The following is a 103,074-nucleotide window of genomic DNA, read 5'->3' as shown; positions in this document are numbered from 1 at the left end:
AATTAGTCTATTTATGCACAACATTTACCTTCTACAGTTCCCGAAGAACATTTGATAAGATTGGAAAGATGACAAAGGAAATTAAAAAAGGTCACAGTAGTGAGGAAAAATAAAGATTAGCAGGGTAGGAAAAGAAGAGTTGCAATGAAAATCAAGAAAGAATCAAGTGCACTGAATTCAATAATGCCTTCCTCCGCCTTCAAAATTCCATTCCCCTATGGCATACTATCACAGGAATACTTATTTTGATTTTGTGTAAGGAGCTGAGGGACTACAAATGTGTTCAGTGACTGTTTACTTGGCACAAAGCGTGTAGAAACGGTCACAATACCTTTTTGCCAGCAGCGCCCACACTGGCCTTCTTGACGCCTCGTACTTTCTTCATTCTGTTCTTGCGTTCCTTGCGCTGTTTCCTTGAGGTCTTCTTTTTCTCATAGAGACCATGCTGAGGAACACAAATAAACAAGTGCTCAATTTTAGCACGTGAATCTCAAATGTTTAACAATCATAACCTACTGATCTGATCATGTATTGCCAACCATAAGATTATATAGGTGGCGTTTCAGACATTTATAGCAACAATGCATCTGCACCGCATCACAAAATGGATTGAAAGTTATTAAGACTTGAAAATGCTTTAACACTGTGTTAAGGTTTTAGCTTGGGTGACTCGCTTTTAATTACAATATTAACTCAAACTGTGCAAATATCTGCATTAAACAAGATTATCTAAAGTGCGCCCCAATGAATGTGCTTTTTCAACATTCCCCCTAATGCTGCCTGATGGAAATTATGGACAATCCAATTGCATATCATGGTTATAACTTTTCACACCCTCACACCTTTCAATTGCACCTGTCATCCAACCTTTGTAACTGTCAAAGGCTGCTCTGCCGCCATCTGAAAACTACTCAATATAATGTTCATGCAAAATGGAGAATATTCAGACTCTGACAACTCTGAGAAGAGTTAAGAGCCTCTAAAATATAGGCAAGTGTCTTGTAGTCAAAAATAGTTTCCCAAAATACTGCATTTCACCCAAGCCACACTGCCTGCATGAGCAGCCCATATGCATTATGCAACTTCTTTTTTCTGCACCTGTGTTAACAGGTTAGAACAGCCACGATGCCTGTGTGAGCAGTGCTGCTCAGGTGCAGTGCGACAGCATGGTTTTGAGCAACAACAGACAGTGAAAATGGTCTTTAACAATCATTTTGACATTATACCAGCATTCAGTTGCCTTTCACCTTGCCTCCACTTTTCACTTTAAACATCTAAATAACTAAATACTTATTTATCTCAACACTTCCTAGTTTCCATTTCAAAAATAACAGCCTTCTGACAATGTTTCTGTGGACAGATTCCCTTCACTTGTTAACAAAAGCTTTGCAGTGGTGTGCACAGCTTCATGAATGAGTGGATTATTGGCTGAAAATACAGTAGCTTAATTAGCTGGCTGCTAATCTGTCTGTGTGAACACCACATGTATGATGGAAGCCTCAGCAGCACAGCAAGGTGGCTGTCACGCATTGTTCACACAGGCAGTGTGACCTGGCCGTTAAGAGGTTGACAACATTTCAGCCGCTTGCTGCTGCAGAATGTGTCAGCTGGGATGCCCTTTGCTAATAAACATCATTATCTGTGAATCAAAGCATTAATGTAAATGCAGTGGTTCAAAACTCACTCTGGCCAGTCTGTGTTTGGGCTCATTCTTCTTAGCGTAGTCTAGAGAGTCGTACACCATGGCAAAGCCTGTGGTCTTGCCGCCACCAAACTGAGTCCTGAAGCCAAATACGAACACAACGTCAGGGGTGGTCTTGTACATCTTGGCAAGTTTCTCCCTGATTTCAGTCTTGGGGACTGTGGCCTTGCCGGGATGCAGGACATCGACGACCTACAGAGGGAACAGGCGGATAATACATGAATATTTGACAGAAAAAACCCAGCTCAAGACAATGAACACTGCACAGAGGAGTTTAACACTTACCATTTGCTTCCTCTGAAGCAGCCGGTTCGTCATAAACTTGCGTGTCCTGACTGTCACTGTGTCATTCTGAAGATGGGAGAAAGTAAAAGATGATGCTCATTATCAAACAATATATCAAAGACCACTTAACTTTTAGCCTTTAACAACAAATCCCAGCTCTAAAAACTGAGACTGATGCCTTATATTGCATGTAACCTCGCCAGGTATCACCGATGTTACACTATCTGACAGCTTGTTGGTTAACTTACTGGCTACACTAGCTTGTAAAGTTAAACGCTACCATGGCCTTAGTGCAGCATAGTTTTTTTACGACTATGTTCCAGTTGATAAAGCTTGGTAGTACTACAGTAGTACAGTATTCTTCTTCACATGAGGGCCTGGCCATGACTATCAGTGTAGTGTATGCTAACGTTAGCCGCTAGTAGCTTCTCGTTCATTTATTGACTACTAAATTCCGATTTAACACAAAAACTATCTGTTTTAGCAGCTTTGCAGGCTAAAGAGAGTCTGTAGTGAACAAAACGCGGCGACAACACAGAGTGGAAACTTTACAAGCCATCTAAAATCAGGTAAATATAGTGTGTGTAACGTCCGGGTAGACCCCAGTAGGATAGCATTCAGATGGTGCCGCTAAATTTACTCTTAAAGTCTCCTATCACCTCAATATGGACATTTTATTATAGAGGAGACTTATATGATCACATCATGGGCATTAAATGTGTGCCGATGGACGGATGGCCTCGATGATGGACGGATTTTACTTCATATTTCAGCACAAGACTCACCATCTTGACGCCGGCCTCGCTCAGGGACGTAGAAAAGGAGGAAGGACCAGCAGGCGACCGGATTAATGCCTGCAGAGAAATCGGTGGGCACGTACTGATGCTGCCTGACCGAAAAGCGTAAATAAAATTTAAAATCGTGTTTTATCTTTGTTTTAATGAACGTAAGTACATGATTATGTGTTTCAAATGCGTTACAAAGTAATGGGATGTATAGCACTAGCGTATTATGGAAAAGCCTGATCATTTTTTCGCCACTAACACGTTGTTTATGTCAGTGTTCATGCTCACAGATCAATTACATGCACAAACTTTGAAGCAAAAACACAAGCTGGACCGTTTGGATAGTTTGGGTGTGTAAATGTAAAGTTTTTTTGTTTATTTGTTTTTAATAAACCTTTTTTCAGAGAAGAAATCTGGCCATTACCGTAATAATAACAATACTACTACTACCACTACTACTAATGATAATAGTAATTATAATAACTATAATAAACCCTATTCATAAAGCACCTTTCATACAAGAAATGCATTCATATGAAAATGGACATAACGGACATAAAACAGACAAACAAGGAAATTCAAGACAGAAGGACATTTATAAACAGTTTAAAACATGGATTAACTGATTCAACAATTTTCATTTTAGAGTAGTGGTGATTTCAGATCCTATTAATTGAAATCTTATTAAGTATTTTCTATTGTGTCACCTTTTAGGCCTTCTGACGTCATTAACAATCAGAGTCTATAATTCCCAATGGGCGTAGACTCATCAACAGATACTGAATTACCGAATAAGAGTCTTTCAGATTAACCCAGCATATCTTCTCAAAAGTTAACCTCACTGCAGGTATTGTCTGTGCCGGGTACGGCCCACAGCTGCCCCAGAGTCTACCACCTATACAAAGTCATAAAATCATGACATCATCAAACCTTAGAATTTCAAATCCATAAATCATAAAATCAAGTGAGATACAACATTTTAAAACAGTTGCAGCAGTGTGAAGCCTAAAAAGAAAGACAACATTTAGTTGGTAATGGAGTGCAAACAGTACAAATTATAGACTGAGCGAAGAATTCTTGTGGAAAAATAAATAAAATAACAATAAAATAAAATAGAATATAAGTAAAAGGTCAGAGATCAAATCAGAAAATAATATATATATATTTTTTTGTAAATATGCAAAGCTTGTTTGGTTTTTATACATTTCCGATATTTTTTGAAAATTATTAACTCATTCACATTTACTTAATTTAAATAGCACCTTTCGAAACACTGTTACAAAGTGCTGTACAATAAAAGTAAACACATTTAAAACACAAGGAGAATGAAACAAACTAACATGTTTTAAAATGTCACCAAAGAAAAACCTAAAATAAAGAATGCCAAAAAATCAAGATAATAAATAGGAAATAAAATCAACAAGATAGTGATAAAATAGAGAGACAGCTCAGACAAAATCAGGATATGCCTCCCTATAGAGGTACGTTTTCAGGAGATACTTAAACGAAGACAGTGACTCAGACATAAAGACAAGGAAAATACATTGTTTAGCCATAATAATTGAGCTATTGAACCCCATTTCCCTTTATTTATCCCCCATTAACACTCAAAATTGATATCATTATATTCTAAATTGGAAAACCTTTCTGGTATCCAATTTTGAAACATTGTCCCAAAAACATCTTATATAATAACATGCAAACAATGTTCTAACGTTTCAATCTCAGTATCACAAAACACACAGCTGTTTTATCAATATTGAATCTTTGTCTTTGAAACACATTGCAAGGATGAATATCACTGAGGCCTATAATTTTAAAACGAGTTTCTTTATCTTTTGGTGACATAGGGAGGGTGAGGTATCTGGTCCTAATTCTAATTTCTTTAGAATAATATTTTAATAGATTTTTCCCTTTTAATGGTAAAGGGAAGAGAATTTTATTTGTGATTTTTCCTCCTCAAAGTCAAGTTCGTTTATATAAAGTGAGGGTAACTGTGGTAGTAACACCTCATATGGTAACATGCCTATCATTATATCCACCATTACTTTTGGGATTGCCTTGATAATCACTGTAATGGAAAATTAATATGTAACTGTATAACCCATCCCTTGTATTAACTTTGCTTGAATGCCTTTTGTAAGTTGCTCACTGATTGAACTCTTCAATGACTGTCTCCCATATAATTTAAAAATTCTTACACAATCAAACACCATACAGGATTTACAGGACAGTTTGTTTCATTCTGTTCTGATATTTTGTTCTCGACTTAGCCTTTGCTCCAGGCTAAGTCGACTTGTTAACCACAGAACCGGTCCTAGCCGGTTGGCGTCCTTGCAGCCTCAAGTACCTTCTTATCAGTTTCCTCCCTAACTTGTCTATAAAGGAGTCCAAGCGAGGATACCTTTTGTCAACACTCTGCAGACTGCCTGCCACTCTATATGATTGTCTGACCCTTTGTGCAAAGCATTAAAAGATTGAAAGACATCTCTGGTGTTTCAGAAATCTTTATTTCAGACTCTCACACACTCATTAAGTGCATATATTTTTGGAAACCACACCACTGAATATTGTTTCTTTGCACACCTCACGCTGAAAACGAAAATTCCCACTCCTTGAAGATTGACCAAATACCTCTCTCCACCCAATCATGATAACATAATTATTTTCTTTTAAACAAGATGCATGTGTTATTCCTGTTTGAAGAGCTGTGTTATAAATCAGTTTCCAGTATAGGAGGACCTGCTGTGGAAAATGTGAGGTATACTGTGGGTAGTCTCAGGTAAAACCAGCTGCAGTTCCTCTTTAGTCCACTAGGTGTCAGTGATGCAACGACTGCCAGTTCCATTCACTTAAGAGGATGAGGCAGTGAGATGTCAACAGCCTCAGTATTATCAATGTAACTAGAGATAACAGGAGGCAATTCATAATTTAGTTATGAAAATGTACAAAATATTTGTGTTTTGGACGTATGCATGTCCAGGTCCACCTATTGTAGGGGCCCAGGGCCTAATTTTGATGTTGGGCCCCTGGTGACTCCAACCTCCAAACTTTTTGTACGCCGTGTATGTCGGTTAACACAACCTGGCCCCATGTAAATTAGATTCAACAAATGTTTATTTAGAAATATGCACTATGTTCACACACTATATGTAAAGAAAGTATTAATTAAAATGTAGTTTTAAATTATAAAAGAAGTTAAATATTGGCCCCTCCACCCCATTTGATTTTGTGTTTCAGTGATGTAAATTCTCTTAAAATCTGCAATTCATCAATTTGAGTTCTTAATAACTTAATGAAAATGTTATTAGGTGGCGGCTTCAAATAAGCCCTCTGAACTGTATTTAATTATTTATTTTTCTTGCCTTTTTTGTGTTTTAATTGTACAAAATTGCACTATAATCAAATTTCAAAAACCAGTTGTCATACAGTGATTGTACAACATTTTGAGACCCCTTGGAGTCTGGGGCCCCACGGCAGTTGTCTTCTTTGCCCAGCTGGGAATCCAGGTATGGATGTATGCATGAAGAAGACATATCTCATGTCATTATGAGGTCATGTATACCTGGTTAAATGCCGAACATAATTACTATATATTGCCTTTATTCAATCATCTGTGAGAGATATATCAATGGCTAGTTGTGTAAAAACATAGAATTCTGTGAACAGGAAAATGAGTGGGTGCAATAACAGAAAATGTTTGCAGAGATTTTATTTTTAGTTTGTTAATGAGCACTTGTGATGTGACATTTCAGATGTGGAGAGAGGGCTCCACTCTGCTGCACAGCATGAATCAGAGTTACTGTGACAACATACTGACAAACATTGTGGTAAAACCATTCAGAAGAGATTCTCTTGCTCCTCGCTGAAACTCAGCGAGAACATCAGTCCTCTGTAAGATATGTTAAATGACTCCATTCCTCCAACAGAGACAATGATAAACACAACCTCTTGTTTTCTTTGTTAAGGAACTTTATTGATCTTGCAGCAACAGTGTCCACTGGCATTGGAGTTTCATTTAAAATAAAGTTACTTAAAATCATAACAGAAAGTTACAGTAAGTTTGTTTCAAATCTCTTTCAACACACAATGTTAAGCCCTCATTGTCAAACCAAACTGATTTGAAATAATTCCGCAATCTGAATTTATGATGCCATAATATAAAGAGTTTTATCGCTAAAAATGTGCAATGCAAATCGGGTTCAAGCAACCCCTTCTATGTATTTGTCACCAAACATGGCCAGAATTAATTACAAAGCCAAAAAAGGAAAAAAAATGTTTGATAGACATCATTTCAGCCATTCAGTGGTTCCAGTCATACAGAGAAACAAACTTGTGGTGTGAATGAAACTTGAATGTAAAAACGGGAGCTTCATGGTGATTCATTTGCCAAGTTAGGAGCTGCTACTTGGACAGAGCACAATTAGCAGACAGGACTATGAGTGTGGCTTTTTTTTTAACCACATCGCCAACTTCAGAATCCCAAAATGCCATGTGTGCCATCACACTTCAAAACTTCACAGCTGCTTAAAGGAGGAAAAATAAATCTAAAACCATATAAATTTTCTGTTTTGCTCAATTGCCAAGAACAATGTCACCTGTTCAATGTTACAGTGAAAAAATAAACATCTGTCGGAAAGTACAAATTGATGACTAGGAACCTAGTTCTAGTTTTACTGCATCTGATGTAAAGTAAGGCATGGACAGACATGACACATGAAGAGAATAAGGTAATGGATTAAGGACACTGGGGACAGATCTGTAGATTAAGGGAACAGCATCCATCTAGCCTGATGCAAACAAGGTCTTCTGGTAACAAATCCAAAGGCTCGACAGCACTGATACCCAAACGAATACTCTCAATACTGAGAAAGTGTTTTATAAAATAAAATGCATATAAAACATCTGGGTAGTTTCAAGTTTTTCTAAAAATCTTGCTCATGACCCAAAGATGACCACTGGAATATTTCCGCATTAATTTAATATTCAAAACTTACCCGACAGATGTTGAAGGGTTTTACATGCTTTTTAAAGATTTATCAAATTACGAACGCAAAAATTGCGCCGACAAAACAAACCAGTTCGGTCAAAGTGACATCAAATCTTGAGGAAAGTGTGTCGACTTTTCTCAGGAGCAGAGAAATCTGTAGTAAGATTCACAGAAAGGTCACAATAGTGATGATTCCATATTGATATTGATATCAATGTGCTGAAATTTTATTACCTCCGCCAAGGAGGTTATGCTTACGGTTTGTTTGTCTGTTAGCAGGAATACAAAGACTACTGGCCTGACGGTCATGAAACTTGGTGGAAGTGTGTACCATGGGCAATGGACGAACCCATTACATTTTGGAATGGATCCGAATCACGGAGCAATTTATTTTCTGCTTTCGTTAACATTGCGATAAAGCACATTTGCGTTCGGCAGAGGTCTTCTATTTCTAAAAGAAAGCATGTTCTCCACTGTTGGGATCATTTTATTGTTACGGAACAATTTAATCACGGCCTAAAGTCCATTTTAAAAAACGTTCTCCCCTGAAAATTGGAAACTCACACAGACTTGTGTTGGTACTGGAAATCAAAGTCTTGGAATGGCATGAAATCTTTACCCAATCGCAAAATAAAAACACTGCGTCCCTTTGCATACCATCACGGGAAACTAAACAGACCAAACAACCGATAACAGATTGTGGAGCTTTTCAAGTAGTTCCAAAAACCAAAAAAAAAAGAAGGAAAAAATCACTTAAATAACATGCTTACAAGGGTTTTCAAACCAGAGAGTGTGTTGAATATCAAAGCGTTTTCCTGATTCTAAGGCCAGTACTAAAGAACGACCACTTCCTCCCCCAATTAACTTGGAATATTGTCAGTTTTACCGTGTGCTCTGTTAAAGATCTGAACTCACAGGAAGCTGTAAGATGAGCACTGTGATCTGCTAATTGGACGATGTGTCTGGGTGGATAATATTCAGGTGTGCTCCCTTGTTTGTGTGGTTTGTACAGCTACTGGTAACCATGGAAATCTTTACAAAATAAACCCAGTTTCCAGAATTGGCCACACTGTACCGGTATGTATGATACACTGAATCCCCATGGTTTACACACATTACATCCAGCAGCGAGACAGAGAGCTAAAGAAGATGGCTGCCATGAGGGCTCACAACATTGGTTTCTACAAGCCAAGCCACTGGCACGGGTGATGCCAGGTCATTTGCTTTTGCTGGTGTCGTTCCAGTCTGTTAGATGTCCATCTCAAACTGAGCATCATCACCTAGAACACAGAGACAGAAAGGTGTTGGGACATGTCTGGAACAGGCTGGGTTGTTTAATTATCATGGTGCTCATAAAGTGGAATAATTACACAACAACAACAGAGGGTGTATTTGTTACATGTTTGAGAAGAGCAGTTCAGGTGACTGGAACAACAACACACTTCCTGTTTCGCTCTTACCGGTTTTGGGCTTGCCATCATGGTTGTTGATGTGGTTGTTGGCTTCGTTCTTCTTGTTCTCTCTCAGGACTTTTTGGCTGGTCACTCCAGGGATGACAGGCAGGTGGGCTGGGGGAGTCTGGGCAATGGGAGAGTTACGCTTTTCCAGTAGGAACTTACGGTCATAGATGATCCGGGTTCCTGCAACAGGACAGGCATCAAGTTTTAGTCACTCCTGCTCTATCCAAGGAAGCATGTGATGTGGGTGCTATTAAATGTGTTGTGAGTCAAAAGGCTGGCCTTCATCCAGGAGGCCTAGATTGAAGCCACTCAGTCTCAAATCATCTACTTCTCTTACAACAAGTAGTCTTTAGTTAAACACTCATATCCCTGTCAGTTTCATTATGTTCTGAGGCTGGGGCAGGGCTTTGACAATGAAAAACAAAGAAAAGAAATGTGAAAGATAAACAAGATTGGTTACCAAACTTTTCGTCATGCCCGTTAACGAGATACTTTGCAGATTTTCAACCAACTCTGTATGATACCAATGTGGGCAGTATGTGTGAATGAATTATGATTAACTTCCGTTTATCTTGCCAGCGCCCAGATCTCCACATTTCCCTGCTCATTTGCCAGTGGAAAATATAGCTGCTGTTTTGTGTCATCTGGCAGATGTTCGCTAGCCCTGGGGCTGTTGCTCGAACGACAGATTGTACATCCTCATTTTTGTACACCTACGGCAACCATGGACATAAAGAGTAGGGATGGATGATATTGAATTTTTTGCAGATATCCGATATGCTGATATATAGCAATTTATTTAGCCGATAACTGATATTGATGTCTACTTTTTTCCAAACCTAATTTTAGTGATTGGAGAACGAGGTAGCAGTGTGGTCAAGGACTCCAGAAAAAACACAGGTGCTCTTGAAGTAAAGGGTCAACACATGGGAAGAAAGTATGAACTTCAGGCACTTGTGTGGAGCAGGATCAAATGCACAAGAATAAAGCTAGCCTCTGTTAAAAAAACATGGCTTCTTACATTAAAACACCAACCGATTTCAACCCTAAGGGCTTCATCAAGGTGCAAGGACCACCATGGCCATGAAGAGGGACGTAGGGATCCACGGTGTTGAATTTTTTTTGCCGATATCTGTTATGCCGATACATAACAATTTATTTGGCCCATAACTGACACCAATATTGATATATCCACTTTTTTCTTCACCTAATTTTGCGATCATCAAGTCTCTTCTGTGGTGGACTTAACATTATATTATACATGAATACTCTTATCCTGACAGCCCACCAGCAGATGGTGACATGAAATACAATGCTTTTCAATGTATGTAATATTCATTCATTGTGGAAAATAAGGAAAAGCATGATGGCCGATTCGAATATCTAATTTTAAGGCCAATTGCGGCCGATACCGATGACGTGCCGATATTATCAGGCATCCCTAATAAAGAGTATAGAACTGGATCAAGAAAGAGCTGCCCGTCTCTCTCAAACTCAGACCAAACTATGATCAAATATGCACCAAGATTCACCATGATACACAGATTTGTTGCCAGCTGGCTGCCTCACTGTTTCTGAACAAGCAAAACCAACTCTTGGTCCAGTGTGGTGCAGGGCATTCTGCAAAAGACACTTAACACTACCCACACTGCCAGAGTTTTTATACACACAAAATACAAAAGGTTTTCCAACGTCACTGACAGGGAGAGCAAGCTAGACTTCGTCACAGTTTGGAACTGACTGACAAGTTTTTGTTTTCAGTTAAAAAAAAATCAGGCTGCTTTGCACTGTGCATGTTGTTTGCTCTCTGAGTAAATCTTGTTCACCTTGATCTTGACAGGCTTGCTGGCATCAAACATACAGAGGCTTTAGTTCCCACAGTAACTAGATCCATTGATCTTTCTCACAGCAGACACTTGTCATGGCAGAGAAGCACAGGGGGAACTAATAATTATGACACTGGCTCAATTCCAGCAGTTATATGGTGCAGTTAATTTTATAAGTAAGTAAGGCGTTGTTCAAGCTGCATTTCTCCATTTTATATAATTCTACACTGAATAACAGAGGTGCAAATAAAGACAGTACGGGCAGGGCGGTTGCACTGGGACACATGGGGGAAGGGGGCCCATAGAGAGAGTGGGCCCTCCGACAATATGTTAGGCAGAAAACAGGCCCTTGTGATTAATTTAGATTGCTACCTTAAAAATATGCCCATGTTCAAAGAAAAACTCTGTAAGCTCCATTAATCAGTGATAAGTTTGTTTTATCGTTAGATGGTATGATTTGCTTTAATACAGAGAGAAATATATTTTAGTGTAATATTGAATAGGTTGTTAAATATGTGAGATTACTTTGTTCCTGTCTATTTTGACCACTGCAAATCTCTATTTTGGTCCTGTGTGGCTACTGTACAGATGTGACAAATGAACAGGAAGTGAAGTGAACAAAAACCAAGGCTATTCAATAGAAGGCTGAGACACGGGATCAAACATGGGGGGATTGCACATGTGCAGTGTAACTTGAGCTGCAATGCTGGAGGGTGACAGCAGGGGCGCTAGATAAAAAGCGCAGGATCCGCTCAGGCGATCAAGGACTGCGCTTGGTGCAGTCTGCTTGGATTTTTGGACGGCGGCTGCCTGTAGTTGTCGGAATTGCATCTCTGTCATTCTCACCCACAACGCAGGCCACCAGTGACAGTCCAGTAATAAGCTGTGAAAATGACATGCATGCACATCCCCATTATTCCGCGGTCTCACGCCATCTACTGAGCCTTTGAGGAAGTGCAGACCAGATTTTACTGCGCATGTGCAATCCCCCCATGTTTGACCCCGTGTCTCAGCCTTCTCTTGAATAGCCTTGACAAAAACCACCAACAAAAGACTCTATAACATCTCTATGCAGTGTCTGTTCAGTTATAAAGCAAGTCAGTAGCACAGTTCTGGGATATCATATCCCAGTCATACAGTGATATGAATGATATGACTGAATTTTAAACTGACTGTGTTAGTATATTGTGTGCACCTATTTCCCAATAAATTGTCAAACTCTATTTAAAAAAACCTTCTAGGGGAACATATTTGGCACCATTTGCGTGTAGGATTTCTAAGCATGTGACGGTTAAAAGTCCTGATTGGCAGCCAGGGTAAGGGATGATAACATTTAAATGTATAAAGTGGTAAACGGGACAATGTATTGCTATATTATAAGGAGCAAATTACTACAAAGCACCAGCAAAGACAACCAAGACAGCATCACGAAAGCTACCTGTCTTATTTTTATTACCTGATGTTGTGATAAGAAAGATCCAAAAGAGGATATTGTACATAGATATAAATACAGGTGTACCTGGAGATTTTGGCTTGCCCTTTGGTGTGTCTTGGAACAGTCTGAAAACCACTGGCCTACAGTATCAAAGATTAACTGTACGTTACTTCCTTATCTGAAATGCACTAAATGAATCCCACATTGCAGTCTGGCTTTACACAGCTGATGCACAGTATTTGATTTAAGCTGTTTTTAATCACAATGGGTGCAAACAACACATCCCCACCATCTTTAACTGTATTATAATAAATGCAATAGGTAACAATGCATGCATCAGAATCTCTGCGCTGCAAACCAGCCAATCATAAAGCCGCTAGAGAGCCAAAGGGGCGGGGCTTAGCTTTGTTTTTGTTTTGATCAGGATGACAAGGCAGCCTATAGGCCACAGTGACATTTACAGAGAAAGGTTTGGTGAGAGTGCAAACACCACAGAAAGACAATTATGCGCCATTTTGTTAGTAAAAAGGTAAAGTATGCAGGATGTCCCTTTACCTCCGGGAGTGGTCGAGAATAAAGTGCCTCCAGGGGTGGTACAATAGTCATGAGGTAGCTGCGTTGTGTCGTTGATCAACACCGTCCTGGTCGGGATGGCCCAGCTCTCGCTATGCTGACGACTGGACGACATTTTTAGCGCCGATTGGGTGACAAATCCAGCAGCTACAGAAAACTGGGGTGTTAATATCCCGACGGACGGTGGAAACCCGGGCCGTTCCCCACTCTCTTATATCTTCCCTAAAGCTTTCTTGTCTCTCCTTTCGTCCTCCCAGCCGTCAGCACCGTCCCTTCCCTCAGCAAAGGCAGGAAGCACGACAGGCTGCGGGCGGAAGTGAGGTCAGCGGTGCGGAGCAGCAGCAGATGGTGCCAGCCCACAGTTACCAGACTACAAGAAACATTTTTTTTTAATTTTTAATTTATTTCATTATTTTATTTATATATATTTTCTAATTTTAGTTTAGAATTTTATTTTATGATATTTTCATGATATTATTTTATCATATATTTTTTATAGATTTTCTTTTTTTTATGAAACTATTATATTTATATTTTCATCCTTTGATCATTTTAGCTGGCACAAGTTCTGCAACTGTATACTTGAGCCTAATGAAAATATTTACACATGCAAACATATGATAAGAGACCTCATTTGCTATTTGAAAAATCAAATAAGCATAAATCATTGAAATATCCACCTATAGTTTATTTATATTATTTTAAGTTCCCATGATAAACAGTGGTGGAGTAACCAAGTAGCCTAATTTACTCACTGTAAGTAGGCCTTCAAATATGAGGTATAAAATTGGACTTTATGTCATTTTTAATGCCTCTTTCTACTTCTACTCCACCACATTTCAGAGGGAGAAATTTACTTTTTTTTTTTACGTTACTACCATTATAAGAAATCTCGAGTTACTTAACAAATTAAGATTTTACACCAAACTCAGAAAGAGATTATAAAATATGGAGTTATGTTATAAATTAACATAAGTATTAAGTATAAACAAGTTAGCTGACTCATAGAAAATTAATTGGCAACTGTTTTGGTAATCATGTAAGTATTTTTTTTGTAAATATGTTTATTGATTTTAAACATTAAACAAGTTACACAAATATAAGACACCAGTATAATACAAAATGTATCATTAAGGACACATATAGCAGCACAATATCCTCACATTAGTTTAGTTCGCATCCCTTATCTAAGCCTTACACTTCTAAAGCATCTTCAATGTCACCTCTTTTTATTTTTATATCTGGAAAGCTTTGAATAATTTTAAATACAAAGATGACAAACATTTCATGGCTCCAGCCTCCAAATTATGAGAGTTTGCTTCTTTTCTGACAAATTATTAGGCTAAATAAATGAATAAATAGATAAATATGTTTTCAATAATTATATATATATATTATTATAATAAGACCATATCACATGCTGGAGTACAAACATTACATACAGAAGGTAATAACAGAACAATGGCACACGGTGTGGCTACAGTACAACAAATGTTACTAAAACAAAGGAAGGACATTCTTCAAAAAAAGCATCTAGTTTACAAACAACTTTTGGCTTATGTGATTGTAATAACAAAATTAATTAAAACGTAGATGAGTATTTTAAATGATACTTTGGCTAATACCTTTCTCTGTAAGTTATTAAGAGTTACATTCTGACACTCAAATAGAATAAGATATTCATCTCCCACATGATTATCATCACAGCTGCGTATCCTGTGCTTTCTATCCAGCCCTTTGTATCTTCCAGTGACTTTAGTAATTCTGTTGTTTACTCTCAAATTACAAATAGCCTGTCTGTACTTTTGGTTTTCATGCAACAGATACTTCTCAAGTTTAAACTCTTGTTTAATGTCAACATATATATCACATGCTGTCGTGCTTCTGAGCTCACTTTGCCACTTTTGCATGAACTGATCCTTAAGCCTCTGTTCAACAGCTAGTTTCAACCAGCTGATGTTGTTACTCTCTAGCCAGAGGTGAGACAAGCCACATTCATCCAGCTTGACCTGCAAGACCCATGGTGACACATATACAGCCGTATTATGCAGGCTAAGCAAATAGTTGTACATTATTCAGTTGAGTTTAGTTTTTTTACTCTCTATCAGCCTCCTCCAGTAGCCTATAATTCTCTTCTAACTGCAATAGAGTGGATATTTACCTAACTCCCTGTAGACCATGTTACTGCAGGTTGTCATTTTAACTTTTAGGGTATATTTTAGGAATTTAAGATGTAGTATTGCTTTCCAACCCCTGCATTTTACATGCATACAACATAACAGGTGTAACCAGCTTGTCAAAAAGATCAAGTGTGACATCTACAGGTAAATCAAACTTTCTACATATACTGTTTGCTGGACAAAACAAGTACTGTGAAGGTGTTGCTTTAGGCTCTGGGTTATTGTGGTGAAATTTCTCACTATTTTAAGAATCTTTACAAACCAAACAATCAGTTGATTCATGGAGAAAAAAATCAGCTGATCGGCCCATAATGAAACTAAACATCAGTGGCAGTCTGATACAAAAAAGTAAAAAGGAACTCCATTACCTAATGCATGGGGAATATTAGTCTAATGATACAGTATATAATAGTATAACACATGGGGCTTTTCTGTAAGAAGTATTTTTTACTTCAAATACTATGAGTACATATCCCTGATTTCTGGATTTGTCACAGACTTGGACTAGATCAAGACTGTTTTAGGCACATTTCTCTGAACCCTTCCTTGTTACATTTGCAGATAATCGTGTCATTTATGTATAAAGGTTTGGAAAATGAGGATCGTTCTGCCTCTTGTTTGTCATTCATTACTGATGTTCCTGACAAGAATAGCAACAGATTCTATTTCTATGATTCCTGGCATACACTGAGACTTTTCTGCACCCTATAATTATAAGTCTCTTTGATCTGATGCAGATGCACACGCCATGACTCAGTCATGTGAGATCATAGGCGCAGCAGCTGCTTATAATGATATAACTAATAGTTAAAATAAAACAGGTAGTATTTGAATTTATTTAAAGGACAGTCTCTTGAGGTGTTGCATCTCATTTTCAAGGGGATGCTCTAGACACAAATACAAAACAAAAACATACAGACAAAACTACATTACATAACACACATACACTACAAATACACAGATACAGACAGCTTGCTCACCGTCTTCCACCCACACCCCCTGTCCTCAGCTGTTGTATAAGACTACATACTACTACATACCGTGACCTCGAATAGTTACATAGCAGTTTTCAGTACAGCATTTTAAAATCATGAACACGTTGTTTTGCGATGTGAATATAAAGAAGTCTGCTGCTTCAAAGCACAAAGAGGCAACAGAACTCAAGAAAAGTGGAAGATTATTCCAGTCAGATGGAGCTTTGTAGTGAAATGACCTTTGTCCAACTTCCTTGAAAATTCTGGGGACAAAGAAAAAGAGATACTGCAGGTGTCTGTGGATATGAGGAAATACATAGAGTCAAAAACTGTTTCAGATACAAGGGGCAGTTGAAATGAACACATTTGAAAATGAATTGAAACCAGTGAAATTTCCTTCTAGATTTAGGCTCAGTGATTCATACATGAGGCAGTGAGCTCTATATGGACACCTCAAAAACAGACCTACATAGAGAATACTACATTAAGGGTCTGAGTGTCAGATGTGTTTTGATAGACAATATCAGCATAATCAATAATAGGTAATAACCACTGTGAAATTATTCTTTTTCTGACCTGAAATGTAAAACAGTTAATCATCAGTTATTAATCATTAATCAGTATCAGAGCATATATGTTGTAATAATGTAAAGCTTTAGTGTTGAAATATACAACACAGCCCAGTCTATAAAGATCACTGCTTGAGATTCCTTCATATTATTGCACTGGTTGGATTTTGGGAATGTGTTTTTAGGTATTTGTGGTTTTATACAACATTTTATTTAAAGATAGGGCTGTGTGATGTTGTAATGAGGGAAAGAAATTGATGGCCAACCTGGGAGAGGCACCGACTGATCCTTTCACTCATCAAATGTCAAAATTCATATCCTCCTGGGATGCATTTTAAGTTTCTCCTAGCTATTTGGCATCAGTAGGACCTGATAGGTTTAAAGAACTAAAATTATCAACGATAATTAATAAAGTCCCAATGTCCTGAAACGAGCCGATGATAAATTCCCAGTGTCTTCAAATAAGTACTTTCTAATGAAGTGCCTTAGCTTGCTACTGTTGCTAGAATTGGTCAAATTTGTATGGTATATCAAACTACAAACATTATTAATCCTAAGTAAACACGTTTCAACTATTAAATCTGATCAGGTTTTGTGCCTTGTCCAGTTTTGTGTCAGGATCGGCTGCAGACTGACTTTGCAGAGATGGCTGCCATCTTGTTTTTATGGATTAGTGTATGGTGGTCTTACTACCACGAGACAGCACAAAGAAGTGTTCACAAACGAGGAGAACAGGTCTACGTTAAGCAGAGTGAAGTACAAGGTCCAGTAAACCCAAGTCTCAGGAGGATATTTAACACTTTGTATCTGTTAGCTTTTGGTACCCCAAAGTAACAACATTTAGTTAATACTTCCCTGTACTACATGACAAACAAAAAGGCCCAAAAAGTATTTTCTTTAATAGACTTATTTACCCTTCTAGAATGAGACCCTCACATTGTTGTTTATTTATTTTTGTTTTGTTTTATTGTACGGATTTTTCTTTATAGAAGCTGATTCACCATCTTCAATTGTAATATCACTAGCCTTAAATGTTTGTAAGGTGATGATACTTGAATTAAAAACAAAAACAAAAAAACCCCAACCATTTAGTTAATACTTTGATCAAGACAAAGTCAGATGACATCATAAGATAAGATAAGATAAGATAAGATAAGATAAGACAAAATTTTATTTATCCCAAGCTGGGGAAATTCACATGTTACAGCAGCTCAAATAGCACAGATAGGAAAGCAAGTTAAATGGCAATAAAATACTCATAGAATAAAGATAAAATACAAAAACATATATTTTAGAATTAGAAAAATATAAAGTACTAAATTTAGACACAACTATAAACTCAGCACTATAGGCCTACACCTTTCACTTATGCACATACGAAAAAAAGAATATGTATATATGAATGTGTGCATATAATCATGTGTCATAGTAGTACTCTGGTGTTGCTGTTCATCCCTAGGCTTCGTCTCCAGTTCTATTTTTATGAAAATGCAAACTTCCTCTCATTTTTTTTGCATATTTTTTGTAGTTTCATCAGCCAGCATCCATATTTCCTATAACCTATAAAGGCATCATAGGCGAAGTGCGCATGCGCTGTGCCCTCTCTGTCTACACCACCTACCACCTAGGGTAGACGTTTCCTTCCGCCGCCATCCTCCATCCTAGCTCCAGCCAGCAACACAAACCTGCACTCAAACATGAACTTCACAGTGGAAGAGAGGGGAAACCCGAACTCCCTGAGCTACCGCATCTTCTTCAGTAAGTAGAGACTGAGTAGAAATAATAGAGTTTGGTCATTGTTAGCTAGTTTGAGGTCTTTTCACAAGCTCCACGGGCTTGCCGCAACCTCCCACGTGTCACTTATTCATTTATTGTCGCTGGCTTGTGTCATGCTATCTACAGTGTTGACATTATATTCTCGTTATACTGGATGTTAAAAGCGAATCTCCGCGTGTTTAAAAAGCCCCAATCGCTCGGTTTGAGCCACGTAAAGTTGCGCAGACCAGTTGTGCCGGTTTTACGTGTTAACGTGGAGTGAGATGATGTGGTTTCTGATATAACGTCGACTTTACACCGGTATTATTGCCCTAACTTTGCAGAAGGAAGTTGGTGATTTTCGGGAAAGCAATGTGCTTGAACACGTCATCAAATATAAAATCATAAAAGGTTGTGTTTGTGGGACAACGCCCTCTAACTATAACGTTAATGCGTTAATGAACCTGCTGATGAAACCACACTTGAAAAGCCCACTGCAGCTGCACACAGATTTTTCATAATCCACTTTTACCAATTTTATTTATAATGTCTTGCTGCTCTCTCAGCTTGCAGTCATAATTTTTAAAGACAAACCCAAGTTAAGTTTCAGATCTGTCTATATCAGGGGTGTCAAACTCATTTTAGTTCAGGGGCCACACACAGTCCAGTTTGATCTCAAGTGGGCTGGACCACTGAAACCACTGCATAATAACCTGTAAATATGAACCCCTTCAAAATTTACTGTCATTCTGAAAACATTAATCTATTTACTAAACAAAGAAGAAAGTGGAAGCTGTTGAAAAAGCAGGTTCAAGTCATCCTCTGCCTCACAAACCATTTACAATCTGAAGTTTTGTCAGTGCCTCAGCAGCAGGATTCCACTAACACTGTTTTAAGACAGAAGTCTGATACAGATTAATGTTTAATATCTTTAAATATGACCATAGAAAGTAGTCATTGTTATTTCAGAAAGTATATTGTAGATGGTGACCTTGTTTAAACTGTTGATGTTATCCTGACATGACTTTAGACAAAGGGCCCACATGACTTAAGTCTACAGTTAAGTTAAGGTGGAGTTCTGGCTAAATTGTGAGATTCAATTGTTCCTTGAGCGAGGTGTCAGAATAACAGGAAATAACACTTAAAGTACCTGCAGTGTCTACACTATAAATTGTCATGATGCACCAAGTCTTTGGCTTTTTTCTCGCGCTCAAATGGCCCTCAAATGTGCAACACACCACGTCTGAGCTTCTCTTATTTTGAGTCGTGTTTATGCTACAACGTATTTGGGCGTTGTCAGCAGGATTGACGGCAGGACTGTATTCTGGTCAGGCCTCTAAGGCAGTATCTACTGTTCAAATTGCTCCTGAAACCTCTCAGCCTTCACATGTGCATCAATATCAGGTGTGCAAAGTCATCCAGAGGGCCAGATTGGACCCTTTGGCAAGCCGGTTTGGGCCCCCGGACTGTATGTTGGACACCCCTGGTCTAAATGCAAGACTTAAGGTCTCATGATCATTGCGGCATGGTCATGAGTGCTCAGCCAGGATTGGTTAAGTAATATTAACTGTTAGCATTGCCCAACAAGATGCAAGTTAATGTTAGTTTCAGACAGCCAAACTGGCACTGCCTGTTCTGTTAGCTGCACTGTCCTAGATTTGTTATCCATTAATGGGCAGAGGCCATGCAGCTGCAATCTCTTCACCAAGCAAATCACTGGCACGCCTTTACCCTGAAGTGAAAGTGAGCAGTCATGGAAACCTATGTACTCTCCTGGTAATACACTCGACTCCATGACGTGATTCAGCCAGCGAGGGACTCTCAGTTGTTGATGTGAGACACATCAGAGCAGCTTGTGTGTGTCTCCCATGTTCACACAGTGTTTAATGTGACTGTTTTGCAGAAAATGATGAGGGGAAGTACATCTCACCATTCCATGACATACCAATGTATGCTGATGAGAGTCAGGTAAGACAGGCTCTGTCACCTTTACCCCAGTAAATACACATGTAATTTGTGTACCTTTTTTAAATGTCACCTGCAGCGTTTCCATGAATGCGTAGTTGAGTTAACTACAGTGTGTCCATTACAGACACTGGACTGGTTTGAATAATGCTCTCCAGAATAGCAAGGTCATAGTCTATCTGCGAAGGCAACAGCCTTTACTCTTGATTCTCCCAGTGCTGTGATTGCAGTAGATTATTTATCTTATCTTTCTGAAACAATTCATCCTATTGGTGGAAACGTTTTGACCAAAACAGTGTAAGTTAAAGCCAGAGTGTAGCACATTATTCTGTATATTCATTGTGGGTTTTCAAATTGTGTCATCTTCATTATTATTGATTGGATTCTTGTCTCCTACAGAACATCTTCCACATGGTTGTTGAAGTACCAAGATGGACAAATGCAAAGATGGAGGTAGGAGTCTCAGATGTTCCTCCACCATCAACTTTTGGATCACATTTTAGCTGCCTGGGCCTCAGTTTGACCGCAGTGTATTTAACAGACTAGCGCAGTGCCTGTTTGGAACGGGCTGATTGTTCAGCCTGTAGTATTGCTGCACTCAGCTTTGTCAAGAGTCACTCACACAGACAACTGCACACTCAACACTGTGCTTCATTAGTTCCTGAGAAATACACCTGGGCCCCAAACAGCTCTAGATTTATTATGATGTTTAGATATGAAACATCTTGTATTATGTTGTCGCTATTCTAACTCATCATACTGAAAATAATGCACAAATGGCCCCCAAAGCATCTAAAAACATGTTACTGGTTATATTTTGGATTCAGATTTTAATCACAAAATATAGCTATTAAGATATGATTTGTTATTCATTAAACCATCCAGCATTATAAGAAGAACTGAAAGCTCCACTTTGACCTGCCGTTAAGTAAATTTAAGTATATTGTGTTATGATAATAATCATAATAAACTTTATTTATATGGCACGTTTCATACAGAAAATGAAGCACAAAGTGCTTTACAATAAAGGCAGTATAAGAGTGCTTCACAGGAAAATAGGCATAAAACAGACAGGGCAATTCAATATAAAAGGACATTTAAAACAGTTTAAAACATGGATTAACTGATTCATAGAATCATAGAGTTGTAAAACTATCAATCATAAAAATCAAGCAAGATTTTAAAAGAGTTGCATCAGCTTTAAGCTTAAATAGAAAGTGAAAGCGCAAAAAGAAAGTGTTGATAATGCCTCTCTTTCACTTGTCACTTTAGGTACAATTTTGAATGCAGGACTTTTCCTCTGCGTTATTAATAGTTTAACTATCAGCAGTTTCTTTCTTTTTTTTTTTAAGATATGTTTTTGGGCATTTTGCCTTTAATGGATAGGACAGCCAAGGGGGAGAGAGGGAGGGGATGACATACAGCAAAGGGCCACAGGCTGGACTCGAACCTGGGCTACTGCTGCAACAGCCTTATACATGGGGCGCTTGCTCTATCCACTAAGCCACCGACGCCCCACTATCAGCAGTTTCATTTCAAGTTTGGGGTGTTTCCTTTACCACTGCGATTACCAACATTCCCAATTAGAGAATGGGTGAAAAGTCAAGCAAGACAACATTTGCCTGGGAACCCTGAATTACCAAATCCACCCCTGAAAAGCAGCTACTCACAGTCAGAAATATGGGTGAAATACACTTAGTAGATGTATTTATTTCCAAATAGGGATATTAGCTTGCTTTGGCATAACCACAGCAGTTAAAAAGTAAAGCGCAGATTTAATTAGTGGACAAGTTATTAGTGTTATGAGTTACTATGGCAAAGACAAACACACCCATGCTGCTGCTATTCTCAGTCAGAAATGCATCCTTTACTCTCCGCAGAGCACTGAAGCCCCGCCCCCAATGCTGCACAGATCACTGTTCACTTGTTTACTCAAAGTTTATTATTATTGAATGTGTCGCATGTCCAAAGCGTATGAACTTTCACACTGCACATGCTTGGATCCCGAACAGTACCCTGCAAAGTGTGAAGTAGATCGGATGAACGGTTCCTAAAATATGCAAAGGACTCTCACACACGCACACACAGACAAGAGATTCCTTGCCTAATAGTTAGATTGTTTAATGTTTCCATTAACCCATGGCTTATATAGTGTCTTCAGCTAATAAAAAAGCATGTTCACCTTCACCTTCACCTGAAAGTCAAACAAGATAAAACATTTACATTTACCATTTCTAGCCTCGTCTCAATTTAAATAATGTAAATATTTAATTTGAATTTAGTCATGCAAATTATTCAAATATTTAGTTTTTTAATTGCAATGAGACATCACGTGCACTTTAGCATGAATTGAATGTATTTTTTTTTGTCTTTTTAGCACTCATCATTTATTTAAAAGTAACAGCAATCCAATTTATTTTCAGATCGCTACAAAAGACCTCTTGAACCCGATAAAGCAAGATGTGAAGAAGGGCAAGCTGCGATATGTGGCCAACGTTTTCCCACATAAGGGCTACATATGGAACTATGGAGCCATTCCTCAGGTGAGTTCTTTGTTTTTCGGATCCCTACAATGTGCAATGGTGTAAGATCACGCCTGCAGTGTTAAAAATGTATAACTGCTCAGTACTTGATTCAGCTGGCATGCTTTGGTCTTTGTTGTTTCAGACATGGGAAGATCCTGCACACAAAGATGGAGACACTGGCTGCTGCGGTGACAACGACCCCATCGATGTCTGTGAGATCGGCACTAAGGTAAAACAGCCTTTTATGAATGTGTGTCGTCTTTCATTAGGTTATTAAGTCACTGTGATTATGGATTTCATCATTGTGTACACTTTAAAAGGATAATACTGCTGATGACAACAGAAAATGAACTGCAAGCATCCTCATTAGGTGTGTTCCCGTGGCGACGTAATCAAAGTGAAGGTGCTCGGGGTCCTGGCCATGATCGATGAGGGTGAGACTGATTGGAAAGTGATTGCAATCAATGTAGAGGACCCTGAAGCCAAAGACTTTAACAGTAAGCACCTCATTTTTTGCCTCTATCTGATTTTTTCTGAGCAGCCCTGCATCAGTCAGGCTAAACTTGTTTTGTTGTCCCCGTCTCTCTTTAGACATCAGTGATGTCCAGCGCCTGAAACCTGGTTACCTGGAGTCCACGGTTGACTGGTTCAGGAGGTACAAAGTGCCAGATGGGAAACCGGAGAACAAGTTTGCTTTTAACGATGAGTTCAAAGACAAGGTCTCTACGATAACACATTATTTAGCCATACTTTTTTACAGGGACAAATGGTTTGAGATTCATCTTTAATTTATCAGTTAACTTGAACACTTACAGTTTTTTTGTGTTTCAGGACTTTGCCATTGAAGTCATCAAGAGCACTCACAACTTCTGGAAAGCCCTCATTTCCCAAAAGGCCAATGCTGGTGAACTGAACTGGTAAATGCCGTTCTAACTGCTTTGACCACAGCTTAGAAAATACAGCTGCATTTTAAACACATGTAAACGTATTAATTTATGGCTTGAACACCATAAATGACTGTCTTATCACACCATGCAGCAAAAACATGTGCATCTCAGCCAGCGACAGCCCTTTCTGCTGCTCAGCGGATGAGGCTAAAGCTTGTGTCTGTGAAGTAAGTATGAGTTTGTCCATCTCTTCTTGCAACATAACGTGTGAAGTTTCAACACCAGGCCTCAGTCCTCCTCAATTATTTCATAACTGATGTTTCCCTTTACTTTTAGACATGTCCTTGTGGAAAAGAAGAAGCTATCCCCTCATCAGGTAGCATTTCATAACTATTCTTGTAAATAATGTCCAGATTATTGGATTTCTGCTGAACCTGATTGATCTGATGTGATTGAATGTGATGTTTCCATTTGCAGTAGATAAATGGTTCTACTATGAGAGGAAGTAAACCCTGGAGCTGTTTGGATCGGAGCAGAATAAAAGGCTCATCTCACATAGGAATACTTGAAGATGGTCTTACCATGGGAACCAATGGGATGACAGGATGGGATGTGGATGGTTGGGTCGGGGCTGGCTGTTTTCATGTAGATGGAGAGATAGTGGTTAGATACTGTAGAGAAAAAGTTAAAGTACTCATGTCTTGACCAATAAATTTTCACTTATTTAACAAAGATCTCTTTGGAGATGTGCTGTCATAAACAAAGTACAGGTGCCTGTAGATACATGTGCCACATGTGAGACTCTGAACTGCTTTAATAAAACAATTATATTATTATGGTTAAATTATCATCGAAGCGTTACTTTCTTTTTCGTTTTGCACAACACTTGTGTGTTACATAATGTATTCTAATTAGGAAATTAAGAACTTTAGTTTCTCTGTTGCTGCCATGACCACAAGTCTAATGAGCAGAGCTGTTAATGAGAGAGTTCTGAGATGTAAAGTTAATATTTGCTTTATATTTATCTGAACTTCCCTGGACTGAACTTCTTTGTGTGATAATAGTGCCACCTAGTGTTCAGTACCCTACACTACTTTTCTGTTTTGAAATGTACCATGTTTACATCTTTTGACATTTTTATTCAACCATTCAAACAGGTAATGTACAAACATAACAAGGCAAATATCAAATACTTAACTTCCAGATACAAAAGACAACAAACAAAACAAAAAAGGCAGAAAGTAGATTAAATATACTTTAAATTAACCATAACTTAATCATAGCATAATTACAATAATGTAAACAAACATTAAAAGATATAGGATGTTCTTTTGAATATTAGGAGTTTATTTATTGAAGGGACTTGGTGTAAAGTTGAATTTCCTTATAGTAGCCAGTAAAGATGGGTGGGGTTTTAATAAATTTAGCTTTGTAAGTAAAGCTTTTGGCTAAAATAAGTAAAGCATTGAACATGTTCACATCTATATTTGCTGTTTCAGGTCATGTCTTTTTGCTTAAATGTTTCTGATAAATGTAACCAGCTTATACACCTTTTATTTCCTTATTACAAAAGGGTTAAACAGTAAAAATAGGAGGTACAATCAAATTTATACAGACCAATAAAGCACAACAAATACCACAATATTAAAGTAAAATCCAGATTTTTAGAAGTAGTACACATGGGGATTCTTTAAGATTTTTTTTTTTTAAATAAAATGTACTGAACAGGATCATAACATTTACAGTTTAATATTGGGGCCCTCCTTCAAAATACATAATGACACTTTTACCTTTAGATTGTGCTCAATTTTTTTTTTTTTTACGTTACAACTAGAAAATTGTATGTGTCTGTATTGTAGAAAATTAAATATAAAATGTTACCACAAATTTAGCGGTAAAATTGCTATTGTAAAAGCAGACGTAAATAATAATGAATATAAAAAAATAATATAAATGATAAATAAATAAAATGGAAAAGTGAATTAAAAGGTAAATGAATGTAAATATAATATATAAATAAATAAGAACATTTAAACAGGAAAATTAATTTGTCATATTTTATGAATTTATTAATGCCTACATATTCTTTGCAAATATTTTGAGAACATTTAATGGCATGTTAATTAATTATTATTATTATTATTATTTTATTTTGGCAACTTTCGTCCCCCACAGCAGTGAGAGTTCATGGTTAGTTTTTTTCAGAAAATATTATTGGAATTTTGGCCCCTCCCCTTTCTTAGCATCCCAGTGACGTATTTCCGGTTAACTGTCAAACTCGCAGGCTACATGTCAGTTGACGGGACAGGCTCGGACCAAAAACCAACGCACGGGCAGTTGAAAAATCCGACAGACCAAGGTAATACCCAAAATTATATTTAAAGTTCACTTTGTTCCAGCGTCCATATTTAATTTTAAGCCTAGTTTTCTGCTTGTTGAGACACTTTAGTGACATTATAAAGGTTTAGTTTAGTCATTGTGGACCATTTTGCGCGCTCATGTTGTTTACTAAATGTGTCATTGTTTACTGTGGGACAGCTGATGTCGTTACTACTAGTTACTTGTGTTAAGCCGAACTGTGGCAGTAATCCTGAAATCACTGGAACAATCATTTCCGAGGAGCTCAGTCATCAGTTTAGTGGCCTGGCATGCTATATTGTTATATTTATGTGTATTTGTTATGGAATTTTGTTTTGAGATTTACTCGAAAACTTGCTGCGTTTTCTGACATGACTACCGACATTTTTGCTTGTTAACTTAGCACACAGTGTCAGTTGTGTTGTAGTGTTTAATCCATAGATGTGTAAAATTAAATGCCACACTTGATAAATGGAGTTTGGTGTTTACAAATCCCGCAGCTGAAACATTATATGATAAAGTAATCTAGAGTTGTGTAATTTCCCGAGGTCTAAGTCACTGAAGGCCTCACTATTCACTGCAACAAGCACATCAAGTCTCACACAGAGTGACAGGTGTGTGTGAGTGCGTGGGTGAAAGAGGGGAAGCAGGGGGTGACTGCCGAGATCAAGTGTCCTTGCCACAACCTGTCATAAAAATAGTCAGAGGAAGATCAGTGTGACTCAGTGGGACAGCTCTCGGACCAAACTAGCATCTAAAAAATCACCTAAAGCCCGTTTGTTGCTTAATTTGCCCTCGTTTGCTTTCATGCTGTAAAGCTTGTGTGATTACACAGAGCTTACACATACCAGCAGAGTAATCCAGGGTCAGGAATAATGATTAACAATGAGTTTCAGTGCTTGATTCTGCCCTTTTGCAACAGTACATTACATTTTTACATATTTGCTGACTTATTCTGTCTTTTTATGCCGTGTTATTTGAGACATGTTTCCATTTACTCGTGTTTATGAAGGGAGAGGGGGCTTGGTTAAGGTCTGACAGCAGATACCTAATGTGTACTTTGCTCTATTTTTGTTTAACATGCCTCAATAAATAATGTCAGTTATCTGTGTTACAGGCAGTGCACAGAAATGTCTTTTATATTTGACTGGATCTACAAGAGCTTCAGCAGTGTCTTGCAGCTTTTAGGTAGAGTATTGAACACAGATACCAACAACACATGCTTTCTTTCTTCTTTCTAACCACCAGAACTGTTTTTCTCACACAACACAAATCACAATTTGACAGGCAAAATGTCAATTCTCAAACAGCCCTGACAACACTTTGCTATTTGACATTATCCGCCTCCACCCCACGCCTGACAGAGCTGCACTAAAATGTTCCTCACAAACCAGTTTCTTGAGAAAATGCAAGACACATTACATGACCAAGACTCCCTGGAAGTAGGGATTGTATCTCAATGGGACCTTCCTGGCTAAATAAAGGATAAATCAATAAATAAATAATGTGTTTTACAGAAATAGGGCAGCAGATCTTTATTTTTTGCCAGTCTGAATAGCTGTCTGTCCATTTGTGTGCGGAGGTCAAGGAAATTGAGGGGCTGCAGACAGAATACCTGGCACAAATAGCACAAAGCATGACAATTATACAGTATATTTTAATAAATAGGTCAAGGCAGATCTCCAGAAAGGTTATTAGGGTATAACACCAAATGTACACTTCATTCTGAGTCATTTAGAGGTGTATTTACTTTTACATTTTGGTATATTTTCCCCTATTTGCATTTTCAATTTCTTCTTAGCATCATCTGTGTTTCTAAAAACCAGATACAATCAATGTGCATATATGTAATAACACAAATTCTTGAATACGATATAAAGTCCAGTCCACCTCCTGCTCATCATCAGTTTATAGTGAGTTTATATATTCAGTTCACATCCCTTCATTTTCCTTTTATCCTCAGGGTTGTACAAGAAGAGCGGCAAGCTAGTGTTCCTTGGCCTAGACAATGCTGGAAAAACAACACTCCTGCACATGCTCCGAGACGACAGGCTAGGACAGCACGTGCCGACGCTACATCCAAGTACATCCGGCGATTTGATATGTCATCACATCTGCAGTCAATCTCATGTTTCTTGCTTCATCGCTTATCTAAAGTCAATGCTTCCCCTCTTTCCTCAGCGTCCGAGGAGCTGACCATAGCTGGGATGACCTTTACAACGTTTGACCTCGGGGGTCATACGCAAGGTAGGAGTAAGGAACATGCTGATTGATGCACTGGGAGCTGTGTGGTACATAAATGCTGACACTGTGTTGCTCTCACAGCACGACGGATCTGGAAGAACTACCTCCCGGCCATAAACGGTATAGTGTACCTGGTGGATTGTGCTGATCATGAGCGACTAGCAGAGGCTAAAGTCGAACTGGATGTAAGTTCATTATGTTGATTTCACCTGAATATTAACACAGCTCAGTTCTCTGTGGTGAGTATTTGACGCTTTCTGTCCACAGGCTCTGCTGACAGATGAAACCATCTCGAACGTCCCTGTCCTCATCCTGGGGAATAAGATCGACCGTCCAGAGGCCATCAGTGAGGATGCACTCAGAGGGATGTTTGGTCTTCATGGACACACGACAGGAAAGGTAACAAACACATGTGGGATTAAATATTGTCTGCCATGCTTTATTTTTCATTAGTACACTGTTATTGCATCCATCTGTACGGTGGAGTAGTAGAAACATTTAAATGGCTTTCTGTTATACCCCTTACTCTGCTTTATGACTTCAATAAATAGCACATTGTGTCCATGCTGCCTGGCTGTTCAAGGACATTTTCACTGCATGATAACAACAGTGAGCTTCACAAACCTCACAAGGCCAGACCTACGTTCCTTTCAACACAGAAGAAAATTGTTATTGCTCCCGCTGATGCTCCCACGTATTTGAAAACTCTGGGTTTATAATACAAATCTGAATTGCCAAGGGCAGGCGTAACTGTGCTTAAAATGCTACTGCTCCTGTTAAACACAGAGGCAGCAGGGGGCAATATGCTGATAAGAAGCATTTGGCATGTTACTTGTCTTGTACAAATCTTTTTCTCATTAGTGATTTCTGTTAGACCACCTGCTGTTTGTTGGCAAAAAAGACAAGAAAAGAGAGAGAAGTAGGAAGCAAGATGGGGGGGCTGTGGCTCAGTAGGTAGAGCCGGTCATCCACCAATTGGAAGATAAGTGGTTCGATCCCTGGCTCCTCTGGTCCGCATGTCGAAGTGTCACCGAGCAAAATACTGATCCCCATATTGCCATCTCCATCAGTGTGTGAGTGTGTTAAAGCTGTGCAGCAGGTGGCACCTTGTATAGTAGCCTCAGCCACCAGTGTGTGAATGGGTGAATGTGACTCATAGTGTAAAAAACGCTTTGAGTGGTTGGAAGACTAGAAAGACACTATACAAGTGCAAGTCCATTTACCATTTACTGTTTACCAAGTCCAAGATGCAATAGTGAACCATTTGAGTCAGACAATAGCTCTACAAATATCATGTTGTCATAAGTACGTCTGGGTATCGGTACTAGATACCTTTAATATATCGACCTAAATATCCCAGTACCAAGTAGTATCAAATCTTCTCCACTCAAACAATATCTGTAACCCACAAGCATTCTTAGATTTAATGCAAGGTGTGATTGGGCCAATACCACAGCAGCTAGAACCCATATAGTCGGTGGTTGGTGAAGTCGAGTGTGTTGTATTTGAGAGAGTTGAACATTCAGCGTACCAAGATCCCACCAAAATGTTTTAAAGTGTGGCTACACTACATGACTGTGGCATCTGGTGGCATATTATGCAACTAAATGCTTCCATTGACATGATGGGTATCAAATAAAGTAGAATAAAGGTATCAAATGAAGCACTCTTTTGTTATTAGTATCACTTTAAGAGTACTGGTATTGGTACTGGTATTGTAATTTTTTAAACAATAACCAGCCCTAGTCACACAACATGCATAAAGTTACAGGTTTAAGATAATGACTGTATAGTATCCACAGTAAAGCATGTTGAAATGTTTTGAAATTGACTTTAAATCTGTGCTTTTGCATGTGTGTTTCTGTGTTTTCAGGGCAAAGTGTCACTGAAGGAGCTGAATTTAAGGCCAATGGAAGTTTTCATGTGCAGCGTGCTGAAGAGACAAGGATACGGAGATGGTTTCCGCTGGCTCTCCCAATACATTGACTGATCCACGTCCTTTTAATAACCTTATTTACCATGCTACCTGCGCACACAAAGACATGTTCCACACAAAACTACCTGCCGTAGAGAGTTATATTGAGTAATATAACTTATTTAGGACTTTGACTATGCCAGTAGGACGCATTACAATAGTGTTTTGTGATAATATACACTGTATTCTTCATATCAATCATGCCACAGTTCAAGATTAAGTTATGAATCATCAGTCTGCACTGTTCAGATTGAGTGTGGAGAATAATCTTCATGGTGTGGTTTCTCCCTTCACTTAAAGCCTGTAGAGAGTTCTGTCTGCCATATAGAACATGTCATCGCTGTGAACCAGTTTCTGACCCGAGTTTATTTTTAGCTGCCGGTGTAGACTTACAGTGAAGGTCAATTTGGTTAACATTTTGTGCTTGGAGTTACTCCTTCTTGATTGAGAATGAATATTATAATTATATCTTTATATTCATCTTTCATACTAATGGGAATCTTGAAGTACCATAATATTTTTCCAAGAAGAGCACAGTTTTTCTGGAACGTGCTGCAGAGATTTGGTGCCATATTTGTTAATACAGTAGGCATTGCATGTTATTTTTTTAATCAATGAGGGGGTTAACCACTACAGGCTAATTATATGAATGTGACCACAAGTGCATTAACTGAAATTTTGCTGTGAGGAGCTTTATATAATAGCACAGAACTTTGTTAAATAAATTGCAGTGTATGTGAACTGCATCAGCACAGCCAGGTGATGTAAAGAAAAACCTCATACGTGGATGCCAAACTACCTGTTTTCATGATGGTTGATTGCTGTGAATCAACTCGAGTACTTTGTGATTAGTGTCTGCTCCCAACACGCAGAGATATTATGAGAGTACTTGGGTGGTGCTTAAAAATAGGGCACGCAAAAGATATGCATGAAATTACCTCTTAGTGCAATATTATACATTATTTTGTATATAAGCTCTTATTTATATTTTGCAATAAAAATTCAGCTCACCTAATGTTACACTGAGCCTTGAGCCCTGAAGTATCTGTTACAAAAGGTTGGTCATATTGTTATTAAACGTGTGAAGTTTGAGCATAATAAATATTTTTGACAATCCTTTAAATCTTTGTTGTTTGACCAATTTTTATGAAATTTTTATTAGGAAAAGGTTTGACACAACCAATTACAGACATTATTGAACAATACTGTTATGACTAGGAGGATATATTAAAATTATTATCAATAGATGAGGTCGAACTGGTGTTGGAATAATGTTAATGTGATAAATCCTTAAATCGTACTGCTGAGAAATAAACATGTAACCCAATATGCAACAAGTTTTTCAAATAAAACTATAACTATTCATTAATTTTATTTTATTTTATTTCATTTCATTTCATTTCATTTTAATTTAATTATTTTATTTTATTGTTTTAGTGGTATACTTTTACATTATTCAGCTATACGCCTGAGCCAAAGTTAAGTATTTTTTTCTATATATACTGGACTGCTCCATTTAAGTTAATGCACTTAAATGCTTTCTTTAAAAATGATAAATTAAAATTTTAAAATTAAATAAAAAAATATTACCTAAATAAAAAATTAACAGGCAACGTTTCCACTTTTTGCTCCTAAAACTCCTAGCATTACACATTACATTAAATTAAAGGTAATTTAGGCTTCCCTTTAGATATTCATTTTTTCAAAGTATTCCTAAAACACTAAAACATTGTATTTTCAGTAACAGAGGCTGTGTGTGTATGACATAAAGTTACATATTGCAGCTGTGTTCCCGCCTCCTTCGTTCTCATTGGCTCGGAACTGTTCGTTTTCACGTTCTGACCAATCACATCAATTGGTTGGTGTCTTTTTTTTTATCGTCGACCAATGAGAGTAAACCAGGAAGTTGGACGACAGAATTCATGTTATTAAACCCCAAACAACTGTTAATACTATTAGCGATAGAATACGAGTTTAAACAATTAGTTTTCTAATTTATACCGGGTCGTTATGAAGGTTTGATTTCTTTTTCTCACACCACTGCTCTCTGTGCTGCTTTTTAACTGTTTCCGGTGTCTTCAAATTGCTCAACTCCGTTTCCGAATACATGGCTAAAGTTCACGTGCGCTGCTAACAGCATGGAGGTAAAGGAGGTAGAGAAGTTTTGTTGTGTGGTCAAGGTGTTTGAGGCTTTTTCAAAAGAGAAACATGTGAGCTGCAGCGGAGTTATCGTCCATCCTCAAACTGGGACTGTGATATGCACCGGCGTCCCGTTTTCCCGTTTTACCACCGACAAGGCGCCCCTCTCCACACACCGCAGGTTCCTGTCACCGCACAGCTTCAGTGACAAACTTAAAATCCGTGTCAGCTTTTCCGCTGAGCGAGATTCAAACTCCAACCGGGCTGCACATGGAGAAGCATCCTCACCCTCCTCCAGGAGCAAAACAACACCTCAACGGGAAGTTGAAGCTGAGTTGCTGGTGCTGGTGAACTGCCTGGAGTTCAAACAAGCCTTCCAGGCAGTTTTCCAAGAGGCTGACCAGTGGCGTTTCCATGGTGATAAAGAAGATGAGGAGCTGATCAGAGATGCCCAGTTCCTCAGCTGGTTTGCTGTAGTCAAGGCGAGTGTGGTGGCAGACAGTAGCCCAATGGCAGGGACTATACCCTGGCAGAACAGCTCATCTCTCCAGAAGGGCTGCCCTGTTGTTGCATGTGGCTCACCTTTCGGCACCCTCTGCTTGGATCTCTTCATCAGCACCCTCAGCAGAGGCATCATCAGCAACCTTGCCGGAGAGGACAACGCTGTCATTCTCACAGACGCCCGCTGCTTGCCAGGCACAGAGGGTGGAGGGTTGTTTGTGGTGAAAGGCACAGACAATGTGCGCCTCGTTGGAGTGATTGTGTCTCCATTTGGTTGGAAGGCAAACGAGTGGATAGGTCTCACTCTGGTCTGCTCCGTCCACTTGATCTTCAGGAACATAATTCGCTGCATGAACGTTGAAAATCCACTCAGAGATGTTTGGCTCCATCCAGGGGAGGCAAGCCTCCTCATATCCACTGCAGCCCATGAGTCAGAAGCTTTTAAAGGCCCCACTGTGTGCTTTGTGGACAGTGGACAGTGCTGGGGCTCTGGGGTCGTTGTCACCTCTCAGCTGGTGGTGACCTGCTGCCATGTTGTCAACGGGAAGTCGACTGTCACCCTGAAGTTCCATCACAGGGACAGGTGACAGTACATCTTAACCTCCCCAACTTCACCTCTCTCTGCACAGGCTGGAAAAATTAATCCACAAACACCCTGAAACGTGTTTAACAGACCCGTCTGGCAGCAAAGCTTTTGACTGTATAGAGGGAAAAGCACAGGTGGAACTAATAATAACATTAACGATGGCTCAGTTTGATTTAAGAGCCCCTATAAGCAATGCTGGTATGCCACCATGCACAGTACCAGTACCGCAGACATTTTCACTTGTCATAGTAGGAAAATAACAGGTTTTACTAATAAATGTAATGATGGCTCTGTTGTATTTAAGTGTGGGAGCATGAAAAATTCAATTAATGTGAAATCAGAGCAGCTACATGGAATTCAGCTATCATTCATTTAATTATTTACACCTTTGCTTTTCCTACTGTGATAAGTCATAATGTCCTATGTAGAAAAAGGCTCATGAAATTAAAGCTGTCATTTATGTTGTTAGTCACACACTCATTTCCATTTAGTTTGCGGTCCTTGAAGCTCCAGAAAATCTCAACAACAGCGCTTCTTATCAAAGACAATAACCCAGGCAGTAGTTCTCAACATTTTATCACAGGGATGGTGGGTCATGATAAGTAACATGTTTCATTTCTGTATATTTGAGAGACGTTGGTGTGCTGTTGTAATTTTTAGCTCCAAACCTCAGTTGAAGCTGTAATTGGTAACTTTTATGTGAAAAAAAAAATTCTTCATATTTTCTGAAACTGTCGCAGTATTCCCACAACACTGTGGAAAAAAAATCAAGCTCCTCTGCATGCACTCTTGTCTTATAATACTTCTAATGGCCTCACAACACATGAATGAAACAACCAGTCAGAGCTGAGGAGTCTCTAACGCAGCTGTCAATCACGGCTCGGTAACCGCAGTCAAACCAGACAGCACTGATTAAACATCAAGCTTCTGTTACTGCAGTGCCTATTTCTCACCTCACATGTTGTCAGAAACATATTTTAGTGCACTGTATAGATGTAAACTGAGAAAGTTGGTCCGACCAGTGGGCAGTGCTTGGTGCTGTAGTTGACTGTATCCAACATGGCAGCAGGGTCACACACTTTCTCATTTTACAGCTAAACAGACAGTGGTTCCCCACTGGTCCAGACACGGGGTCCAGATTTCTCCTTAGTCATTAGTTAAAGGTCCACACAGTTTAACATATGCAATGTCATACTTGTGTTTGGACATGTGGTCAAGCTAGTTTGCTGTCTCTGTCATGTAGCTATATGTTAGTCACTCACTCTACAGCAGGGAACAGCACTTCAAAGTAAAAGCTCTGTGCCAGAAATTCACTGTACTTCAAACTTACAAACTTGACACATTTGAGAGTTACTTACTCTATAGCTTTAAATATGGTGAAAGTGATGGTCCAGGTGGATATATTGTGTTTCTTGGGGTAACTGTTCCTTTGCGCTTTCCTTGAAAGGCCCTCCACACCCTTGATTCACCCACACATATGTTTTAGTTATTTTTCCTGATTGGTCCTCAAGACTGTGTTTGATCGACATCTCCCTCAATCCCCTGTAAGTTTTCTTGCACCTGTAGGAACTGAGGCTCGGTCACATCAGAAAGTTTCAGTGAAATCTATCTCTTCCTAAATTTGTGGTTCTAAACCATATGTGCTTAATATATGTGTATATTTGTCTCATGTCGATTATAGTACGAGGAACTACTTTCAACTTGAGCGGAGGTTTAATCAGCCAGAATAACTGAAAACACCTGTGTGGGTTCAGGGCCTCTTAGCAAGCTGTAATTTTTCTGATCACAGTGTGTACTGATACGGCACAAATGATACACAATATGTAATGTTTGCTGTTTTCTGTTTCAGAGTCCATGATTTTGTGGGTGATGTGCTGTTTTCCACTAAAGCCTCTTCACCGTATGATTTGGCTTTGGTGCAGCTGAGAGACTCCGCCACAGAGGCTGTGGTGCCTCAGATGGCTCAGAGTTACAGTCCAGGTTTGATTTCTGTCTTGTTTAGTGGAAATCTTGCTTCACATTCAGTGCCAGAGGACATCTTCGTTTTTCTCACACTAAGACTAATGTTCAGCTTTTTTGCCTGCAGGTGAATCTGTAGTCGTGGTGGGATACGGTGGGTTGGGTCGGCGATGTGGTCCGTCCCTGACCTGTGGTGTCCTCTCCAAAGCCATCAGCTTGAATAACCAGCCTGTCATGCTTCAGACCACTTGTGCAGTACAAGCAGGGACCAGTGGAGGTGCTGTGGTGCGGAAACACTCAGGAGAGCTGCTGGGTAAGAACTCTGCAACTTCAAAATCTTGTACTCTGCTTTAACACTGGGGGGCATATGACGACCACAGAAAACTCCACTGTAACAATGCACCACATGTGTAGAGAGGAGACGGCTGTACAAACTAGAGTGCTTTTCCTGCACTGCTGTAATTGCAGTTTTAAGATGTGTAAGGATTATTTGCTGTTTTGCAGGTATCGTCTCCAGCAACACAAGGGACCTGGCTGCTAAAGTGACCTACCCGCACCTCAACTTCAGCATCCCAGTAACTGTTTTCCAGAGATTGTTGCAGCACTTTCACCAGACCAGCGATGTTAATGTGTTCAGGGTGTTGGACACCACAGACCAAGAGGTCAGCACAGTGTGGAGGCTCCAGGGTGCACAGAGCAAACTGTAACTGATTACCTCTGCACCTTTAGATATGCCAGAGAAAAGGATCGGATTGTTAAATCAATATGGATTATTATGCAAAATCATGTTAGATAATCAAATTACAACTATGTGAAATTATTTAAAACCAATCTTGTATTTTAAAAATATATGATGTAATATGTTTCATAGCTCTGTTTGCAGCAAAGACAGGCATAAAGTCTGAAGGAGCAAATGAAACAAGAATCATTAATTCCTAATGTTAATACGCTCACCCAGAATCATGCACTGAACTGAAATATTTATAAGACTACTTGATGTTAACAGCCAAGTTAAAGTTACTTTAATACCTCCTGAGATTGTTTTATCGTGCTGTAATGTACAGTAATGTAATTATACGAATAAAATAGTTTATTCTGGTGACATTTCTGTGTACCCGAGGTATATTTTCTGTACACATATTATCCACATTATGACAGTTTAAATACCAAAGGATTCTAAATAGAGCTAGAGGGCTGAATGAAGCAAGATTAATTACCTGTAATTTTCCCTATGTATATTCATAAAGCATCAGATAAAACATTAGCAGAGAAAAGGGGCATCAAGTGTCACCTCTAGCATCAAAGCTTTAATTATTTTACAGTTGCAGCACCCAGAAAAGACATTACACTTTTCCTAGAAGTGTCAGGATTTACATCTGGTCCTGTTACATATGGCTTGTTTTCACCAGGCAGGAGGAATATTCAGCATAATGGGCTGACAGGTTGCTGAAAATGATTGGTCCCTTTGGGCAGCCAGAAGACTTGCTGTCGGTATCAGGTACTCAGACATCTGTTGGCAGGCATACCCACTCACAGCTAACACATTTAAGGTTTCACCCACCGGGACATTACCTGTACTGATTTCCATTATCACCGAAACGTGAAACTGAGAAATGACATTTCAGAGGACTGGTTACTGTCAGTTTTTACAATGCTAAGACAAGCTCTCTTGGCCTGAGCTTCCAAGACTGTGCATACACTCAAACATGCTGCAAGGGCTCTGTTTCACTGTTCCCAGGCTGAACAGTTCACAGCGGAGAGGCTGGAGCAATGTCCCGAGGAGGCTGAGGAGAGAGTTTTCTGTTGGCATTGTGCTGTTAGAAGTGCTGATATGCAGACCTGGGTCTGTATCTCATTTCTGCTGGTTTCCTAGAGCTATAAGCTACACTCCACTGCAGACTGAGGTAAGGCAAGAGCAGAAGTGAGCTGGCTGTAAGATGTGCTCCTCTGAGCTCAGGTCACAGAGGAGGTTTATGCCTTTGATGTGGTAGTTTTTAAGATGGGCTGCAAAAATGTGCACCAGAACATGTCATTTATATGTATTTATTATTCAAGTTTCAAGAATGTAGTTTGACTTGTTTGAAAACTGGCTCCAAAAATACATCATATCACCCAAATGGTTGATATTTACTTGTAATAATAGGAAAATTCTATGAACTAGTGTTTTAACTGAGTAATTCACTCCTCAAATTGGTGAAGAAAACATTTTTCTCGCATGCGTCTGATAAACAAAGAATCCAAAATAGAAAACTGTTGATGAATTGAGGCAATCGTCATAACAACAGAATCACTATATCAAAACATCCATTGACAAACTCTCAAACAAACAAACTGTGCAGTAATTTATTCATTCGTATGCTCAGTACTTCTCAAACAGACGACCCTTTCCGACGGAGAGCTGAATGGAAAATGAAACTTACCTATGCTCTCCTCAAAGCCAGACTCTATTGACAAACTGACTCAGCAGCAACAACAGGTTAAAAAGACAAAGTTAGAAGCTAAAGCCGAACTATAGGCTACAGATCACAGTGTAAAAGTGAACCACCACATCACTGCTGATCGCCACACAAGACAATGAATATAAAGGGAAACTTTGCTGCTATTGAACCAGCTGTGTGGCATCGCAGTGTGCAGATGAATGGTGTTTGGCTTTGCCCCCGTGCTGCTGCCAGCACCCAGACCTTCGCCGCCGGATGGGCAGGGATCTCCAGGGGAAGTCAAACAACGTTCATCTGCGCACACTGTGATGACACACAGCTGGTTGAATATCAGCAAAGTTTCCCTGCTTCCCTTCACTGGTTCCTGTACAGCAGGGTCGGTCTTTTTTTCACTGTTATAATCATTACAAAGCAAAAGCAGCATGTGTATACATTCAGTAGGCTATATCTTCAGTAGCTAGCTAGCTAACCCTACACTTTCAGGGTTTGATTTTGGTTTTGTAACAGGGAAGAAACGTTTATCTTTTTCCAACCTCTCCAGGTAACGAGTATCATTAATACACGACGTGCTCCAGGCACAACATTTAACTCCAAATCCTCAAAACCAGCCTGAAAATGAAGGAAATCTGGAACAACTGCATTAGAGTCAATGGAGCACAGCTGTGTTGTTGTTGGAGCCTCGTCTGTGCCTACCTGATGCTATGTTAGTCTGTGTCCAGGGTCTTAGCGAAGGGTCAATTCATCAAAAATTATCTCCAGTTTTGGATTCTTAGTTCACAGGAGGAATGCAGGAAAAAGTTTTCTTAAAGAATTCAGCAAAACACGGGGAAGGGTAATTAATAAACAGATGGTTGGATTCCTTTAAGACCTGTTAAAAAAAGGAAACCACAGATATAAAAGAAATATACATTTGGTAAACCAAGAATGGTCAATGCTCACTGAAAAAATAGCAATATATATGCCTACGTATATGTTGTACTACGCTACACAAGAAATGAAAAGAGGACAAAAGCACAGACTCAGATGTACGGCGGCCAGCTGGGCCACATAGACCAGATTATTTTATTTTATTTTTTTTTATTAAACACAATAATTGATCCACATTATGATACGATGTACACTTGTCAACTAAGCAGTATACTCTGCTAGTCTCTCAAGGCATTGATAACGGGACTAATAGGTGACAATCTGTCTTCTGATACACACATTATATACAAGCTAAAGAGTGATGCGTGAGAAACTTTTTTTTTTTCAATAAGTCATGATGAATGACTACCGTCACATATGAGCCGAAGCGAATGACATGAAAACGATAAAGTCAAAGGGTGCTTTTCAATACTCCAACGCGGCTTACTCTCTTTATTTCCCATTTCCTGCCTGAAATCAAAACTGTTTATCTAAATGTTGTCAATTTGCAGAACGGAAAGATGAAAGAGGCCAATTTAGACTATTGAAATGCACCCTATCTTTCTCCATTTTTTTTATGCAAGCACATGACAAGCACCTGCAGCTGCTTAAGGTCTCCATTATGCATCAGCTAAAAACTGCTCAAAGATAGTTCAAAGGACTTACAACAGAAGAGAACAAAGATTCACAAGTATGAGGGACAAAATTATCCAGACCCATAATTTCTTAATAGTGACATGTCCCCCTTCCCCTTCCCGTTTAAAGTACATCCTGTAACATTAAATACACCCATAATGACATATGCATCTTCCCTCTCCTGACCCGTGCAACCCTCTCCCTTCGCTTTTTCATAAACCAGTGTTGTTCTGAATGTGAGAGCTTCACCGCGTCCATCTCTTTGCAGGATCTGTGTGTGTGTATGTGTGTGTTTGTGTTCAAGACGCTCCTATGGAGAGGTTTGACTACACGTTTACCAGATATAGCCCCCATCATCCACCTCTCCCACCTCTCCCTCTTCCTCTTCAGCCTCCTCTGCAGTCTCCTCAGCCTCTTTCTCTTCCTCGTCTTCCCATCCAACTCCACTGCCAATATCACCTGAATATGCCATTTCATCATCTGTAGAGGGAAAACATGCAGGGCAGAGGAGGGGTGGGATGCAGGCAGATTGAATTATCCACTGTGGCAATCTTGTATATTGCAATAAATTCTGTTCAGCATGTCTTCCTCTCAACTTTGACGGAGTCCTTTCTATCAATGAGAAATGCCGAAATAGATTTAAAAACACTGACTGCAACAGTAAAAAAAAAAAACAGGCATGTGTTTGACTTTGTCTGGATTTTAATAGCTATTTCTAAACCTTGCCAGGGGAGCCATTCTTATCAGGCGCAGGTTCAGTCCAACCAGCCCTCATTTATCTTGAAAGACTTTTCTCACAGCGACAAGCGGCGCTTTAGAATGCAAATGACTCCGGACACATGAATGTGGCACTGGTCCCTGCAGTGAGTTATGTTGCAGTGGGCCTCAGTCCTTAAACATAAAGAAAGCCTTGTGCAGAATGCATGTGGGGGTGCTGGAGAGAAGTGGGCCAATCCGCAGCAGACATTTTGAGGGTTTTTTTTTTCCCTTGCCAAATCAGCTTTCAAGTTTAAATTCAATTCATTCATATATCGACAGCTGACACCTACAGGGCTTACCGCAATCTGGCTTGCCACGCATCCGAGATCCGGCTACTTCTCCTCCGTTCTGGTCAACACACCAGCACTCTCCCCTGTCACACTGCTGCTTCCTGTAGTAGCCGTCCTCATCACAGCTTGGGATGAATCGACCTGGCGTTCACACGCAGAAAAAATAAATAAGAGTCGGGTATGGTAAAGCGGCCTTAACCTACAAGCAGATGAACACACCCTGCATCATGGTAATCACACATGGCGCCAAGTGAGAATGTAATGCATGCAGCATATGTGGCAGCCAATTCCATATTCCATGAATACAAATATGTTCACGGAGCAAGATAGGGGTGAATAAGTATTAAGTCAGCATATTGCAGCATATTGGGGTAGTGTGTGGGGTGGTGGTGGCTAGCTAATCATCACGGGATGAGGAAGGGACACAAGATTGGACAGTTTTCAATTTCTGAGCTGTTGCATGAATATGAAATACAGCCTGCGTTCACATATGACAGTGCACAACATTCTGTAGTTACACTTATCACTATTTTTTCAACTATTTCCCTGTCACACTCCTCAGAGATGGAGGGATGTGTCGTGACGTTTAATATTTCAAAAGGCTAGTTTTATAATGATGTAAAAAACACAAATAGGACAGGGCAAAACAGAACTGTCCGTCCACTCTTTCAAGGGAACATCTGAGCGTCGGGCTGGCAGCTTGCCCCCTGCTCACCGCTCTGTGTCCTTGGAGAGTCCTGACTCAGAGCCCAGTCAGCCAGCCAAAATCTGCAGTGCGCACATGCGTACACACACACACATGTCCAAGCACATACACACACATTTACCCACTCACACATACATGTAAGACACACTGATGGCTGATTTCCTTTGCCGTCTGTCAGTATCAAGTTCTAAATCCACCAGACTGATCACGAACTAATCCCCGCCTCCTGCTTGTCATCTGCTGGATGAAATCCCTCCAACAAGAAAGACAGATCCAATTGGGCTGAAATGCTCTTATGAGAAGTCAGATACCTACCAAACTTTCTCTTGCCGCCGTCTAGTACTTGGATCCTCTCGAGTTCGGCCAGGCAGGGTGGCTCTTAAAAGAACAGAAAATTGTTTTTTACAAGAGAACAAAGCACACTCCCAGGCACGATTAGACACAGAGCAGAGATAATGACTGCCCGAAATCTGCCAAAAACAATCAACAGTCAAAACTGACGTCTCTTCTGAGTGCAGTCAATGTTTTCTAATCACCTCCTGCAATTTTAAAATCAATTCCACTGTGTTTCCTTCCCAAACAAAGAAGTGTATGAGTTTGGGACGGAGACCTAGTTTCTGCTTGGCTGCTTTGCTGACAGGCTCAGTCTCCAAGAGCAGTGGGAGAACCGGGCTGTCAACAAGCAGCAGGAATGTTTTTAGCTCCTTGCGGTGACCGTTTCACCCCACAAGGGAACGGGAGGATGAGTAGGAAGACAAATAGTGACGGACCAGCACACAACACAGAGGTGGCTGCACCTGAGGGCAGCTGAGCGCCTTGAAGTTTGAATGCGAGGGGAATATGTCAGCATGGAGGCGCGTGGATGTGCCTGTTGACACACACACACACACACACACACACACACACACACACACACACACACACACACAGAGCTTATAAACCTCACATCCTCCCCACAGTACTCACTCTCTCTCCAGAAGCAGAGGCACCACTCAGCAGTGGAGACCTTGCCATCCCTGTAGGAGTCACAGGAGTTGAAGAAGGGCCGGATGCAGACCTCGTACTTGTCCAGGTTGATGGCAGCCAGCTCCGCCTGGTCCAGGTACAGGTCGCTGTTGGTGTCCAGCTTGGAAAACATCCAGCCTATGGAGTCCTTACAGCTGGCCACCAGGCTCCTGTCCAGCACTGCAAACACAAAGGCACACAAACATACGCTCGTTTTTTATCAGGGGACAGCTGCACAAATGAAAAATAAAATGAAAAATAAACCACGGCAGTGTGCTCAGAATTATCTCCTGTTTCCAGTGCAAGTCATTTTCTTAATTATGTTCCCGCTTTCAAAACAGAAATGAATTTCTTCTTGGAAAATGGCATCAGAACTTATCATTATCAACCTATTACAAGGATTTCTTACTTTAGACTTTACAGCCTGTTAATACTAGGTGCTTATCGGGCACTAACTTGTAGCCGAACAGATCCTGAGACTCACTTCCTGTGCTTTGAAGCACAGCATACTCCTGTATGTGATGCAATGTTATCTTGATCCAGAGTTTTCAGCCCGCAACTGTTTTTCAAACATGTTTGATATCCAGCAATCGGTTGCAAGATCTATCCAGCGAGAGCTGCCTGCAGAAAACACGAGGGTGGAAGCAGCACCAGCCGAACCGGGGAGCTAAATTTGTGAGGATTTTATTTTCCCTGTAGACTGCTTTTTGCTTTTCCAATTAATACCAGAGTTAACTTTTTTTTATAGTGTACTGCCTGTAACTACAGCACTGCAGCTCCTTCCTTATGCAGTCTGGACAGCAGCTCTAACCTGAAGTGGTGCTGACTGCAGTGGATCTGGTCCCGGTCTTGCTATTGTTGTTCTGCTTGGCGTTGCTCTGCAGTAGCTGGAACCAGTCCCTCAGACGCTCCCCGAGATCAGCCAGATCCTGTCCAGTACAGCTCTCTGCGGCGGCCAGAGGGAGAGGAGGAATATGATATTTGTTTCACCTATTCATGTTTCTATGATGACTGTGTGTGAGTGTGCATGGACCCCACAGTTAGGCAAAAAATGTGAATATGTGTGTGACAGAAAAGCAGTGAATTCATATCAAATACATGTATTTTTTTGTCATAGTTGCTGTGTTTGGATCTCACCGTGTTTACTCTCAGTGGACGCAGGGGCAGCAGTTGGACAAGGACACAGACCTGAACACTTCAAGGTAAGATCCTTCCCCGTAAGACACGCCTGCTGCTCCAGCTTGCACTGCAATACAAACACGCGCATACAAGCATTAACACACACACATACACACACCGGCGACATCGACAAGGGGACACAAAGGTGAAGTAAAATGAGTTATTGCCGCAACACAGATCAAATATTCATGAGGTGACCGCCTTAATTCAAATCTGAGACTTGCTCCTGAATGTGCTTTTCAACCTCTGCTTGCACACAAGGTCGGGAATAGTGATCCAGAAGACAAAGCATAAATCAATAAACACATGGGATTCTGTCACCACAAGCCACCAATTGGTCCTTCTGAGGCTATACATCACGGCTCTTTGTCTCAGTTTTTCCCCCCCGGGAGTCTCTTCACACTGCTCAGCTCTGAATATGCAATGTGTGTCACTATTTACCCCACAATGCTTAGTACATCATGTTAGCATGTGTATAACACAAAGTCAGAGCTGGGAATAAATGTGCCAGCACCTGACAGATGCACATATTGTTTCACATATGCACCATAAAGTATTTCAGTGATTTTAACATGTGTCTGTTAGTATATTCTACGCTGGTAATAGGTGTCAAGAATTTTTTAGCAATTCTTAGTAACACAACATATGTTATTATTAAGCGTGCAGAACATATGTGATGCTGAAGCCACACGTACATCATGTTCACTTCTTTATTGAGGGGGATGTTGCACAGTTCCACTGCCAATGATTCCCACCCTCCACCTACACCCTGTGATTATTTCTACCGTCTTTTCTTTTCAGAGAAATGCACGTTCATTACACTGACATAAAGCCAGAGAAAGGATTTTATTTGTATATTTAAACTGCGTTGATTGTATTTTTGCCAATTAGGGGCAACAGAATCAAGCTGTAAACACAATAGTAACATATTAAAGGAATACTTCACCTCACAAATGATCATTTGTATTACAGTTAAGCGGGATTTGTACTTGTGTGTCAGCTCTATGCAGAGGATACGCTGTAGCCTATGCACGTGGCTTATGCTGTTGTGAGCATTTATACTTGTGCTCTGTGTCACTCTGCGGTTACACCTCCAAAACACTAGTGGGTGGTGGGGTTTCTGTGAAGTGCTGTAAAATTAAGTCGATTCAAAACACACCCAAAACACACACTAAACATGGCTTCAAAGAGACAATTTCAAACACAAGTACACAAATAGGCTTCACAATAACTTGCAAGATTCACAGACAAAGCACTTGTCTTTTGCTGGACACATTTCCCCCACAAATACAACATGCTAATGTGATTAGCACAAGCCTATGGCATTTTACATTGTATAGATTAGCATAGTGGCTAGCAGACATTTCCTCATATGAAGCCAGGGAAAACAGCAACATTTAACAAAGGTAATGTTACAAAATTTGTCTCCGTTAGAAAACATGCTAACGTTATTAGCACAAGCCTATGGCATTTTACATTGTATGAATTAGCCTAGAAACTAGCGGAGATTTCCTCTGCTCATATGAAGTCAAGGTAAATCACACACAAGACTTAAAATGCTATTTTTGTGGAGGCTTTATTGTCTTCACAATGTATTGTTTCTTATCTGTGAAATTAAAGTAAATAAAAGCTTCCTTTCCACTGAGGGAAATGGTTTCAGCTTACAAAAAAAGCCAGGAGGTCTGTGTCACGGCAATGTGTAGTTAGATTTCTGGGATGGTGCACATCAGGCTATGGTGTAGAGTACGGTGTAGGCTCTACTAGCATAAGACTGGATAAATGAGCCTTGGATTATACTGCGCGAGTGTGTGAGGGTTTGTAAATGGATGTGTTGATACAGTTTTGCTGTTGTTAAACATGGACCCCTATGACTTCAGTTCATCAAGAATGTTTTTTTGGGCTCTTTGGTCATGCAAGAAAAGTCATGCAAGAAAAACAAAGTTTTCTTCCCAAATTCAAGGTTACACGAGGTGAGTAATTGGCATGCAAATGACCATTTTGGGGGTGAAGTATTCCTTTAACCCCTCATGAATTATGGCAAACAAACAGTACACCCAGAGGACAATGAAGGTATTTTTCTGAGTTGTGTTTCTGGACAGCTGGTAAATGTAAATCCAATACTCACTTTCCTTTTAGCTCTGTTTTACTCTCTGCCATCCCCTGAGAAAAAAATCTATCTCTTGAGCTGCTAAAGGCTCCACTACATTCACCAGCTAGTTGCTGACTTTGTATATCTGCTGTTTGGTCATGGGCTAGTGATGTACGACAGGTTCTTCAGCAGTTGATTCAACTTTATGGTCATTTTGGAGGCTGTAGTTTGTGGTGCTGCTGAATTATACTGTGTTACATTGACAGGTGTTTCTATTATTTACTCTAACCTCATTGATATAAATGTGTAGGATGTAATGTAACACCTCTCAGTATGATTCAACAAACTCAATAGTGCAACAAACTGCAGCCTCCAAAATGACCATAAAGCTGAATAAAGGCAGGTTTAGCATCTCTCTAAAACACAAGAACTGAACATGTTAACCTTCATGTCGGTTGGATTTACTGCAGGACTGTTGTATTAGACTGCATTGGTGTTCCTAACAAACTGGTGTATATCGCGCAATACTCAACTATTTAACAACAACTATTTAAATGTGTAAAGCAATACTTTTAATAACTACTTACTTTTTAATTACAGTTTTCTTGTACCACTACGGATGTGTATTTGCATCAGTGTACCTTTGAGGCATAGTTGCGTCCGTCCGATCCACACACAGGCCCGGTGGAGGAGATGGGACAGGGCTGACAATTTCCATCAGGAGACCTGAGTGCAGGCTGCTTCAGTCTGCAGGACAGAGGACACAAAAACACTTCAGCCTCACTAAGTCCAGCTGAGACAGCAACTGCTGTGCTAATTCAGAGTACCGACACAGCAGCATCAACCTGAACACGAAGCGAACTGCCCTCCTCCATGTTGTCCGAATGTATTAGCTTATCATTAAACAGCAGGCAGTCGTACTGCACCGGTGCACAAACAGGCTTTATTATTACCACATCCCGGACCAGCACAAGCCACAGCGTGCAAACTTGGTCGTGTTGATCTCATGTTAGTGTCCATTAACAGAGGAGATTTTTGACTACGCGTGTGTTCTGGGAGTTAGTCAGCTTTTGCCCAGGGGCTACATACACTCACCTGTGTTCAAGCTTCTTGCGGTTGACGCACACAGCTCTCTGGTAGCCCTGGGCGATACACACCTTGTGTCGGCTGCACTTAACCTTTTGACAGGGGTCCTTGGTGGTGTCTACATCTGGGGAAAAATAGAAAATGAGATGTATACTGTAGCATCATCACTGCTTCACCTTCTACCTTGTTTTTTATCTGTCTCTGCCCGTCGTTAGACTTCTCACTCCCAGTCTAAAATCCCAGTTTCTCCTGTGTGTTTACTCAGCATAACCTGAGTCAGTCTAAATTATTTGAGCGTTGCAGAACTGTTGGTTTTGCACTGTCACTGATATGCATCTTGAGGCATTTAGTGCTTTATTGAGAGTAGAAAAAGATCCTGAAAACAAAAATAAAATACCTTATAACAAGATAAAGGAGAAGCTTGTTCTGAGTTTTTGTAAAATCATCTTTATAACGTAAAACTAGTCTCAAGACGGTCTTATTGATTTATGCCGGAGGAAAGTGCAATTGTCACACCTCAGTGGCAGATTTTATTTACTTATTTAAACACATTATACATTACACATTTTAGGTGACCTGCTACGACAAATACTTCTTGCAATGTAGGGTAAAGCCTGCTTGGCTAGCTCACTCTGCCCCATCCATCCATCACCCTCTCCGCTAGCAGCTAATACTGGGCCGTGTGTCAGCGCCCCACACACACTCATATGTCACAGCTGTCTGTTCCTAGCAGGCCTCCTGGAGCCTGACCCGGATGTCACACTGTATTCTCTTCACATCCCCCGACCCTTTATTCACCTACACTATCCATCAGCGCTGTACGCCGAAATACAGATTATTCACAGCCAGCTATTGCAGCTTTCATCTACATGACAGAGGTGCTCGCATTCATCCCCCTGCTCTTACTGTATCCTGTTTTATGGCACCATTATAATTTCGCAGACAGGCTTAGGATCTACTCTCTTGTCCTCTCCGGTGGCTGAATACATTAATGCTGCCAGCATCACAGGATTACTGAAGCAAACCGACAGATATCTGATTTGAGAAGCAAATCCAAAACAATACACCCCCCTGTCATGGCTGAGCTGGTTGTATAACTGACTGACTGACTGCTCTGACTGAGACACAGTGAGGCTTGGAGGCATTAATGCCCAGATGCAGACTCCTCATCCATTTAGACTGTCAACAGTGGAGCCTCATCCTCTGGTCGCCCTGCATCCCGGTCGGCACTGACTGTACTGAGTATCCCTGTACAGTATCACGCACATCTTACAGCTTTGCCCTTCTAGTCTTTTTCTTTCCTTGCAGGTTTAACATCCCCCCCTCCACCACCTCGGTCTACTAGTGCATCAGTAGAATCAGGGTGCAGAAGCCAATTAAACCGTTACAGTACTTCCTGACACAAAGGAGGACAAGGAGATTAAGGTACTAATAGGGATACAGCGCAGTAGGTAGAGGGGGCAAGCATGCAAAACAATGCATTTGACAATCCATGCAATGAAGATTTAACCAATACTTAAGCAAAATGAATGAAAGAATTAAAGACGCAGCGCACAAACGGCGAGCAGATAATCCTGCCGTCTAATAGCAAAACATTTGTAAATAAATCTTGTCGTGTAGCGAGCGGCTACAATGCTGGCACAGCGTTGTGTTGTGAGTACAGAAGCATAAGGTGGCTGCCTGAGCCTCATGTTAACTTAACAGGCTTCCACGGATTAAAGCGGTGCCTGCGATGATGACGTTTCCATAGCAACAGGCTCTCCGTGGTCCGGGAATCATTCCTGGGTTGACTGTGATTTGCAGCTCAATCTGGTGTTTCTGAGAACTCTCTCCTCTCTGTTTCTGAGACCCCCGTTGTGCAATCATGTCTATCAATCTTCCCTTTCTTCCTTCTCTTCACATTCCTTTGTCTCCTCCTCAAATCAGACATCTTCACTGTGCATTCTCACTCACGCTCTGCCTGCGTGTTTATTATTTTCCTAGTCGCATCCAGTCTCCCTCGATTCAACCCCAGATGCACCCACCTACTTCCAGTTTTTACTTTTCCAAAGTCTCCTTTGGTATTAAACTGATGCCTGCAGCAGTAAACCTCTCCTAATTAGGCTCCCTGTGCTTCAGTATAATCCAATCCAGATTTGCATGAGGTTTATCCCTGCAGATTGGGGATAACAGAAGCAAAGCTGAGGCCACGTACTCATCATCAAACCTCTTATCTACTATTTACGCACTCAGTGGGTAACATCATCATTGCTATCTTGTCTTCCAGGTGAAGCCAGACATGCCTCTGCTACGTCTGTTAGTCTAGTTAATGCGAAAATAGGCTTGAAGTCCCACAGTGACTAAAAAACAATCAGCACACCAAGAGAAGGAGAATAAAGAGCTTAACTTAAACCTGCATTGATTTTTTGTTTTGGCTACTTGCAGTGCAACAAGCTGAAAACAAAACACTGACATATGGTCACCTGTGATGGCGAAAATTGCTTAATGTAGCAGACACGGAGGAATGTTAGCATTTATTTTGAGTGATATTTCTGTTCATCTGATGAATGCCAGTCCAATATTCATGTTCCTTTTAGCTCTGTTTTGGTCTCCACCAACTTCGGAGAAAATCATCTGGTTGCTTAATACCCCTATGTTCACACGCTAACCACTATTTTCTATCTGCTGTTTGGTGCTTAGCATGCAATGGGAAAACTAGATTGATGAGACCAGTGAGACTGAGCCAAAACTGTTGTGGGCTGTAAAACCGAAACAGTGCTAAAGACTCTAAAATCCTAAGTAGAGCTGAGGGGAACTAAAGAGTCACGTGATGATTCTCTGTGGGTTTCAGAAACATTTCAAAAAACACATAGCCTTTTGATACACGCTAATATTGTCCTATTATTCTGAATTCTACATATTCTGAATTAAGCCATATTCTGAGTGTAGCATTAGCCGATTAAGACGTGGAACATGCCAGTATTATTCGAGTTTTAATAGCATTATTTAGACATGTATACAGCCCACTCATAATATGCATCTCAATTGGGGTTTTTACCGCAATTTGCGATACATGGCCTCTTGGCTGTTGTCATGGAGACATTGTACACGGACAAACTCGCCAACAGCTTGCAAGACTGCAGATGCACGCCCAAAAGAAAAGCCAACAAGTCTGGTCGGAAGAAGAAACACATCTACTTTAAATCTTATAAAAGACTTGGATACCAACAGATTTCTGGATATGCGCAAATATCGCAACACCGATCTTTTCAAGAAGGTGGTTGAAGGAATGATGGAGGGAGGCTGTGCCCGCCACCAACTTTTTAAGAAATTCTATTTTGATGCAAAGACGCAAAATAACAAGCAGCTCCAGCTGTTCTGCTTTTCCATATTTTGACATTATAAATGACAAGTTGGGGCACGGAGTATGCAGGGCTGCATGTAAATGGCAGTAATAGTGGAATATTAATTTTCATTAGCCAGCTTAGTAGGAATATTGTCTCCTTCAGAGTAAGGGCAAACATGTGTATGGAACATGTTGTGCATGTAAACTAGTGATTGTTAAATTAATGGTTCCACAAGTTGGTAAATTTACTTTCTCGTTGAGAGTCACATGAGTAAATCAATACCAGTATCAATGTTATCAACAAACTCTTGGTAATATTTTCATTTAAATTGTCTTAAATATTTCGTTGACCACAGAATGACCATGTAGGCTAAATGAGAAAAAAGCAGAACTGGTTTGAATTCAAGCTCCATGTAGAATGTGAAGGATTTTTGTTGGAGCGCAATTAGAGGATGCTGAATAGAGGACGTTCAGTAGCAAGAGGATGTGAGGCATGTCTTAAAAAGATTAGTTTTAAATACTGTACATGGGGAGGTTAACTCCCTTCTGGATTTGGAGTACATGCCGATCCCTTCACAGCCTTGTATGTGGGGTTTTGAATTTGATAGAAGCAGCCCCAGGTGGGCCTGAGGAGGGAGAGCAGGACAGGGTGACACTGGACAAATCTGTGAAGTGTGAAGGTGAGGACAGCAGCAGACCCTGGAGGACTGTTGCTGCTTTTGGAGGTTGGGAGTTGTAGAAGTCTGGACACAAGATGTGTACAGCGTGTACAAGGAGCTTTACAGACTCCCTGGTGGGGGAAGAGTATGATTTGGTGGATATTGTGGGAAAAAAATGTGTTAATAGCGGTGGAGAGGTCTCACAGAGAGCAGGGGTTTCAGGTTGTATTCAGTTGCTCTGTTGTCTTGACGTTAAGTTTCGAGCTGGTCGGCAGACATCCAGCTGAAGGCTTCAACAAGATGTTTGATGGCAATCTACCAAATGTGTTTGTGAGTGAGCTCCAAGCGACAGTATCTATCAATAGCCTCAAGAGGTATCAAACTCTAGACCCTGTGGAGTGTGGACTCAGCGTGTTTTCCTGCCTCCTTGGTGTGTGCCATTGATTTGAAACCATTGATTTGCCAGAAAGTGTCCATTCACCATTCACCTGGCCTCTCTGACTGAGATAAAGCTTGTGAAATCCAAGGTACACTTGAAAGCTAGTGTATAAAAAGATCAGGTCTTGTATGAGTGCTGTACACGCACACACTTGAGTGAGTGCCTATATACACTTGCTTGTTCTTACAAGTCCAAATTACAACTGCTCTCCTGCAGTGTTTACTGTCTTAAGAGTGAGGTGATTCAATCAGCTGCTGGATTGATGAATTGACTGTAGAAATCGACTGCAAATTACCCTGACCTCTCCCTCACTCTGCACAGCGCCGGCTGAAGTGGAGCCAGCCACTGTGGTGCCTGAATGCAAATTTCCACTTCGGTCTGCTGTTGGCGTTGACTGTCTGTGCGTTAGGAGTGTTGCCCCGTCCTCCTCTGCACGGCGGTGCAGCAGTCTGGGCTGCCTGGCTGAGAAACGAGGCCTGTGGGCTCATCGGCGCTCGGGAGTGAAGACATCACGCTGATTTAGTGATGTCTCAGAGGGACAAATCTCCTCTTTTTGCTCCTTCGCTTCATTAGGCCTCTCATAAAGGAAGGCAGATCAATGGAGGGAGATAGCACACTTGTGTCAAAATGAGTAAAAGGGAAATAGATAGGTAAGGGGCTTTTATGCTGTGCAAAATAAAACCAGGGAAGCACTATTCATCTGACTACCTAAGGCAAGCATATAAAGCTTTGCTAAAGTCTCATAAAAGCTGAGCACACACAGTTCAACGCCTACGTTATAGCAATGCCACTTGTGAAGTTGATCTATGTTGCCAAGGTCGGCATAAGTTGGGGTATTATTTCAAAGCTATTGCCATATGAGAGCATCAATATTGGATGATTATGCAAAACCCAGGATTACATTTAGAAATAACATTTTTAATCATCCATTTTTAAATTCTGTTATATTTGCACACGGCAACCACGGCATGGTCATAGCTGGGGAAAGACTGGAGTTATAGTAAATGACGGCACTGGACATAAATTACAAGAGATAGAATTGTCCATTATTATTAATATTGTTATTGTTTTATTTCTTATTATTATTGTTTCATTTTTTATTATTTTTATTTTTTTTAATTCTTTTTAATGGGCTTTTGAGAGTGAAACAGTTGAACAATTGGAAGAAGAATTTTAAGTACAGATATTAAGAGGACATAAAAAATGAAAACAAATAAAAAACTGACATAAAAACAGAAATAAAAAATCACAATCCAAGTGAATAATCGTACATGTAAGAGGAAAAGGCAGTATTTCAAATAAGTTTGCAATACTTTAGGTTCAAATGAACTGAGAAATGTATTAAAACAAGGTGAATTAGAAAAATAAAAAAGAAATTACGGAGCAACAGACAGAAAATAAAAAGGGGAAAAAAATGTATTTGGATGTTGAATAAGTCAGGAGTGTTTCTCTGATCTCATTTAGTTCAGGCTAGTTTGTGGGAAAGATTTGGGCACTGTTATTGAAGTGGTCAATTGGGGGTTACTTAAAATTAATTATACAACATGTAGCTCTGATGAAGCAATCTGATTGGTCAACAACACATTTAGACTGTGCTTAAATCAGCATAACAACACACCTGGATCATCACTAAAAAAACAACTCCGCCATTTCCATGTTGTGCCACAAATGACGTAAAAGCGCACCCTCTCGTGTAATATTGCTTATCAGCTGGGTCAAATGGCTCTAAACCCTCTATTCCCAATGGTTGCTCTTTCTTGAGTCAGAGCTCTCACTAAGTGTAAGCACAAAACGCAGTGTTGCTTCTGTCCATAGACAATCGAACAAACAAGACGATGGCGTCCTCAACAATGTTGACAAAAGGCGAGAAAGGCAGCATTACTTTGTGCAGTTCTGCTATGAATGGAAAGTAAGAAGAATATGACGCCACAGATGGTCGGAGGATGCAGACAATATGGTGTCTGTTCTACAGCGAGGTTCAATTTTATTTCACAGTGTTCACAGTCGAGACTTTTTCGCCACAACATGTACAATACTACTCCAGTGATATTAAAACAGGCTCACTACATTTTATAACAGCACTTTTGACAGCTTCTATGTGAGAAATCGGACCAAGGAACTGCTAAAACTGATAGACAGCTGAGTGAAATTTCAAGAGATCCAACCGATTGTGTGTTGGGGGGCGACCAATTAGGGCCAAAATCAAGCTCAGTTCACACAGTGTCTCCCCTGCACCGTCATCAAAACACCAAATGAGGGAATACCTTTTGGAAGTGTGGTATTTAAATCTTCAGAACAGTTTCAGAGACTTGTAGAATCTATGCAAAGGAGCATTAAAGCAGCTCTGGATGCACCTTCAACACCTTTTTGTTTTTTCCTTCACTTTGTAAACCGTCTGTATGTTCTTATCCTACAAAACCACACTCACTAGAGGTGATCAATAATGCATTGTAAGCTTAAAGACGAGCTATCTTTCTTCATTCTCTGAGCTGACATTTTAGAGGGGCTTTCACTTCACAGAAAATGACTACTTGGAACTTGAAAACGCAGCACTGATTTAAATCTCCACTGCGCCTTTACCAGGTGCTCAGAGTGACACACTGAGGTCAATATCTCTGTGAATGAAAGGTACAGCCTCAGGATGTATTTGCTCTTGAAAGACTGGTTCATTTTAAATGTAAAAATATATATGAAGCCCTTCAGATCAACATGTGACACGTAACAGCAGCTCATTACAGTTTTATTACATGTTTTTGCAAGTAGGTAGAGCTGCAGCCGGAGCGGCTACATGACCCAGCTATGAGGCTAAGAAGTGTTTCGTTAAAAGCAAGGCACTTAGGGTTGAGGTCAGGTTAAGGGTTACATCTTGTTACTGACAAGATGAATCGCGTCTTAACGTATAATGAATAAAGTAAATGAATAAAGTGGATTATCGCTACATTTTGCCTCATATTTATTCACTATAATGTTGTGTTTTAGTAGGGTTCACATAACCTCGCATTGGTGGGTTTGTCTTGTACTGGTGGTGGACACGGACGTGTAGGCTTCAAATGGAGTCTGGTTGCAGGTATACATGTCTGTTTTTGTGCTTGTGATGTTGCACTCTAATGACCTCCCCTTTGTCTTCCTCCTGGTGAACAAACAGCTTCCCCTTGACAGACGAACAGAGCACAAAGACATCCTTTCATTTTTCCCTTTTTCATTTTCACCTCATCATCCTCTCCTACACTAGTTGACTTGCTTCCTCCCCCCAGTCCACAATTTCCTCATCACCAAACTGCCTTAGAGCTGGCAGGAATAATGTTGATGTCAGTCACTTTACACTAAATCAAGGCACATTAGCCCCTACCTCTGTCTCACTCTCCTCTCATGCTCTTAGTTCCCTCTTTGGCCTTTCATTGGAAACCATAATTAGTCCTTCATTAAGCCCTTGGAAATTGCGCTAATGGACTCTGCCATTCAGCCGACTTCATTTAAGCTGCAAATCAAGCGACAACGGTCGAGGACACGACTCTGCCATGACTTCATCTTGCAGAGGCTCAATTAAGGCGGGAGTCTCAGCAGGAGTCGGGGAGGAGACCTCAGACAGTCAGCCTTTACGCCCGGCTCCTGCTCGAGTGCAGCAGGGAAAGAGGGGGAAAAAAAAGAGGAGGAAGCAGAACGAAGTGGTGATGTGTTGAAGTCAAGCCAATGTTTAGCATCTCCTGGGGGAGGCACATCAGATCCACTCAGGCAGATAAAACAGAGCGCTAACATCTTTCAACCTTTTTCGCTGAGGAGCCGCTACAAGTGCGGACAGCGAGCGGCTGACCCCGGAATACAAACACAGAGCGGATGCAGCGCTGTCTAACACGATGAGCCGCTGACGGTCTGGGAAGCATCACAGTTCAAACACAGGCCACGGATTCGGTCTTCATGCTACAGTACAGGCTAATGACATTCAATTTAAATAAATTATGTGGTTTTGCTTTAACTGCATTAGCATGCATCCCAGGCAGCTATACCAAATGAGTTTTTCCTTTAATCCTATACGTATGGAAGTATGTTTGTGCCTCAATCCTGAGTGCGTGAGGAGACTTTCTTTTTTTTGCAAGCACATAAATTACCAGATAGGATTTAATATGGTTTTATTTTGATCTTGGGCTGATATATGTGGATATACTTTGAGTTTTGGTTGTTAAATCAAACATATTTTAATGGAAAACAGACTTTTGCAAAGGTATAGACATTAACGTGTTAACAGCAGCACATGTTCTCTCTGAATGGAGTCACTCCTGGTGTTGCTTCAATCCTTGCGTTACAGAGTGAGCATTAAGAGTGTCGCATTGTGGGTTGTGTGTTGCCTTAATGTTGCTCGGCTAGAGACGTTCTTAATGTCTGTTTAAGCGTGTTTTGCAGCCACAGAATAAATGCATTCCTGACGAGCGAGGTGAAAGCGCCCTCACTGCAGAAGCCGACCGGGCTTGGAGTCAGCTGTCAAGCAGCCAAGATATAACGGAATTTCATAATGGTGAGCTCAAAAAGAGAGTCTGACAGGAGAGTGTGTGAGTCAATGAAGAAGCAACTGCGCTCACTCCAACACGCTGCACAACTGTGGATTCATGTTGTGCTTTGATGGAAGTATTCTGTCTTTCACTTTCACCAGAGGAAAAAAGCATCAAGGGAACAGACTCTAATCTTAACACAAATAATAACTTTCTCAAAAAGACAATGAAAAACTCTTTGTCCAAAAACAGGCATTTTTCTTAATCGTCTTTTACTTGGGCATATATGGAATAAACTTTAAAGAATAATATATTAATGTTGCAGGATTAATATAGTTTGAGCAGCACAAATCTATTTTGTGCTCACTAAATGTATATGAGAAGGTGAGAATAGTTACACTGAGGCTATTCGGCCATTTACACCCATCAAACAACACGTTATCTTATACGCAGGATTTTTAAACGGGTAAACCTGCTAAAAATAGGCTATACACTCCTTTTCCATTGCCACTAGACCAGAACTGTGTCCATGGCTCTGAAGCACAGATGTATGCCTTTCTCTGTGTGTGTATTTATTTTGTTTTATGTGTCATGATCACGTCATGGACAGGCCGGCAAACAGGTTAGTAAACAGTAGAAAGCAGCATGGAGACCTGTGAAAACTTTATAGTCGTTACCTTTTTTTATATCTCTCACTTATTCAGTTTCTTTTTCAAACTCCAAGACTAATTTGGATCGATGTTTGAGTGCTGCGGGGGCGAAGACAGACGGTATTTTGTAATAGCGCATCATTGCATCTTGCCGGCTAAGGGCTAAAATTAGCGTGTTCACCCGGGTGTTTCCATCAATGCCGATCAGAGCCGGAGCCGATAAATACCCATGATTACCGCAGAGTCATTTGACCCATGTGCGAATGCCTATTGTAACCTTTCCCATTACATTAAAAATCCAGATGTTAGTGGGTGTTAGTGGGTTTTTTTGTGCAGTGGAGGAGGGGCTATGATCCCACTGTGTGCTGTGATGGCTTGTATTCGTCACAATGACGCCTCAAGGCCGAGAGGAGTTAGGATTGGGGCAAAGAGGTCTTTGTTAGGGCTTGAACTCATGAAAAGACTACTTACATGTACCTACTTACAAGAAAAAACTTGCTAATGTCCTGCCAGTCGGGTGACACAGAATAAAGAGCGACAAAGTCCACAGTGGTAGCAAGATGTGTTAGTGGGTTAAGTAGAAGACTTTCACACAAGGGACTGGAGTTTGAGTCCTGTGAGAATCAGTGTGGGTGTATTATTTTAAGACTTGGTTGACTTATTATTTTCAGTTTTTAGGATGTATAAAGCCGCTGAATGCACACTGTGTACATAAACTTCAGCAAAACAGCTGAAAAGACCCATTTGTGTTAACGTTATATTTAGATGTTGCTAGGACACTTGGGTGTAGGGAGCCACACTAGCTTTTTACACCTGGGTATATATAGCATTGTTGGCTACCGACACTTGGGTGCAAAAAGTATTAGCATAAATGTTTTTGCATGTTCATGGAGGAAACTAGATTAAGGAACTAAAGCGACATTTAATTGAGTGCATAATTGTTTGTTGTTTGCTCAGATTAAACTGCTCAGTGCATGATCATTTTCTTTTCAAAATAAAATTTAAGTGCTTGATCAGATTGTTGTCATTGCACACTCAGGATTAAGCCACAAATAAAATGCCATATGTGCAAGTCTATATTAAACTAGGGAAAACCAACAAAAAGTTTTATGTTAATGGTATGCACACAGTGAGAAAAAAAGACAAGATGGTGAGAGACTTACTGTCATTAGATCCTTGATTTTCATCCCAGGTACGAACATAATCATCCTGCAGAAACATGAAGAAAACAATCATCTATTAGCAGCTGCAGAGAACGAGCAACCACGTAATTCACACACTGCAGGCCTGAGTGCACAGTGTTGTTGATAGCACAACATATCAACACTCTGTCATCTTCATAGAGGAGAAGTGAAGTAGTTTACATTATCATCGCACACTGATTATAATTTGTACATTAGTCTTGCAGTATGATAATTAGCTAAGTGAGTCACACCACAGACAGATGGGAATGTACTGTGGATGTACATCTGTATGGAAATGAGCCCGACAAATCTGCACCCGATGCCTATATGTGAGACATATGGCTCCTTTTAAAAGTGCTCTGCCTTTCCCACCACTTAATTAGAACATTAATCGTTCTAATTAAAATGGGCACGTTGAAGGAGATTTGGAGTAAAAAGAGAAAGACAGAAGATGGATGGAGAAGCCGAGATAAAGACACACAAAAAGACAAGGAAATGAGTCATGAATGAAAAAGACATAAGGCAGCTGGAGGAGCAGTGTAGAAAAAAAAACTAGAGAGAACTGACCTCTACCTCCTGGTGAAATGACAGCAAAAGGAGAGAAAAGAGCCAATATTAGTGAAGAAGAAAAGAGTAATTTCAGATACAGGGTATTAAGCTACATTCAGAGACATCTGAAAGGCCCAAAGAGAGACTTTACATGTTCATATTTTAAAGCCCTTTATATAACATTACACATCCACGGCCAAAAAAGCAACAATCAGAGTTTGAAAGATCCTTACAGAGATCTGAATACTCAAAAAAATTATCAGATTTGATTGACAGTGGCCCAGCACTGTGACTAGTGCAGGGAAATACATGACAATCCAAACCCTGCTCAATTTGAACCAGTGCGAACAGCAAGGAAAAAACACATAAATACACAAAAGCCCAATCCCATTTATTTTTTTAACCCTACCCCTTATTTTCGAGTGCCACTTGCCCCTTCGAAACAGAGTCACAAGGGGAAGTGGTTGAAATCGTCCCCTATGAAATGGGACAAACCTTCAAGACCCTGATACATCATTGGTAGTCACTGATGGTGTTTATGTTAGGCAACCAAACATGACAAGTGTTACTGGATATCGCAAATATGCCATCTTCTGCTGTGGTGATTTCTCTCACATGGGCTATAGGCATCCTTTTGCAGCTTGCAATTTGTTCACAGCTTAAGTTTCACGCTATCAATCTATCAAACAAGTCATCAAAAAGGACACTGCCTCATGGAGTGCTGAAGGGATGATGTTTTTGTAGATTGACAGAAATCCAATGGGATTTTCCAATAGGAGTTTTGATTATTACAGAAAATAAACTCTGGTAAAACAAAAGTTTAATGCTAACGTTACTTATACAACAGTTAGTTCCGGCCCTGCAATCTGATTGGTCGAGAGACAGTAAAACCGTGACAATATTGGAGTACAACATCACGGTTATTTCACTGTGTATGTATCACTCCGCCTCACAGCTGATTGCAATCAACAATCAAATCAAAACTAGGTTAGTGTCAGTTAGGTCAGCAGTTGCGTTGCATCCCTGGAAAAGTATTTAAACAAACTTCCACCAGATGCAAATGCCCTTTATCTGAAGCCCAGGATGACAGCAGCTCACACAGACAATATCTGGTACACTAAAGCTCCGCTGGGAATAAACTCACTCGCACAGATGCTGCCGAAGATGTGTAAAGAGGCGGGGACAACAGCTATCTACACCAATCACAGCCTCAGGGCGACTGCCATACAGAAGCTGTCAGATGCGGGTCTTGAAGCTAGGGAGATCATGACAGTGAGTGGGCACAGGTATGATGTTGTTTTAACGCAGCCTATGTGTAAAGTTAGTCTTCTAATTAGGAGTCGGGCCCTAAAATATACCTTTTGTCTTGCAGGTCTGAGAGCTTGTTAAAAAGCTACTGGAAGCCATCCATGGAGAGCAGAAAACGATGGAGCAACATACTGTCAGATCAGAAGGCAGAGTCGGCTGTGCCTGTGAAGCGACAGTCCACCATGCAGTCACCAGAGACTTATTTCACCGGCTGCACAATTAATGGAAATGTGCAGATAAATGTGTATAAAGAGTAAGTGCCTGGCGCACCATGTCTGCGTTACATAGCAACGGTGACAGCGGAGTCCTGAGGGAACTATTTTTGTTGGCGGAAGACAAATAAAATGCTTAAATTATCTATTTTGTCCTCATTTTTCAACATTTCTTAATCAGCCTTGCTTATTTAACTGTTGAACTGTTGTATTAAAGCAATATCACACTCGAGCTCGTGATGTTATACTCGTATATCGTCACGGCTGTGATTGTCTTCGATGTTATACTCGTATATCGTCACGGCTGTGATTGTCTTCGGCACGAGGCCGCATGCCAAGTGCCTATGACCAAATCAGAGCCGTGACGATATACGAGTATAACATCACGAGCTCGAGTGTGATATTACTTAATTAAACATTTAGGCTAGTTCACAAATAAACAACACTTTTGTAATTTTTGAAGCATAAACATAATTGCCATAAGTAAAAATCTAACGTTACACGACTAACATGGCCGCCACAACAAGACTATAAACAACAAGACACTAAAGCAGTGTTCAGCATGATGACGTTTTGTAGTCACATTTAGCCGTCTTTTTTACGACATAAAATCTTCAGTTAGCGATCATATTTTATGTCGTAGAGCAAAATATTAAAGTCTCTTAAATTTGTGTTAACCACAGACCTAATTTCAGGCATCTAACCAAACACCGACTAAAAAAACCCCCACTCACTTCAAGATAAGGGAATGAGGAATACGTGGTAAAATGTGAACTCATTTCCAAGTTTTAGGACTCATTCCCGCAGCACTCTATTAGCAGGCTGCTAGTGGTGCTCTGTATGCTAACGTTAGCAACCTGTGCTCCTAGTTTGTACTGATATAAGAGGAGCAGTAACATTAACATACAAGCACAGCCACTTCACAGCTGGACTTCAGTTAAATTTTGTGCTTCATATACCATCACATGGGGAGAATGTGACATGGAAATATGTCAAAATGTGAGACTGTCATGCACAATTCAGCAATAACAATGTAACGTTAGCTAGCTAACTACCGCAACACCAGCATGCTAACGATTTCTTTTGTTATGACTGTTGTAAGAAAAAAAAAAAAGAGGACCATAACACATTGAAACGACATTAAACTAAGATAATATGATAGTTATTGTAATTTTCAAATCTTTATTTATGAAAAAAATACACTTGTTGGCTCCTTTTGTTGCTCTTACAGCCATCATGTTGATGATTTCTGATAACACTCAGTTTTAACTGTGTCTTTGAATATGTTTGGAGGGCCATGAAGCCCCTACACTCAGGCTGTTCTCACAAACTGTTCACATGTTTTCCTCTGAAAATGAATGCACCCAAATTCATACATATCCCACCTATTTTGAAGGGTGCAATCACGTGACCAATGCGCCGATGGGAATAAACAATAAGGAGCAGGTTGCGGTTGTTGCCAGCTCACCCTTTTTCCTCTTTTAGGGCTGTGACCTTGTGGGTAACCTGTAGTATGGGTGTGACATGTACTTCATGGTGTGCCTTGGTGTATGGAGGGAAGCAGCTCTCTCAGGGTGTCATGGTGAAGACAGCATGTGCCAAAGAGTAATGACTGTCAGCAGAATTCAGTGTATAAGCTCAGGGCTGCTGTTCAACCTCATGAGAAGGCCATGTTTATTGTTTTGTGGTGAAGACTGCAATAAGGTCATTGTTGGTGAATAGCACCTGAACACCTCGCCATCCTTCCTTCAGCAGAGAGGTCCATACCGCTAAAAGCTATACCAGCTTATAATGAGCCAAGCTAAAATTAATGTTAAGCCAGCGTGTTCCCAACTACAGTTCAAAGCTGGTAAACTGTCACTCAGAGAGAGGTAACATCGTGGTGGATGAGTCACAGAAAAACTGACTTACCCCTGGAGTTGTATGTTCGCAGCTGGGTGAACCCTGAGTGAACTCTGTGTCACTTTAATATCCTCACTGTGTTTCTCTTCCTAAACCTAACCACAGTAACTTTACTTGCCTAAATCTAGCCCGTGTAACTTAATGTTAATTACCTAACTGTTTGTTAAGGACGTAACGTAATTTGTGTGGGTGCTAATTCGTAGGAAATCATAGGAACTGTTGCGCGTGCATTTTTTGTAGGACGTCATACAAGCTGTTCTGAGATTACATTGCAAAACTTTTCCCTACTCCTCTATCCCAACAAGAATGGGGACCTTAACCCTAGAGGTGAATGTGCAAACAGGGGTTTAAAGGCAAAGTGGTAGAAGCAAGGGGTATGGGATTGAGCCAAAGTCTCTCCTATGAAATAACCAAAACTGCTTGAACTTAGAAAAGTGCATCATGTTCCTTTCCATCATCGCTCTTAGTAAGAAGCTTTTTAAAAAAATACGTTATCAGAACCTTTAATAGTAAATAAATGTAGAAAAAGTGTGAAAAAATCATAGGCTCACAATTTCTATTTTTCCTCTAGCTAAAACTGGAAAGATAACTCAATGAACTCCAAAATTCTTATTAATGTAAAGGCACTAAATTAGACACATTAATGACTGTATTTTCTTCAAATATAAGGGAATCCCACAGGAGGCAGTTCAGATGTAAAGCTTTTTTGAGCATATTGCTGCGTCTGAAATAATAAACATGAGTCATTTCAAGATATTTACAATCGGCCATCCCCCTCCTCCTTAGAGATGACTTACTCATCACCGTAAACATTTACTGTGCTGAAAGCGTGTGCCAAACAGCTCCCCTGAAGGCGATAAATCCTGACACAACACGTGAAATAAGCAGCCCTCATGAAAGCTGGGACCTTCTTCTTTGACCCTCACAGTTTCATTTCACAGAGGTAAATATTTTCATCACTGGTGAGGACTCCACTCGAGGGTTGAAATCTACCAAACTGCTGCTGCTGCTGCTCTGTTCGCCCTCGACTCACTGCAGCAGCACCAAGCTCATTTCCCCTGCTCAATGTCAGAAAAATCACTTCCAGTAAACTGGCTCCTGTCTGGATTTTAACTCAACACTCCAGTTGAGCCTCGTGAATGATTGTCGGTTATGTAGTTTAACCTTGTTGGGCCTGATGGAGTCACGCATTAGCAGGGTAAGACCTCAAAGGGTTTACGACCTGGCCATTAATCCGACGCCTCCCACGTCTCCTTTATTGATGCTTCAGCTCCTGCATTATTTAGCAGCCTTTCTGTATTTGTGTTTCTGCCAGGACCGATGAGGGAAGTGTCCTGCTGCGCTGACAGGACTGGAAATCAATGATTTCATAAAAGAGGGGCTGCAGAAAATGTATTCAGGGAAAATAAATTCTCCTGAGCTTACAATGAAAGTGAGCATGAGACGCAGAGCGCGGTGACAAGTTTGGCACACGGCAGAGAAGTTATATCACTCGAAAATATGACTCACAGAACAGCATCCTGATGAAACGACTGCCGGTTTTTACACAGAAGTGATTAGAGGAAGCAAGCTGAGAGCTGAAAACACTCAGCTGTATCCAGGAGCTCTGTGATCTACCTGATAACATCAAAAAGATCTCCTCTCGCTAAACGGAGTGGGAAAGCTTACCCTCGGCATCAAACATGGCAGGCTGTTCACCCTGCTGCTGAGCCCCACAACACTGATTGACAGATCACAATCCCTCATATCTGTAGGACGAGGATCACAGCCTGATGAGCCTGTCCACTGTAAAATTGGGCTCAACTCAAGTGGAACCACACAGTGTCATTAAAGGATCTCTTCAGAAAGTGGCAGATATCGTGCTTGTTGGGTCGGATTGAAAAAGAAGAACAAACAGGAAACTGGCTGAAATGAATGTGTGTGTCTACCTGACAGGCCGTGTGTGTGTGTGACTGACAGGTGTTTCTCAGTAAATGTCAGCTGTCAGACTCACTCTGTGTTCACTGTGGTTGTCCTGAGGGGTTTGCTCGTGGTGACGGCGGAGTACCTCATCAGTAACAAAAGGACACAGTAATATCACTCTCATATGGAGGTCTGCGCGGGCTCGGATGAGGGTTTATACTTGACCTTTTCTCACAATTAGTGTTAATATCTGCCTTCAGTGGATTCGTCAAATCCATGCAGAGCAGCACAGAGCTAAAATGTACGAGCTGCCCTCTGTATCAACAAAGCACATGGGACATAGGCAGCGGGGGGGAGGCAAAGGACAGGTCCCCCTTAATATTTAAAACGTGCATCCTCCACCCCTACCCACCCAATAAAAAGTCGCAGAGGACTTGTATTTTGACAAAATTAAAGACTTTGACTTCGTGTCAACCACAGCCTTATTCCCAGCTGAAAACACCAGCCGTTCCTCAGGAAACTCCAAAGTGGGAGCACTTGAGAGCGCTTTGGAGGAGCTGTGTTTTTCAGCTGAGATGCATTGATTGCATCTGGTTGCTATGATACGGGATATACCTGGAAGTACATGTGTTGGCACAGGGTAGAGTACTTGCATGGATGAAGGTTAGGCTGAAGCATAGAGGGAGAGAGGACGGACTCGTTGGTCTATGTGGGTTCATGAGACGAAACATAAACAACATGAAATATTAACATATTTCTTCTCTATTGTTGTTGGTGTTCAGAATATGTGACGGTTGGCCTTCGTGGTATTTGTTCCTCTTCCGCTGTGACTGAACAGCTGGGTAAAGCATGGCAGTGACGAGCGGCTGCAGGATTTTACACCAAGGTTGAACATCTTGAACATAGGTTGAACATACATTGATGCAGAAAATGCAAAATTGAATTGAATGAATTCAGCCCAAACAGACACCAGTCTCAGGTTTTCATGTACGACAGTGTCTCCATGGCCAAAAACTTTTTATGGGTGAGGTTAAAAGCCTCAGAGCTGCTGCAAAGTAAAAACCACGGAGGCCCCAGTCTGTTAGCCAGCTCCAACCTTAGAATTTAAATTGATGCAAAACATATTTGATTTCTGTGTGTCTGTTTCTTGATGAAAAACAAAACAGTGCTTCAGGTTTGATCAAATCAAGGCTGTTCAGTGTGTAGTTACTGCTAGTATTCTTTTAAATACAAAATGAAAATCTCAACAAATCCTCCCCAGCTGTTCTCATGCACTGTTCGTGCGTATACTGCATGCATAAAGTAGCCTAATGCACCTCAACTTGTATAAAACTGTATTGTATATAACAATCATGAGCCAGTATTGGTGTATAACACACATAATCGGGAAGGCTGCAATGACGTGACCAATGTGCGGACGGGAGTAAAGAAGGAATTAGTTTAAAGACCAAAGGTCTGTGCAAAACAAACCCTCACAAACAGTACTGGACACTGTCCGGGTCCATCATGTGATGCCATGGGGCCCAAAAAGACTTTGTCACATAGACTTACATGGTGAAAGAGAAGTCTGTAAATCAGTGGGTAATTTTTTTTTTTGTTCTTTTTTTTTTTTTTAGCATCACAACCCCCTGCAAAAAAACTGGTTTTACTATCAGTGTTTAATCCATTCTGTCTGATAAAATTTGGAAGTCTAGAGGAGCAGCACGATTTAATCATTTTATTCCCATTTAAGTTAGTGGGGGGGTAAACCACAAGTCTGCTGTTGGAGAACTTCTGCTTGGCTGCACTCAGCTGCTGTAATGCTCAAAATATATGGGACACAAGTGTGGCTTGACACATTAGCCGCAGCCTTCCCACAGCAGACCACTACCAATATAATCAACTAAAGCGGCTACACTGAACACGGAAGCGATGCTTGCCCGCATAGGCACCGTGCTGCTCAACTCTATTTTTACCTGGCTGGTCAATTTTCCCCGTCTCCACACAGCTCTGCGACCCTCCAACAGATAAAAAGTAAGTAGAACTGTGAAATAAACGAGCACAATGTGTTTACAAGTGACAAAAATGAATAGCTCATTGTACCAGAGGCACTGTTTTTACATTTTTACACTAAAATAAATAAATCAAATTGATGTATCCTGTTTTTGAAATGATCCATTTAATTAATTCAGTATCAGTTGATATAGTCTATACGTTTCCAAACCCTCCATAACCAACTGCATTATCACTTGGCAAAACTCAATACACACAGTGAAGCTAGCAGAAACCACATGCTGCAGAGACAGAGTCTGTGTAGCAGGTACAGAACCCTGCTCCACTCTACCTATGTGACAAACCGCGTCCATGCCCGACGTATTTTAGCCGTATTTTAGTCTCTTGTGCGCTTGCTCTATGGGGACCCAAATGTGGAAGATCTGGGTAATTTCATATCACGAAACTGAGATTTTTTTGGCTTCATGCACTACTGAGCAACTTTCATAGGAATGAACAGAGGCCCGCCTCCAAAGCTGTATCCAGTTTTCGTTATACATCCATGTTGTAAGGAGGCAGGTTAGGATGGTGGATGGGTCAAACGACACAGACCAATTTTCTAGATCATGTGAAGCCATGTGAACTTTGGGTTATTTTAAGCTACATCGTCACCATGATTTTTTTTCCTAAACCTAACCACAGTAACAGGATACATTCAGTCCTCCATATATAATCTGTTTGTGGACCTTGTGACCCAATAACATCGTCACATGACTTCCTACTTTGCCCCCAATTGAAGAGTCATGTTTTTTGGCGCTGCAATGACTGATGCTGATGTGCAGTCTCAAAAATGCACTTCCTTAATACTAAGGGACATGTTCAGGCTGGAGGGGGTTTGATTAGACAGTCACCTGCTTTTCAGAATGAGACTAAGTGCCTCTCTACACTGAAGGTCCTCCTTACTGTAATCTCCCTCCAGACTTCATCGAGGACTGGGCTGCATGCCCACCACTTCTGTGGCTGAAGCCCCCTTTTTCATCCTCTTCCCAGTCAACTCTGTCGACAGCGTAAGGTCCTTAAGCAAATGCAAGAACCCCTTCAAAGACGAGTCACTGAGAGATGAGGGCGCAGAGAGGCTGACCATGAGCAATGAGGATTTCTCTCAGAGATGGGAAGCATCAGTTGGCTCATCAGCAAGCAGCAAAACATCCTAATTTCTACTTAAAATGTTGAAAAAGAGACTTGCAGTGGGTTTAGTGTTCAAAATGTGCAATCTTTTTTGAAATAGTACATCAAATTCGTGCACTGCTGTTTTATTTTACATCAATGAAAATCTTGAGGAAGCACACCACTGATATAAACTCTGCTGGATACTGTTGTAGTACAAAATATAACCCCAAAATCTGATGAAATAGAGCTGAAAAATAAAAAATTACATTGCCCCGAGGTTGTCTTCAGCAGCGAAATCCCATACAGCACCGTATCACTTTTCCCACCTAGAGATTCACATAACGACTGTTCTTTAAGTGCTGTGCAAAACCTCTCAGCTTTGGTTTACAGATCACATGAGACGCGCCTGGGATGAAACAAAACCCCTCAACAATATTCTCCTCCTATATGTTCTCCTCTTATCTTCATGCACGCTGGGCTGCAGGGCACGCGAAGCAAGCCTGCTGATTCCTGTATTTCTGCATGCACACGGGGCTCAGGCTGATGCTTAAGGATTGCAGAGCAGAGGCAGAGCATCAAACGCTGAGAGTCTGGTCTGCCTCCTTTGCAGGATGGAGTCAAGAGTGAGGCTTATGTAAGAGAGAGCTGGGAGGACTGGGTAAGTAAAAGGTGAAGCGGGGGTTAGTACTTTTGGGAGCCAGATCGATGGACAAATTAAGGGCGGGGACGCAGCGATGATACAGAACATGAGTTTCCACTAGGAGTCGCAAGATAAATCTGTTGTGAGATGACTCGGAGGAAAGAAGAAATAGCATATTTCTAAGAGCCAAAATTATGCTTATTTTTTCTCTTTTTCTTTCCTCTAATCTTTATTTTTCCAAGTGAAGTACTGGATAATTCCACCTTTTCTCACCACTTAATAATGTTTCTCAGAGAAAAAAGAGGCTTGTATACAAGGGTGTGTTTTCCACTGAGGAGGACGACATGTCCAACCCTCACTTTTTAGAATCCTATTTTTTTCCTCCTGTGTTTTATGGTTTCAGGTTGATTTTTTTTTTTTTTTAACTAAAGTCTCTCTGTATATTTTTTACTGTCCTGCCACAAAGTCAATATGAGAGAAGATCTGAGCTGATAAAAATTTTAATATACTCATCTGAGTTAGTCTCGGCACCAGACAATCAGAGATCTCCGCCTTCTGATTTAGTTGAGCAAAGCGTCTAAAGACTGACTTGTGAGTCTACATCTGAGTTGCCTTTAAAGATGGACTCAAAGTCATGAGTTTAAGGAGTCCCACCCTGTGGGTTTTAACGTAGACTCTGATACAAGCATTATGCTATAGATTGAGTTTGGCAGATTAATCTTTGATATGCATTTCCATCATTTTGATATTCTGATTTATTTCTGTGTTAATTTGTCTTCTGTTTTTGTAATATGCTGCATCTGCAGAGCTTCTGATGTTTTTTTCACTCTGGGGGGTATAATTATAAACTGCATTTCCCATGTGCACCTGCACTCTATTTGTTGCATTAGAGATTTGTCAGACACAGTGACTGCAAGCTTGGCTCCATAATTAGAGTGTAGTAATCCCTCTGTTTTTAAATACTGCTAAGACAAATAGAAAGCACTAGACAGAGAATGACTGTGGACCTTATTGTGTCCACACACATTAAGATCAGATGTAAATTGTACGCCAAGCACCTCCAAATTTAATATCTCCAAATTATAGTAATAATTTTATCAATACTATATCAATGTCATATGAGACGAGATATCATCTTAGAGTATGGATGTCATAATATTGTTAGTGTTGTTCTTCCTGGTTTTAAGGGGGCTCAATGCGAAATTCAGAACATATGAGTTGTCTGCACACAGTTCTCAACATAGAGGTGGCTGGCAGCTAGCAGCTAACGGCGCTAACTCCATAAACTGTGCAAAACAATGGCAACAGTGCTGACAGAGCTAATAGTGTTAACCAGGGAGGAATGTGAGGGTGGGCACTACACTTTGGCAACAACCCTGTCCCAACATCAGTGGGAACAGCCATATGTGTGCGGTGCAAAGCAGAGGGGATGAGTTCACCAACATACATGCACAGTCGGACCGCAATTAATACAATAAAACACAAAGAATCTCGGATTAAAACACACACAGAGGTTGTGTGACTTCATTCTCTGCTCAGGACACAGTTGCTTCACTTTATCTTTATATGGCAAATAGCAGTTTGCTGCTGTATTAATGCTCTGAATGTTGCTTACAAAACTATACTGATGATTATTTATCAAAAATCTCATTATGTAAATAATTTGTGAAAGAACCAAGAGTCAACCCTACAATATTGCTGCAATATTGAGAAAAAAAAAGTCCAAAAAAAAGTGGTATTTGATTTTCTCCATTTCTCCCAGCCTGATGTACGTGATACAATAGATGCACCAGGTTGTACAAAAAAAAAAAAAAAAGTAATTACAACCCAAGGTATTGGTCCTTTCTTATGCGTCAGTTTGCAAATAGATTTTCCATTTCTATCTAAAACATACTTTGACAGATGAATAGATATATTGTCTGCTTTACTCTTCTCCATACTGGTTTATACATGAGTAATCTCATTCATATTGGAGGTGGTGGACAAAAGGTATTCATTTACGCCCGCACTGAAGTTTGTGACACTATAGACATTGTGCTTTGTACATACAAATTTCTTGCCTCTTTCAGGAGAGGCTCTAATGTCACTCTTCACACTCAAGTAGAGATGAGTGACGTCAGAAATACTGTGACAGCAAAGGATGAATAAAAGGTCAAATACAAAAGCTGGCTGAAAATTGCACTCAATTATGTAAACGGTGAATTGCTTTTTCCATTTCACTGGATACATATTCAAAGGCACAAAAAAATGGACGGGTTTCACAGAACCTGACAGAAATTTTGATGCAGTTTTCAAACTTTCTTCGTCCTTATCGGTCTCTAATACACACAACATGCACACACAAAAAGCACACACACACACACACACAGTTACAGCTATAAAAATCACACTTAGTCCACAAAGTCTCTGTGCGCTCATGCCAACCCTGTACTCACTATCTATAAATAAAATCAGCCCTTGTGCCTTTCAGGGCCCTGCGGGGAATAAGAAAACAGTCTGCAACTCACAGGAGAATCTGGTACAAACAGTGAGAACCTTCACACTTCACTGAAAACACCGAGCTCCACTGAAAAACAGACATGTACAACAATGGAAAATCAATGGAGTTGCCTTGGTAGGGGCTTCAATAAAGATAAGAATCAGCCAATGATTTGAGACAGGGGAGTCGAAAACAATGTAATCGAATAAGAGAGTCACAACCAGATCAGCAGCAACAGTGGACTGAAACCTGGCTCGTCTTGGGGAAAAGGCAGCTGGCTGTCATTTCTGGTGCCTAACAAGTCCACTCATCAAGCTTACTCATGCTAAAATTCCTTTAAAAAGATCCACATGATCTCTCTATTCTTTTGCTGTAATTTGTAAGCTACAAATTATTTTGAACACCCTTAATTTGCTCTCTAGCTCTCTGTTCTGACACGATACATAGGAAATTGACAATGATAACAAGGACAGATCAACCATCAGAATTCATTGTGCTTTTTAAAGCAATGGGTCCTTAAATTCAGTCAAAGATAGAAAACAGTAGGCTTCTCATGTCTTGCTGGTGACTATATAAAGATGGACGACAGGACAACTCCACAGAAGTTAAGCCAACATTTTGATCGCCCCCTGGTGGGTGGCTACAGGTCTCAAAGCCTGCCCACTCCATGTTAGCAGATGGGACATGAGCCAAACTACAAACTCAAAGTACATGTCAAATAAATTCTTCCCAAAGATGGTTTCTGTCAGTTTAGGTAGTTCTTATCAAGCTGCTGTACGTTTGAGTGTTCATTTTTCTGATCATCTTGGTTTTAATTAGTTATTTGATACAATAGAAATGGGTTTGACATCATGATTAACAGTTTGGTGTGCTTACAATCAATGGCGCTGCTCGCAATTGGTAGGACGGCAGTTTGGGCGGGAACTCGACACCTGCGCAGACTCTGGCTGTAAATGACGTCACCAGCACAAGATGGCTGTGGCCATATCTGGGATATTTTGGCTTGATTTTTGTACAGCGGGAGTAAGTGGAGACTTATCGTCCATCTTTATGTACAGTCTATGGTTTAAAACTAAGTGTAGCTGGCAGATTTAATCAGCTATAGCAAGCTAGTTGGTTAAGCTTACAGTAGCTCCATGAGTTGGTCCAGTTGAATTTTTCTTGTCTCAAGCTGACTTGATTCAAAACCAGAGCCATTTAAAAAAGTGAACCATGCCATTGTTCCTGTGGCACATTCATCCGAAACCCAAATAGTTTGAAAAAATGTCCCATTGGACCAAGCACCTTTTTGCCCAACAGCCCTGATGTTCTTACACTAACCCAATCTCATTCCTTGTGCATAAACCTAACCAACCCAACCAACAAAAGGTACCAGTCGGACGCAGGTCATGCTTTCTCCATGGTGGGGAAAAAGAATTGACACCTGGGAAGGTCCAATGATCTGTTTAGGAGAGTGGCTATTTTCTGAGCAAAGGCTGTTGCACAAATGGGCTTAAGGTCCAATATGAGACATGTTTTGGACTATTTGGGTTTCAGAATAGTGAGTCTTTGGAACAATGGGCAATCCCCGTAAAAAGTATCATAAATACACACATGTACTAAAAGAGTGACCTAAAAGCTGCATGCTCCAGGCACAATGTCAGCATCCGACAGAGGACACATATAGCCTTGGAGACATGGAAATGAATAAATGCCATTCTTCAGGTATTGCAGCGTAGAGCTCATTCTTAGTATATAAAGGAGGATACGGAAGAACGTTATATCAGACCTTCAATCTGACAAAACCCAGTTTGGCTTCTTTGTTTACACAGCCTACCTGCACAAGCTTGACAGAGGTTTATGCTTTAGCTATTGTTTGCATTTTCAAACAGTATGTTTCTCTGTCAATGTTACAAGAGAAAAAGGTTTTATTATAGTGTTTAGTGAATGCAACGCTATCTTGGATAATGAGCTTAGCTGGGGTTGCTGGAGTGTAAACTTCCCCAAATCCAGTAAATAGCAGAGTAGAGCCGCTAACATCATCTTATATTTTGACATTGCAGCATCCAGGATCCGCTTCCACGATGGGTAAACATGGTGAATTTATCACTCCTGAAAGGTGCTTTTGTTTTTTTAACATAACCTATAACCCCACTAAATAATGCAGTATGAGCTGCCTCTGGAGCGCAAGGTTAGTGTAGTACGCTAGTTAGCTTGACGTGCTAACAACAGCTGTTGTTATAGCAGACAAACACACTGTTAAATCCAGTCCTTGCGCTTTTGCTCTTGTATTTTTGGCTTTGGAAAGGGTGAGAAAAAGAACCATCATCCAAACGCCTTTTTGGAGTCACACTCTTTCTACAGCCCCCAAGTTATGTTATGTCTTCAGTTAGTTCTGACCGTGACCTCGCCAAACAAGCGTCTCCGCTCCAAACACTGTGGGTGCATATATCTGTATATGTGCTTATGCTTCCCTGAGTTTGGTTACAGCTAACTCTTACCAAACGAGCCCACTCTCAGGTGCTTGCAGGTGCTAAAACTTTAAAAATTTGCACTGCTATTTCCAACCACCCCTAACTTTTCAAACCTAATTTTCTTGTATCAGCTCCTGTGCCTACGGGAGCTGATCTCACACTGGCTGCGACTCAGTCTGGCTCAAGCCCAAAGGTAATAACACTTGGGTGGCATTTACTGCAGGGACAGCCACTGCCACTTAGAGTTATTGTTAGTTTTAAAAGAAAAGGTGTGATTTATTGAACCTGCCTTACAGAATCTCAAAAGCCACATGCAGTCTCATAGTAATTTAACAGGGGAAGTGCATTTTCAAACGAGAGTTAATCATGAAACATATATACACAACACTACACTGGAGTTTCAAACTGTCTTGTTTTGTAAACTAACGTCACACTGACACACCATTCAAGCTATTTTGGGGCTGTTACTGTTGCTGATAAAGGGCTCATTTCCTGTAGGCTGCATACAGGTTTTCTAACTTCAGGAGGACATTGGAAGTATCCTGCAAAGAGCTCATTACAGGCAGCTTCCTGGATGTTCTCTGCAGCAAACAACCTATTTGCCATACGGACTCCCAGGTGTAGCCATCACAGAAGCAGGTCACTCCAAAAAGTCATGCATGTGAAATGCTGAGGTGCAGAGATTTTTAGCATCTGTAAGGAAGGAGTTGTACAAAAGGATGCTCTCAGAGACCTGTGTCTTTTTTTTTCTTGCAGCTATTACTAACACCTGTATGAAGAGTTCTGGCTGAAGATGGATTTATTCAATTTTGTTCACAATTGCATCTGCTAAGAAATTTGATATTTATAATCTCCCTTCACTACCGAGAAAATCCTCTCGCTGTCACTCTGCGGCACCTGTGCCCTTCAGCTGTGGCTATTGTACTGCAGTAGGGAGCAGCTGTAGCCGTGCAAGCAGGGCATGATGAAAGGCTGTTTTTTTCTTCTTCTTCTACTCAATTACAGCCCACCTAGGCCTCTGGTAGCCGGCCAAGACACCCCACAGCGCACCAGTAGCCCATCCAAACCCTGAACAACCGGGCCATCTCTCCCAAAACTGTTGGAGTTGATCAAGATACACTCCATCTACATCACCATCACAGCTCCGGACATTTGCAGCTCCATAAAGAATCTGGAGTGTGATAAGGAACGACTCATGCCATCACAAAGCACGACAAGATAGACTAATGGATTTCTGATAAGCTGTTATCATCATTCATAGCTTTAATGCATCAGTGGCAGTCTATTCTAACATCAGAGAGCATTGGGTAGTCGAGCGGCTGCGCGATAGGAAAGCCAGACTGAGCACGGGGCTGGTGATGATAATTTACTGTTCATCTGGATAGTCTTTAATGGAGTATTTGGCTCCAGTGTTACAGATGCCATTATGCACAATTAGGTTTTGTGTGCTATAGTAAAATGATAAAAAAGGAGCACTGACGGGTGCACCCAAAATCACAAAGTGTTAAAACTGAGCTGGGCTGGAGCCAGTTAAAGGCTAAAATCCGACAGGCGAGTCGAGGTAGCACAGGTAACCCTCCAGTTAAATGTTCTTGCCAGATTGCCAGAACCTGCCACAAGTGTTCCCCCAATTCTGCATATTTAATCCACAGGCATCGACAAGGGATCTGATGTTTTTGTGCTGGCGCTGTGTTTTTTCTGTTCCTTAAAAATGAAGTGAATGGATAACAGGTGCAGACAGGATTGGTACTGGGTGGTCCAGAGCTGGCTGAGTGGAGAGGCATGCGTTTTAAAGATAAGGATTTACCAGGCACAGACAGCACAGGACGGGAGGCAGAGGGAAATATTAAGCAAAAATCACATCATAAACACTGAGCCCTTTCTGCTATGCTCAAACCGGCATGCTTGATGTCCTAATCATCATCCATTTTCAGGCCCATATCTGAGTTTATCCTAAATCAACAGGAATAAAACATACCAGACCAATTTCATGGCTTGGCGATTTCATGGACAGTATCATTTTTACAAGGCAAGTTGAGCAAAAAATTGAATTTGCTGTTGATTTGCCTTTAGTAGACATACCAAATTGGATCCGCTATGCATAAAATGCAGTAGTCTCCAGTCATTTAATTTCATACTGAAATGAAAATAGACAGCGCCTGGACTGGCGAGATGATCCCAGTTGACATCTAATTGTCTCTATAATTGAGTCTCTGAATGTCTATATGCCGAACAAATTTTATTCAGTGTTTGGTCTTAAAAACGTGGCTTAAAGTAAAAGTGAGTACATGATGAACAGATGAACAGATTTATTTTTATTATCATATCTGCATTTTTGTCACTACAGTATGGCTCCATCTTTTACTCATCCATTACAGAGCTGTCTGATTTCTTTAAATGTTCATTAGTAGTTAAAATGAACAACACACAACATTTTAATTTGCTAAATGCACAAAATGTCTCATGAGAATTAAGGGAATACAAAGTCTTTGGGTTCAAATGAAAACTCTGCATTCAGTTTCTGCCTTCCCCCGTTCCCCTGTTTTCCTTTTTCTCCTGGATTTGGTGCATTAGTGAAATGAAATGTTGAGTGCACCTGTCAGATTAAAGGATTGAAGGTATCCCATTCTATTATTTGTTGACTGTAACTGTTAAATCTAATCGCCTTGTCTTCCTGTGAAATAGATTGAATTGAAGTGTGGGAGCTATTTTTATTGGAAGTGAAAGAGCCTCTTATCCAGATTCTGCTTTTACATTTCATAAGAGAATAAATATGAAATATTTAGAGCGTGCGTTCCTGCAGCCTATGTATTGTGTGTTTATGCGAGGGGGTTTGTGTGCATCCGTGTGTGTGTGTGTTTGCGCAAAAAAGGGGAGAATGAAAGAGCTTGTCTTTCATGTTGTGCAGCTTTGATTATTGCTTTCCAGTGTCGGATTAATATTCAACATTCAGCTCTCAGAGGACCGTGCGAGTCAACATCAATTTGTGTAATCTGAATACCTATAACTGTGTCATTGGCAGTCCTTTATACATCAACCAAATAATTCCCACAGACTGAACTGCTCATTTTCTAACTCAGATTTTTTTTTGCTCATAGCCAACATGAAGCAACACCAATTAAATGTTCATTACATTCAATATTCAGCAGCTCTCATTAAGAATCATCAAGGAAATACCAGTTGGTTGCACAAATGGTGTTTCAGTTGACGAAGTTCACATGGTACGAAAAAATCCTAATAAAGGATGTTTCCACTTATTCCTCCACCCTGAAGCAGGACTGGTGAGGGGGGGATAGAGTCATCAAACCCTCAGTGATACATGCTCCATTTCAACACCATAACACAGAAACTGCTGTTGCTACGGCAGCAAGCTGGAATCAAAGCAGTTTCTATTGGCGATTCCCCCGGGAGTTTCAGTGGTTCGCCTCTCTGATGTTTCTCCTGTCATCATCATCATCACCAGAGACACCACCACTCCTGCTTGCAAAACGCACGCACGCACGCACGCACGCACGCACGGATGCAACAGCCCTGACAAAAATCGCACTTAACAAGAGTGTAGAAACAGTCACACACATGTATGCACTGTGTATGCACGCAAATGTACACACACACATTGAGACAATCACCTCTGGGAATAATGATCATGAAAGAGACACAGTGTGGAGCTGGAGCTGTTTGAGTTACACAGCAGCTTTGATGTTAAATTGAGGGAAAAAAGGGAGAGCAAGTCACATCTTCATCGTAGATGGCAACCCCTTAAGCAACGTTAAGAAGAATCGTTTATATCTTGGGATGCTCCACATATTCTGTGTGTGTGTGTGTGTGTGTTTGTGGTTTTTTAACACTCTTGGTAGGCGCTTTTTCTTGCACGACCAAATATAATGTGCTGAATTCAGAGTGAAGTTGCTGTTCTGACTAACATTTTGGATCAAAGCTGTGTAAATACAGAGCAGCATCCAGCGAGTTATAATCCCACAATAATTCTGACTTAATCTTTCCATGCCCACAATTTCATTACTTCCCTAAGTACAGTTCCCGGGGACATTCTCTTTAAGTAATCACAGTCAGGGTAATCCGATCCCAGGAGGGGCGGCTGCCAATTTTCACACGCAATCACCTTTTCTTCAGGGACGTCCATAAGGAGGCGTGTGAATGCGGATCAAAAATGACACCAGCGCCTCTTATTACTTAGAAAGGCCTCTCCTCCTGAAAAGATATGGCATTGTTCTCATGTATACATGCTCACGCCAACTGCTCACATTTCCAATCCAATAATCATATACCCCCATCACGTGCTTGCAACCACCCCGGATCAATTAAAACCCAATTAACAGGAGTTGTATGGAATATAATCCAACTGCACTATTGTCCAAATCCTGTTGGGATCATTAGTAATCATTTCACAGAGCCTGGAGGCAAAATTACATCCATACATTCACAGACACAGCAATATATCACAGAGCATAGCCTGCAGGCTTTAATCAATCCCTGCAACCCAGTTCAGTCTGTTCAGTAGGTGAATATGCACATCAATCAATCCCCGCCCCTCTGCTCTAATTGCTTAATTCTCTTGTTTGTGAAATCTCCTGGGACATGTCTGGAAACACATCCGAGGTAACCCACATTAAGGACAGCATGATGGAATGGGTCTGTACCGCTCCCGCTGTGCAAGTGGGACTAAAACATTAACTGCCTGTAATTAACTAACAGCTCATATACTAAAAGTGGGGAGAGCAGGAGCCTATGTTTGGCCTAGTTTGGGCTTATTTTGACCTATGGCATTCCTGGTGAAGCTCTCATGGAGGCTCTCCAATTAAATATCACTCCAGACATTCTGAATTTTGAGGAGGGAGCCAAAAAAGTAAAGCATCAAGTCTGTGTTTAGCATCAGGACACCATTTACCTTTCTTACTATCCCAAACAATCCAATAACAAACAATACATTTTGCGTAATTCTTTAAAAACAGGATGAAAATCAGGCAAATGTGTGACAATCATTCAAAATAAGGCATATAATGAACACTGTAAACACAATCCCTCATTTATTTTGTTGTTTTCGAATTCATCTTCCAATAAATATGATCTAAATTTATATTTCCCAACCCAAATATAGACAACACAGTGACTATTTTCTTATTTTGAAACATTTATTCCAAAGAGTGTGTGTCCCTGTGTGTTTGTTTCTACAACGTGGGCTATGTTCCAACATCAGCATCAAGTTTGCGTGTATTATCAGTCTAAGAAAGTGTGCTATAACTATTATTACTGTCTCTAAATGTCCGTGCGTGTTCCCCCATCTGCGCGTCTTGTACCGCATTACCGCGCATCTCTCAATCAACACGGCGGACTTACGTCTCTGAAGCGATTCCAGTGCTTGATCTTGCGGCTGTACTGTGAAATGGTGGACAGCCACTGCTCGTCTTCCATGAAATTCCCCGTTTTTTCCGCCTCTTTGACGCTCTTCACGTCGGTCTGGAAGGTAGAGCCCGCGAGCATCACCAGCGGGACGAGAAGGCACACGATATCCGTAATTTCCACCATGGTAGCGGACAAAAACACCTCGCGCACACCGGCTGTCGGCTGTCCTCTTCTGGGAGGAGGGGGAGGATGCTGAGGCTGGATTGAAACTACCAACTGATTAGCCTATAGGATGCTCCTTCTGCTGCTGGGAGGGAGGCAGGGGAGAGGGAGGGAGGGGAGGGAGGTTTGATGGTAGTATTCAGGGTAAGTCCTGATGCTGTGTGACGCTATTTGGTATGTTTATATGAATAAAGCAGCCTATACGTCACAGACTTATTTGCATCGTAATGCTGGAGTTGGTGTTTACATGCTGCACCTTCATGTGTCACGTGACGCCCTGCACCCCCACCCCCACTTGCTCAGGTGGGACAGTTGGGTATGTGGGGCAGGCTGAATTAAGGACTACTTACATTTTCTAAACTAGCCATTAGTCATTTCAAGGACGTAGGTATAGTGTCAGCACTTGGGGTAACACATGGGGGGTTTGGGGTCCTCAGCCAGAAAAATTTTAGTGCCAAACAGGTAATTTCCTGCATGCTGGTGAATTTTTATGCATCAATTTATGGTGTAAATGTCTATTGCTTCCTCCCCGAAACCTAGACTTATAAATTTGAAATTGTGAAAATGCCTGTCACAGTTTTTGAAGTCCTCGGAGATGCCATCAGATTGCTTGACCATCTTAAGCAGGATATATACTTCTGCGTCGTATCAACGCAGTACCTACAGCATGAGGTCTGCGTCAATGTACCCTACGCCAGGCCTACTCAATCAGCGGCCCGCAGGCCATGTGCGACCCAGAAGCAACCTCTGAGTGGCCCGGGCAGGGATTGGTATCGCGATGCGGTATTAAACGGCACAAGGCAAATTTAATCATGACTGTAATAATAATAAGCTCCGCCGTAATCGGCTCGTATCGTCACTTTTAAAAGTTTAGGTTTTATGTATCATCATGAAGCAGCCTCTCTCCTGCTCTCTGCATGTCAGGGCTCACAGCACAGCACACACACACAGAGACACACATGCACAACAGAGTGAAGTCAACAGCAGAGAGGCCGTGGCGCAGATGAAGGGAATATAACTTCAGGATTACTCTAGTTGATGACAACTACGCTTGTTACTGTGAGTAAGTGCAATAAAACCTCTGCCAGTCAAAAGCCAATACTTCATCAATACATGTGTTCAGCATGTAGAAAGCCATATTTCAGTCTGCTCTGTCCGCAGTCTCTCAGTTATTCTAATTCTATGAGAGTATTTGTTTGTTTTCTTCTCTTAAAAATTGACTGAAAGGATAAATGAATTATAAAATAAGTACAGGCTGACTAACCAATTTAGATCTAGGCTGAAAAATAAAAGAACTCATATATTCCATAATATATGCATGTTGTATTCTCTTGTGTATCCGTAACATTTATTTTAAACCAATTTTCCATTGAAGATTACAATGTTTGACAAAACAACTCAAGGTCCACTTAGCCTCACACATTCTTCATCGGAGCATGGAGTTCGCTCAGTTGTCATGGAGACTAATCAGCTGGATTTCGTCCATAGCCATTGGACGATTTCATGTTAATCAGAAAATGCAGGATAAACGAAGAAAAGGTGCTTTGAAGTTCTTTTACAAAGTTGTAAAATGTATTCATGTATTTATATACTTCTTATATACGTAATTCATCAATCAGATCACAGGTTAAACTTGATTTTTTATCAGAGCTGCAAATCCTTTCATTGATGTCTAACTGCATAAATAAAGTACAAAGCGCCTGTATTTACTTTAAAAGTGCTGCTCCACAAGGAATAACATAGTTGTACCCAACAAAAAACAGTATTTTAGAATAAATATTATGTGGCTTTGTGGACAAGCAGATTCATAGTAAAGACTGCAACATAATTTAAAGAGCTTTATGTTTGATGTGTAATATCCCCAGACCCTGACTCCTTTGATGACGTCAAACCAGTTGAAAATCCCTGTCCTCATGCTTATGAATGGCCTCTGAAGTAGGTCTTTCCCCCTGCACACATTTTTAAATTTGTCACAACAAGTAAAGCACAGGTGCAACTAATACCATTAACAATGACTCTGTTCCATTTAAGTGTCCCAGTAAGGCGTGACAGTGAGCCTGTGTTCATGATAACAGCGTGCTGGAACTGGAGCACCTAAATGCAATGCAGCCATAATTAATGTTATTAATTAGATATGTGCTATTCTTGCTATCACATGGTGTGAAACAGACCTCGTACTGTATCGCTGAGCTGAATCAACACCTCTGTCTTAACAGAAACTGAACATTTAATGACTCACAAATTAATTAGTATTAAATGCAGGGCTGTTGTATTGTCTTGTGATTTAGTGTGAGGCTGTGATGTGGAATAATTTGATTGCATTAATTGCATTAGACTGGATTTTTAGACTTTTATTGCATGTCAACCCCCTGTATAAACTACTGCCACTACAACAGTGAGACATACCCAGCCAAAATTTGACAGCAAGACTTCATAACACCAGAAAAATGAGGTCTGTGCTGCCGCTCTGTCTCAGAACTTTCACCTGGATTGATGAAGAGACAACAGAAAGAGGAGGTTAGTGGATTAGTTTGTTGTCAAGCTCTGCTCTGTTTTGTTCAGATGGCCAACAGATAATGGCAGCGTTTCCTGACACATTACCGGGAAACAGAGCATTTGCATCGTGCCACGCTACAGTATCTGACTGTCTCTGCCCTGCCTGCTATATCTCTCCCTGCTGCAGTCTCAGCCGGTCTCCGGAGAGACAAACTGAATGACAGCTTGTAATTGAAATGCTGGATTAACTGATGCCATCTTTATTTCATCCTGAACAGAGTAGTCTTTGAGGCCCTCTTAATAAAAGCAGGCACGAGACGGGGCGTCATCTAATCTCTCAGCTGAATGCAATCAAGTTTACGAGCAAAGATAAAGGAGAGGGGAAGTTGTTTAAATTGAACAATGTGCTGAAATTGGGATGTGATAAAATCAGTGTGTGAAAGCAACAAAGCATGTTTTAATCCATGTATGTATAATACACACTACAAGAGTGATGCTCAGTTTTTACACTAAAGCTGTACGCTCAGATTGGTAAAAAACAAATCTGTATAATGCAGCTCGTTTAGTTGGTTTGGTTTTACTAATGTGTAGTGATATGTTTTAACATGGTGCTCTGCAGCCGCTGCAATCAGCCTGCTTCATTCACAGTGACGTTATTCAGACCAAGAGCAGTGATGAAGCAAAACAGCATTGTGATTAACATTACGCCTCTTTTAAGGCACATATTAGGTGAAAACCTTAAGGCGGCTGTGCTGGGAGTAACACACAGGCCCGGACATGAACCGGCAGACAGATGTGATGTGACAGTCACAGAGGAGGGATCCAGAGAAAGGAGGGCAGAACATGGCAGGCCAACAATGTGCATCTCATTTATTGGAGCAAGTTAAAGAGAAAACGGCTGAGTAATCCTAGAGTCACAGAGCCATAGGGGGTTTCAGGTAATCCCCATATAAAAGCTGGGAAAAATATGCCCCTGTCAGTCATGTGAGTGTAGTTCCCTCAGGTCTGATGCTTTGTGAAGCAAAAGGGAGGGGATCTAATTGTGATGGCAAGAAATGTAAAGATCAGATGATGCTCATTGACAAAAGATGGTGGCTAATGTCATCTGTCATCCAGATCTCGCATGCCTAAACATAAGATAATGCTTGGTAGCTGTGGGCCTTTCATGGCGTCTGAGTCTGAGTGAGATTAGAAAGTAGCTTAACTATGCTCTGTGATTCATGTTTCCCAACCCAGATGGAGAAATAGCTTCATTTCAAGTCATATATAGATTAACAAGGGCTGCGTGTCCACTCGGTTCGAGGCATGTGGCTCCTTAGATTTTTGAGATTCCTTTAGATGCCTTCAGATGCCTTTAGAGATTACTTTTCCTTTGCAAGGTTTTCATGGCGCTTTGTGCTTCAATTTCAAAACATTAAATGCTTTTCTGCCTTTGCTCGCCACACTAGCAATGTGCCTCTTGGGAAGCTAATGTCAGGGTGAATTATAATAACTCTGGTGATCCCCTGAGCTTTCATCTAGCGCCATCATCAAGTCAAAAGTTTAATTTACTTTGGTTTCCAATCAAATACCTGCAAAACTATTGGCATTAGCCTAACGTTAGCTTATTACGTTTTGTGATTGCATTTATGCTTCAAAAATCATAAAAGTGGTGTTCATTTGTGAAGATTATCTTGCTGGATCAACATTTGTTTGCCTCAGAGCTTATTTTATGCAGTCATCCAAAATCCAATGGAAATATCCCATATGGCTTTTTGACGACGGAAACCAGGGTCACGCTAACTTAAACGTCAGCCTACAGAAAATATTCATTCCTGGAGCACTCTGTAGACTTGCATTGTGAAAGAGATATCTGTACATCAGTGGATACATTTTTTGAGCGTCTCAACCCCCACAAAATGACTCGCTTCACTATCTGGATTTGATCTATTGGGTCCAATAACATCTCAAAAGTCTGGAGGAGCCACACGATGAAGTCAGACTTATCCCCATTCAGGTTAGCAGAGGGGTAAACCGGAAGTCAGCTGCTGTACACTTGCTCTATGGGCCCCAGAATGCAGAACATCCAGGTAATTTCCTCTGCGGAAATTGAGCTTTGTTGGCACTGAGCAATGTTCATAATGCTGTATCCACTTCTCTTTATACATTCAAGCTATGTACAGTTGTTTACATGGCTATAGTCTTTTTCCAGTTTTATCTTGTATGACAAGTTGGCTGTCTTCACAAAGACGTGTAAAATGACCCCTTTATTAGTGACACAATATAATCTGAGTTTGAACTGACATGGACAGAGCCGTGCCAGCTGTGTCCCTCTGTTTCCACTCTTTGAGTTGAGCTAAGCTTCCTGGCTGTTGGCACTAATGTCATAATAAGTTTACAGATATAATGATATTGTCAATCTTCTCATCTAACTCTATGCAAAAAATCCAAAATGTCGGACTATTCCTTTAAGGTAATAGAATAGAAACTATAAGGCCCATTTAATATCAGTAGGCCCTTTAAAATATGTTAAACAAAATATGGATGATATCCAGAATACTTTAAGCTTCAAAGAGCAGCCACAACAGGCCTACACGTCTTGTTTAATTCAAAACCAAACACAAAAGCAAAAACATTGGCAGGATGCTAAATAATGCACATGGTTCTAAAATGAGAGATAGCTTCACTCAGGGACAACTCACAGTAAGAGTACTTATAAATAATGATCAGGATCCTTTCCTCTGTCTGATGTCATGCAGTTCATCATGTATGCATTGACTTTCTCACTCCTGTGCACCTATCTATATTAGCAATGCAGCCTCAGTGCGTAATGACATTTAATCAATATCAATAATGAGGCCCATTCACAGGCACCACAATACAAACTGGAAACTACAAATAAGCCAGTTCCTTTGGGTGTTTTATGTCAAGTCGGTAGTCAGTGAAGTGAAACAATAATTCCTTTCCTAGGGGAAATACATTTGCATTCAGCACTCATATCCTGCCACTGACAACAGGAATTTGAAAAAGGCAGATTTAGATACTGTATGAAGTACAAGTACAGCAAAGTACATCAAGACAGAAGAAGCGCAAAAGAATGCATCAAAACAGCAGGCAGAAAGTGCAAATATATGTTGATTTAATGCACTGTACATGCATTTGGGATTACTGCTTGTTTAATTGAGTGCCTGTGCTGCAAGATCCCACTGAATTGGTTTGTATAAGCCACTGCACTCCTGCCTCTTTAAATCAGGTTAAATAAGTGAGAAGAAACTGCACCTCAACAATTTCATAAATAATAAATTATTTCTAATTACATTATATTACAATTATATTATGTCCTCCTAAGACCCAAACTTTTGTTTAGTATGCATTTTTAATTTCTCTTGCTATTTGGGTTCAGTAAAACCCGATAAGTATAAAATAAAACTAAACACTGTCAACAATAATAAAGTCCCAGTGCCCTCAAATGAGACGATATTAAAATCCCAATGTCTTCAAAAGAGCACTTCCTTATAAACAGTGTCTTAGCTTGTTGCTGTTGCTAAACTTCGATTGTGTTGCCTTATCAAACTACAAGCATTATTAATCATAAATAAACAAGTTTCAACCATAAAATGTGATCAGGTTTTGGACCATGTCCACTTTTGTGTCAAGATTGGCTGCAGACTGAGACAGAGATGGCTGCCATCTTGTTTTTTAGTGGATCAGTGTATTGTGCTCTTACTACCACTAGATGGCACAAAAAGTGTCCACAAATGAGGACAACAGGTCTGAGTTAAGTAGAATTTAAGTATAAAGTCAAGTAAACCCAAAATGTGATGTCCTCATATGAGGACACAGGGTCTCAGAAGGATATTATAATTTATAATAATGTTGTACACTGCCCGCTTGTGGCGCTCCTATAGGAAGAGCAACATGCAGGGACTTAATGTGGCCTATAATGATGGCATGTGGCCTCCTCTTAAACTTCCACGATGGTCCAGTGCCAGCCAAATGTTTGTATATGTTGGTGTGCCTACCCGCCCTGCTTTAATACGAAATCTTATATGGTATGCATTTTTAATTTCTCCTAGCTATGTGGGATTAGTAGAACCTGATAAATATGAAAAACTAAACATTGTCAACGACAATAAAGTCCCAGTGTCCTCATATGAGATGATACTAAAGTCCCAATAATAATGTCCCAATGTCAGACAGTGTCTTAACAGCGTCTTAGCTTGTTACTGTTGCTAAAATTGGTAACGTTTGCATGGCATATCAAACTACAAGCATTATTTGTTATAAATAAACAAGTTTCAACCATTACATCTGGTCAGGTTTTGTACCTTGTCTACTTTAGTGTCAGGACCAGCTGCAGACTGACTTGGCAGAGACGGCTGCCATCTTGTTGTTTTTACTACCACTAGATGGCACAAAGAAGTGTCCATGAACGAGGACAACAGGTCTAAGTTAAGCAAAATGAAGTGTAAGGTCCAGTAACCCCAAAATGTAAAGTCCAAGTATGAGGACACAGGGTCTCAGGAGGATATATTGATATATGTGCAGGCTCTCTGGTGCAGAAAACAGCATCATCCAGGCTTTGGCCAACCCTGAACCGTGGTTAGTCAGAGTTTCATCAAGACTGTGGGGCTACTGGCTCACCAGCTTGTTTGTGGGTGCAGTTTATTGAATTGTGTCTTTTAATATGAACTTACATGATGTAGTGTTGGGTAATTCTTGTCTTTTTATATTATATTTATTATATTGTATATTTGTACATAGATGACTGTTTTTATGTGGGGGGCTATAGACCTTTATCTGTGTCCTTAATAACATCATTATTATTATTAGTATACTGTCATGCGGTAAGTCGACTATAATGTTCTGCGTTTCTCAAACTGTACTCATGCACTTCCCTCTCTGTGGCCTTATTTCACAATGTGAAACAGGCATGAGGTTTTCTTGGAGACATTTTAAAAGGCACATTTGTGTCAAAGGGCAGTTTCAGTTAAGCTTAGCTCATAAAACATAACACACTGCTTGATGAGATCGTTCTTTTTTGTGATTGTCCACTTTCCCAAATGTGCCAAAACTTCAAGAAACCCTCAGACTTCATTTCCAATTCAAAGTCGGCCAACAATCAAGAGTCCGACTCCCAATCAAGCTAATGTATCAAATATTGGCTATTTAAAGTTGGTGCGCAAAGTGTTAATGATCTGATAAAGAAGACTGTGCCTCAGCAAAACTTGCCAAACACCACAGTTCCTCCTGCCCCCCTTGAGAGTGCAGGTCTGTTTCTGCTTCCTCCAGCAATAAATCAAAACCTAAATGGAACGCTGTCCCAGCTCCAACTTCAGGTGATGCGGGCGTGTGAAGCCAAACAGAGAGGCCTGCACTCAGAGCTAAAGGGTTTCCAGATAAACACAGGGCTCAGATGACACAGGGATGATGGGATGTCTACCGCCGAGATGGAATGATATCTTTATTTCTTCTTTTGCCATCATGCTGTCAGAGTGGCTGACACCACCTCACTTTTCATGTCAGGAGCAATGATGAAAACCTGAGACACCCGAGACTATTACACAATAGCTTCAGCAAAACATTTCAGATGGACCCTGCTCACAACAGCATGTTGTTGCTATAGCTACAGCCTGGCAAACACAATCCAGGGACCCTTTTACCCCCTCCTGAATTAATTAACAACAGGAGTGTATTTGAAAGAGTCTGGAGAAGACGGTTGTATCTGAGCCACTTCAGGTGGAAATATATTGCATTCTCCATTTAAGTACCTCATAATCGCTCCGCTTCTTTTCACAACAATTACTGAAACAAATGGTTCTTTGGAGAGAAAAATATAGGAGGCAAAGGGTTTTCTTTGTGATTCACTCCGATGCTCTTCAGATAAAACAAATTGTCCCAGAAAAAAAAATCCATTCTTAAGAATCCATTTGGTAGTAGATTTATTATACATGAATTACATAGCCGGAGGCTGGGTAGCCTAACAGCTCTCCCAAGCCTGTTTGAACTGTAAAACACAACACCTGTCACACTTTATTTCCTCTTATCCATTTTGATCTTTCCCCCATGACATATTGCAAATAATGTTTTACCCCAAACAGTGTCGCCTACTAGCTCAAACTTAGTTAAAGGGTACATTTCCCATCCATATGCAGGGGCACAGTTAAAGACGTGCACATGCACACGGACCAGTGCATGTCAAAGACTGTGTTTTCACAGGCACATTCACTCAAAACAATAGGTGCACCCAGGCGTACACATTTTACATGCAGACATGCACTCACACTCACCACACTGGTTGGAGCTTCTTCATTGTCTGTAAGTAAGAGGTGGTGCAGTGGCGCCATCATCTGCATATGTAGTGTATTACACCAGATAGGACCGATTCAATAGGACAGGTTCAATAGGACTACTACAGCTCTGTGTTTCACCCTATGATACCAGAGTACAAAAAATAAATAATCCATCAACACACTGTAAATCTTGAATTAATAGCCCAGGCTATTATTTGCTTAAATCACTGAACTCAACAGGCTTGTATTTGGGACAGGTGTCTACATGGGACAGACCTTTAATTGCTTTTACACAAAACTGTTGCTCAGTAAATATAGAAAAATATGATCATGTTTATTTTCTGTTTATTTTATTTTTTTCATGATTTGTTTTCTTTATCTTTTCATTAGGGGAAGATGGATAACAGCAATAGTGAATTACAAGTACCATTCCCTTTAGTTCCTAAACAGACCAGGAACAATAGAAATAAAAATTGTCTCTGCATTGAAAAAAAAGAAAATCCAGAAATGATGCAAATATTATTAAGTATTTTTCCAAACAAGACAGTGCAATAAAATGTGTTTATAGTCTGGTTGTAAGTAGACCCCAAAGTAAGCTTGGTTAAAGAGAATGTGGGAAAGGTAGAGAGATAGAATAATAAAAATCTAATAAAAATCAAACAACAGTAAATCAGTTTTGAACAAATTAATCTGAAGTATAATATGAATATTACCTGTTCAAAAATCAGGCTTCAAATAACAGAAATAATGATGAATCATTCATTTGATCTAACTCTGACAGACAGCGCATCAGAGAGTGTTATGACACTTGTTTCACTGCACTGGAGGATTAGGCACCCGGCATACTGACAAAACACCACTTAATCCTGTTATAACAATATATTCACAACTTGTATTACTTTTTATGAAAAACCTTTTTTATTCTTTTGATCAGTGGACCCTTACGGACTAAAGAAATATTAATAACTTACCCGGTTACAGAGGAATGGACACATATTCTGACTTTATGACACTTTAGAGGTTAGGCAGTCACCACTTTTTTCATCCCTCTAGTGCTTGTAAATCTGAATGAATCATTCTTTGCTGTTCATGGTCTCAGTAAAGTGAACTGAATGACTGAACTGTGAAGAATCTAACCGAGCTAATGATGTGTAGCATGTCTGTACTGACAAAGTTTAAACATTCATATTTGTAAGTGTGATCTATACAGCTATCTAACGTTATCTCAAGTGGGTAGCCAACATTCTGGTTTTATACATCCAAAGAACGTCTATAAAAATGAACTGCTTAGCAACCATACCGGGTGTCTAATTGAGACAGGCCTTGTGTAGCCACACCAGGCTAGTAAAAGGGACTGGGCGTTTAACTGGGACTAGGCTTTTCATTGAAGTTTTACAGTATATTGTAGACTTTATATTCTCCCATGTATAACCACTTCTATTATAACCAGTTTTATTATAACCAGTTTTTTTTCACTTAAATCTTTATTAAAGAGTGATTTTTTTCCATTTTCTTTCCAGTTGTGCTTCTTGTAATCTCACTATGTGTGTCAGTGTCTCCATTAAAAAGATTTCTTCCACAACTGTTAGCCATTGGTCCTTCGTTGGTGGTTTGTCTTTATCCCAGTTCCTAGTGATAGCTTTCTTGCTTGCTACTAGCAATATTTTAATCAAATATCTATCAACAGCACTCAGATTTTCTTCAGAAAATGTACATAGATACAGCACAAAACAGCTGTCTGGGAACCTCATTTCCAAACAGGTTTTGTTGAGTGAGTCATTTCTTACCATATTTGATGTCACTTTCCTTGCAAAATTGTTCATATAAACTCTGTACAGTGAGACTGAGTTTTTTACGTGCAGCAAGCCCTATTCATTTGAGATACTTTTTATACTGCCTGCTATGACCTGACTCCCATTAAACTGCATACAGTGGGCCTATATATATACCCCACCTACTGCTAGGTCTATCATACTTGAAACACAAAGAAAGAAGTCAACTTTAGATGACTTTTGAGCCCAATTAGGTACAGCTCATCTTAAAAGGTCTGGGCATAAATTTTAATGAGTTACAACTCTGTTATGTGTGGACTCTTTGGAGAGGAGATGGCCCCAAAACATAGATAACTGTATCAACTCATCATCAGTACTCAATGTTTCAAGTTGTGGAAAACAAGATGTGCAATAGTTATAAACAGACTGTCACAGACAGGGTTGTTAAACATATACTCAGCAACCTCTGGACAAAACTCAGCACCTTCCCTGGCACATACTGGACATATGACATGGACTAAAGGACATTTCTTTCTAAATAATTAACTGTTACAAAGAGCTGTCTTACCTCGCACTTTTATTGGTTTTGCATTGGTGTTATTATTTCACTTCTAACTCCTATATTATTTATGATGCTTGTAGTTGTCAAAGAAAAAAAAACAACTGATGATGATAGTATTAACTTCAAGTCTGAGCAGGAGTGTTTTCAAGGGGTGGGGGAGGGTCTCTCTCTCTCTCTCTCTCTCTCTCTCTCTCTGAAGGCTACGTGTTGGAAATCAGGAGTCAGAGCAGTGTACCCAAAAGTTTGGATAGGCTGCTTTCAATTACTGAAACAAGATGTTTTGGAAATCATGAAAAATATTCTCCTGCGCAAATAAACTGGATCCCACAATAAATACAGCCACTGATTATATGTGAAACAATGATCTGGCAAGAAAGTCTACATCTTGAACTCCCTATTTAAAATGATGTGAAAGGTGGAGAGGAGTAAACTCTAATAATCCAATCACAATAGTCCATTCTATCAGTAAATTCGCTGTATCTGTAACTCCAGTAAGTTTAATTCGTGATCATAAAGCAGAAGCCTTGTGAACACGCACACTGTGACTCTTACTCTAGATTGCATTGTTTTAGAAATATCCAAAATCCACGGTCAGCACGGATGTTTCCGATGATTAACGCAAACCCCGGGGCAAAACGAGAAGGATACGTGCGGGACGTGTCCGTGAAAGCTGCTTCTGACGCTAATGAATCTCTCCACAGCTATTTCATCATATCTCTTTTCTCCCAAAAACTGAGGGGGTGTGTCTTTTTATTGTCTCATAGCACTGTGAACACGGGCATTGATTGGCCTGTTGATTTGCATTTTTATTCTTTTGTTTTTTATTCTTACATTTGACTGTTAAACTGTTTTAGGACAACATAAGGCTGGGGCTGTAAGTTTGGTTGGGGGTCGGGGGCCTGCAGCGTTTCTGGGGGCCTGGCCTTTGCCTCATCAAAGGGACCTAAAAATGTTACCAGGCAGGGTAGAGAGCTGGGGACGTGAGCTGCAGCCTGATTGGTGGAGAAATCCAGAGGGCGGGGCCTCCTGGCTTGGGTATTTAACGCTTTGTTCCATTGTTGAGGAGTGTGTTTTCCAGCTGGTCTGGCTCAGGAGCAGGGGACTCTCCATCGGACGATATCATCGCACTTTTTTTTATATTTTCAATAGGCTCTTTTTGATTGTTTGATGGTGAAGATGTCTTTTTCCTGCGATCACTCCCTGGACGGCAGCTTTCCCCCGTCTCCAGCTGAGGGCAGGGGTTCACAGCGGCTGTCCTGGGGCAGTCTGCTGCAGAGGCTGACTGAGCTGAAGGGGATCAATCAGAGGGTCACAGCAGATCAGTGTAGCAGCAGTGAAACTGGTGAGTGTTGCTTTGTGTGGCTTTTGTCTTGTGCTCCATGTCTTATATGTGTTTTATTTTAGCTGACTTGTAGTTGTGAAAATACAGAGCATGATCTGACAAAGAACAAAAGGGTTAAAGGAGGCAGTGGCTTTCACTGATGAGCTCATCTTTTTTCACCACACAAGATTTTAACCTATATTCTTTTGTTGCAGGCTCTGTGGCAGACATGTCCCTGTCAGACTCAGACAGCAGCTTCTTCTGTTACCCCCTGGAGGAGACCCTGGCTGCAGAGGTGGTTGCAACAATCACACAAAGTCTCAATGATGCATCAGCAACCCTGGGCTGCTCCAAACTCATCCTACCTGACTGTCTGCTGCACAATATCAGCGAAGAGCTGCTGCACCTGGCTGTCAGCGAGCCCTGCGGCCTTAGAGGAGCACTTATCGACCTGTGTGTGGACAGAGGGGACCAGGGCTCCTTATGTACTGTGGATCAAATAGCAGTGGATGCCACCCTGGTCCCGACTTTTCATGTGACCCTGGTGCTGAGGCTGGAGTCGAGTGGACTGTGGCCAAAGGTTCAGAGACTCTTCCATAGTAGCAAGTCACCCCAAGCACCTACAAGGCACTGTAACACCCTGAGGCTGAGTACGAGCTTCAGGGCCATAAAGAGGAAACTGTACTGTTCAGGGGAGCTGCTGATTGAGGAGTGCTGCTGACCAAGCACCCCTGTACCTGATTAACTAGACTGAACTCATATGTGTTGTGAAAGGAGGCTGGTGTGGTAAATAATATCATGTTGCTCCACACAACAAGATGGTCCGAAATTAGCACGTACCTGTCTCTGTTGGTGTATTACGTGTGTATCAAAGGTTTCCCTGGAACCAGCTCATGGCAGCTAATTACCTGGTTGCAGGTGACTCAAAAGTGAACACTCATGTTTGAACAAGGGTTGGTTTTTTCCTATGAATGTAAAGTCACACCCATGTGGGTATGGCTTACCGTATGTATTTGATAGTCAAATGCTACTTGAAGTGTGTGTGTTTTGTACTTTTCAACTTGAAGTACATGAAGAAATAAATTATTTTCTATGAATTTGCTGTGGGTTTTTTTTTTCACCCATAAGTGATGAATGACTTGTCATAAAAGCACAGAGGAGTGTAAGTGTGTTTGTAGCCATGTTGGCAGCCACTTTGGTCCTGAATGAAATTTCTTACTTAATGAACAGTCATTAAATTCTGTAAAGATATCCATGCTTTCCAGAAGATCAATCCTTATGACTTCAGTGATCCCTTAACTTTTCACCTAGCACCATCAATCTGTAAAAACTTGTGATTTTGAGTGAAGTTTCTTAACAGTCATTGCTTGGATCGCCTTTTAATCTGGTTCACGTCTCCACAGGATGACGTGTAATGATTCTCCACTACAGGGCGCCCAGTTGCTCACCTTGTAGAGCTGGCATCCCATGTACCATCCCATGTCCTTGCTGCAGTGCCCACAGGTTGGCATAAAAAAAAAGCCCCAAAATAATCTGAAAATCTCCAATACTTAGGTTTCTGAATAAATACCTGCAAATCTAATCGGCCCTGCTAAGTCTAGCTGCAGTTACACATGAAATTAAACCTTTGGATATCTGTTCAATCTTGTGACAAAATTTGCTGGTTAAATCTTGTTTGTTGTAGAGAAAATAAGGTGTAAATATCACAGCAACACCGCAAAATGCCCCCCAAAAAACCAAGGCAAGCCGTAGTAAATTGAGTTATTGCACTCTGACGTGGGCTCTCAGAGATTTAGGATGGTATCAGAGTAAGAAAAATTGCAGTAAGCGCATTATAGCAAATGTTGAACATAACAATGAGGATGATGCAGATGACAAAATAATAGCTACAGTTACAGTGACCACAGCAAGATCAGTGATGAAGATGATGATGCTGATCTTAGTTTAGGTCAAACCTAGTGATGAAGATTATCAAGGATTTACCCAAATCTCTCTGATACTTGTGATAGGTGCTCTCAGGCGCCGGCAGACCTGTCTCATATGTTTTGGTTATGCCCAAATTTGGCAGAGTACTGGAGGTCCTTTTTTAATTTTATGTCAGAGGTACTAGAGCTGACATTAGTCCCATCACCTCAAATTGCCATTTTTGGTATCCCTGAGGAAGGAGCTAGAATGACTGCTAAACAAGTTAACGTTCTCTCCTTCTCGCAATCTATCTCACTGGACTAAAATTTCATGGTACGATTGGTTGAATAGTATTCCAGGAAGTACATGCTGACTATATATCACATTACACATTAGTTGTTTTTTTGTTGCTGTTGTTGTTTTTTGTTGCTGTTGTTTATGTTTTCTGTTGTTTGATTATCTTTCACTCTTCCTTAACATCTTTATGTATTTATTCATTTTGCTGATTACTTTTGTAGTATTACTCTGTTTATATTGCAACTGTTTACTGGGAAACAATATGGTTGTGTAATACTACCTTGTTACACCTGCAGAAATGTTGAATAAAATTTGGTTACAAAAAAACCAAACAAAAAAAAACCTGGTGACGAGAATATTACAAATAACACTTGAGGGTAGCTAAAAAATTACTCTGTCACTACTTTTAAAATAGACATCTACAGATTTGCATGACCTATATCGCTGTTTAAGACAATACAAAGGCAGAGTGCAGTAACCATTTTGTGTTGTTTTGGAGGGTCATAGGTCAAATCATCCATGGGGTTTAGGCCAAACAAATACTTTATGAACACCTATTTAATAAGAGCATTACCACTTTTTCTACCTAGAACAAATTTGGCTGCAAAGTCAAAAAACTTTTAAGCCATTTTCCTCAGTTTTAGTGTTACCGTAGTTACTGCAGTCGGCCTTTGCAGGGCAGTAATGAAAATTCAACTGTGCTTTGTGTTTGGCCACAGTCCATATCTGCTAATCTAATCTGCCCTATGAAGACTAGCTGAAGTTAGACATGAAATGAAACCTTTGGCTATCCGTTGGAGGGAAAATAAAGTGTAAAAATTGTAGTAACTATAAAATCCAACCAAAACCTAAGGCAAACCGCAGTTAATTTACTTACTGTGCTCTAACTCGGGCTCCAGGAGGTTTGGGATTGTATCAAGCTAAGAAAAAGTGCATGGGCGTATTATAGCAAATGTTGAGCGTAACAATGAGGATGATGCCGACGACAAAATAATAGCTTAAGTTACAGTGACCATAGCAAGATCAGTGATGAAGATGATGTTGTCAATCTTAATTGGGGTGATGTAGTGAATATTACAACAAAATAATATTTGAGAGTTGCTCAAAATTTATGCTATTACTACTTAAAAAAAAAAAAAAAATCTATAGATGAAACAAAGACAAGTTAAATCTATTCATACTGACGAAGATAAGACAGTTACTGCTAGTTTCTTTTGCATTACCTATATAGCTGTTTAAGACAATACAAAGGCAGAGTGCAGTAACTATTTTGTGTGGGTTTTTTTTTTTAGGTCAAATCATCCATGGGTTTTAGGCCAAAAAAAAATACTTTTTGAACACCTATTAAAAAAGAGCATTACCCCCTTTTCTACCTCGAACAAATTTGGCTGCAATGTCAAAAAACTGAGGACAGTTTCAGTGTTAGCGTAGTTACTGCAGTTGGCCTTTGCAGGGCACTAATGACATTCAGCTGTACTTTGTGTTAAGTGCTTATTGGCAAATGTTAGCATGCTAACATGCTGGACTTACATAGTGAACATGGTTAACATTCTACCTGCTTAGCATCAGCATGTTAGCACTGCCATTGTGAGCATGTTGGTATGCTGATGTTGGCATATGTTAGTTACAGACCCACTAAATCGCAAGCATGGCTGCATACTCTCACTCTTGTTTAAAAGAGAAGCTAAGCACCAGTCAACCATCGGACAAATTTAATTCAAAGAACCTTTTATACAATTTTAGCATGTTAATTTAATAAATATGGTTTACTTTTATTTGTGCAATGATTTCAATACTTATGATCCAACAGGCTACAAGCAAATCCACAAAATAACATTATAGTAAATGATATTAACTCCAATAAACCCTGCACTGTTAAAAGTAAAATGAATATTTACATTGGTTAAGAACTATAAAAATTACACACTTTTCCTTGTGAGTGGCTCAGACATCTGTCTATGAGAAGGCCATGAGGTTTCTCAAAATGTTTAAGGAAAACAAAAAAAGACTGGGACAGAGAAAGCTAATCTTAGCAGCTTCGTTTACCGTTCAAATAGACAACTATGCGCTTACTTTCCACCGTGACGCCCAGCGGACTCTCACCATCCTGAAGACACTAGGAGTAAGAAAATGTCAGCAGTCAACTCAAAGCTTCTCACAGTTCTACAGGAAGTCAATCTACACCGAGTTGCAGAGAGGTTCCCTGATGAGGTCTGCTGCCCACTGCACGTAAGGCATTTTTTGATTCTCTTGGTTTGCTGCAGAAATATGCTCCAATTTGAGTGGGCTCCGACCGATTTCTTCTAATCTGATTCAAGTACCGACGAACCTGCCAAGAAAAAAAAGAGGAATCAATGATAGTTGACATGACAACTCATATTGGATTCCTATACAAGCACAGACTGCCAAAAACATGTGCTATGAGCTACTACTATTTCAAATGTCACATAGCTGCACAATTTTTCAGATCATACAGTATGTTTTTGTTTTAACTTCCTACCTTACAGGCAGCCACAGGTTTGTCTTTTTTTCCAGAATTAAAATCAACTTGCATGACCCTTGCCTTGTGGTAGTTAATCCATCACAGTGACCCATCCGTTACCTTTATTGATGGCTTTTTTTAAATCGTTCAAAGTTCTGTCATCACATGGCAGTTGCAGCAATGAGCATGAGCTGTTTAAGAAACTCTTCTTGCAGGTGCAGTAAAGTGCTTGTTGGAAACGCCGACATGTGAGACAACACTGCTGACTGTTAAATATCAGGTGTCAATCCCTGCTTGCAACTGCATTAGCATGTGTAGATAAGTTAAGGGACCGAAATACAGCTGACTAAATGCTCGCTGTGATGGATTACATATTGACAGCAAGTAGTTTTATTGAAATGAAAGCAAGAGCAGCCTGGAAAGTTGGGAATCAATCCAAAAACATTTGGTATGTTCTGAAAAACTGTCAACTATGAGAGTGTGTGTCATCTTTAAATAGCAAAATAAAATATGCAAAACACTGGAGTCTCTGCAGTTCATGTGCTGTATACTGTAGCAATTACACTGTAATGTCACTGTGATGGTTGTAATAACTTACCCATATGTGCACAAGTGGTTTCTAGCCATCCATCATGACCTGAATCTCAGATAGTCTGGAACAGCTGGGAGTCCCCATTCTCTGTGCCCTTTGGTACAGCTCTGAATCCCCAAAGTAACGAGCACGATACAGTAAGCCTTCCTCTGAAAGTACAAGATGAAGAGTATGTCAGTGCGCTAGATCTCAATCAGTTACTCTTTAAAAACATTACATGTTTAGCTATTCTTTTGTAAACTGCTGTCAAGTGTCATTCTACATCACCAATGGACTTGGACACACCAGACTTATGATTGATCAAGCATACTGTGCAGTTGCAGTACTGTACTGTAGTCGTACTAGTTAACTAACAATCAACTGATTAAATGAGAAAATCATTGTTGGGGAACTTACTCTGCTGCTTCTCCTTCCAACAGTTGTTTCTGAGGTTGGAGATGTAGTCTTCCTCTACGCTTCGCTCAACATTCTTCAGGTTATTCCCGGTAAATTCTTCATTGAAACGGTCTCCCACATAGAAAAGCACCTTCAGGTTTGACGTGTGCCTCTTGTGAATATGTCCAGCTGACCTGATGCACAGGGACGACATAACAACTGAGAGTGAGACAGATGAGAAGTTTTCACAGAACCTCAGAAAGTTCTCCCGAGTGGTGAAACACTTACGGGCGGTAGCTAAGGCTGTAGGGAGGCTGGGTGACCATCATCTGGCTGAGAGCTGAAACGATGATGAGGATTAAGATGGGCATCAGCTGCACAAACAGAGCCAGACCTCCCTGTCAAGAGAAGAAAAACAACAACATCTGAAAAGTGAGTACACTCATGACAGAGCAGAGTACATCAGCTGGTATCAAACTGAAGTGTACTTGCAGTATTACAGACAGGACTTACATCTCTCTGCTGTTCTCGTCTTTCTTGCCTATTATGGTGTGCAAAATGCATTCTTCCATTTCTGTAAACGTGCACGTTACCTGAAAGGAATTTAAGATAATAAAGATTAAATGAAGATAATGTGCTGCGACTCTAAGTCACGTGAAATCAAAGCCCAAGAGTGTGCAGGTTTTCAACCCAAACGATTACAGCAGCTGATTATCAGATGTTCACTCAGAGAGAAGGAAGTGTTTATGGACTGTGTTTACAGGCAGAGTACCATTTCTAACATAGGTTGGTTGAGCAAGCAAAATGTTACTTGGTTAGACTGATGTGGTGCCTGCTCACTCCAAACTGTGTCAACATTACATTACACAGCAGTGCAATAGATGTAGGAAGGAAGTAACGTCAAAGGGGCCTTTATTTTTACTTCAGTTAACATCACAAACAAAACAACTAACTAACCACATTCATGCAACTGTGAACCTAATAAAAGGAAGTCTCACCATATGCTTGTACAGTAAGATATTAATGACAATAGGACTATAAAGTTGTGCTCAACGCTTGTGTTTCCTCTTTTGTTTCTTAAAAGCAAAGGTGGAGTCAAAAAACAAGAGGATTCACAAGGCTGATCAGCCAGTCAGACGGCTCTATCTCACTGACTGGGACCAGACAATGACTGCTGATAAGGGCTGAGCAGAGTCAATGGCATACAACGTGTTAAACCACAGTTAGGAAGCTGGGCTTGCCCACAAATGGGTTGCTAATGCATTCAAACATGTTAGTCCAAACGTGACAACCAAAGCACTCTTGGGCCTCCACAGCACTGCAACAAATACAACAAGATCCTGCCTGAGCCTATATTCATCTGGCCTTTACTTACTTGATGGGAAGCCTCCACCGAAGAACATGTTGAAGAGATCCTCGGGTGAGATGTCTGCTTCAAACTCGCGATGGTGTCTGTGTCTGGTTGGGTGTGATCTCTCCTCTCCATACTGGTCATACTGCCTTCGTTTCTCTGCGTTACTCAGCACGGCATAGGCATTACCAATAGCTGGAAGACACACCAAAAAGCCCCCCACAGATTTACACTTAGTTTCATGAGCGCTTAATGCTTACACTTACATGTCCTCCATAGAGATGAATTTTAATTTACCTTTAAATGCCTCTGTAGCTCCAGGCGCGTGATTTTTATCTGGGTGAAATTTTAGAGCCAGCTTTCTGTAAGCCTTTTTAAGATCTTCCTCAGAGGCTGTCTTTTCAACCCCCAGAATTTGGTAATAATCTTTACAGCTCTTAATCCTGCAGAGGGAGAAAAAAAACAATCGCCAGAGATAGTTAGCAGATTATAAGGGAGGAAATGGAAACACAACATATAGATATATCCCCTAAGATATTAATGTGACATCAAATACTTCATAAAGCTAATAGTAAAGTCACAAACACATTCAAAAGCACTAGCAGAGTGCTGTCAATCCTCATAACTTGGTGCAGGTGATGACAGGAAACATCAGGTTGATAGTAAATAAGCAGGTACACCGCACACAAGAGGGCTGAATTGCTTCTTCTTTTATTTTTGTCATCTGAAATGTTACAAACAATGCATTTCGCCCATGGCTTCATCAGATGAAGGAAAACAAACCTGATGAAGCCATGGGCGAAACACATTTTTTTAAAAGAAGAAGCAATTCAGCCCTCTTGTGTGTATCTGCTTATTTACTATCACACAAACAAACACGTTATTGTAAAAGCAACTGATACGATAATTCTAAAGATAATTACATCCAACCTGTGCATTTTTAAAGACAGATTCTCCTCGATAACCACCAGCTGTTGTCTCACAGTGAACGGTTGGCCAGCATAAAGAATAAGAGTAATCTGAATAAATTTTGTATAAGCCGTCTTCAATTTGTGCACTTAATTTTGCCACTTTGAAATGTTCTCCTATCACTCATGGCACACAAATGCTCGTTTTTTAATCCCTTCAGTAAAAATCATACTGATTAAGCTCTTAAAACATCACATTGTATTGTGGTTTCCATGTGATTGCATTACAAATTATCTTTCTCCCTGAAGGCAGAACTAAAATCAATTTAAATGACAGCTCCAGCTGAGTGACACAAACCAGCAGTGCTTTTGGCTGCTTGGTAATCACACACAGACTGTAATTTCATTTTCTGAGCATGTCACCAAAATGTCACATGACCGATTGATATCAGAGTGCTGAGTAAAACATGTGGTGTGTCCTAATTTTGTATCGTGTCTTAGTAGTACTGCGTAGTAATGTTGGATTACTACATCAAAAGAACAGATTCACATGAGTACTGACTTTCTGACAGCATCCAGCTGATCTGCTGTATATGGTTTGGCCGATTCTGTGGACGCCTGTGCGGACACATTAGGCTCCTCTCCGTGGCTGCGATGCCTCATAGTGGGTCCATCTCCGTTCACAGGACCGCCATTCTCATCTGGAGGCTTTCCATTCTGGGCTAACGACTCCAATAAGTCTGTAAAGATAGTGGATCCATGTTATTCAAAGGTGCTCATTATCAGATAACTCACTAGCATAGTAAGCTAACGGTAGCACATTAGCTGCTAACAGGGACGTCAATGCTGTACATGCGAACTGCTAATACGTAAGCAGCAATTTAAGACATTACGGAACCAAGTATGTTGCAGAAATCGCGGGTGGGGGGCTGAAAAAAACTACAAATACCAGTGTCGGCTAGGAGCAGCTGGTGTAACGTTAAGACGGTAATGCTAACGTTAGCTAATTTGGCTTCACAGCAACGGCCCACCGTTAGACATAAAATCGCTGCCGAAACAGACGTTTATTCGACGTACTCTTGGCCTGGTCTGTGGGAAACAAGCGCTGTGCCTTCTCTAGAAACTTCCTGGCTTTGTCCGACTGGTTGTTGTCGATCGCAATGAGGGCTATTTTAATGCACCGCTCCGCTTCGTCCTTGTTTGAGTCCATCGCGACACAACGGAAATGTTTACTTGCCCTGGGACGCACGGTGATGACGTAACGAATATATCTGGCTCGTGAATAACACGTCATCATAGTTGAATACAACCGCCAGGAAGCACTTTCTGATTTCTTTCGCTTTTAAACTCTATTATTTAAAGCCAGGGGTGTTAAAGTTAATAAGTGTATCTGCGCTAATCGTGTTCGTGACACTAGCCGACACCTGAAGCACCTTCAACTATAATAGCTACTTCTTTGAAAGTCAAAATGTCTTTGGCAGCTGCTCGCAGCAGGTCAGTCATATTCGTCAAACGTAATATTCTGCATACTTTAAGGCAAAACTGTCTGTTGTTTTCAACTAATGACACTACTCTAGCTGACCAGAGGAAACCACCTTCAAATAAACAGAGAAGAAAAAGTCATAAGAGACCTCCCTGGAATGATAATCTGTCCTGGGAGGAAAGGCTGGCTGATGTGGTCACCCCTCTGTGGAGGCTGAGTTATGATGAGCAACTTGAGCTCAAGCAGAAGCATCAGGAAAGGATACTATCTCAGCTCTCCATGCATCTCTCAGGTGAATCAACACCTGTCAGAAGTAAACCCAGCTTCCCTGTCTTGTCTATCCTGCCATCACCTGTTAGGGATGGCTACCGCAACAAGTCTTCATTTTCTGTTAATAGAGGAGTGGATGGAAACACAAAGACAGTTGGGTTTTACGTGGGCACAGGCAAGCAGAGAAACATTGTATGCATCAATGGAGACCACCTGCTCAACGTCCCAGAGAAGCACAAACTGGTAGCCAGATGTTACCAGGATTTCGTCCGCCTCTCTCCGCTGGAGCCCTGCCTGCTGTTCCACACTGGGGGTCACTGGAGAGAGGTGACAGTGAGGACCAACACAGAGGGCCACACCATGGCTATAGTGTACTTTCATCCACAGGCACTCACCCCAGAGGAGGTGGCAGTCCATAAGGCTGAGCTGGTGGATTATTTCACACAGGGGCCTGGATCAGTCTGTCAGCTGGGCTCACTGTTCTTCCAGGAGAGCACCATGACTCGATGCACTCATGAGGAATCGCCCTACCAGCTCCTGCATGGTCAGCCACACATGTACGAGGAGGTAATATACACCATCAGGGGAGAATTACAGAGAAGCCATAAGGAAATTCACATTGCAGCATTCCAGCATTGCAACTTCATAATCTCGTGTCCAACCGCAGTAGACAATGGAAAGTTCTAGTTTGATAATAATTGCTGGTACACTTTTGCCTTACTACAAATCTAGACACAAAGTTGCTTTACATTTTTAAACATGTTTTTAAAATGGTCATACTTTATATCCGATTGCTTATTTAGTAGTTGCATTAAATTACTTAATCATAGAGAAAGAGATTGGAAGAAAATGCTTCTCAGAATCAGCCAGTTATCAGCAGTAAAAATATGGTACCAGAAACAGGCTGCAGCTAACGATTATTTTCATGATTAATCAGTTAATTTAGTCTGTAAAATGTCAGAAAATGCTCATTAAAATTTCCCAGAGCTCAATGTGACATCTTAAAATAGCTTCCTTGTCCAACCGACAGTCCACACCCAAAGACTTCCGTACATTTACTACATCATACATCATTTACTACTTACTATTTTAAACGACAAAGAAAAACAGCAAATTCTCACATTTAGGAAGTTAAAACCAGCAAAAGTTTGATATTTTTGTGTGAAAAATGACTGAAACTATTGATAGATTATCAATATAGTTGGTGATTGATTTTCTTTATATCGACTAAGCGATTCATGGACTAATTATAGCAGCTCTATACGATAATAATCCAGTGATTCAGTGTTAGACTTCCTTAAAGTTGGGGGACTTGTAAGAGATAAATTTTAAAAAGGATTGGTCAACACTGATGCAGCACAGACCAAGATATCCTCAATTTATTTGGTTGTATATATGGTTCAAGTTCCCAAAACACTGGTTCCTACAGTTCCCATGATGCAAGGCGGTAGCATCTTCCATTAGACCCAGGCCCTTCTCACCTTGTTCATGCCCATGTCTCTAAAACTCTACGTACCGTCTGTAATGCAGGCTATCTGGTACAGATTATTAGCCTCCAAACTCAAACTCATAAAATTTACACAACACATATTTACTATTATACAATCATTTTCAACTATTTCAACATGACATCTACATGTAAATTTGGTGGTGTGATATTAAAAAAACAAACAGAGGAGAGTGGGTAGCACACAATTCATGTATGTTTACATTATATTTGTTTTTTTAATTGCTGTTCCTTTGTTGTTTTGCCATCCACAGGTGCTGGGCTTTAAATTCCGCATCTCTGCAGATGCCTTCTTCCAGGTGAACCAGGCAGCAGCTGAGGTGCTGTACAGCACAGTGAGAGACCTGTGCGTGCCAGACTCTGAGGAAGGTGGAGGCAGAACAAAAGTTGGTGGCACTCTGCTGGATGTGTGCTGTGGGACAGGTGCCATTGGCATTATTACGTCTCCCAGAGTGGACAGAATTATTGGGATAGAGCTCTTAGGACAGGCAGTTGAAGATGCAAGACACAACGCAGCTCTCAATAATGTGCAGAACTGTGAGTTCATTCCAGGGAAGGCGGAGGTAGTGCTTCCTGGACTTATGTCGCAGTTGAGCTCAGCAGGTGGAGGCCCTGTGGCAGCTGTGGTAAACCCTTCTCGAGCTGGCCTGCACCACAGAGTGGTCCAAGCTCTACGAAACCAACCTGCTATCCGTAGACTGGTGTATGTCTCCTGTAAACCGGATGGGGAGGCTATGAGGAACTTCAGGGAGCTTTGTTGTGCTCCTGACTCGCAGAAGAAACTCACAGGAGAGGCCTTTTCTCCAACGCTGGCTGTGCCTGTGGATATGTTCCCACATACTCCTCACTGTGAAGTGGTGCTACTTTTTGAGAGGTAGCAGGTGGTTTTTGTTCAAAGGTGGGCTTCAACCTTTAACAACCTATGTTACTTTAAATTAAAAGGCTGATGTAGTATTTAGTAATGATGTACTGTATGCTAAATAAAAATAGTTAATCTTACATCCATGGTTCACGCACACGTGTTTTCACTTATTTGCTTGATAGACCTCTTTTCAGGTCTTGCTTTCGGGGTTGCAACAAATGGTTATTTTGATAATCAAACTGCTCCAAAAAGGGGCATGTGGCTGCAGGTTTGTGTTCCAGCCAATCTAGAGCACACATGAAGCCTGTACTATGAAGCAGGATTTGGAATTAGCGAGCTAACTTCAGGGTTAACTCTGAGTTTTCAGTACGACAAAGCTGGTTCTCTTTTTACCGGGATAAATCACCATGGTAACTTATGCCGAACAGCTAAACTGCTAAGGAGCAGGCTAACTTCAGAGTATCAGATCACAGCATGCCAACACTCAACCTCTGACCATTTAGATCAACGAAGAAAGAAGTATCCATGAGCAGAAGTCCCAAGTCTCAGGTCAAGAAGAGTCGCCCATATATTGATATAGGTCAGTAGAATTATTTAATTGTTTCAGAGCTCTTTTTCCACTGGTTTAAAACAGAGCATCTAACAAACAGAGATTGTTAACAACACTTAACACATGATTTTAGGAGGATTTAACTTATACAAAGTTTATTTAAGCCCGCAGTGATAGTGTTGCTGTTTTACACTGATTCCATCACTGCAGCTCAAAATAACATGAGACACCTGTGTGATGGGAACAGACAATATATATATATACAGTGGGGCAAAAAAGTATTTAGTCAGCCACTGATTTTGCAAGTTCTCCTACTTAGAAAGATGAGAGAGGTCTGTAATTTTCATCATCAGAGGTACACTTCAACTATGAGAGACAAAATGAGAAAAAAA

The 103,074-nt window shown here is 40.6% G+C and overlaps 9 protein-coding genes across 11 annotated transcripts in view; 5 read left to right on the top strand and 4 right to left on the bottom strand.

The window, feature by feature from the left end:
• The window catches only part of rps24 (ribosomal protein S24), a 4,830-nt gene extending 1,965 nt beyond the window's left edge, over positions 1–2,865 (bottom strand). For both annotated transcript variants that reach the window (XM_050071562.1, XM_050071563.1), the window contains exons 1-4: positions 2,773–2,865; positions 1,988–2,053; positions 1,685–1,894; positions 332–445 (exon numbers count right to left, since the gene is read on the bottom strand). In XM_050071562.1, the coding sequence (XP_049927519.1) occupies positions 332–445; positions 1,685–1,894; positions 1,988–2,053; positions 2,773–2,775 (393 nt within the window). In that variant the 5' untranslated portion in view covers positions 2,776–2,865. The remainder of the gene's footprint in view (positions 1–331; positions 446–1,684; positions 1,895–1,987; positions 2,054–2,772) is intronic.
• Positions 2,866–6,723: 3,858 nt separating this feature from the next.
• On the bottom strand, positions 6,724–13,368 carry eif4ebp2 (eukaryotic translation initiation factor 4E binding protein 2). Its single transcript, XM_050071174.1, has 3 exons — positions 13,039–13,368; positions 9,223–9,402; positions 6,724–9,042 (listed from the first exon to the last, which is right to left on the bottom strand). The coding sequence occupies exons 1-3, from the start codon at positions 13,169–13,171 to the stop codon at positions 9,011–9,013; spliced, it is 345 nt and encodes a 114-aa protein (XP_049927131.1). The 5' UTR covers positions 13,172–13,368; the 3' UTR covers positions 6,724–9,010.
• Positions 13,369–18,385: 5,017 nt separating this feature from the next.
• ppa1b (inorganic pyrophosphatase 1b) lies at positions 18,386–24,732 on the top strand. Its single transcript, XM_050071152.1, has 11 exons — positions 18,386–18,537; positions 20,438–20,502; positions 20,899–20,952; positions 22,923–23,042; positions 23,167–23,253; positions 23,395–23,521; positions 23,616–23,743; positions 23,856–23,941; positions 24,063–24,138; positions 24,248–24,287; positions 24,389–24,732. Exons 1-11 carry the CDS (start codon positions 18,477–18,479, stop codon positions 24,418–24,420), a joined length of 876 nt encoding a protein of 291 aa, XP_049927109.1. The 5' UTR covers positions 18,386–18,476; the 3' UTR covers positions 24,421–24,732.
• A 1,444-nt stretch (positions 24,733–26,176) lies between these two features.
• On the top strand, positions 26,177–31,611 carry sar1ab (secretion associated, Ras related GTPase 1Ab). The gene is made up of 7 exons (XM_050071153.1): positions 26,177–26,270; positions 27,387–27,457; positions 28,233–28,352; positions 28,451–28,516; positions 28,595–28,698; positions 28,781–28,912; positions 30,387–31,611. Exons 2-7 carry the CDS (start codon positions 27,400–27,402, stop codon positions 30,501–30,503), a joined length of 597 nt encoding a protein of 198 aa, XP_049927110.1. The 5' UTR covers positions 26,177–26,270; positions 27,387–27,399; the 3' UTR covers positions 30,504–31,611.
• Positions 31,612–32,384: 773 nt separating this feature from the next.
• On the top strand, positions 32,385–36,776 carry tysnd1 (trypsin like peroxisomal matrix peptidase 1). The gene is made up of 4 exons (XM_050071912.1): positions 32,385–33,711; positions 35,564–35,694; positions 35,801–35,986; positions 36,178–36,776. Exons 1-4 carry the CDS (start codon positions 32,627–32,629, stop codon positions 36,378–36,380), a joined length of 1,605 nt encoding a protein of 534 aa, XP_049927869.1. The 5' UTR covers positions 32,385–32,626; the 3' UTR covers positions 36,381–36,776.
• A 2,347-nt stretch (positions 36,777–39,123) lies between these two features.
• spock2 (SPARC (osteonectin), cwcv and kazal like domains proteoglycan 2) lies at positions 39,124–77,754 on the bottom strand. 2 transcript variants are annotated; one of them, XM_050071928.1, is made up of 10 exons: positions 77,450–77,754; positions 57,488–57,533; positions 46,777–46,891; positions 46,323–46,428; positions 43,551–43,659; positions 43,225–43,359; positions 42,375–42,593; positions 41,724–41,786; positions 40,703–40,843; positions 39,124–40,133 (listed from the first exon to the last, which is right to left on the bottom strand). In XM_050071928.1, the coding sequence occupies exons 1-10, from the start codon at positions 77,636–77,638 to the stop codon at positions 39,988–39,990; spliced, it is 1,269 nt and encodes a 422-aa protein (XP_049927885.1). In that variant the 5' UTR covers positions 77,639–77,754; the 3' UTR covers positions 39,124–39,987. The 2 variants fall into 2 exon arrangements, with proteins under 2 accessions (XP_049927885.1, XP_049927886.1); XM_050071929.1 differs by having other exon boundaries at positions 39,125–40,133; positions 40,712–40,843; positions 77,450–77,748.
• A 12,072-nt stretch (positions 77,755–89,826) lies between these two features.
• LOC126406485 (DNA damage-inducible transcript 4 protein-like) lies at positions 89,827–91,197 on the top strand. The gene is made up of 2 exons (XM_050070780.1): positions 89,827–90,121; positions 90,316–91,197. The coding sequence occupies exons 1-2, from the start codon at positions 89,947–89,949 to the stop codon at positions 90,819–90,821; spliced, it is 681 nt and encodes a 226-aa protein (XP_049926737.1). The 5' UTR covers positions 89,827–89,946; the 3' UTR covers positions 90,822–91,197.
• Positions 91,198–93,993: 2,796 nt separating this feature from the next.
• On the bottom strand, positions 93,994–99,265 carry dnajb12a (DnaJ heat shock protein family (Hsp40) member B12a). The gene is made up of 9 exons (XM_050070777.1): positions 99,088–99,265; positions 98,573–98,750; positions 97,400–97,545; positions 97,127–97,297; positions 96,265–96,344; positions 96,040–96,149; positions 95,773–95,945; positions 95,383–95,525; positions 93,994–94,631 (listed from the first exon to the last, which is right to left on the bottom strand). Exons 1-8 carry the CDS (start codon positions 99,218–99,220, stop codon positions 95,404–95,406), a joined length of 1,113 nt encoding a protein of 370 aa, XP_049926734.1. The 5' UTR covers positions 99,221–99,265; the 3' UTR covers positions 93,994–94,631; positions 95,383–95,403.
• A 52-nt stretch (positions 99,266–99,317) lies between these two features.
• Positions 99,318–102,263, top strand: trmt2b (tRNA methyltransferase 2 homolog B). The gene is made up of 2 exons (XM_050070776.1): positions 99,318–100,330; positions 101,525–102,263. The coding sequence occupies exons 1-2, from the start codon at positions 99,479–99,481 to the stop codon at positions 102,146–102,148; spliced, it is 1,476 nt and encodes a 491-aa protein (XP_049926733.1). The 5' UTR covers positions 99,318–99,478; the 3' UTR covers positions 102,149–102,263.
• Positions 102,264–103,074: the final 811 nt, after the last annotated feature.

This window comes from Epinephelus moara, chromosome 19 (genome assembly GCF_006386435.1).
Source record: "Epinephelus moara isolate mb chromosome 19, YSFRI_EMoa_1.0, whole genome shotgun sequence".
In the NCBI taxonomy this organism is placed as follows: domain Eukaryota; kingdom Metazoa; phylum Chordata; class Actinopteri; order Perciformes; family Serranidae; genus Epinephelus; species Epinephelus moara.
The sequence above is the reverse complement of the archived record's forward strand: the minus strand, read 5'-3'. Positions and strand labels throughout refer to the sequence as shown.

Excerpts from the sequence above, each read along its gene's own strand:
- trmt2b (XM_050070776.1), top strand. The coding sequence starts at position 99,479 with ATGTCTTTGGCAGCTGCTCGCAGCAGGTCAGTCATATTCGTCAAACGT. Across the intron at positions 100,331-101,524 it reads AGCCACACATGTACGAGGAG|GTGCTGGGCTTTAAATTCCG; the intron begins GTAATATACACC and ends TGCCATCCACAG.
- dnajb12a (XM_050070777.1), bottom strand. The coding sequence starts at position 99,220 with ATGGACTCAAACAAGGACGAAGCGGAGCGGTGCATTAAAATAGCCCTC. Across the intron at positions 96,150-96,264 it reads GACGAGAACAGCAGAGAGAT|GGAGGTCTGGCTCTGTTTGT; the intron begins GTAAGTCCTGTC and ends TTCTCTTGACAG. Across the intron at positions 95,946-96,039 it reads TACAGCCTTAGCTACCGCCC|GTCAGCTGGACATATTCACA; the intron begins GTAAGTGTTTCA and ends CCTGTGCATCAG.
- ppa1b (XM_050071152.1), top strand. The coding sequence starts at position 18,477 with ATGAACTTCACAGTGGAAGAGAGGGGAAACCCGAACTCCCTGAGCTAC. Across the intron at positions 23,522-23,615 it reads TGAAGCCAAAGACTTTAACA|ACATCAGTGATGTCCAGCGC; the intron begins GTAAGCACCTCA and ends GTCTCTCTTTAG. Across the intron at positions 23,942-24,062 it reads AATGCTGGTGAACTGAACTG|CAAAAACATGTGCATCTCAG; the intron begins GTAAATGCCGTT and ends CACACCATGCAG.
- spock2 (XM_050071928.1), bottom strand. The coding sequence starts at position 77,638 with ATGGTGGAAATTACGGATATCGTGTGCCTTCTCGTCCCGCTGGTGATG. Across the intron at positions 46,892-57,487 it reads AAATCAAGGATCTAATGACA|ATGTAGACACCACCAAGGAC; the intron begins GTAAGTCTCTCA and ends ATTTTTCCCCAG. Across the intron at positions 40,134-40,702 it reads GCCAGATTGCGGTAAGCCCT|ATGATGAAATGGCATATTCA; the intron begins GTAGGTGTCAGC and ends TTCCCTCTACAG.
- sar1ab (XM_050071153.1), top strand. The coding sequence starts at position 27,400 with ATGTCTTTTATATTTGACTGGATCTACAAGAGCTTCAGCAGTGTCTTG. Across the intron at positions 28,353-28,450 it reads CGTGCCGACGCTACATCCAA|CGTCCGAGGAGCTGACCATA; the intron begins GTACATCCGGCG and ends CTCTTTCCTCAG. Across the intron at positions 28,699-28,780 it reads AGGCTAAAGTCGAACTGGAT|GCTCTGCTGACAGATGAAAC; the intron begins GTAAGTTCATTA and ends TTCTGTCCACAG.
- eif4ebp2 (XM_050071174.1), bottom strand. The coding sequence starts at position 13,171 with ATGTCGTCCAGTCGTCAGCATAGCGAGAGCTGGGCCATCCCGACCAGG. Across the intron at positions 9,403-13,038 it reads ATTCTCGACCACTCCCGGAG|GAACCCGGATCATCTATGAC; the intron begins GTAAAGGGACAT and ends GTCCTGTTGCAG. Across the intron at positions 9,043-9,222 it reads TGATGGCAAGCCCAAAACCG|GTGATGATGCTCAGTTTGAG; the intron begins GTAAGAGCGAAA and ends TCTGTGTTCTAG.
- LOC126406485 (XM_050070780.1), top strand. The coding sequence starts at position 89,947 with ATGGTGAAGATGTCTTTTTCCTGCGATCACTCCCTGGACGGCAGCTTT. Across the intron at positions 90,122-90,315 it reads GTGTAGCAGCAGTGAAACTG|GCTCTGTGGCAGACATGTCC; the intron begins GTGAGTGTTGCT and ends CTTTTGTTGCAG.
- tysnd1 (XM_050071912.1), top strand. The coding sequence starts at position 32,627 with ATGGAGGTAAAGGAGGTAGAGAAGTTTTGTTGTGTGGTCAAGGTGTTT. Across the intron at positions 33,712-35,563 it reads AAGTTCCATCACAGGGACAG|AGTCCATGATTTTGTGGGTG; the intron begins GTGACAGTACAT and ends TTTCTGTTTCAG. Across the intron at positions 35,987-36,177 it reads ACACTCAGGAGAGCTGCTGG|GTATCGTCTCCAGCAACACA; the intron begins GTAAGAACTCTG and ends GCTGTTTTGCAG.